Source organism: Onychostruthus taczanowskii, unplaced genomic scaffold (genome assembly GCF_017590055.1).
Source record: "Onychostruthus taczanowskii isolate IOZ18803 unplaced genomic scaffold, ASM1759005v1 scaffold1, whole genome shotgun sequence".
Lineage (NCBI taxonomy): Eukaryota > Metazoa > Chordata > Aves > Passeriformes > Passeridae > Onychostruthus > Onychostruthus taczanowskii.
Genome location: NW_024496525.1, coordinates 29,264,881 through 29,384,596, shown reverse-complemented (window position 1 = coordinate 29,384,596; position 119,716 = coordinate 29,264,881). Strand labels below are relative to the sequence as shown.

Here is a 119,716-nt window from a genome sequence, read left to right as displayed (position 1 = left end):
ATGCACATAAAATATTTTCTAGAACCAAGTAATGCAATTGCAGGGAACGCAAATTTAAAGTACACTTACAAACAATCTCTATATATGTAAATACATAGTAATGGCCTAATGAACTTTATATCTGCTGAAGAATAGCCCAGCTCCTGTTTGAGTGCTGAAGAACCTCCCCTGCACTGAATAGCATGATAACAATTTTCTGTGTCCAAGCAACATCAAGAACTATGGAGAAATGCGTATGTGCTTGCAATAAATTAGAGTAATGTTAATTGTTTTCACCCCCAAGCGTCAATTCCATTATAAACTTGTGTACTATCTTGTCAAGAATAATAGGAGTAAAGTAGTAAACAAAAATACATGTATTTAAAAAAATGTTTATTTTTTCCTGAAAAATATGTATACATAGTTTCATTTTTTTTTACACAGTCATAAGAGTAAGTTTAAAACTCAAGTCTAAACATCAAGACTTCAAAAACACAAATGTATTGACTTCAAAATTAGGTTCAAGCTATCTGTCACACCTTTCCCTGGAACTCTCAGAAGGCATTTTACAGTAAGTTGAGCTGATAATAGACTATCCATTTTCAGAAGAAGCAGTTCCACCTGCCCTGCGACCTTCCCCCTTCTTGTGCATAGAAGCTGTTTTGCCTTGAACTACAGTATTACTTCTCTAACTCTCCAGTGATCAGGTCAGGGAGGTAAACCAGTTCAAAAAAGTGGGAAAAAACATCTCAGGAAAATGGAATAGATATTAACTGATCTGAATGAACATCATCATCTGCTAAATACTGTGTCCTCAACTTTTGGTGAGGACAAGAGGAAACAGTCTCCTCCTGACAGAGGAGGTTTAGATTAGATAATAGAAAAAATTTCTTCAGCCAAAGGGTTGTCAGGCATTGGAACAGGCTGCCCACGGAAGTGGTGGAATCACCATCCTTGGAGGTATTTAAAAGATTTGCAGATGTAGCACTGTGGGACATGGTTTAGTGGTAGACTTGGCTGTAGTGGGTTAAAGCTTGGACTCAATGATTTTAAAGATCTTTTCCAACCTAAATGATTCTATGATTCTGTGATAAACCCTGGTCTAAGAAAGCTGCACTGAAAAGATGCATAAAAAGAGCAAAAATTTTCTTAAATTTAGGTGCTCACTCAAAGCAGAATGGGACTAGATGAGCATCAGAAGATTGACAAAAAAGGGTTAAAAATTTGTTTCCATGGTTGAGGGAGAGAGCAAGACCACTTCTTTGCTCAACAGCTAACCACAAAATCATCTTAACTGCATTATGAAAGCATAAATGTAGAGGTCATAGAAGAAAAGACAACAGTCTCTCTCCTGCTTACAACACATCCCAACAGAATTTCACATTCCATACCCTGGCTTATTTCCTAAGCCTTTGACAGACTAACAGGAGAGAGACATCCTAAAAAGTAACTCTGCTTGTTATTGCCAGATCTTGATTTCTCCAGCCCAATCACAAGTTGCAAGGAGCGATGGCAAGACTGGGTGAAATATTGCACTCACACAAGCTTCTTTGTGTGCAGACAAAGTGCGAATAATCCTTGAAGTATGATAGTTGTAGAAAAACACTTTGCCATCTGAACTTCCTGTCACCAAAAGTGTGCCATCTGGTGAAAATTCACAGCCCACTGCAAATCCTTCCACCTGTGAAAAACAATAACAGAGTAACTCTTGATGCTGATTAGAAAAGTTCATTGTGGTATACTGAAAATTAATACAGTACAAAACCTGCATGTCTTTAAATAAATATACACTAAAGATTTCTCCAGGTCTTTACTAAGACACAGCTATGTCAAAAACTTTTTTAATCAAGACATTAAGCATTCATAAAGTCTTCTAATAACTATTTTATTCAAAGTGCATATGATTCAAAATAGACTGGCACATGGGGAAGCAAATGAAGCCAATTAATATCTATCACTGATTTACAATAAAACACTATTAGCAGACATATTTAAAAGTAGACGTGCTTTGCTATCAATCTTCCTTTTAAACTTCATACTGAGCTCCTGGTGGGGAAGGATACCTTGTGTCCTTCGTATCTTTTCTTTTTGTTGATTCGGTAGGGTCGCTGGGCAGAAAACAAAGCCATGTAGTTCCCGTTGGTCTGAGCAACAAACACTGACTCCTTGGGGTGCAGGGTCAGACTTGGGCAAGTGTAACGCTCCTGAAAATGATTTTAAAGGAAGTTTTGTTGTATCAAACAGAACATTAGTTCAAATGATTCAAGTTATCTCTTGGCATACTTGAGAGCCCATGAAGGACAATGTAAGACAAGTCATCTCCATATATACGTTATACAAAGATACTTAACTCACTACAAACCACTGGAAGCCATACATCAGGACAAATGCTAAGTCAAAACTCTACCTTGTTTTCCTAGATATTGACCAAAATCCCATATCCATCTGAGCCATAATTGTACTGCAGAACAGCTGCAGAAAGGTAATTCCAGCCAGATGGCTCTCCATCATCCTCTTCCTGCCCAAGGAAACCCAAAGTTTGGATGTGGAAGTGAATCTTCTTTCCCCATATCCCTTCCTCCACAGCCATACTGTGCTTTCCATGTTAATTTGTACAGTTCCCAAATCCTCCATCCTTCCAGTTCTGGCCAGACTGACAGGAACAGAAAACATCTGATTCAAATAGACACTTTTCCCCATCCCACTCTTATAAAAAAGAAGAAGAAAAAAAAGGATTGTTATTAGCCTCCTTATGACAGTGATGTAGCTGCTGCTGACTGCAAACTCATAAATATCTGCAGCAATTAGTAAGACTTGGCTTTACTGTACAGTTCCTATTTAAGGCTGAATTAAATTACTTTCAAAGTTCATGGTGACTCCCTCAGAAATCAACTGCTCTCACAAGGCTTCCACCAGGTCCAAACCTCTTATAGTTTCAGGCTGACCTAAAGATTGCTGAGTTTTGATGCTATGAGAGGTCTGGCTGTAGGATCTATCTGCATGTGAAGAACACCAGGATAACAGTGACCACGGCTGAAGAACTACGGGAAGAATAGGATTGGTTTTGTTTTGTGATTTGGAAGTGAAGAGCTGGGAAGGAATTTCTGGGTACTGTAAAGTATTGGGCAGAGTGCAGCTGTGTGTTTCTGCAGAGAAACTAGGTCTGGAAGTATGGCACTAGAAAGCACAATGCAATCTGCAGGAGCATGCTGCTGTCATGCTGGGTATGTTGCAGTAATGGGTTATTTTAGAGCTGTTAACTATTCATTTGTTAATGCAGACAAACAACAGAACAAGTCCTGTTGGGATCTAAACTGTTTGGAGAGCTCTGGGTTTCACTCCCACCTCAAAGGTTACAAAGGTGAAATTCAGAAAAGTGAAGCAGAGTTTGCAAAGTCATCACCACATTTTGTTTATTCACAGTGCAGAAAGGTAGGGGGGAGGTGGAAAAAGTGCATTTCAGAGATGCTGCAGTCATGTTTGTTTGTTACTCCTTGATGCTGAACCTTTCTGGTCTGTATATATTCACAGGTTTGTTTTTTTTTTTCCTTTACTATTGTCTATCCAAGGTATTGATAGATCCAGCATTGTACAGCGACACAATTCTGGAAATTAAACACTAAAAAATCCCATTAAATCATCAACTATGTGCTCTTGTCAGCAGAGTACTGTTCATTTCAGCCAAAAAGCATCTATACACAATCCAATCATATCATATTACATAGGATATTAGACTTGGGTTTTCAAAAAAGACCCAGAGAGTTGAAATTTTCTATTAACTGCCTTGGTAATCTCCTTTGAAGCTGTCAGCCTTTCTAGACAATTTAGTCCATGAAATGTCTTGCTTGGTTAGATGACTGAGAAATACTGCACCTGCACTGACAAATGCAAATTTTGCCTCTGTGATTATTCTGTATTAGGTATCTATATGCACATATCAGGTTGTTATTACTTTGTGAATATTAAACTCAATTTGTCAATAGCCCTCATTGCAGCTGATGACAAATGCATGAAAAAGTCTGGGAAAAGAAACATTGCACTATAGCAGCTACTGCCATGCACCACTGGCAAACCACAATGACACTGCAGAGTCCTTGCCTAAATATAGCTTAGATGTCAATGAATTAGCACTGAAATGTAAATATTTTAAACACAAGGAGAACTCTCAGTCTTCAAGGTTATTTTTTAATAACAATTTAGTGTTAAGTATGAAAACAAAGAAAGTCATCAACTTACATGAAAGGCATCTTATACATCACAAGACCTTATTGAAAATCAAATGCTTCTTTCCTACACTGACAAGTATGAAATATTAAATCATGACCCAAACAACAGTAGTTGATCTTACATGAAAAATCTGATTGGAGATTTTTGCAGCACTCTGGAAGTCCCACGCAACGATGGTGCGGTCAGCTGAGTCTCGGCTCACTGCATCCGTGCTGGTAAGAAATTCTCTTCCTTCAGGGAGGAAGAGTATATCCAAAGTCTGTTGTACTGCAGCTTTGTACACTCTCAACACCTAGTGGACAAAAGAGTTTGTTTTCTGACAGATTAGAACATGATAACCTATATTGTCCCTCTTTGTATTAATAATAAACTCCATTAAATAACATATTATTTTTAAACATCAAAAGGTAACTCCATTTAAAATGTTGACATACTAGTGTTTTTCAATAGCTTGGTCAATGAATACAAAGAATCAATATACAGGAAAATTAAATTATGTTTTAAAAAGCATCAGTTTGTAAATTTATAAATTATATTTATATATATGTAAGAGTCTGTTGTAAATTACCAAGGAATTAGAATAAGATCCAGAAAGAGCTTCAGACAACACAGTGTGAAGCTGGGTCTACACAAACTCCCCTCAATACTATGAACTCTTCTAGATTCCCTGGAAGAGATAAAAGAATCCTTGGCAGCAAGCTGTCCCACTCAGTGAGCAGGGCTTTAAAATGAAGGACTCAGGAAGTTTGGGGTATCCAAAGTGGCAATACCAAACACATCATTGCAACCCACTGGGGACAAGCCAGGCCAACCAGAGCAGCAACAAACATTCCTTAGCTGCCTCCCAAGGTGAAAACCAGCAGAGCAACCACCTCAGGCGTCTGTATACCAACACACACAGCCTTTTGGCAACCAGGAGGAGCTGGAGCTGGAGCTGTGTGCCCAGCCAGAGAGTGGAAGGGACCTGAGGATCCTCATGGACAACAAGCTCAACACGAGTGAACAGCGTGCGGCTGCAGCAAAGAAATCCAGCTGGGTGCTGGGGGACATCAATAAGGGCATCACTAGCAGAGATTGTCATTGTCCCACTCTTGCCAGCTCTTTTCACATCACACCTGGGACACTGTTCAGTTTTGCCCACACTACAAAAGACATGGGGACAGGCTGAAGAGAGACCAGAGAAGGGCAGTGAAGGTGCTCAAAAGATTGGGAAGCTGCTACATAAGGAAAGGCAGAGAGAACTGAGCTTGCTCAGCCTTGAGAAAAAAAAGGTGTAGGGGAGACCAAGTTCCAGTATTTAAAGGGTGGCTACAGAGATGATGGAAACTCCCTTCTAACAAAGAGTTATGTGGAAAAGACGAGCGGTAATTGGTGCAAGCTTCACCTGGGGAGATTTTGATTGCATGGATCTAGCCCACAGAAAAAGTGGGCTAGATCCATGCAGAAATGAGTATCAGCCACAGGATTCTTAATATTTTAACAGTCTGTAAGCTGGATCTTAATAAGTAAGGTATTTTGAATTATTCTAAGGAACACATGAACAATTTGAATGTCCTTTCTTTCCATCTTTCTTTATGAAATTCTGTATCTATGCTGTCTAATTTGAATTTTGCAAATCAATACTTTTGCTTTCTTTTTTCTCTGATTGCCTCCAGTGAAGAGAAACTTCAAGGCACGTGGCCAGATCAAAGCAAACCATCTCACCGAATATGGTGATCCTTGAAACTAGGACATGGGAAGACTCCTAGTTATTAATATCTGAATCTCTCTCCAAGATAGCTAAAAACATAGCTCTCTGCACTTCCAAAGTGTATTTAGAGGTTAGTCCTCCTTCTAATGTCACTAGAATACCAATAGAGTGGAGAAAGTGCTTGAAGCATTATCCTGAAATGACTCCCAACTGTGTGAGGCATTTCAGTGCTTACCCTTATATTCATTTCAGTGATATCCCTTACATACCTAGTGACTGCTGACTTCAGGGCCCAGATCATTTGCAGATTTTTTTTGTTTTTATAACCACCAAACAAACAATTTTCAGGTGTCACAGTGAAATATCCTAAATTATATCCCTGTTTTACACTTTCACCAATAAAAGAAAAATCGTGTCAAGTACCAAACACAGCATGAGAACTTCTTGATTTCTTGCCTCAAACTCCAAAATCTATGACTGTTGGGAAAATGTTCAGAAAGGTGATCCTGCTTTAGGGTGGTCTACTTGTGGATGTCCTGAGGTCCCTTCCAGCTCTGCTTCCTGTGACCTCAGCATGCAGAAAGATGGCAGCAGAAGCTGCTCCAGTTGCTTTTCACAGGTTTTGTGAAATACACAGTTTAAACACATCATGTTTGCATTTGGTGAAGAAGCTAAGCCATGCAAGCACCCTACACAGCCTGTAATAACAGCAACAAGATGTAAACCTGCACACTCAAAAACTTGCACATTTCTCAGCAATCTGCCTGCTTTTTTAAGAGAGTGAATATACAAATGTGTTACTTGCTCTCATCAGATTTTACAGCCTCAGAATCTGCATAATCTACAAAGCAATTAAACTTTGTAAAGCCAAAAGGGATATTTCCATATTTATATCCTCCACTTTCTCTATGGAGAAATCACCATGCATATTTCTTCACAAAGTTATAAAAGGAAGTCTATAGTTCATTAGTAAAGTAGAAAATGAAGCTATTTTGTAGAAGCAAAAATGAAAAATAAAATCCCAAACTGAAAAAAAAAAAACAACCACAAAATATAATAGCTGCCTGGAATGAGAAATGGAAAACCACACAGAAACCTAACAGCTGTAGGAACTGCAGGAGAAGAATGAAGTCAAATTGGGGGGAGTGGACACAAAAGGCAGAACCACCCTGACAGACTGAGGAGGCAGCTACTTAGCAGCAGGCACCTGCTCAGAAGTGACAAATCCAACCAGAGAGTCAGCAGGAGCAGGAGCATGGAGCAGCACAAGTGTAAAAATAGGGACAAAGAGCCAGCAACAAAGGCCAGTTAGTGCTGGGAGATGAAGAACAACAGAGCAATAAATGGCAACAAACTTCCAAATGGATATTCATGGCAGTGATTTTTAATATTTTCTTATTTTGAAGATGAAAATCACAGACATACTGTTTACATCTTCATTATCTAAAAAAGCCCCAAACTTGTGAAATGTGGGTAAATATCCATCCATATGTTGTGTCCAGCACTGTAAAGGGTTTAGGTTTTGGACTTGCTTTTAACAGTTTTTGGAGCAACAGACATTTCTTGGTAAGGAAAAAGAAGATACTTTGAAGTTGGTAATGTGCAAATACTTTTAATGTTTGCTGAAAACCTATTGGGCTCTTACAAAAACTGCCAGTATCAATTTAAACATTTTCACCACTAATCATTAAACAATATTTGTTTCTGTTATTCAATAGGATATTTAACCAAATTACCTGTGTACCTTACCTTTTCAACAGAGAACTGCCTATCAAAATAAGCACAAAATACCTTCTTTTTCTATATGTTTGATACATACCTCAGAAAAACTATGCTTTTCTTATCTTCAAACCACACAGTAGGAACTGACTTAGGGAACAGTAAATTAACACTTTGAATAGCAGCTGGGAACTTGATATACATAGTATTTCAATTGCCCCATAAAGACAGCTTTCAAAAATAGCTTTCAAAAATAACTAATTGCAACACCCCTGCTCAGGAAAGTACTCATAATTAAACCTGCTTTGTTCTACCTTAGGCAATTAATTCATTTCATGCCTGAGGAACTTGTCTGGGGAAAGCACCAGTTTGCCTACCCTGCTGGCTTTAGTTTGTTATTAACAAACTTCAGCTCTTTTCCTACTAGTAGATTTATTACCTATCAGCACTGGAAAACCACAGCTCACTTATTCAATCTAAGAATTTTATGGACATAAAAGAATTAATTTCAAAGAAAGGCCTAATCATTTCTGGTGTCAACACAATCCAACATAACAACAAACCTTCAATAAGGCAGGAGCTAATGGCTGCAGGAATTCAAAAAGATAGGTAATTTAAGCAAATTAAATCAGTTTCAAACAGATTCTTATGGTTCTGGTGATTTGAAAAGCAAGCTGTGATGCTGAATTCAAGGCATATATTTCAGATGGGTGTTCTATAATACTTCTCCCCATTAAGCACATACCATGCAGATCCTGGTATTCTGTCAAGAAATCTCAAAGCCTCCACATGAGCAATTCAGAAGCTGCCATGTGCCCCAACTCTGTGCTGGTCACTTGTATGCTGTGTGCAATGCACTTTACAAAAAGCACCTCAAATTTTAAGCTAGTGATGAGAAAGAAATGTGCTTTTATGTTCGTTACCCTGGGCCATCAGGAGAGGAGGTCTCAAAACAAATCTAATAGGACTACAGGCAATATGGCTGGTCATCAGAAAAACCCCTTATCAATGAGATCCATAGCTTCCAACCTGTCAAATCTGGCATATTTTTTCTTTCATTTCTTGTCCTATCTTTGTATGATTTGGCATGGACCTGCCTCTTCCTACTGACATGCTGGGTAATTAGTTCAATGGAAGACTGATTAAATTTGCTCTGTGAAAGAGTACTACACCATTAACAATAACAAAAAGTACATTTTAACTTAAAGAAATGCTTACTCTTTCACAAAACAGAAGGGGTTTTTATCTATTGCAGTGCAAACCATTTGTGTCAATCTATTGTATTTCTCTTCATGCAGTTAAAAACCCTTAGTTTTATTTACTATTTAATTTTTTTCCCATTTCTAACTGCTCTGTTTTCAGAGATAAAGCTCAACATTATCAAGGGAGCTTGAGAATAATTAAAAGGAAATAATGACTTTTTAAGATGAAGAAGTGGTTAACCTTAATCTAATATTGATCTCTAAGATTTCAGATATGAACAATGTTCACTGGACTTTTTAAAGTCAATTTTAGATCACTTGAAAAGGCACTAGAATCTTGTGATGGAAATCATCAACCATTTATAAGAAAAAAATTATCTTTCCATCAGATTTTTTTATTTAAAATTATCTCCCCATCTCAAATAGGATAAGAAGCAAAATCCACATATAGGAAAGATACTAATGGCTTTTCTGTGAGGAACTCACAGAAAGTTTTTTAGTACAAAAACAAGGAATTCTTAGTAAAGAAATGAGATGACTGAGAGGAATCTGAAAGAATTGGAAGTAAAGTCTGAGCAGCATGGAGAAGGCGAGTGGTTTTCTCCATTATAAGACTTCAGACAGCAAATGAGCAGAAGGCGGCTTCAAAACACACAGAACGAGATGCTTCTTCAAACACTACATATTTAAACTGAGTTCCTTGCTAGAGGAATTTGTAGATGTAAAAAGATCAAGAACAACCAATTCCACAGTGTGAAAACAAAGTGATCCAAGAAAGACAAAGAGGCAGGAAACCCCCAAACTCTAACTTAGAGAGGCCTAGGTAACTATTGCTGGCAATTGTGATAAAGATGTTTGCTGTGCTTTTCTATTCTTGCTCTTCAAAAGTGTATTGGTCACTGTTGAGGGTATAAAACATGCCTAGAAATGGACTGAAACTGGAACAGCCATTCCCTGACAGCCTCTCACGTGAGCACTCCCACTCCAAAGAAGGAATGCTTTGTTCCTGGCTCATTTCTGTCCCTCTGGGAGCATAGGAGTGATGTCCTACACAGACAGGTGTAGGATTTTCATCTGCAATGCCACCATAAGAGGCTTCCAAATAAACACAGCACCTCTGCCACAGACACAGAACACATGACTTCACGCTCAGAAAGGACCCCTGAATGTTAACAATTAAAATCACATGCCATTATACAAGTACAAATATACCCCCACCATAGTTCTCTGAACATTTGTCCATGGATTCAAGATGGATTTCTCTGAGAAGAATAACTTGAGTTTTCTAAAGCACTGCATAAATCATCTTATTTTAATTACCTTGTTCTTCCTAATACCAGCAGTACATGACAATGTATTGGCTGTTTCTATAGAAACCAGAAGTGCAAGCAGCTTCACCAGTTTCTACAGCCTTTTTTTCATATTTATATGCTATCCAGAGACAAATTCATTAGGGTCTCCTAAATACATGCTATTTAAAATGACTGCATCTCATCTGAAAGAAATTGCAATAGAATGTTTCCAAGGAAACAAATGCGGTGCATTTGCACCTATTAATTTTTTTAACTGTGCTTTAACAGCTTGTGCTTATTTCTTTATAAACTCAAGTATGGAGAAATAGCTCACCAACATAAAAAGCATCTCTTCAATTTTTTTCTTTTTAAGCCTAAAGTTGTAGATGATAGTTGCAATTTTGTAGCTAAGTAATGTTCAGAGTAATAAACAAAGATGGGGGAGGGAAAAAAACCTGTTATTGCTGTGCCATGAACTCTGCTGTTAATGAAAATTTTACAGTTCATTTCAAGACTTATTTTAAAAGCTTGAAATAGGAGCTTCCATCATCTTTTGCTAGTTAATTTGTTCTATATCTTATAAGATCTCAATTTTTAAAATGGGAAATTCTGTGTAAAACTTCAAATCTATGTTTTTCTTAAATTAGCCTTGAATTTGTACTAATCTTTTTTCAAACTTTCCATGACAAAATTTTGTTATTAATCCAAAATGGTTGAACCTTTCTATTTCTTTGTACTCTTTCAATTTCTAGTAAGTTATTGCTATTTTTCCTGCACAATATTTTATTGGTTTTTTCTTATTGATTGTGCGCTTGCACAAGACAAACATGTAACAAACTTTTTCCAAAAATTAAATAACAAATTTTGTCTCCATTTAATGCCATGCCTGAAGCACTTCATTAAATTCCTCCAAGCCAGTTTCCCTTTTTTGAGACATCCCTTTTAGCCAATTTTCTCATTATACAGTACCTAGGTTAATTCCTGCCTTCCCAGCTTCTCTTATTGCTCTGTCCAGGTCCAACATCATAAAGTGACATCAAGTAAACTTCACACAATCAACCTTCCCTTAAATAATATGATATTTTTAAATGTCTTTCATTTCTATATCTGTAACTAATCTTTTCTTCAAAGTCTGTTCTGTGGCTGTCCAGTCATATTTTACTGGGTCTCCTCTACCTGATGCCCTTGCTCTCTTTGCCTCCCTGTTTAACATAATCATCGATTTGCATTTATGGAGGTCTAAGAGCTTCAAATAATGCTTTAGGATCAGAGCCACAGCCCTGTCACCTTCCACTTATTCCCTCCCCAGATTACTGTGTGGTGCTTCACCAGGACTTGCTGTTCTGGCAGTGATCACAAACAGCTCCTGCCAAGGCTCCACCAAGCCCCGCTAGCTTGTGACACTGGACACGTGAACATCAACAGACAAGAGATCAAAGAAAGACTATATCCAACAGCTGAGTGAATTATTCCTCTAGTTTTAATAAAGTCCAAAAAAATGCTGTTAGTGATCTCACAAAGTCCCTCACATTTCCGCATAGACACAGTAAGGAACCAGTTCCTGAATGCTTACAAAACATTAAGCTGCATCAAAGTGGAATATAAATAAAAGGTAAAATATGCAAATCTCAAAAATAATTAAATGGCTACATTTAGAAACTTTAATGAGTACATTCAGATGCAAGCTTTGACTGCTGTACATCCTTTCACCAGATTTAACAGCACCCCTGCTCTATGCAAACCTTGCTGACACATGTAAACACATTGTTCAATGCAGTTTGACCATTCACCATATAATGAACTTCAGCTCCTTTAAAAGTGTTACCAGTTTTAGACAGCTACAGTGGTAGTCCTTCTCTGATAGTACATCTGTGTAAGCTTAGAAACCCAAATTAAAAAGCAAAAAAAACCCCATCTGTAGTCATATGCACTTTAATGAACACAATAAGGTCCTTATTGCTGGGTTAAAGGACACAAGTCTCAACCTTTTCTTCTCTTTGGTATTTCAAGGAATACTAAAATTTCAGGTAGAATAAGTGGTTGGAATACATACTGTATCATGTCTGAAAAGCAAATGTAGATCAGCCAAAATGAAGGGTGACTGCTGGCTTGTGCTGAACATCTGACAAAATTCTTCCACAGCTCAGAGAAAGGAAACACTTCTAAAATACAAAACTACTTTAAGGTCTTGGGGTTATTGCACATTTCTTTTTGCAGGGTTTTATGGGGTTTATCTAGGTTCAGCTCCAAGGTCCAAAGATCCCATGGGGGCTGTTCAATATGATGCTCCTTCCTTGGTCGACACTACAGATTGTTTTATTTTTTAAAACACAGCAGCTCACTTCCAGGTTTTCTGGTCTTTTCATAAAATCTCTATAAACATTCTCCAAATTTTTCATAAATTTAATCAATCTGTTATATACAATAATATAAAATCTCCAGTATAATCTCTTTACCTGAGAGACAAAACTGGATTTAACACAAACAGAAAGAAATAGCACTATAATAAATCTCCACAGGCTATTCAGCTGCCTCTTTTATTTTTTTTTCAGGCTTTGATTACTTGTGTCTCTAATTGTGAGATGCCTGTATACTTTACATTTCACTGAGAGATTAACAAGCTGTCCCATCCATTCATTTCCTGAAGTATATTGTTTAGCTCTATCTTAAAGATTTAACCTCCCTTATTGTTCTTCCATTCTTTGTCTTGCTTAATACCCAATGCTACATTAGAAATTATTTTGCTTATGTGCTCAACAGAACAGGGATAGCAATAAATGTCAACATTACCATTTTTTTTTCTTTTTTTTTTAAATATCTGCCTCTCTGATTAATGGCCTGCTGCACATTTCTGTCATGGTTTAAACCCAGCCAGCACCTAAGGACCACGCAGCCACTCACTCACTTCCCCTGTACCATGAGTGAACTGTCAAACTGAATTGAAAAGATTCATTTATACACGTCAGCAAGGTTTGCATTGTGTAAAGCAGGGATGCTATTAGCTCCCCTAAATTTTTTCAGTGTTTTAGTAGCTGAGAGGCTGCCTCAAACCAACTTGATACATTTTCTCAGGGACTTGCAAATCCAATTTTTGTACCACATTCAAATCATGAATAAATATTAGTAATTAATGCTCATAAATTCATGGTCCTGGTCAGAAGTACTAATTTTTAAAAATACCTATATGAGCTATTCTGTGTAATTTTCCATCAGCAGAAGGCATCAATGTGGCACACTGCCATAAAGCAGCTCACTTAAACCACTGCATGTATGTGTAATTGGACAACATTTCTTCAATTTCTCATTCTCGCTCTCTCTGTGTTATGCTCTGAATTTCCAGGAAAAATCACCTTATTTCCTGATAAAATTATCATTTTGCCTCACAGTTAACTTTAAGTTGTGCAAGAGGATAGCTTGTAAAAACACAGGAGTACATCCTAAAGAATGACCCCTGAAACTGAATTACCAGCACGCTGAAATTGAGTTTTCAATGTCCAGTGAATAACAAGATTCAGATGCCTCATCTAGGGTGTTCTCTCTATTGACAAAACATGCTGCAAAGCCTGAAAAGGCTATCAGGAGTATGATGATAGGAACAAAAAGAATCATTAGTTCACGCACACATCATTCCAAACTGAATGACAGATTAACACACTTGAAAGAACAGGCAAAACAGGAAAATCTTGTAATGAATTAGGATGAAAGAACTTGAAAGATAGAAAGGTTGTTTGTGTCAAAATTGAAGCAAAAGTGGCATGAGGCCTCAGACATCTATTTCAGTTAAGAGAAAATGGTACTTATTAGAACAGGACAAATTTCAAAATATTGGCTAGGACTCTCTCCAGTTTTAACTATGGCTATAACTGTGTAAGATGGAAAAGATATGTCAATAAAGATAGCAATATAAACTGAAAGCAGGAATACCTGAAGAAGCCATTGAAATCCCCCAAAACTAGGAAGTGGCAGACATGACATACTGATGACACTGATAATTCATGCCTAACCAACATTTTTTTCTATGCCTGAGAGTTTGAAACATAACTACAGTATTTTGCAGTAATGATGCACAGGTGAGACCTCAGGCAACCTCCACCTCAGATGTTTGTCTGTTCCTTGTTACTGTCTCATGTAAATTGGGTGTTAAACCTCTCTTATTTGCCTTGCAGCTACACTCTCCATTGGTGAAGGACATGCTTCTTCTCTCCTGCCAGTTTTCAGGAACTTTCACTGAGAAGACTTTCCAAGACAGCCAAACAGCAAACTCCAGTCCACAGAGATGCACTTATTTCTGTAGCAGGCACCTTCTGCAGAACACCAGGATGAGGTGGCTGGCAATATTTGGCAATCACAGTCTGGGATGCTTGTGGTGCTTTGCTGGCTCTGTCCAGGTTAAGCATCACATGCTCCTCTTCACAAGGAAATGCTTTCTGAATCTACCTTTATGCAGGTCTGACCTTTAATCAGGTTTGCCAGAAATATCAATTGGCAGTTCAGCTGTGGTTAAACTGAGGCACCATCATACAAAACCTTAAAGGAAGGAGCTGCTTTAAGAGACAAACACATTTATTGTCATCATTGCTTGGAATACAGTACTGTTTGATACCCTGTCTGGTGCCAAGGGAAAGCACTACTGAAGCTCTTGATGATTCACAAGGGGGGGAAAGGGCCAAGAACATCATTTTTCGAGCCATTTGTCTTGGTGACACTATAACACTGTTCAAAGATAAAACTACTGCAGATTGGCAGAGATACTGACAACAGAAGAGTAGCAGACTCGGGAGACAACTCAGAACTAATCTATCTAGCACAAGCACTAACATCTGTTCTCTAGTCCCTTAGCTCTACTTGAGTCAATGCCAATTTTGCATAGTCTTCAGATCTTGTCATCAAAATCACTGGTATCAGAATTGCTGGGAAAAAAAGTTTTACTCAAGAATAAGTCTTGGATTGTAAATATCAATTGTAAATGAATCTTCTATTTCCTTGAAGGCACAGAAGTGCCTTCTCCATTATCAGTATTTGAGATTGTGTCCCACCACCTGTGAAACATTTCTAACATATTTCTCCACAACCATACACAACGTAAGCACCACCCAGACAGGCACATTTTTGCAACATGTGACTTCAGCCATTTGTTACTGTAGAACAGAATCAGTTATCATTTTCCATCTGAAAAGACTGGGCACTCTAGACACACACAAGCTGGAGGCATTGCCAATTTTGATATGACCATGCTTCATCAATCACGATTGATTTCAAATCTAGAGAAAAATCATCTTCACAGATTCTCATAGATGGTCACTCAAAGATATGCACAGGTGCAAAATCCATAATAAAGAAATTACATGGGGTGAAAGAATGTCTCTGGCTTTGTACACAGCCAGACTATCACTTGACTTTGTGTATAACTACAGTATCATTTCCAGAAAAGATTATTGGACCAAGTCAGAAAATCTCTCAATGTTTTGTCACCTACATCTGCCATCTTCTCCTGGACTACAAAGACCTCAAATTTGACATAACAATCAACAAACTTTAAGCCTTAAAAAAGATGACACCCATTTAGTTCCTGAAGCACCTTTAAAGGCAGTTCAGCACACCATTACAACAATGGGTTCTCTGTGTTAAGAAGGACATTGAAGGATTCTGCACCTACTCCCCAAAATTGTTCTACTGTTATGAGAATCTCAAGAAAGAAAAACTTTATTTCCTGTGTCATTTCCTTGCTATGAAATCACTGATCCTGCTCTTCAGGAGTAAAGACTTCTATTAGTCTTTCTTCTTCAGCCCCCTGCCAGCAGGAACAGTGAAAATGGAAAATCTAATTTCTTTTTTTAAAACATTACATAGGTATTTTTTATTAAATGCACTTATATTTTTGCAATTTAAAACTAGAACCATCTTCCTTCACAGACGTATGCTTTGAGAACCCCTTCACATCCCTAAGAAGGAAAACTAGCCATCATACAAGTATGATGGATGCAATGAATCCCATCCACTTCTACAAAGGTTTTCATACTAACACTGTAACTCTGAAACTCACAGTAATTTTATTTTCAGAATAGCCTCAGATGTGGCAGTCTCAATATGTATTTACTAATGTTTTTCTTTTAAGAACTTATTCATATGGTAGAGATCCTACATAATTAAATGCTTTCCTCAAACACCAGTGACAAATGCAACTGCAGCATAAGAACTTGATTGTTAATTGCACAAGAATACTCTGTTTCCTCAACAGAACAACTCCCACAATTATTCAGAGCTCTCCTGTTAGAGCCCTCATACCTGACATGCATCTCCCTTTATCTCTCACCTATTATTCTTAGTGCATCACAGAGACAAGGTGTGGCTATGCTATCTCATCTTTTTCAGGTCCCTTCTGCCATCCTCAAGAGCAAACAGATGGCAAACTGTGATGAGTAGGATCTACCCACAGAGAAATTCAAAGGAAAACAAAGAAGTAATCACTTTACATCCCTGCTTCTCTTTGAGCTGTTCTGTGCATGAGGACATTGCTTACCTTGCACTTCCACTGGCAGAGTACAGCTCTGGTCTTACCTGAGCTCTGAATGGCAGCTGGGAGCACATTGTTCTTTGTGGTTCATGATAAAGTAAAAGCAGAGGCATTTCCCACCTCTGTGACCCTTTATGAATGTAAAAATTGCTCCAGGCTTCTATACAAAAGGTACAGACATAATGTACACATCCTCACCCACATGTAAGAGCTTGAGGAGCAAATTAGCCATACTGTTTCTTTGCTTTTCACAATGCTCAAATGAGCTATTGGCTTTGTTTGATTCAGCTAGATGTAACTTTTATCTACAGAAAGAAAAAAACATTATTTTTCTGTACAGTGTTCCTCATAGCACTTAAAACACATTACAGAGGTTCGTGTCAATGAATAGGAACACAGTGACAAATGCAAAAGACCTCAGAATAACATGTCAGTGAAAGACCAGTAAGTACATCTAGCACCTTGATAACACACAGCACACACAACCTAGGAAACACTCGGAAAGAGAAAGAGAAGAAATATTTCCTTTACCTTAGAGGTCCTTAAATCCCATGCTTTAACTTCTGGGCTGAATCCTCCACAAATGAAAACATTTGACTCTGTAGGGTGGAACTTCAGTGCACTGATCCTAAATTCTGTTTTGCTGCTAAATATCTGCTTCCCTAAAATCAAGAGACAAGCGGACATTAAAATTTGAGCAGAAAATGAAATATGTTATTCATTTCGACTTAAGTTTCAAAAATATCAAGATTGCTAAAAGTGAACATGCTTATAATAACACACTTCAAATATCTGGGGCTTGTCTAATTTCATGAAATAAAAGACAGCTCACTAATTTCTATCCACTTGAAATTGCTCCTGCTCATGGGCCTCTGCACCACTGACTGCTTCCTGCTGAAAGGAGACAAGTGGCTCCCACACTGAGGAGAGGAGCTCCACCGAGGTCACAGTTCAGACAACACGCAGGAAGAAATCTACAAATCTAATGGTTGAATGTTTCCCTGAGAAGCCAGTCTCTTTTTTTTGTTTTTCAGTGAGACAAAAGTAACTTGAACAAAACATTGTCTGTACAGAAATACCACATCCCAATCTATATTACAACTCTTGAGTTGTTTACTTAACTTTCAGTGAAGGTAGGAGTGAAACTTCATCGTGAAAGTAGGAAATAATTTGCAAACCACCATAGGAAGGCAATAGCTGTTCCCATGGATACACTGCTGCCAACATTTAATTGTACACACTAATCTCCACAGAGTCCTGTGGTTAGGATCAATTGGATTGCCTGCACTTTGGAACACAACAGAACTCAGCTAGCTTAATTTATAGGACTTTTCCACAGTTCCTGCTTCCTTTCATCCTAACAAATTAATTATATTACTGTACATTCACTGAAATAAAACTTTTGGCACAGCAGTATGGACCAAGATAAATATATCTGCTCACTTTCACAATAACAACTGTGATTTATATTCTACATATCCCCATATAAGGATCAACATTAAATAAAGTTACTGCTGAAAGCAACAGTGAAGGAGGTACTGCGGAACTAAAACAAACAAAAAAAAATCCTTTAAAATACTATGATAAAAGCTTCTTAAAATATTCTTTAATTTGCATTTTATGCAAGTGACGGTTATCTTAAAACAGGCTTTTTTAAACAACTGAAAATACTTTCAGATAAAAACATTACTGACAGATGTAAACACTTGCACTTAGGTGTACAATACTAAAAATCATTCACACAGATTTTTTTATGCTTATTTAATTCCCAGGGGCCAATTTATTTGATTTCATCATCAGCTCCATTTTCCTCATCTGCTAAACTCAACTTACACAGTCAATGGGCTAAGACTTGTAAAATTACTTATTTATTCAGCTTAAAGAAGAGAAAGGTTTTACTTCATCACACATGCTCATCAAGGGAAAAGATTAGGAAAAAGATTACAAAGAGCCTAAAGGAGGGGTGAGTGTTGTTCTGTGTGAATTCTGGTATTTGTAGAGGATTTCTGTCCTTCTTTGAAATGACTCGCCACCAATTGCCAGGGTAAGATCTAAAGAGCTTCTCTGTCACCACTAAGTGAAACACTTAATTTTGTCCATGAGTTCCTTCCCCAAAAGGACAAAAAAGTCATCAGGGCAGCAGAGATTTTCACTACAAGTCATATCTGTGACCATCTCTTGCCATGGGAGCTTTCAGAACCCCAACAGCTACAGGGAAAAAAAAAAAAAAAGACTCCACAGGGAAGGAAGAAAGTATTAAAATTATCAGTTATAGGAGCAACAAGATATTACTCTCATGTACACCACTACCAGGCATCATTTGGGGAGGCTTTACAAAAGCCACATGCACAGGCATCTCCCTCTCACCCCCAGCACTTGACAAAATACTGAATTTACCCCGTGGAGGCTCACTACTGAGTTTAATAGCACTTTACTCCCAAAGGACTTTGTTTCTTACTAGTTCCCAGTTTAACAAAAACTCTGGGAGTATCAACAAGTTTTCAATGGGACTGCAGCCAGAAATTAGCAAAAATGCAGCCTACCTGTACTAATCCTGTCACACAGCTTTACAAAGGACACATCAAGTGCTCACTGTTTTCCACAAAGAGGGCTGTCCAAATGGCATTAGACACACCCATAACTGATTCAGTGGAACTCTTCATTTAAGCTTTTGGCAATCACTGGCTTTGCTGTGTGTTTACCTCCGCAAGACTTCTCAAAACTGCTTTTTCTATAATAAATACTTGAGTTCTCTAGCCTAAGACATGAGAAAGTCAGGTAAAACACAGGCAAAAAAGATGTGCATTTAGTTCAAGATGCATTTCATCTACTAACTACAAGATCTGTTACCTTTTCTACAGAAAGATTGATTTAACATAATTTGTTATTAATTAGTCAATTCCATCTTATTCCCAACTGCTTCCAAGTAATTTAATAATTTGCCTGATATTTTCTTCAGAAACTAAAATGCTTTCGTTACCTACTTTGTCTCTTCCTGTTTGAAAGTGAATTTGCCCTTTTCTTGTCTTCTAGAGGCTGCAATTTATCCGAAAGCTCTCAGTGACAGTCACTAACATAATTAAACCATAATAATCTCAGTGTTATGAATTCCACATTACAATATAATAACAAATAAAATTAATGCAAACAACCTGAGCCTCTTATTCACCTCTGTACTCTTTAAGCTCATTCTTTATCCTATTTTAAGCTGTCACCTTATGATTTCATGCAGATATTAACCTTTTTTTTTTTTTACTTAAGTCAGAAACAATCACAATAAACTAATCCTAAAAGCTCAGGCTCTCCAATTAATACTTTGAAAGACAACCCTCCCTCTCTCGTTGCCTCCACAAAGAAATTCAATCAAACATCTCTTTTTGGAAATTGAGTAAGCAGTGTTCTGAAGAGTTTGGTGTTATTAGATGCATACACAAATTCCATTCTACTGCCATGTCACAGAAAATGAGCAAGACTGGAATGTAGACAGGCTGCACAGCAGCAGTTGAACTCAAAAAGTGCTAGAGAAAGGAAATACTCTTATTGTCACAACTAAAATTTATTCACGATTCAGAAATTTAGGAAAAATATCCATCTGAGAGTTGGAACAGGTCAATGCAAAAGATGACATGGGGCATATTAGCTCATGCAATTCAGTAATTTGAGGCAATGAACTCAACTCTTAGTCTTTTTCTGTACAAACTTGGCTTCATGTGTGTTACTATCATGAGCAGAATTTATTCTTGCCAGGCTGTAATGCTGCTATGATGGACCTACCCCATAGCTTGGGAAACCCAGGTTCAGTGTTTGCTATAGGTCCTCCTCCACCTTTCTGGAAAGCCTTTTTTTCAGTTACCCATCTTCTTCTCTACAATTACTCACTTTATTAAAATGAAATATTCACCTTTGGAGGGCCTTATTTTATATATTAAAAAAGATGGCCTTTGAGGAGAAGATCCCCTTATCAATAAAAGGTATAACTCAGCATCCTTGTATATACCTTTATTGTGTATATATTTATTGCATTTTAGTTCCTAAAGGCAGCATAACCAACCCATAGACTAGAAAATTAGGCCTTTTGAAAATGTCTTTGGCTAATTGAGGGAAAATCCATACTACATATCGTTTTCCTTTATAAGGGGTTGTTATTCCAAAGCAGAAATCAAATGTTTTTCTAATCCTTAATTTTCACAATTTCAGTAACAATATCTACTATATCTTTTGCAGTGTGTTTTATGTTCTTTAAAGGCTTTAATTAAATTCTCCAAGCATTAAAGGCTTGCCAGTAACATAATAGTAACATGCACAATATGGAAAAAATCTTTAAAAATATCTTGAATATATGCTTCTGCTTCTTTATGCAGATTTCATAGCTGATTCTGATTTCATAGCTGGGCAGTTTCACAACCTACTGTGAAACTGCCCAGCTATGAAATCAGATGTTTTAAAGGCTATTTAACATTCTGAATTTTTCACAGAACATCAGCACAGTTGCTCAGCAGAGGATGCTTCTGTAACTGTGCTTAGTGGTCCTCAGGTTCACACACCTACCTGCATAACCCTAAAACATTTACTTACTCTAATCTGTAATCTGTCTTTCTGTAAAGAAAGGTGAAGACTTACAAGGACACAAGAGCAATCTTGCTTAGCAAAATGGATTTCCCTCTGTGTTTAGAAAAAGACATAAAACAACATATAGAAAAATATTTCATTACAGTCACAGTCCCTCTCATGCACAATAGTGAGAAAACACATTAGATTGATTAGACATCATTTGTTCTTAACAAATCAATGCTGTTACTTCTCCATTCTTGGTGTGCTTACAAACAGCCTTATTGTTTTCTCAAGAACCAAAGTTATATTGATTACATGGTTTTCTCCTAATTTTTGTCCCTACATGTTCACAGGTTCACAGCAAGTGAAGACGTTTGAAATACTAAATAATTTTTTCTTTTAACTTTTGAAACATCCCCACAATAAATACTTTTCAGTACTTTACACCACTGAGCATAAAAAGTAAAATGCTGTTACCTCCTAGCTGGACAGTGCTATGTTCAACTTATTTCATAAAACTGCTGAATCTTGGGGGAAACCTTTGACCTCACATCTAAGGTGCCTGCATTCACTCAAAAGAAAAAAAATAAACAAGCAAACAAAAGCATTATCAATCAACTGGGCTTTTTTTCTGAGGTGCAATATAAAAGCTTTCTGCATATTAAAACATACTCTCTAAATACTACTGGGAGAGAAAAGGAGGAACAGAGGAATGCCACAGCTTTCCTGGGGTGATGTTTAGGTAAGAGAACTAGAATTCCTATGTGAACAAATATGAGTACATTAAAAATAGTAATGTTATATCTATAGGACTATCAAATTAGAACTGAAAAAAATACATAGGAAAGAAAATTTGGACCATTCTCTTGGTAGGTACAAAATGTTCCATTAAGAAACTCTTTCTCTCTCTCATTATAACTCTGAGGAAATTATATTTGAAAGCAAGTTCAGTCCATGAACTAAAATACAACTGCAGCATTTGGCAACTTAGGAAATGTGCCAAAATTTCTTGGAACATTTCCTCTGTCATAATATTAAAGAAATGAAAAGTATCTACAATATGCAAATAGTAAAAAACCCAGCCAATGTTCTGCCTATGCTATTATACCAATTCATTTGTGACTAATGAAAAATCTACTGATTAATAAAACATGCATTCCAAAAATAAAACAGTTATAAATAAATTCTAAAAATACAATTACCCTTCCAAAGCTGGTAGAGCATCTCCATTGCATCTGGACATGACAGAAGTTAAATGTCAAATGTATTTGACCTAGAATGTTTTAAAAGCATTTTTTTCAGTGCTCTAGGAATATAGCACTATTTAATATTCTGCAAATAATAATGTGTCTGAACTACCAGTAATAGAAAATGACTGTATGTTATTAGAGAAAAACAAAACCAGGGAGTCTCAGAATGCTGCATTATCATCACATTTGTGAAAACATTCAAAAGGCTTTATTTTTATAAAGAAATAATGTATTTAAAATAGAACAATTAAAAAATATATTGGCCAGTAACAAGCAGTAAATCTGCAGGTTTTGGATCTACCAATATTCATGAATCTCCATAGTGCAGTACTGAACTTGCCTGATGCAAACTGCAACTAATCACAGAACCACTCATGTGAATGACTCATGCATAACCTTGAGTTCTTTAAAAACTAATGCATATTTTGGGTCCAACCCATACTGAATGTGTACGACAGCTTTTAAGAAACCCATATTTGTGGAGAGTCTTAGCTTCGCATGCTGTTGTTAAGGCACTGGATGGCCTTTCAAGATAATAAATAATGATCTACAAATTCAATTTAAAAAACACTTGCCCAACAACATCTATTATCTCTTATCCAAACCACAGTAAGAGAACTCCTTGTACCTCATTAATGTGAATTCTTCTCTTGTCCTGTTCTTCATCACAGTATCATGTAGGTTGGATCTCCAGACATCATCTAGTCTGAATCCCTACTCAAATTATGTCCAGCTGCAGCAGATTACTTAAGAGCCTGTTCACTGAAGTTCTGGGCATCTCCAAGTACAGACTCCACAGCTTCTCTGAACAGCCTGGTCTAGTATTTGATGACCCTGGAGCTGAGCCAACAAGTTTCTGTGTTCCTACATTGTTCCTTTGCCTCTTATCCTTTCACTGCACATCTCTGAAAAGAGCCTGGTACCATTTTCTCCACATACTAGGTAAATACTTCCTGATCTGGCCTGGAATTACATTGTCCTTCTTTGCAGAGAACACTGGTGATTCATATTCAGCATCAGGACCTCCAGGTATTTTTTCTGCAAAGTTTCTTTCTAACAAGTTCAGCATCAGCCTGGCCTGTTGCACAGGATTACTCCATTCCAGATGCATGTCCTTGTTGAACTTCCTGAGATTCCTATCACCTCATTTTTTATGCTTGCAGTGTCTTAGATCTTTTTATATATAAGAGCTTCCATTTCATACATGTGACAAGGGCAAGAGGTTTGATGGTGTAAAACTGCAGGATAAGATTTCATGAATGTGTCTTCTAGCCTTATATCAGGATTTCTCTGCCAACAACAGAAATTCTGTTTCATGATTAATGAGATTTCAGTGTTTGCTTCTATTCTGATGTTGTTCAGATCATAAAGGTTGAAAAGAAACCTACCCCAGAAGATGCAGTATATTAGGATATGGGATACCCAAACTAAAGTCCAATCTTAGAAAGAAAATTTCCTGAAGAATTTAATCTAGTGCTGTTTGTTAAAAAATTCCTGACACATTTCTTTGAGAAATATCATAACTAACCTTCATCAGACCCAGAACAATTAGCCAGACTACAATTTTGATTTAATAGGGCAGAAACTATGTTCCCAACAGAAAACCAAGAGAAAATGACAAAAAATCCCCCACAACTCAGCAACTCAATACCATGCATGTACTAAGCTGTATTTGCAACCTTTTTTAAACTTTTAAAGTCATTCCTTATAGACCATTAGGTTTCATTTAGTGAAGGACATGTAGCAATTTTTATAACACAGATGTAATATATAAAACATATACTGAAAACAAAGACAAGAAAGATTAGACTTTAGGAAACTTCTGGAAAAATGTTGAACCAGAACAAAATATACAAGAGCATAGAGCCTGAAAGAGAGCATTATTATTTATAAAATCCCACTGGCATGCATTTACTACATTTAAACACACTGGTAGTTAGTTCACACTAGCAATGGAAAGTAATTAGGACTGAAGTCCAAAAAAGTATATGAAAGTCCAATGTGAAGGAACAGTTCTAACATCTATCTGAAGTTAATCAAAGAAGAAATCATCTCAGCACTGATGAAGAGTGAGGAGGAATGAATGATTCAGTGAACTAATGTAAATCAAAATCTTATAGATGTCTTAGTGTTTTTCAAATGGAAATGAGGCTTTTTATATCAAATTGATTTGGATTCCAGAGGCAAACTTCTTGCCCTGTCTCTTTGAACAGAACTGACTGAGATGTAGGAAAAGAAGAGTAACTTTAAAACAGGGAAGGAGCTCAGAAACTGGCTTGCATACGTAGGAAATCAGACTAAAATTCTGATCGTTCCTATTATGCTTTTCCAAATGAGGTGTGAAAATCAGGTCCAATCACAACTGCAGTTCAGAGGAACTACAAGGAATTCTGTGTTCTTCAAATAAGACAGTAATGAATTCCTGATATTTCCAATATAAAAACATTCATTCCACACATACAATTTATTTAAGTAGCTAGAAACACTCTATAACACACAAGTCAGTAAGGAAAGAACCATTTACAAACTTATCTGCTTTGACACTTAGTAAATATATTTTCTATTGTTGCCATTTCTTAGAGAAGTATAAATTAATCAGTATAATCAACTTAATCCAGACTTCTATCCCATTACTGGTTAGTTAAGATGAAGAAATGCTGGAAATTAAAGCATATTATTTAAATTATGTATCTTTGGAATTTTCCCTATTATTTTATAAGATTTTTCCCAGAGTAAGGAAAAATTACTCAGATACACAAAATCTATTCAGCTGCTATAAATCCCATTACGAAGACAGCCATTCCATTTAGAATTTTTAAGCATTACAGACAAAGGTAAATCCACTTGGATTAGTAAGATTCAGTTATATGTGGGACTAGAAGGTTGCTGTAGAAGTCTGACAAATTAATGACTGTGTATATTAACCTCATGTACTATTACACCAAGTATATAAAGCTCTTTTCCCCATTAAAAAAAGCTGAATATTCTCAAAACATCCATATTCTAATATTGTAACATATTTTACATTCCTACACTGTAACAGCTCCCTTTCAGCCATCATCGAATTCAAATACTTCTGGTACAACTATTGTTGAAAAAAATAAATTCTTGGAGCATGAAAAAGAACCTTTTTCTCATGTGAACAATATTTTAAAATTTTATTGGCTGCTTTCCCAGTTCCTCTGAATAGGACTTCTGCTTTCCAGATATTCACATACAATGTAGTTCTTGCTTTTATGCAAGAGAAAATCCTCCTAGACAAAAACTGCTTGTAATTTTTGTAAGGATTTCTATTGTAGTCTCACAAAAAATATTGCACCTTTGCGGGAGTTAAACACTTAAAAATAAACTAAGTGGGAAATGTAAAATTGCATCTCTTCCCTTGACAATGTCCCATTTTGATCTAATTCATACACACACACAGAGATGTCCTGCTATGCACAGCCCCAATGAATGCTGCTGATGTTGGTAACATACATTAAGGAGAGAAAGAATATAGCTGACAGAAGCACTTTAGTTTAGACATGAGGAGACACAGCATCCAGGAAATTAGTTGTTAAGCTTACAACAATCAAATCCCAAATCAAATTCAAAAATGCATCAAAGGAACACGAGTTCAGTCTCAAGGTTTCCTACCAGAATTTAAGTTTCTATGCTCCTAATTAAGGTCCCATTCAGAAAAAAAGAAAAAATCACCTAATTAACTTCAAGCACAAACTTCAACCCAACAGAGAATGAGATACAAGCCTATGTTTAAACTAAATACATGTACAAATGTTACTGAAGTCAGTCTTAAGAGGCTGTTCAAACACTTTAATGAATTATGGTGACAGAGCATAAAAACACATATTTCATTCCATGCATCTATGTAGTATCTGACAACATAAATTACAAGTGATTGTCAGATGTAAAATATTTCAGTTTTCTCAAACTTCTCCAGCAACTCTTAATTGCCAAAATACATTTTTTAAGTAAGGTCACATTTCAAGAATTCTAATTTTCATCTATGGATTTCTCTATATTTTAGAAGAAAGAGCAAGGCTAGCAAGATCCCAGGTTATCTGTACACAATAAAGAAATGGCTGTAATGCATTCCTCATGGCCTTTACCTGTTTCTACATCAGTTAAATGCAGCATGGAGTCAAAGCCCCCACTGAGGATCCTTCTTCCACAGGATGACCACCGGGCAGCTCGAACGGCACAGGAGTGACAGGAGTAGGTTTTTAAACAGCAGCCTGTATCTACAGCATCCCATACCTTGAAAAGAAGGATAAGGACACCTTTACAAAGAATCACAGTATTTTTTTCAATAATAATTTGCTACAGCAAATCATTGTAGTTAAGAAAGCTTTGCATTCTGAAGTTGTATCAAGTTGGTAACTTGATACAACTTGTTACTTGTTTCCAAGTAATATATTTTAGAAAATACAACTACTTTGACTTCAGTTACCAAGTACAGTTGACAAGAAATTAAAAGCATATGCTTTTCATGGTTCTATTTTTGTCATAGTTTTAAGATAAAATTAGAAGTTTAGCAAAAACTGACCCATATAAAAATCCAGTATGATTAGATCTGTGACAGTCTAAACATCAAAACTATCTTCTTATAAATGTTTTTCTTCAGTAAAAATTAGATTTTAAAATATCCTATGGTTATACAATATAATACCTATGGAGCTTAAAATGTGAAAAGGGAGAAAAAAGCAAGACTTTGGGTAACGTATTTTTGTCTTCAATTATATTTTCTTCTTACTGGACAAAAAGGACTTGCTGACAGTATCATTACATAATGCATACTCAGAAGACAACATTCCATTAAAGAAAATTATTTTATCAAAAGATTTTCTACCACGAAGCACAGTTCTGCAATGCAAAGCAACCAATTATCATTAATTACTTGACTAGCCAGTACAGACTGAAACCGTGAAGGCCATTCCCTTAGTATTCTACTCTAATCACAGGTTTAAAAAATCAGGGAAATTTTAATATTAAAGGAGTTTTGAAAGTAAGTTTCTCTGTTTCTCTCTTTTAATGAGTTTTAATGATTGTTTCAAGTTTTACAGTATCAAAAAAGGGTTAATTATGTCTTGGAGGGCTTTTGGTATGAAGAAGCTAATGAATGAATCAAGATGAAAGGAAAAATAGGTGGTACATGCTTCCAATATTTTCTGTCATGTTTTAAGATTATGTACAAAAACTCAATTTTCACAAGAAAGGTAAAGTAAAGCGAGTCCAACAGCACTTTTGAGTTTATGCTTCATTTAAAAAAAAGCTACATAATTGGAAATAGCACATCCTTAAAGCTGCACATTTCCCTCCATTATATGAGTTGGAACAAGTGGTCCACTCTTGTGGATGAGACCACTGACAATGCCCAAGGGACAATTTACCAAGTAACACATTTCTCTCCACTATATTACTTTCCATCAGCTCTTTTTTACCCAGGTAATGGTGGTGTTGCAATGCTTTCTGGAATTAGAGTTGCATGGACAAGGCAGTTTTGACTGAGAAAAATTCACTTAGTTTACTGCTCATTAATGTAAACTTTTAATTACAGAACCAGGTTTTGAGAACAAAGATCAAGAGTTAAACAAGCACTTAGGGGAGCATCTTCCCCTGCTGGATTCCACTTCAGTCCAGTGCTTCTCCCCCTGTTCCTACCCAGCTTCCTCAGTTTTCATTGGGCACCATGTGAAAACTCAGGCTCAGACACGCAGTGAAGGCTCAGCGGTAACAGAACGTGTCTGCCTCAGGTTACAAGCACCAGGCTGTGCCTCCAAGTGACAGAGATGTTAGCCATGTTATATGCACAAACGGGAATCTTCTCTGTTTCATTGCAAAGGAAAATGCTTCAGATCCTATCAGAGGATCACTGCAAAGCCACCATCATGTCTGCATTTCCCTAGGGAGCCCCTTAAGCACTTCCCCATTCCTGTGTATCTCCACTGTTTAACCCGTGGTAAGTGAAAAAATGCAGATCATGGGAGAGTTCCACTGTCCTCTGTCCAAAGCTGGAGAGGAATGTCTGCTCAGCTGCTGGTGCCTGCTCCACACAGGCTGCCACCCTCACTGAAAAAAGGAGAGGTTGCAAAAGGATGAATTCTCTGCATTTGAGTTTGCATCTCTCTGCCCAATGTCAGATCAGCAAATTCTCCAGGGTGCTGGGCATTTCAGGGCTCCAATTTCCACTGAGAGTCAAGTGTGTCAAGAATGACTTGTGTGGAAATAAAGGCCTTTCTAGTCTTTTTTTCATCACTTCTTCCAAATTCTAGGAATTAGGGCCATTAAAGCTACCTATTTCAAGTGACTGATGTTGTGAATCTTGCCCTCTCTGGCAAAAAAGGAACATTAATTAAAACCTCTTTAACAGAAGAGGCTCCCAAACATATTCTTCTGAGTGGCATCTATACATGCACTCAAAAAAAAAGATTTGTTTTCAAAACCAGTCTAAGGCTGAAGATAAAGGCCACAATACCATAATCTAAGAAGTCATGGTTTCAAGAATTTCAGAGTATTTTTTTTAATAAATTGTCTTAGAACTATTTTTAAAATTTAATTTAAAATACCAATAGCTGCTAAACTTTAACCTGGTAATAAATACCTTTACAATTAACATTTGTAGCATAAACTCCAATATTTACATGGAATAAAGATCATATTTAGTACAGAATAAATTACTTGGGCATGGGAAGAAGTTCACTGAAAAATACAGAGACTGAGACATACATAAATCTTCATTCACATGCATTTAAACACATGTATCAAGTATTCTAAGACTAGAAATTATTATACATCTGCCAAAGCAAGACATATTTATATGAAATCATTTTACTAAGAGATCAACTGCTTTAAGTGTTGTAGTTTGTCTTCAAAACTCAGCTCTCACAGAAACTCAGCATTATTTCTAGATTAAATTCTGAATTCTCATTAAATCTGACGTTGCTCTTTCATCTTGTGATGACCATTGTGATTTTAATTCCTGAGCTAAAAAGTTAAAAGCACACATTTCATTCTGCTACTCTGAAAACACTTTTTTGCCACACACTCAAGCAATAATGTTACACACTATAAACATTAACCAGTCCATCCTTTCCCTTTAAAAGAATCACCAAAAAAAATTAAATATGCAACTGTTATTAGAAAAATAACACACATTATCATATTGCCTCCTCTGAATCTACCATTATTAACTAATTAATTATACAGTATTTGAAGGAAATAAACAGCCAATACTCATTTCTGGCATAAAGGTATCATGAAAGCTTTGATTTTATTTTTGCCAATTTTATTTAAATTTACTTTAATTTATCAAACTGGCTCATCTTTCATTATTATTTCTTACTCTTCTGGGCTTCACTATTTATAATACTGCATTTCCATTTCTTTTCCAGAAATTGTTTTCATTTCATTTCCTCTCCCATTATATAAATTATGGCGATTACATAGTTATCTGCTAGGATTAATATATGGGGCCAAAATGGCAGATACAAACAGCAAAGTGACAAAATTATACTAGTGATTTCTTTACAAAAGCAATTTTCCTTTTACTTTCTCTGAGGCACATTGTAATTCAATTGCTCTTTCACATTTTCCATAGTGTTTGGAAATAAAGGCTGCTTCAGAAGTTGTTTGCTTTCCTGTATAGCCTAGAAATGCTATGAAAATACTGTAACATGTATTTGAGGTAACATAACCAGACCTCCTTGCCCTTGAGATTGGAAGCTCACAAAGCACATAAGCAACTACACAATGTAAGAGATTAGATTTATTATAGATATTTCCAGATCCTATTTTCTGCTTTCAGGAAAACAGCCTTGGAAAATAAAGCAGTTTGAGTCGAAGATAAAAACTCTTGGTAAGTCACAGCAGGAAGCAGGAGAGGGTAAGCACTTGATACTCAAGCAAACAGCACTCACAGAATAATGGTCTGGGATCTGCTGCACTATCAACCAGCTCATGAGGCACAAAGAAAGGCTTTTATCTTACTGATCCTACAAACTAGGGATTCATTCCCAGAAAAAAATGACACAGTAACACAAGCAGAGTAACCAAAATAATATGAGAACTCATCAAGCACACCAAGAGTGATAAATTAGGAATTGAGCACATCTCTTTCATTGCCATGCTATGATTATCTATGATGCACTTGCCTCCAATTTAGATTGCAGAAAAGAAAATCCAGCAGCCTGACTTTTAGAAAGAGAAAGGTGCATCTATTCAAGCAGGCAGTCAGTAATTGCACAGTAAACCTGAGAACAATGATTCAATTGTGATAAATTAGAGGTTGGAAGCAAGTGAGGAATTAAGTTGTATGCATTTTGAATTTGCATGCATAGAGGAAATACAGCAGAGCCAGTCAAGAATACCAAACAATAAATCAATATCTGGAGCATGTGTACCAGAATTAAAAAGTTTTTTAATGGATGGATCCATGTTCATTTCAATATAACATCCATACTAAAAGAATTCTTTCCCTCTCAATTTAGCCAAGTGGTGCCAAGTTGTGTTATCAACTTCCTCTGTCAATGGCTCCTAATGAACCACAGTAAGAAATCATTTCATACTTGTCAATTACTATAAATATAAACGTGGCATTTAAGAAACAGCCCTGTCCAAGGATGATGTGGGATAGTACTGAGTTACAGGATGCATGAAGAAATTACCATGCTTTGACTAGAATAGATTCTGTTCCATTCCACTCTGTTCCATTCCTCACGCTGCTCCGCAGATTTCTGAATCTGAAGACATGAGCCTCTCCTGTCCCTTTTTTGGAACAGCACTGCTCCCTGATGTGTCTCAACGAGACAAAACTGAACCAGCTTTTTACTTTGTTTTTTAACTGCAGAACTGAATTCAGGTCTGAAAGATATGCCATATCTGCTAACATGCAAGTTCTAACAAACACAGTGGAGAAGGAAGCCCCAAACTATCTACATAAAGTGTCTTTTCTAGTTTTCAAAGCAGGCTCTGATCTGTACTTTAAAAGGTTCTTTGAAAATCAATGGGCCAGAGGGCAGAAATAGTCTCATGGAAAAATTATAAAAAGGTATCTCCTGCTGTTACCACTTCAGACTCCCCAGCTGGATGAGGTGCAGCTTTGGGCAGGACTGCAAGAGCTAAAAGTGCCCCTTGTTTATCTCTAACACACAGCAGTAAGGATAAGGGGCTACATAAGGAGGTACATTCTTTTATTCATCAAACTGAAACAAGAGAGTGCCAGGAAGGGAAGCAATAAATAGCCAAGCATTAGAATTGCCAGGTGTGCCTAAGCCTCTCAAGCCATTCTGTGACTTACAAAAAAAGTCTGATCGTGCACATAATATATAAAAATTCCTAAAGTACCGACAGGAATATTTAGAATATTTTATGCTTGTTTCAATTCATGTCCTCTTAAAAAATTGAACTAAATAATAATGTAGTAAAGATAAATTTGTTGAAAGAACTACAAAAGAAATCACTTGAACTCTTTTGTCTAAACCCGCAGTTAAACCATGTGAAAACTAAATTAAGCTCAAAAAAACCTGCGAGCTAAGGTCACTTTGTGTATAACCTTCAAGTGCTAATAAATTTATTTTCAAGCAGTTTTGAAGGATGTAAATAGATGTTCAGATTGTTACATGGACTATGAATGATGACATTTTGAACACACCAGCTTAATTTTTAAACCAACTGTCCCAAAAAAGAGTTTTTCTGCAGGATTCTGCATAGCTTGATAAAGCTAACACATTTTCAGATGTGTTGAACACTTGTTTCAGGAATGTTTAAAGTGTTCTAGGGAACATATTTTAAATGACATCCCTCTTCCTAATGTAGACATGGTGTAAAAAGTATATATCAATGCTGTCACTTGAACATTTACAGATTTCCACTAGTTTTCTTCTTGCAGCAGTTGTAGGTCAAAATGCAATTATCTTACTAATCTGAAGGGAAGAACCAACTTTATTATTGCTTTAATATATGAATAAGAGAATAAGAATTGAATTTGGATAGCTTATTACTAGACAACCCTTACTACTGTAGAAACAAGGAGAATGGAAACTAGAAAAATATAATAAATTCAATGAGCTGAGACAGCCAGCAAAATATCTAAATTTGTTATTTTTCCCTTAAAAAAATAATATTAAAAAGTTGCAAGTGCATTAATCAAATCAATGAGGTGTAAAATCTTCTCTTTTACAAAAAAAAAGAAAAAAATGACAACAAAACAAACAAAAACCCCAGAAACAAAATCAAACTAATCCCAAAAATAACCCAGTATATTAGACCTCAGATAGTTCTAATTTTCTAGGGGGCTTTATTCAGGCAGAAGCATTTTAACTTATAATACTTGTGGCATACTAGTTGGCACTGCTACTAGAAACTACTCAGTGGTATGCAAACTGATTTGCACACATGTCAGAAAAGCTTTAATCCTGGAAAATCCAGCAAAGGTTAAGTACAAGCACTGCATGAGCTTCATGCCAACCATGCCTGTGAAACACATTTCCAATTATTTGGTGTTTTATTTTAATTTTCCTCCCACAGAAACTCAGCAGCCCTTTCCCCAAGGAAGGTTTCATAATCATTAGTTGTGAAGCTTTGTTTGGGTCGTTTTCCCATTAATAAGAAAATAAAAACTCAATCAAAAGTGTACTTCAATCTGCCAGCATCCTATAAAATGATTTTAAGAAAACACTAATGGAAGAAGATGAAACATTGACATTTTTAGTTGACAAAGGAGGGACAAGACAAAGAAAATTAAATTCTGTAAAAAGGAAACAAAAACTCCACACCACTGTGGCAAGAGCTGCCCATCTGATTACACAAAATAAAGAAATATTCTTGGTAAAGCTGTAACAAGGGCTATTACACTTCCTTTAGATAGACCTAACCATTCCCTACTTAAAAAGTTAACCTGTATCATGAGGATATCTAATCAACCAAGGAGAAATGAAGACATAAATAATTTTAAAGTGTACAAACTATCTGGGGTTTTGCCAGTATAAATAATTAATGTTGCCTCCACAGGAACCTTTCAAGTCAAAACTGGCAAACAGAACTCTTCAGAAAGAAGTAAATTATATTTTTTAAATGGTAACAGCAAGATACTAAACAATACTGACATAAATATTTCATAGACATTTCTATTAAAGAATTTGCAAATTATATATTCCCATTGTATCAAAAGTGTCCTCAGGACACAGTAATCTCATCTGTGAAAACTCTTTTTTTAACCATTTGATTCAGAAATGGAAAAAGTAAAGAAAACATGGACTCTGGTGAATTCCTATTTCTTGGATGTCATTTGTTGTTGATGCTGAGAACTGGTCAGAGAAGAAAGTCAGATAAACTTTCCCAGGCATTGCCCTGGGAAGTTTTGGGAAAGTTCAGAGAAAGAATTAAAACAATCTCTAATCTTTGCAGCTGGTGTTTTGAAGGTGGTGTTTACTTGGAAGTGGTGTACAAGAGGGTGTTGTTCCTAATTAGCCAATGGTGTGAGAGATATTGATTAAAGACCAACCAGGTCCAGCTTTATGCTAACTGTCTATAAAAAGGATGTGGGTCTAATAAACTTGGCTTTGTCTTCTGAAGACATAGGAGTCCATGTGTCACTTCACTCACCCATCCTTAGTACAACAGCAACAATTAGTGTTGGAATTACAGACAGAAAGGTGAAATGGATAGCTGAGACCTTGTTTCCATTCAGTGGTTTCAACATTCTTTCCCTGTGAATTATCTGCAGTTTCTGGCAAACAAGGTCAACCCTCCAGTGTTTCACCAGCCTCTCAGAGCACCAGCCCAGCACACGCAGGGGCTGCACAGCTCCTACACACAGCTGGTGTCGGGATGAAATGCTGCTGAACGCTCACCAGTAACGCATGCATGGATGCAGTAACACGGGCTAGCAAAATACTAATAACATATTCAAACTCTTGATTAAAGTAAATAAGTGCTAGAATATTATATAGTTATTCAGAAGTAAACCCTGCTGTCTCTTATAAACTGAAGGTAGAGATTAGAATGTGTTTATAAAGAATGTTTACCTAAAATTAATATCTCTAAGATAAGAACTGAAATGTTGTCAAAGTATGAACAAGTTCAGGGTGAAATCTTGAAACTAAAACCATGTTTGAGGGGGTTTTGGGTGTTTTTTTTTTTGTTTGTTGGTTTTGGTTTATTTTTTAAATGTGTTTCATACCACAATCACGGACCATTTCATTGTTTTGTAGCATTTTCAGTGAACATCTAGTTAAGATTTGGTACCAAGTTTTGAGTTTTAGGGGTACAAGGCTTACTGCAGTGCAGTGTGTTTGGCAGAGAAGGTTGTTTTTCTAAACAGAGATGAGGGTTACAAATTTCAAATATGCATTTATTTTTATTATCACAATGTAATACAAGGCACATCTGTATTGTAATAAGAACACATTACAAAGCAACAAAACCACTTTAAACAAATTAAAATCAGCAGGAGCTATATATCTTACTTGTTTAATGAACAGTACCAGCAGCACAGGTTCACCCCCACCAAAATAAAAAAATATGGAAACAAGCTCAGTAAGATGATCTTGCCAGTAAAAATACTTCCAGGAAAGCGGGCAACTGAAGAGAAGTACTAACACAACTCAGAGTTCCTTAGATATCATCTGAATTTCTCTACAGGAATTACTGTCACTCCAGCATGGGAATGTAAACCAAAAAGTGAGGAGAAATGCTGAAGAACCTAAGAACTATCAAACCTTATCAACTTTGTCAACTATAATGAAGTTGGCAAAGACACAGAGGGATGCAAAAAAACAATTTAGTTTCTGGTAATAAGTATTAGAGCTTTAATTAAAATGTCAGTTAGAACCTATAGTATAAAACTTTCTAACACAGCCATCACACAGTTGCTAGCATTTTTTATTAGTTACATTTCTTGACAGTATTAAGTTGCAAGTAAACTGACATGCCTATTTTCATTACTTTTATGTATTTTTTTTCTACATTGGCAAGTGAAATCTTCACAATTCTAGCTTCCCTCCTTGGAACCAAAATATCATTAGTAAGAAAATTCTCCTGAAACCATCTTATTTTCCTTTAAAAACTTCAGGGAAATAAATACACTGTTAGGCTTTCAAAACACATTGATTCCTTATACAAAGCACAGATTTGTTTGTTGGAATATTTTAGACCACATGTATCGTTTTAGAAGACACTAGAAAGCTGCAGACATTCACAGAATAAAGCCTTCACTAAATGAGATCAAGATCTCTAAACACACTGATCATTCTTTTGACTTCTACTCTGGCAGACAGCTAATTTTCCCTGTTCTCCTTTGTTCTTGAAAAGGAAAGATTCCAAAGGAATGGAGATACAATAGACGTTAAGAGCCGCGTTCTTTCCCCTGTTCTAAGACTTGGAGAAACACTTTGCTTTTCATTGATATGAGACCACTCTAAGTAGAACCCTGTTGCCTAAGAGTCCTTTAAAGGTCAGCAAGACTTGTGGGACTGCAGAGCTGGCAGCAAACACCCTTGGATAGAGGTGTCAGTTCAGCATCCTCTGTACTGGCACCTCCCTTCACTCCTGGCTTCAGCGCAAACTCTGCAGCACCAAGACCTCGAGTGGAGATGAATGAATCAGTCACATTACACTCAACACTTGCTCATCCCTCTAAAAGGCCTGGAAGATGCAATCTCTGAAAACTACACTAATTTAGACACATAGAACTGCAAAAATTTGAAGATATATTAAGGTGTAGGACCCATGTTATCTTACATTTTACTTTGGCTACATATTTTAATGTCCAAAAGAATCAATAATGCAGAGCTACCAGCTTGTGGTAGCATTTTACTGAGGCTATATCACACAATTAGAAATAAGCTGGAGTCTTCTTTACCTTCAGAGGAAGAAACATCAGAGCCCCCTCTAGCAGCTGTACAACTTTAACATCTTGATTTGTTTCCACAGAAATAGCTGTATCCTGCAGTTCAGAAACAGGGGTGCAGAGAAAAGATGGCTGCAAGCCCACTGTTTGATTAAGTTCTTGCAGTAAAGGTCTTGAAGTAAGAGCAGATATGTTCTTTACCAAGAGCAGAATACATTTTGATAAATATAACAAGTAGTTTGATTATTTAAGTGACAATGAGGATAATGCTAAATTTTAGTTGTGTAGCAGAGATGCCTTTGTGTTAAAATCAGGTTAACCAGAACAAGAGATCATTAAAAAAAATTGGTAATTTATTTGGATAGTTTTTTAAATTAAATATTTTTTAATTGTTTTGAAGAAAAAACTATCCAGGGATAAACTCCGGCTGAGGTCTTCTCAAGATTTTTCATCATAAGATGTTATTTAGCAGGATGGATGTACAATATAGGAACCTCCACTTGTTCCAGTTATACTAGGGTCACCCAGAAAGAGAATTTTTCCAATTTTTCTTGAGGAAAAAATTCTGCTATACTACAATTTGTTTCCCCCGCCAGCATTACTCCAGCTGTCTCAGGTACACTGAAATTTGACTAATTCACACTGATTTTAGCACAGATAAACAACATTGGCTGTGTTATGCTAGTTTCAAGCATATTCCTTTTTCAAATGAAGTGAATATAGCAGCTCCTCTTTGCTAAGCAATTTACACAGCATCCACACACATCATTAGAATACACTGATTTTTTTTTTTCTTTTAGGGAACTGTATCTACATATTAACAGCTTTACATAAAACAAAATGACTAGCTTTTGTTATTTCTCCTTTGCATATCCATGCAAACCACTAGACAAAAAGGGGCCTGCCATTCATGTGACAAATAACAGAAGACTGCAAATATGTTTAATATTCTTTGTAATATAGCTCAGTTCCTATAACATCATTTAGATTGCCCTACAGAGTTTCTGTACTTTGTACTTTATAACATTTCATCTCTCTCCTGCGAAATCTTGAAGAACAACCTATTCCATAAGTCAACCCAACAGAAATTTATTGACAATGATTTCATAAAGAGCTTTGTCCCAAAGGGCATTGGTAGGTAATTTGCAAATCTAATGTACATCTAGTCAGCAGAGGGTTTTCAATGCTCACTTACATTCCTACCATGTAGCAAAGTGATACAGCCCCCCTGAAGTTGAACAAGAGATCTTTGATTATGTTTTTCATCAATACATAGCACAACAGTTTGTATCAAATTTTAAGATTCAAAAAATAACCCTAAAAAGAACCTTAAAAGAAAAACTACTTGCTTTGTTTACATTCTGCACAAGACTTTGGTAAATAGGTTTTTCTTTATTAATAGGGTGTTTGTTTTAACAATAAATTCAAAAATATTAACACAGACACAATATTAATTTTAAAAATACAGGATTTTTTTTTCTTAAAGTCAATAAGCATATAAAAATGTTGTACTTGTTTTACCTAGATATCATAAGCTGAAGAAAAACTACAGCAATTTAAGACACAAGAAGCTGTAACTCAAAAAGAGATTATCACTGTAGTCCAAATGTTTCAAAGCTGGTTTCCAGATGTAACCGACCTTTTAAATTTAACTAGGAGTACAGCTCAAATACGAAGTTCTGCTACACAAGTGTGGGTGGAAGCATCCATAAACTCTCAGAACTTTACATGCTAAAGAGTATCTACTATGCTCTCCAGCAATAGTTTAGAAATTAGGTAACAAGCTTGCATATTTGTTGTGATTTTGTCATATTATGGAGCTCCTATCACTAACTTTCATTTTACAGCTGGTGTGAGAGCATGCCTTTGCAACTGGAAATGAAAATAATAGCTCCTGCTAAAAACCCTAGGAGCAGATAAAAAGCTAACTTCCTCCTATGTGGATGTTGACTTGAAACTCTGAATTAATGACAGAATTACCAAGGAGCAGATATGAACATACTGACACCTGCAAACATTGCCTGGCATTTACACAGGACCCAATTAGGTTATTTTTAACTAGAGAAGTAAATGTAATTTTAGATTCTTGTAAAATACACACCACTGCCCTGCCCTGTTTTTCTCTGAAGTCTGATGAACACACTTCATTTAGCAAGCAATAATGCATAACTGTGGCATTCTATCAGTAGGGGCTGCCTCTGGTTGCATTCCCATAGTGCAAACCTACTTGATCAGCACATTGTTGCAGTGGTACCATGAGAAATCCCAGTCAAACTCAGCCCAGAGAAACACCTGTGTATCCCAGCAGAGCATCTCACCAGCCCCACTGAGCAGCTCTGACACCCAGCTGGCTCAATTGCTCTGGGCAGCAGAGCCCTGAACACGCACATCCACAGGTCCCAGGGAGCTCAGCTCCTCGGCAGCACTGCAACATCAAACATCATTTAAACAACGAAACCTCACGTTCAGCATTTCTCACTGCAGCAGCAGTACAACACACCTCCAGAAAGTGTTACTTCACCTAGAAATATTTCATTGCATTTACTTCACTGCCACTGCAGACTTACAGAACAAAGAATTGCAAAATTAGAAGTTAATGCAAATATTTGGCGTTTGGCTTACTTGAGAATTCTAGTAGCATTGTAGGCTACTATATATTAGCACAAATTTAAAGAGATTAGTGACCAGTTTTGACCAAATTTTTCAGGAGTACTTAAATCTATTTAAGCACGTAAATTATTTCTAAAATAAACAAGGAATATCAGAAGCTGAATATCAAGTTTTTTTGATAATCCAGACTCTGTACTGAGATACCCAAGAGCAGATTTCTCAAAGAACATAAGAGCCCTTCATGCATAAAGGCAGGAGAACAAAGTAAGCAAAAAACATTTTGTTTCAACCCATCTGTCATAGCAGACACATGGGAAAGCTTTTTGATATCATTACCAGACCATTCAGTTAGAATGGGTCTATGATATTACCTGAATACTTAAAATCAAAACCTGGTGGTTGTGAAAAGCTTTTTTTCTCCAAGTCATTCTACAGATGAAAAACTATCATTGGGAAGTTTCCCCAGTGAAGTCCTTACCAACTCCAACACTATTTTCACACAACATGTTGAAGATCCTTCCACGATCAGATTCACTTTATTATTTTAGCTTCCTAGTACTCAATGTCTCCTCCATTTGTGCTGCCATCACTAAACCACTTTTACTACTTGAAAAAATATTCATCACTCCCCTTGGTTATGCCTTCCTGTACCTGTAGTTACCTCCACTCCCACTGCACAAAGCACAGATAATTAGTTTAATTAATCTTCATGACTGTTTCTAAAATTTAGTAGCTTTTCGTCCTGTTCTCCAAACTAGTTTGAAATTGATGCCTGAGAGATCAAACATCCGCTTAGCATGTTGTAAATGCTGTCCCAAATTAATAACTAGAAAGTATTTAATGTATATATAGACAAATATTATTCTGAAATGTAAGCTACAGGTTATTACCAGGATTTCAATGGACTCTCCATTCACACAGTTCGTGAAAAGAGCAGGCAGAGAGAATATGCAGTTTGTAAGTAAAAGTAGTTGACAATAGAGGTTTTCTGCTAATTTAAGGCTCTTTTATATATCTAAATATATATATTTTTAATATGCATACATATATACACATAAGCATGTGTAAAGTGCACTGCTGCAAACAAGTCAAAAGGAAGATTGAATTGAAGAAAATTTTATTTTAATGGGAAAACCTTGAAGAGAATCCTTGGATATTTCAATTAAGTTTCTACCTAAAAAGCAGAGAAGAAAGATGGAAGAAGAAACCTGGAAACTAGAATATAGGGAGGATTTTCTAGGATCTATGAGGGGTTTTTTTTGGTTGCAGTGTAAGCTCTCTTGGGCTGTCGAATACCCTCTGCCAAGAAAAAACATCCTTAGAGAGAGAAAAGCATACAGAGCGTAAGTGCTATGACTGGAAAAACCCCTTCTGGTATTATCATAAGCCATATTTCTTTAGCTGAAGATGTCAACACACCTTTGTAATACCTCATGATGGATCTAGCCTGCCAGTCTAATTTGCTACTGCTTCTCTTTTCTTATGCTGCCAAGGGAAAAAAAAATCAACTGATTGCAATTGCTTTTTTTTTTTTTTTTTAAATATTATACACATCACAGTTCAGGTGTTAAAAATCAAATTGAATGAAATAACTGATTATCTGTGCTGCAGTGGTACAGGTAAAGAGCACAGAGGGCCTAAGCAACTGCAACATTTTCAGAATGATTTAAATAAAATCTGGATTTTATACTGAGAAACCTTTAGAAGCAAAATACATTTTTCACAGTAGGTAAGAGATTCCAGAAACATAAGTACTACCTTGAGTAATTATTGTTAATTAACTAGCAATGAGGCACTATTTCCAAATGTGACATTTAAAGCACATAATGTGATTGTGAATATTCACAAAGATAATTAAGTTCATCTGCTTCAAGTCCTTGATTTCAGCACATCTGAAAACACCTCTTAAACTATCATTAGACCTGTAATCAAGTATTTTGTTGCTCAGGAAAATTGCACACCTTTGCTTACCTGCTAATATTGGAATATGTATTCAAATGCCAGTACATGGCTTTTGATAAGGGACTCTCCTTCAGGCAAATGCTGAGGAGAAAAAAACACTAATTCTGATTGTTTTCTCAGATGGGACAATTAAAAATTAATTCCTCACACCATCAGATGGAAACAACATCAAAAATTTCTGAGTTTCCCTAACTGAACTCAAGATCACAAGACTGATGTAAGCCATACGTGACTGAAAAACTTCATCATCAAGTCAAAGGTACCCCCAATGCACATACTGAGGATACTATTCATGTTAGGTTGCGTCCATTTCTCTACAAAAAGAAAAATGCAACCTAATTCAGGTATGAAATACAATGTAAAACGTAAAAATGTGAAAATCAGAAAATGCATTGACTTCATTCTCTTGGAAAAAAAAGTTTTAACCATTACTCTTCAGAGGCAGAAGGAGTCTTTGATCATCAACTCTGATCTTGGTCTTGATCAAGACCTTCTTGGAGAAATAAACTCTGAAAATAGAAAAAAAATAGAAAAAAAATGACCCCAAGAACAGAATGTCGGAAGAGTCATGATTTGGTGTTTTGTCCTTTGTTCTTTTAAGAGTAAAGACAGCTTCTTTCCACTAGAAAAGAGATTAATGAATAATGTGCTCCAAGATGGAGAAGAAACATTTTGACAGCATTCTAAAGTACAAAAGGTTAAATTTACTCTATCGCTCTCCAATTATTTGACATAGAGGATTTTTAATCAGTCAAAACAACAGTGTGAATTAATATGTACTCTAAGGATGTCCTACTGGTCTGTATCTCTCAGCCCAGTTTGAATAGCAGCTTTATTGTGTGCCAGAAAACTCTTCCTCGATCAAACCTTTATCAAGGATTACGTTTGAAGAGAAAAATAAGGCAAAATCTTTCTAAAAAAAGAAAAATGTTCTTAAGGTGCATAGTGCCAAGAAACTCCTGACCTCGTCTAAAAGCCACTTCTTGCTGCTGCCTGGCTGCATTAAGTGTAGATTTACTGTTCTACTTCAAAGCCCATTGCAAGTACAGGCAATGCCAACTGCCAGGAGAATAGAGGGGATGAGACCCTCTGTGCCATGGGTCCTTAACCCCTGCCAGCACCCTGCTCATACCAGCAGCCAGCTGGACTTCACTCAGGAGGGGTGTCATCCTCCAGGAAAGTGTTGGTCCATTCTCAGTGAAAGTAGAACACCTGACCCCAAACACAGCATACATCTCATACAACCATTTCCAGGCTTGCAAAGAATCAAGAGATCTACATGTTACCCATCTTCTCCAAGATCTGTTTCCTTAAACTATAAATAGATTGAGAAAACAAGAAGAAAAAAAATGTTCTACAGTCTCTGGAGATGAACAACAGTGAGAATTACGAACATGCTGCTGCACTCCTACTAAACACAACTTCAGATAAAAGTGATCTTCAACCTAACTAATCAATAAAATCATAATTGTAGTTCTCTTCCAAGTGCTCAAAGTGTGTTTCAGAGAAAACACGCTTTCAGAGAAAAGCGTGTTTCAGAGAAAACCTACTCAGGATTATCCAAAACAAGAAATACAGGATAAGAGTAAAACTTACTATAGCTCTTCCTTTCCCTTATTCTGTGCAAGAACACCAGAATGCTGTTGAAACACTCTCTTACAGTCATTCAGTAGCGACCTTTGGCAAGTTTCATGAAGAATTATTCTGTTCCCGTATAAAGTGGTCAGCAAAATGAAATAGGTTGTGAGAGGTTAGACTACACTAAATACTGCTACACTAACATTACTACCACCAAGCATAACAGGTTAGTCCTAAGGCAAGGCAGGTTGCCAAACTGGCATTAATTGAAGGACAAGCGCACATCCTCAAAGCTACTGGACATTTTCAATCCCCCAGAGCAGTGGGCTCTTGCTTTTTATAACAAAACAACCAAGGAATAGAAGGAATAAGTAAAAAGCAAAACTATGCCATTAGTATTTTCTCCTGTTATATTTCTAAGTATGATAAAATAATGTCCTCAGACATTTCGGGGGAATATATATGTATGTTTTTGTTGCTCATCACTGAATTTACAGCAAATTAAGAAGAAAGCAACAGCTTAAAACATGTTTTTCAATTGAATTCATCTGCTCTACAGAGCTAGCATGATGGTATTAGACCATATGCACCATAACACAGATTATTGTATGCTGTTTTCTCACCCCATTCTAAAGTCCAAATTAAGTATCTTCTGAATTATTGCAGAGGTTTGTACCAAAGAAGCCTAGAAATTAGGCAGCACAAATGAAAAATCAGAAATTCTCAGCCAAAACATGAAATAGTTGAGCAAAGTCAGACGAAACAGCAAGACTCATACCAACAGAGACTTTGAAATTTTAGTCATCTGTATCAATCAACCTTTTTTAGCTAATTCCCACTATTTTCACAAGAGATGAGCTCACCAAATGCTGAGTAACATGGCAAACTGACAAGAAAAGAATAAAGAGAGAAAATAGGAAAATGAAAAGAGAACCACTGTTTTTTACTCTGAAGACAGGCAACCTTTACATTATACACAATACTCACAAAAAACCCCAATTTGTACATAAGTGTATACATGCAGAGATTTAAAATCATGAGTTATCAAGGACTCTATCCTTCTCAAGAGCAAAGTGTTTCTGCCATGCCATCAATTGTCATCTTTTAACATAGTGTGCTCTTTATTGGGCAGAAAGATTCTGGGACAACTACGTCTGAAGCGAATCACAAGTTTTCCATAAATCATTGACTCTAAGGAATATGCTCATATAGATCATATTCTCAGCCAGCTAAAAGTTATGAGAGTGACTACAAAACAGCAACTGTACATCCATGCTGGGCAGACAGTGCAAGAGAGTAACTTCCCACACACACCAAAACAAAGTGAAGAATTCCCACCTAGTTTGCAGTTAACCTTTAAGTGTTTTGTGACTAATCACTGCACTATGGCTAACCCTGTGCACGTTCCTCAAATGGCAAGTTCCTGGAAAACGCAGAAGTGAAAAGAAGTTACAATATCTTTACAAATCAGCTAGTGATTCAAGCTATCGTTTGTTCTAAAATATGAAAAATCAGAATTATTTTAGCATAAGACAAAGCTAAGTATAGTGAATATACTTAAATCCCCACCCCTGCAGTACACTACATATCCACAGAAATGTACTTCAGATACACTAGCTACTTCACACACAGCAGTGGGTGTGTTTGGGATGACATGGTTCAAGCAGAGCAGTTTGACGCACACATCCAAGTAATTCAAGAGAAACATACATTTAAAACATACATGACAGGTAGCTATTAAGAATTACTTTCAAACCACTAAATTCCCCACTGCTGCCCCTATGTGGGGAGAAGAACACGGCATAAATGTACCAGCTTCTCATCAACTTCAGAATGCAGTGAATGTGTTAAGAATAACACGTGTGCTCACAACACCTAAAAGCACAAACCCACCAGTAGTTACTAGCAGACAGTACTTGTGCCCAGAAAACACTTCAACAATCAAGATCTTACCAGCAGGCAAAGGAGAACTTCAAATGTATTGCAGCTCTCCAGGAGATAATTAGCTAAATTACTATAGCCATTTATTAAATAATCTGGTTTCCCCTTCATCTCTATGAATCATATTCATTAGCATCAATCACTTCTTGAAGTCACAAACATTTATGCTCTATTAAAAGCAGGGATTCCTCAAAAGTGCTAGACACCTCAATTTCAGACTTACAGCACTTTGGAGGGAAATTGCCTTAAATATCCTCAGTTCCTACAGGTAAGGAAGGACTGGCTACTTTCACAAGCATATCCCACAGACACTTGCATCCCACAGATTTGGAGCATCCACTATTGGTGTAAGTACTGTTCTATTTACAGCACAAGTCTTAGCAACTGCACTCCCAGCTTCTGAAACACTCTGTGTCTACTCCTGCTGGCCTGTGACTTATTTCTGAAAACAAGAGGGAGAAAACTACCACAGACAAACTCCTTTTAGTTTAATGGTTCTTTTTCCTTAAGCTTCAGTTAAACAGTAACTATTAAAATTCAAATCATAGCTGTTTGTACTGTACCTCAATACTATCATACTTTTTTAATATAAAACTGCCAATCAGCTAAGGCTACTCGTGCTTTACAGCTTCATATTGATCTATGTACACATATAAAATCAGATATCATCAGACACCATCTTCTTCACACAGTCAATAAAACAAAGTACAAATAAAACAAACAAAAAGGAGGAATTAAACCTGTCTCTTTCTTGCACATCATCCACTGGGAGCAGCTGGCACAGCAGGGACAACAGCCATGGACAAGTTCTGGTGACCTAACCATCACATGAGTGGTGGCTGTTCATCAGCACAACAGAGCTGGGCACTGTCAGCTGTGCACCCACTGACATTTGTGCAATGTCACAGAGTAACCCACCACTGCAGCAGGTCTAAAAATAAAAATAATGGTATGGAGTTCTACTTAGGGACTAATTTCTATTTGGAAGAAATTACCTAATCCAAATTTACAGGCAAATTCTGTCCAACCCCAATGTTAACCAGGTGATTTTCTTATTTTAAGAAGTAGTTTTTGCAGTCTTACTGCCCACCCTGATTTGGAGTAATATCTGAAAGGCAGTACACAGTTAGTGATTTAGAATGGTTACCTGAAAACCTGAGCTATAATGAATCTTGCATTTATCAGTCAGCCTGGGCTAGTTTCATTTTCTCTACAACTTCATTTTTTCAACTAAAAAATAAACCATTTGTAATTCCCAAGGCTATTGAGAATGTAAATAACTGGGGAGAGAAAAAAAAAATAAAACACAAACAAAAACAAAGAGAAAAACCCAAAAAAATCAAAATATTAAAGATCCTCTTCTCTGAAAAATGTAGATGCAATCCTAATCCCACTGATGTCAGTGACATAACCCAGTATTAAACATGAAAACTAGCCATTTTATTATGGAAATAAACTATTAATTATGTCAAGCAACTACATGTTTTGCTAGCAATGAGGACATCTTAACTAGCACCATTTCAGTACCAGCAAGCAAAGTAAGATTGAACTATCTAATTAATTTTAATTTCTTCTGCATTGTTAACATAGTGCTAGCTTTAACATGTTTATATGACTATGTCAGCCCTAACCACCTGCACCCAACTCCCATCCTTTCCACAGAAAACCAGCTGTGTCCCTCCCTTAGTTGATAAAAATACAAAATTCCATGCACTAGTCACAATGTTCAAAATGAGAAAAATTCTTTTAAAGAGTAAATTATAATTTGAAAAAAGGCAAGGAGACCAGAGAAAAGGATGGATTCCTAGTTCTGACTTCAGGAAACAAGGTGTTACATGGCTGGCACAGCCACAACACACAAGCACATAAAGTCTTCACAATCATGCCCAGTGTTCTTAATCCATCAACCAACAGAAACATCTGAGAAAGGCAGAAGTTTTTATAACATTTTCAGGTATGTCCTGGAAGAGAAACAGCAGTTTTATTTAAAAGAATATAAAATAAAGTCTCCACAAGCACAGCGAACGTACAGACCAGCCTTAACAATCTAACCAGCCTGTCACCCAGCACACAGGAGCTGGAAGACAAACCCAACACAATTCCATACCAGCCACAAAATGCTTTTTCTTTGAAGAGAGACAATTACTGCAATGAAACATGTTATGTATGATAAAGGACTGTAAGTCATTAGTTTCATAGTAATGAAGCAAGTTCTTTGATGAACAAGGGGTTTTCTAATGTTTCTTTCTCCTGTAATTTAAAGGGAATTTATAACTAACAGTTGCTTTTTTTATAGAATAAATATATAGCAAAGGCATCAATTAAATTCTTTCTATGAGGCTTATCCAAAGATCAAGAGTTAGCAATCCTTGTTACATTCACTGATATTATGACCTTAAAGATGCAGCTATATGACACATGCTAAAAATAAAATCTGCTTTAAAAAAAGCAAGGACATGAACATAGTGAAAAGAATAGAAACTTCAGAAACTTCACTCTTTCTAGCCCAGATGCCAGATAAATCCTACACAAGTAATCTCTCTATACAACCTGAAAAAGTGGAGCAAAATTTCTCATAAAGTTGTTTCCTTGACAACATTGACAAACCAAGAAGGATAAGGAATCAAAGTCATAAGACGCCTTGTGGCTTTGTTAGCAGATTTTTTTAAATATATAGCAGTATGCAAGATGCAGCTATAAAGCCAGATTTCTAGAAAAGAAGCAAAGTTAGATTGGTTTTATTTATATTTTCAAACAGCAAAAATATTCAGAATTTCATAACTATTACCAAAAAAATGATACTCCCATAATGTATTACAGCCACTTAAGAACTTAAAACTACTCCAGCTCATTTTTTTTTCCCAAGTACCAAAATCTTCACTTTTTCACCAGCAATCTTACTGACACACCCAGAATAGGGACAATACCATCATACATCTGTCCATCTCAGCTGACATTCTGCCACGAGCCTGCCCAGCAGATGCCCACATGGTGCTGGTGTAACTGGAGAGCTCAGATCTTCACTTTTTCACCAGCAATCTTACTGACACACCCAGAATAGGGACAACACCATCATACATCTGTCCATCTGAGCATTCTGCCACGAGCCTGCCCAACAGATGCCCACACGGTGCTGGTGTAACTGGAGAGCTCACCTCAGGACATTCCCGCTTCAGCTGCGTTAGAGGCACTGCCCCACTGCCATGTCCCACTGCCATGTCCCACTGCCATGCCCAGCCCTGACTCTGCCCTGGCAGGAGCACAAGGTTGCTTTCTCCTCTGCTGCTTCAGAGACACAGGAAACAACTGGAAGAGCTCCCAGCAGAAAGGAAGTGCAGAGCTCACCCATTCAAGACAGATGGGTTGCTAAGAAAAAAGTCAGATAAACACTTTAAATTCCTCATACTTCTGCAAATAATGATACAAGTAACCAAAACTCTTTCTAGGTAACATGAGAGAACAGAATCCTTTCTTCCACATCACTGTTAAGGATATTTAGAAGTCACTCTCTAAAATCTTGGATTTACACAGAAAAAAGGTTTGTGAAATAATACTGTCACAACAACGGTGTTATCCTGTGCACCTCACCTGTGGCCACTTGGCACCTGTTGATCAGTGTCAACCAAATTTCACAGAAGGCCTCAGTGTTTTTCCCTCAAGGCTTAATCATGCTAAGCAGCTGAATAAAAGACACTGCAGAAGCTCCAGAGAAAGAAACTGAAGAGGATTTGTAGTCAGACTCAAAATACAGGCAGGCTTCAGTAACTTCCCTGCTCTTGGAAGAACTTTTATTTTCAAAATTTTTCTTTAAATAATTCCCAATTTATTTTTGCAGGGGCAAGGGGGAACACAGGCGTACTAGCTACACTGTGAAATATCGATCCCACTCTTCTCCCCCACAGCCACATCCTCTCACACAGCCATAAAGCAGCCAAAAAATGTTCACAAGAACACTGGGGGTATCACTCCTGCATCCTTTAAGGAAATCCTAAGACAGGAGTAATTTCCAAGTGGAAAAAAACTCATGACATCACAAAGCTAAAAACCTCACCCAGAAGCTGAGGGGTTCACTGCAATTTTGCCCTCTCCCTTTTCCTCAAATGTCAGTCTTCATACAAGTGTTAAGATAAATTCTAATCCAAAGCAGTACTGAATTTAGTTCCTGATAGTGCAGAAGGAAAGAAACAATGGCTTATCAAACCCTACAGAGATGAGGATGGTGCTATTTATACTCAAAGAAATATACTCCTCTGAAAAAAATCCTTTGAGGCCTAAGAGTATGTCAAACACTCAGAACATAATAAAAACTATACAAGTCATCTCCAGCTGTGGATTCTGAAAAAGTGAACAAAGGCATTACAAGGATTTCTGTTTCCTTGACAACTGCATCACTGGAAACAAGGAAATAATTAAAAAAATATATCTCTCTAACAGCAATCTCTAAACATTATCAAGGCACTAAAATACCAAATGTGAAACGACTCTTACCCACACAAACCTTTGGGATGAAGAGACCAAAATTCACCACTTTCATGAACTGCTCTTTGCTGATACATATCACCAGCTTTTGCAGAACAATTGTGAGAGCTATCTATTACATCCTGACCTGGATTATCATCTACCCATGGCACAGCAAGAAGCTTTCACTGATGGTCAAGTACATTCCTTCCTGCATGATGTTCCTTTTCTTACAAAAATAAGCATTATGGAGGGTACTACTCATTGAAGTGTATGAAATAATTTTGTTAGAAGATGATCAAGGTATACAAAAAAGGCTGGTATTACCATGCATGCGCCTATCACATAAGTGCACTGCCATCTTAATAATCAGCAATCTTAAAGTCACTGGAAAAAACATGCACAGTTCTATACAGAGAAGAGAAGAAGGCCAAACCTTCATAAAGAGAGCTTTGCTTCAGTATTTCTGCTAATATTTAGCAGCCTCTTCAACATGAAAACAATGGGTTTTTTTCCCCACATCTAGGTAAGCAGCACACAATATCCAGAATATTAGCATTTCCTTGCCACTTCCAGGATAATGAGGAGAACTACTTGTTATTTTTAATATACAGTATTAAAAATGTATCAACAGAGATCTTCAAAACATTTCAAATAAAGAACATATGTATCAAAGAGGACGACTTCCCAATTTGTCACCTACAGTTAAAGGAATGTTGCCACAATTAGATTTTAAAAATCAATCTAAGAGTTGCCCTACTTGAGGTACTAGCAGCATGATAGCTAATTCTGCTTAGTGAACAGTTTGTGCCCAGCCTAGCTGTGACAGGGCTACAGCCATCTGACAGTCATGCCTGAGTGTACAGGAAATATGCTGGCAGCTTAAATTTATTTCTTAATAAATAGACATGCCTGTGACAGAACAACAAGAAACACTACCTATTCCAAGTGAATTGTGTACAGAATGGTTGGAAGCAGAAATATTAGATTTTGTTACTCTGAGACAGGGTAATGGCCAATATCTAGGAAATTTGTGTTGTTACTATCTGTATGGATTGAGGCTATCATGTTCTATCATTCAGTCCAATACAACAGGATCAAGAATAACAAAATTCCTGGAACATACTACTGTGCTATCTTTCTCCTAACAGACACAAAATCACAAAATAATAAAATACTTTGAAAGTATAATTGAAAATCGTATTTCTTGTGGCACTTGTGACACTTGACACACTCCAGGAACCAAAATCCATACATTAAATTTAATGAGCATGAGTAACATACCACTCTTGAGGTAGCAAGTTACAAAGATTAACTACCTAGGAGCTCAGGAATCCCAACTTGAAAATAAGCACCGACCAGAAGAGGACTTAAAGGCACCACAAACCTTTGACTTGTTCTTCTTTACTCATCCACTTAGAGACTGACCCCTAGTCTGAATCAGTATGGTTGTTATGTTCTTAATCATGGGAAGTCAGCAATGCCCCTGTTCAAGAGGCTTATATTATTAAACTCATTTTAAAAACTTTTACTTTACTTGTATCGATAGAGCTGTGACTAAATGACAATACAACTAGGGCAGTGGGAAACAAAATATATAAGAAAAACTTGCAACAATGTATAGAACACAAAGTGCTATTAATATACATTTTGCATACTCAAGAATTGCAGCACTTTCTTTCCTTGATCTTGTTTAACAATGGAGAGTGAAAGTGCTGAAAATTAAGAAATCATAACACCTGCTGTGATGTTCTAAATAAAATATGAGAAACATAAAATTAACAGCTAGCAGATGATTATATAAAGATGTTACCTTGAGTTAATTTTAAGGTAAACTAGGAAATACAGAAAAAAGGCATAGGATGCTGAAGTTATGAACAATTGTTAAAAAGCTAAGTCCAGCACCAGTAACCAGTGAAAATGTTAACATCTGTGTGGCTCTGTGTAACAACAAGATTTTCTAAATAAAAGACACAGACAATGTGAATGCAGCATTGTGGTTTCTGCAGCTGATAAAGACACAACTTTTTAATGTTCTCTGCTACCAAAGACAAAAAGCTGTATTCAATGGTAACTGTGATTCTGGATTCTGTATTGGGGTGCTAAACCAGAAATACCTAAACAAGGTCTGATGTTCAAAAAGCATTGAATATCCACACTATGGGAACCAGGCACCTTGAACAGCAGTGATAACTCTCAAAATTTATGCAAAAAAAAAAAAAAAAAAAAAAAAAAAAAAAAAAAACAGTAGATGAGGTATTACAATCATGAACACTATTTTGGTGTTCAAGTAGGAAAAGCAGTAGATGCCTAAAATTCATTTACAGCAGCTATTCAAACAGAACATAGAGAAGGGTTATTCAAAGAAAACAAATTTAATCCCTTCAGACAACAATGTTTCACAGTCCTTAAAACACATACCTAAGCCAAAACCACAAACCACTCACAATAATGTTACAGTGTAACTGTGAAGAGAAGCACTGCGACAGTAAGAGCTCCCCATTCCCAACAAATTTAAAATTTAGCATTAAAGATTCTTGTATTAATGTTCCAGATTTGAAGAACCATGCATAATTTGCAATACCTATCACTTCCCAGATGGGGTTCTATCTTATTTTCAGGTCCCTCCAAAAACTCAGGGGTTTTCTTACACATTTAGCAACACATGCATAAACTTGTAACTTTGGTCTTTCAACACACATAGAGGCAAATATTAAAGTCTTTGAGTCCTCATTCAAAGACAGTTTAGTTTCCATCCCTTTCTAACACACTGAGGTGCCCCATCTGCTGGCACGAGTCTTACTGTAAAGAATTCTGCCCCTGGGCTGAAAACTGATACTTTTTCCAACTTCACCACTTGATAACTGTTTGAGTTGTTTTAAATACAGCAACACAAAAGAAATCAGATCAAATACTTCTAAAGAAAACCATAAAATGCTCTAACACAGTTCATTCATTCCCAACTATGCAAGTTATTTTTACTAGATGCTTCCGATGATCTTCCAGCTCTGTTTATTATTCCAGCTCTGAAGGTTATTCTTCAGTCAACAGAAACTGAAAACAACAACTCATTTATTGTAAATACTTTAGCATGACTTACACTGATTCATAAAGGTGTTAAAGTGCACTTTTCAACCCAAGAGAACATAAATGAAAAACTGTTCTTTTCTCCTGATCTAAACAGGATACATACACATATTTAAAAAGTAAAAAAAAAAAAAAAAAATCTCCCTGATAAAAAAAGAAAAAAAACAAAAAAAAAAAAAAAAAAAAAAAAAAAAAAAAAAAAAAAAATCAGTTCCATATACACATTTTAGACATAAATGTGTGACACAAATGACTTGGTCATCATAATTTACACAGAAATAAACAAAAATTATGATCACTAAGGTAAGTACAGCAAGTGTTTCTTCCTTCTCCATGCCAAGTTAAAAAAAAAAAAATCCTTTCCAACAAAGGAAAATTCTTAGTTTGAGATGAAAGAGGAAGTTATTAAGAGGAAATTATAAGAACAGATAAAATATACAGAAGTGGCTAAACACTACACAAATTGAGTTCAACTATAGAGCTCTGATTCAAGCACCACTTAAGCTACCATCGTCATCTCAACTTAGAACACTCCATTCTGAGAAATTCCCACTAATACTGGACTCTAAAAAATATAAATGTCTTAATGCATAGGCTGGGTGTAAGGACTGAATCCAAGGCATTTACTCTTAAAAAAAGTCACAGTTATTCCTGTGACTAACTGAAAGTACAGAGTTTTGAGGGTCTGAATTGCCTCTTCTCTCTGATCATACAGAAGTTTTAGGCTTTTAAGCGTGCTTTGAGCTTTACCCAAATTAGATGTCAAAAGTAAACCATGCAAACATCCTGAGTATCTGCATATTCCCATTAGAGGGAAAGAGGACACACATCCACTGCCTGGATTTTAATGAGCAATTCCAAGCAGATGTTTTTTGGGGGAAAAAAAGATACAATCTATGTGAAGTTAAAAGGATGAAGAAAAAGAATAGCTGACCTGCATTTTCAATCAATTGTTTTATGCCTATACCGGAAAATTGACAACTTCAGCCAACAGCAGACAGCCAAAATCAACTCCCAGAAAGACAAGCAGTGCTGCCACAGTCACCAGGGATTTATGTGCTCGTGATCCTAGCAAGGGAGGGAATCGGGAGCCTAACACCCGGTGAATCCTCGGTGTCACCGCGCCCTCTGCTGCCCAGGACAGCCGGCGTGCAGCGGCGGACAGCGACGCGGTTCCCTGAGAAACAACAGCAAGGAGCATCCATGGCTGGCTGCTGCACCCCAGAACACAACGTGCGGCTTCACACACTTCCTAAGAGCTACGTTATTCCTTCATTAATTTTTTAGACCTGCATGCTCTGAAGTGTTGTCTAGTATACTTAATTTATATTGAATTTTCTAGGTTTGAGGGACCTAAAATAGTCAGATTTCTTCAAAAAACGGCTTTACTGTTAATTACTGCTTCCAAGCAGGCATAGTAACAGTGATTCGGAAAAAGAATTTTTCTTTATGTTCAGAAGACAAACCAGACTGGCCGTTATTTCAACTTTTTAATAATTTTATGTTGCAGTAAAAACTTAGATTTTAGATTTTTTCTACCAAATTCAATACATCCGTAACTTCACTTGTCAGTACAAATGAGGCTCTGGAATTGTCAAGAAACCTTAAGCAGATGGTGTGACAGTTTAAGACAAAAGGTCAAATTCAGACATCCAGAGGTCAGTACTGTACCATCTAAATTTACATTGCTGCTTAACAGAAACATCCATCAGCACTTTTTGCATATCTTAGCCTTTTCCTTCTAAGTCTGTTCTTCAAGCAAAAGCCAAGATATAACAAATATACTAAAGACAGCTTGCAAGGAGAAACAAAGGTACTTTTTTCCTACATTTAATGTTTAAGAAAAAGAGGTTTCAAAATCCTGGTAAAGAAGATGGAGGAACTATGTTGGTATGCTGGTACAAGGGATATTCTTCTTAAGATTTACTAAAGTCCTAAATTTTAGAAGCAGGAAAATGATTGTGCCTGTAATGGTGAATACATGTTAGATGCAACAAAGCATGTCTTCCACCAGAAAAGACACTTTCTGTGCACTCTTATCAAAGGTATGCTCCTCTGCAAGGCCACTTCAGAAGACTATTATTTGAACTCAGAGGCACAATCAGCCCTGTATCTGGGAAAGCATATACATAAAATACTTTTAACCATTTTACAAACAAAAGCCTCATTGGACTGACTAAATTACCAAAGAACTGAAGACAAATTCATTAAAGCTAGGAGGAAAACTCACTGTGAGTATTGAGCAACTAACCCTTGAAACAACTTAAAGTGGGAAGACCCCTTAGATCATGACAAGACAGTTCTGAGACGCAAAATCCATCTGACCTGATCAACCTCCTCCAGCAGATGTCACACAGGCCTGTCAGAATAATTAGAAATATTATTCCAGTGGTGGCAGTTAGCTGCTTAATGACTGATGGCAGAATCCAGGTGCATACCCTAGTGCTCATGGCCGTTGTGATAAAACACTGATTGAGATCATGTGAAGCGACCTAGCAGAAATCTAACTTCTTAAGGTCTAAAACACTGACATGTCTAAAATTTAAAAAAAAAAATAAAAATAATTTTAAGAAATTAAAAGAAAAAAAAAAAACACAAAAAACCACCAAAAATTTAAAAAACCCACAAAAAACCACACCAAATTCCAAGCTAATGGAACTAACTGTGGGTATAGTGAAGGATTAGGCTGCAAGTTTATAATAATCTTATAAACCATCTCCTCAAATTCTGAGTATGTTGGAATTGTTAAATACACACATGTAAGGATGTTATTTCCAGAAGAGCATTGTTTAATACAACATGAAGATTGAGCCACAAAGCATCTTGCTTTACATTACCTTGACTGTTTTGTCCATGGAAGCTGAGAGAAGCATGTGACTTTGTTCTCGTACAGGACACCACTGGATTTCATTAACAGGGCCGCTATGTTTAGACATGTAAAATATTAAGCTTTTGGGAACTTCAGTTACTTTATATTTAGATCCCAAATATGGCTTAATTAATTCAGAGATCTTCCTTAAAGCCTGCTCTCCTGATCCACTTAACTTAACATCACAATCTGAGCTACCTCTCTGGTCAGATTCTTCTTTTTCAGGGTTACTGGAATTTTCTTGACGCAGTCGTTTAGGGATGTATGGTCTAATTCCTGGTAGGGTAGTAGTGCTGTCTTTATGTGTTCTCTTCTGGGAAATGCCATTTCCAGAATTTGTTGAAGAGCTTGAAGCCTGTTGATAGTTTTTGTAAGCCACAGATATTGCAGCATGGCCAGAGTAAACCCTCTGACAATAGGGAGGTGCCTTATTCGGTGCATAATGCCCAGGGGGATCTTCACAAACCGGGCTCCTGCCACATCTGCCAGTGCTCCCAGCAGGGCGCATTTCATGCGCAGATTTTGTACTACCAGGTGCAAAGTGCTGAACACAACTCACAGAAGAACTCAGCTGGTTTGTCTGTCTGCCAGAAGCATCAGGGGCTTCAGTCTTTTCAGTTTCTGTCTCGGAGTCTGAATCTTCATAAGCAACCAAACTCATTATGGCTAGACACAGCAGACTCCAGAGATCTCAGTGCTGCAATCCTCCAAAATTATGATCTAAAATAAAGAATTGATCATTCAGAGCACAATTAATTACAGAAACTACAATCTGAGTAACTCAGGGATATAAATATGCCTTTAAAAAAAAATCAAAACTCTTATTTCTGTTTATAAATGGAATTTATTCCTCTATTATAACACACTGTACATTCTATTAAGAAACACAATTTGCCTCCAAGCCCTTTGCATACATTTTTAATGCATTGCAGAGGTGTATTTGCATACCACAAAACAATGACAAGGAGGATGAAAAGGAAAACAACCTTACAGTACAAATACAGCAAATTACTTTGCCTTACTTCCAGCATTACATCCACACACACACACAGAAGAAATTAATTAATTATATAGTGGTTTTGCATGTACTTTTATAAGAATACAAATACTACAACTCTTCTGGAGTCAGTTTAACAATTTCTATTTCTTAACACTACAGATGACTTGAAAGAAGTGTGAAGGGGTTCACCTGGCAGTTAAAGTGTAAACACATTTTTGACCCTTTCAGCAGCCTTGCAGTATGAGGAAATTTTCCAACTATATCCACAGAGCATGTTCCACACATGGAACATGTGTTTTACAGATCAGATATGCCAGAAGCTACACTGAATTCACTATTTGCATTTACTTACAGAAAAATGAGAGCATAGATGCCTCAACTGTGAAATAAGTTTTTTTTCATTGTGTCCAGAAGAAATCTCCTATCAATATAGCATATGTAACACGAGGAATAATTCACCCTGATAGTAATCCCACCAAGATTTTTCCAACAATTTGTATGGAGTATGTGGAGCATAACGCTAACTACATTCAAACAACTGATGTGTCTACAAAGTAATATTTCAACTTCTGCTGTTTATAGGCAAGAAATACTGGCATGATTGCTTAAATGTGACATTTTATTACTGTTTTGTTTCCTTGCCAAGCTGTTAGCACTCATTAGGCTGAAGAGATTTAACCCACTACACTTTCAGACAGGCTGCTGAAATTCTTGGTTCAGGTCAGCAAAGAAACTGGCCTCAAAAGCATCTTGATGACAACAGGAACACATGAAGTTCATCAGTTATCTTCATAAGCATTTGCAGAATTGACACCACAAATGCAGGGACACCACAAACACAGGCCCTACAAATTCTTCTGCAGGAGTAGGACTCTGGAACTTGCAAAGATTGTTCATTTAACTTCAGAATTAGAACTATTTGAATTAAAACAACTGTGTTTCACATAAGCTACAGAAGTGTTACATGACTCTAGATTCTGTTATCAAATTTCTAAGCACAGTCCAGAAGACATGCACTTATTAAGATAACACATTCATCATCACAGATCCTTCCCAAGATAAGTGATCAAGACATTTAACTGGAACAAGGTGACCAGCATTTCAGCACATAAAAGCAACAAGATCTCCCTCTAGAGGACATTTTGTCATTACCTGAAGTTTAAGACAGCTATAAGTGACAGCAAACAACAGCAAGGCAAAAGTCTTTTTTTAATAATACAGCTTCATTTATTACAGCAATATTTCATTTAAACAATGTCAAGGAAAAAAAAATAGTGTTTCATGAAAACTTAACTAACAAATCAATTCAAAAACAGTAAACTGAAGTTCCTAGCAGTAAATTGAAACATCAAATAAATGGGAGCTTTGAAGGGCTTCACTTCAGTAATTGTATCAAGTGGTTACTGTTTCTACTGCAGTGCTAAACACATTTCCCAGCCAAATGCACCCTGTCCAAAGAACAAATATAGTAAGAAGCTGACCTCTGGCTAAGAGCTATAAACTAAGATACACAAGTGGATTGGGTTAGACTTACAAAGTTACTTTAGTTGGTTTTAACACAAAAAAAAAAAAAACCCAAGCTGAGATTCAAAGTTTACTTTAGTTGGTTTTAACACAAAAAAAAAACCCCAAGCTGAGATTCAAAGCGCTAGACAGTGCCTTGCAAACACAAGGTTAAAAATGTTTCCCATGACATACTGTAAAGAAACTGTCCCATTAGATTTGGTCAGCATAAACCCATCCCACCTCACCCATTACCCATAAACTTCAGTACTTTTGTAACAACAAAACACCTCTCTCATCTAAACACCCCCCATCAACTTCTGTTTTTTAAGAAACACCACCCAGAGCCACTGTCCTAACCAAAGAAAAATGGGGGGTCGGGGGGGAACCACAATGTACTTGACTGGAGCCATCCTGTAATGAGAGTTTATTCATCATGTGATGTGCAATGTACTGAGCTAAAAGAAAAGTTTGCAGCACTTTGGTTTTCCTGGGCTTCCACAGGACTGATTTATCGGAAGGCACTGAAGAGTGCTCAGCCTGAGGGGCGCAGCGGCCGCGGATGCGGAGCTGGGACACGGCACAGAGCCCCGCAGGGCGCTCCGGGCGGGCAGGCACAGCGCCCTCGCTCCTAACGCCCCACAGCCCCGAGGGGGAAAGAACAAGCTCCTGGAGAGGGCTCGGTGGAGGCCACAAAGATGCTGAGGGGTCTGCAGCATCTCTTTTACGAGAGACCGTGGGAGCCGTGCGTAGCCTGGAGAGCAGAGGGGATCGCGCATCAACTCATACAAATGTCTCAAAGGCGGGTGCCCAGAGGATGGTGCCGTGGTACCCAGGACCAGGAACAATGGCCATAAACTAAAACACAAGAAGTTCCACCCCAACGCGAGGAATCGCTTCTTTTCACGGAGGGTGCCGGAGCCCTGGGACGCGCTGCTCAGTGAAGCGGGGATGTCGCTGTCCGGAGACACTCAGCACCCGCCGGGTGCGCTACTGGGTAACCTGCTCCGGGTGACCCTGCCCGGGCACAGGGTTGGCCTGGATATCCTCCAGAGGGCTCTCCCAGCCCTAAGGCTGCTGCGAACACCGGGCCCTCTCCAGCGCCGCCGGAGCAGCCCCACCCGAGCAAGCGGCTCCCGGGAGCGCCCCGGCAACTGAGGCCGGCTCCTTCCCTCTCCCCAGAGCCCCGGACGCCGAGGCCACCCGTGCTGCCGGGACAACATGCCCCGGCCCGGTTCCGGTCCCGGTTCCCGGTCCCGGTTCCCATTCCCGGTGCCATCCCCGCGGTACCTGCGCTCCCGGCAGCGCGCCCGGAACTCACCTGCCGGCCGCCGCCGCCGCGCCGCTTCCAAACGCGCGCCGGCTGAAAACAAGGCACCCCACTCAAACAGTTCCGCGTGTCGTAGCCTCCGCGCTGGGGCCTCGTGTTGGGAAGAGCAGGGTCAGACCGCGGCTCCTTGAGGGGTAGAAGCTCCTCTTCGGCCGATGCGAGCGGAATGGAGAGCGCTCCCTTGGGCTGGGGACTGGAGCAGGAGGGAGGACCGTGTGAGGTAATGGTTCCGGGAGGTTGTGTTTCCCAGCCGGGAGCCGCGTCGGCCGTGCCGGCTGGGGTGATGCAATGGTGGTGACAGAGGAGCGGCGGGTGAGGAGCGGCGGGACGGGCCGGGATGGGATGAGCGGGGATGGGCACAAGGATGGGCACTCGCAGAGAGACCCCGGCGGGCGGGAGAGGGGCTGGCTGGGTGGTCACTGCCGCCCCTGTGACCGCTGCGAGGCGCCGGGTGTGGAGCGTCTCTGCCGGGCACGTTCTCTCCTTCCCCTTGAGGTGATGCACTCGAGGGCTTTTGCTCCATTCCCTGCGGGGCTGCCTCGCCAAAGGGTCAGGTCAAAGTGCCCTTTTCGTGGGCAGGGCGGCGCGGGGTGTCCCGGTCAGTGCAAAGGGCGTCCCGCCGCACGCAGGGCGGGGCACGGAGCGCTGGCATGTGAGTAATTGTGTGCACTGCCGGTCCTTGCACGGGAGCTTTGCTCTTACACGGCTGCAGTACGGCCGGCATTCATGTCGGGAGTTCTGCTGGTCGCTCCGCAGTCTTTGAATGGTCACGTTGTCTGCTGTCTCGGGGAATCGTCTTGCAGTCTTTTATTGTAATTTCGTGCATAAATTGAAGTTTGCCATGATTGGGAAGGTAGGTCTGCTAGAAAGTGCAGCCTCTGTTGGAGTGCCTCTCAAGGCCTGTTTCACATGGCGTCTGTGTGGATGCCTGGTTCTTATTTTCTACCTACCTTAATTTTACTTTTCTTTTTTTGTTTTGATTTTTTTTTTTAACAGGAGGAAAAACAGTTTTCAGGAACGTAAGTGCTTTTAGACTTCATCTCGCATTCTTTCACTTGCTCATAAAAGCTTGTTGTGGTCTGTTGTATTACTGTTGTCTCTGAAAGTCATAATGTACTTTCATGCAGTGTTTGTCTTCTTAACTTCATGTGAAACCCTGTTTTTTCATTGTCAGGCCTCTAACTTACCAAGTCAGACTGCAGACAGTGAAAATGATCATAGATCTGTGATGGTCAGCCACTTGGAAAGGGAGGAAGATGCAGTAGTTTTCTGATACCTTTGCCAAGGACTATTTTTGAGCTTTGTCTCATAGCAGTTTTATATTTTGGAATGGACACGAGAGCAGTACCCATTATAAGTTCCCTGCATTTCATAGGTAGAAAAAGCACAAATATCTTGACTTTCAGGTTCACACTGGGTCATTCTAGACTCTGGTCCTAAGTATCCTAGTAGTTCATTCTTCAATTCCAGTGCATCATTTTTTCCTCCAGATCTGTTTGCCTATGATATGTAATCTCTCTGGGACTGTTAACTTTTATAATAGCAATAAGAAAGCAAGAAAAAAAATCCTGATAAATAGTAGAATATCCAGACTTTTTTTTTTTCAGTTGTTCACAATTGCATTAATAAATTTCAAAAGATAAAAACCTGTGTTCCACATTACTTAATTCCTGGCTTGAATTCCACTAGGAAATAGGGGCAGTACTGAGGTAAATAGAGATAACCTTTAGGTAGCAGTCCATATGTTTTGCACTTTATAGTCACTATATCCTCATGTCTTGTTGCACCACCTAGGTTACTTTTGCCACTTCTTAATGAAGATGCACCTTCATTTGAGACTTTTTTTTCAGCTTAAAACCATAATATTCCAATCATTTTAAGGAGTCTGGTTTGCTGCTTTGCAGTGTATGTGCCAAGTGTCAGCTGTCATTTCAGCCTTTCTGAATGGGAGCAGTGCATCAGTAAGGCTGTACTGTAAGGAATTAAGTTAAAACAACAAGTCACAGTTTGTTCTATACCAAAGAAAATTTTTATTTATGTCTTTATTATTTTGTGACATTTGAAGCCTGTAAATGTAAATTACATGTTCCTACAGAAAGAGTATGTGTTAATCTTCATAAACATTTTCTAATATGCATTTATTCTGTACTTTCTTTAACAGTTAAAATATTCTCTGCTCATGAAAAAGGGGAAGGCAATTTCCAAATAAAAATATGTAATTAAATTGCAGGAATTCATCAAAAAAATTGTTTGAGCTGCTTCAAATTACTTTTTTTTTAAATCACACTTCCGAACAGCAAAAATTCAAGTTATTAGGGATCAAATTAGGTTAAAAGCTTAAGTATTATTTTGTAATCTAAATATGGTAATCCAAGGGTTAATAGAATAAACAAATTACATTAACAAGTGGATGTATCCACTTCTCAGTTACTTTCTCGGGGTATTCAACTGAAGCTGAAGTGTGGGAATATTGCAGCTGGCTGTCAAACAAAGCCTTAATGATAGGTGTGTTTTGGTAACCAGGTGGTTACCAAATCGACCTTCAGAGTTTGCTAGGCAGGTGAAAGCTTTTTACAGTAGCAGCTTAAATAAGCACTGTGTGCAGATAGCCAAGGTTATGATTAGACTGATTATTTTGTAGAAGGAAGGCTTTGAAATACTGCTGAACAGCTGATGCAGTTATTATATTAGTAGGTTTTGTTTTGCTTGGATTTTTTGTTTGTTCTAATTCTGGGAAAAGGGAGCCAAAGGAACATGTATTTTCACTAACACTCAGTTGATCTGTGCTCCATGCACTGCTGTGGATCAGGAATTTGCTAGGGGGTCTCTCCAGAGAGATGAGACCTTTGCAAGTGAGGAGTTTTTTACATGGGCACAGAGCTTCCCACTGGGTGGGCATGGGCACAGCATGGCAGAGCGTGCTTGGGCAGGTTGCTGTGTTCTTAGTCTCAGCCATTTCCTCATCTTTAACCATCTCCTGTTATTTTTCCTGCATATTTCTGAGAAACACAGGCAAATTTACAGCCTATTGCTGACCCAAGGATTCTTTGGAAAGCAATGTTTCTCACCAATGATCAATGTATTTTGTAACTTCTGGAGGAAAGCCATAAAGAGGATGACTAAGCTTTGCTGTTGTGTATCTTTCTTTGGGCTGAAGTACTCTATTACAAATGCTAAGACAAAATTCCATATTGTAGTTATGAAAGTCTAATCATTCAGAATTTGTCAGGGTATCAGTGCAGGAACATTAACTGACCAGGAAGTTGATCACTGGTAGCCTCTACCAGTTTTTTTTGAGATGCTCTGAATTGTATATACATGTATTTAATTATTTTTCTTTTGCCATGAATTTGACTTTGAAAAGGTGTTCTAGTGTTAAATATGTAGACAGACAGCACAAACAGTGATGTCTGAATTTACCTTGTTGTTTTATCAGTCTCTGTCCATTTTTATGTGAAACTGAAGCTCAATGTGTAATATCTCCACATTTATCAATTTGATATGAATAGAATGTGGTAGGGATCAGTATAGTTTTTATTTTCTTATTCTGTTCATCTAATCTTGAGCATGTACACTAAAGAGTAAAACATACTACTTTTTGCCCTACAGTTCTGTTTGTTGCTGCTGTTTTGAATCTCCAAGCCAAAGAGTTGGAAGAGGATAAATTCGGTTGAGTTGTACCTAAACAGATCTTTGTGCGGTCTGGCAAAATGGCTGACAGCCCCAACTGTGATTTGAAGTCTCTGAGTCCGCTTCAGCTGTTCGAAAGAGTGACTGAACAAGGAGAGAAAGTCAGAGCACTGAAAGCAGGAAAAGCACCAAAGGTATTTGCATTTCATGTTTTGAACACATTTTTTTTCAGTTTAGGTATGTCTTTGAGTACTGAAGAATTCTATTGATCTAGGATCTGTTTTGAATTTTAATGAGAAAAATCCTTGTTAAAAACTGTTCATGTCCATTCTGTGGACTGTGGCATACCTGGAGTAAGGTATTCACTGGCAAGACTGAAGTTTTTACTCTTGAAATAAGAATGGAGTCCTAGACTCAGAAGTCTGCTTCATCCAGTTGGCATACCATGTGACAGGATCCAAGGCATTTATTTCTCAAGTAAATGTATGTCACTTGCATGCTTCCCTGATTTTAGGTGGTTCATGAAAATCTTTTTCTCCAGGCATTATTGTAGACATTATGAAATATGTCTTCCTGTAGCTGTACTGCCAGCCCCTTCTTAATCTCCCTTAAATAATTTAGTAATTTGCCATTTATTTCATGTTCCCTATAATGTCATCACTATTTTGGCAAGGAGAGCTCAGCTTTAAAATGGGCCTTCTTAATGTATTGCCTGTGGGAGAAAGCCTTGAAAACTGGGAGTCAAATAAAGTGTTGTTCTATCTATTGCTTGCATGAGATTTTACAATAGCTTTATATTAGAGAGGTCATAACCATAACTTCTTGTTCTAGTTTGTCTTCAAGTCTGTCAGTGAATTGTAATGAATAAATTGTTTTAAGGTGAGCCATACAAGCGTCGTAAAGTAAATGAGATAATAATTTATATTTTATTTGTATACCTTTAGAAATTTATGGTAAAAGTGCTGAGCTTGTTATACCTCTGAAAAACAAGCAAGCATTTTTTCCTAGGCAGAAACTGAAAAGCAAGACAGAGATGCTTTAAATGTCTTGGCAATGGTGATGATTTGTATTCAAATGAATAAGTATTTGCTTTTCTTCTGCACTTGACACTGATGCTGAAAAACATTTAAATAAAACTGAGTTTAGGGTTTATTAATGATGCAGTTCAGATCAAAGCATGGATGTGGGATTTTGAAAGGTTGGGACATTAATGTAATTGTCTATTTTAAGTATGTTAAGGCAAACAGTTGTTTGGGTTTTTTCCTTTTTTCAGGATGAAATTGATGCAGCAGTGAGGATGCTCTTATCATTAAAACTGTCATATAAAACAACAACAGGACAAGATTATCAGGCAGGCTTGCCTCCAAAAGATCTTGTATTAATAAACAATGGCACAGCTAAAGAAGAGGATGAGGATTTAGTGGATCCCTGGAATGTGCAGACATCAAATGCTAAAGGCGTGGATTATGACAAGCTCATAGGTATAACTCTTCCTTCACTGCTACTAAGGAATTTATGTAAAGTGATCCTAATGACCACAGAAACAGCAAGGCATCATAACAAATCCAGATCAAAACATCATAGGTAACATTTAATTTATGTCTAATCTTAGCATTTCCATGTCTAAAGAATTTGCTGTAAGAGATGAAAATGTCCCAGGTGGAGATTTCCTATGAAAGACTTAAATACTTTGCAAGGAACTTTAAAGTTCAAAATCCAAGTTTTAGTGTGGTTTGTTTTTTGGTGTAAGGACTGTTTTTAGAAATTACACTAATGAAGACACTGTGACTGAGTATTCAGTGGCTGGAATACAGAAGAGCATTTTGACCAGGCTGAAGGGTTCTTCCTACCTACTCCTCACTTGTAGATTAGAGAGTGCAGGAATGATCCAAAACTAATGCAGAATTCTGTTAAGTCTGATGACTTCTTCAGAAGGCACACTCACAGGCAGCCAAGTGCTGGCTGGAGTGAAGGAGTTGCAGCTCGTTCAAAAACATGCAGTGTAATGGAAAATATTTCAGGTGAGGTTATTACAAAACTTGGGAAGTTTTGTAGTTTAAGAAACAAAGGTCTAGGTAATTTCCTTAATGCCTTCACAGTTACTGTTTTAGTAACTTGTTTGAGTGTAGCATAGAAACAAGTGAGAGGACTATTCATTAATTTCTCTATTTTTTCTTTTTTTTTATTATTGTCAATCTTCAGTTCATTTTTAGTACCTCAGTTGTACATTGCTGAGGTCTGCTTAGTAGTTTTTTTCTCACAATAGAGCATACACCCTTATGCTGCAGTAATCATATTTGGTTTTGGGACAGTTGCTTGTGTCAGCATTATTTTAATTCTTTGTGATGTTACTGAGAGATTGTGTCAAATGTATGCACACATTGGCTGAGTCTGCAGGAAGTAACAGGAGAAAGAGAAAGTGGGAAAGGGAGAAGTGTGCAAAGAAAAAGGTCAGTGTGAGAGAAGGAAAAAAAATGTTTATTAGAATCTGAAGTGGAAAAGATCTCTCATAATCTTATTACTTGCATAAGAGTTACAGAGAAGTGATTTGGGTTTTCTTCTTGGAGGGAGGGGTCCTGAGCATTTTAGAAAAGGAAGAATTGCACAACTATGATGGCACAATCTCAGGATCTTCCTAAAAAATACTTACTATAAATCAGTTCATGCCCTTTTTTTCCTGTAACTGTGTACAGGGACTGTATAAGACCTTCCATCTTCCACAGAGTGTGGGTTAGCCTAAAAGGTTTTTACTTCTTTACACTACTCTCAGATTAGTGAATTTGATAAATGAGTCATTTTGCTTGTTCTAAGTGCTGACTTGGAAATGTTTCAGAGAAGAATGCTAGCCTAGCCACTTCAGCAATTGCTGGTTGATATTGATAAGCTTCCTTCTTTTCCTTCCCTTTTTAAAAATAACAATAGAAGGTATTGTCTGAGAACTTGTTACATTGGGTAGCTCCTACAAATTTTTGTGCCACCTATAACCTGTTACTAGTGGTACTGAGACAGTTGCCACTGTGCTTATGTTTAATCAAACACAGAAAAAAAAATGAAAGCAGTGTGTGAATTGAAAGAGGTCTTGTTCTCAAATGCTTGTCCTAGGTGTGCACTTAAGTGTATGGTAGCACAACAAAACAGCCTGAAGATATTCTGGGAAGAAGGGTTCTGTCAGCTAAGTACTAGATATGAACATCCCTAGAAATTTAATGATTGGGAATGATTTCCAGGATTATTTGCTTCAGCACATGCCCACAGATTGAGGTGAGGTGGACTGGCCTGTCCACCTCAATTCCACAATTCCTTCTTCTAACCCTTCTTTAAGGTAGGATTGGCATTTGCATTCTTCCAGCCTCCATCTGCCTCTGCCTGTTGTCATGACTGTTCAGAGACCATCGAGACTGGCCTGGTCACCAGAGTTACTGTATGACAAATATTAGGGTGTATATTTCTCTATGAACTTATAACAGGGCAATGGCAAAGAGGAAAAGTACACAATGAATTTTCAGCAAATGCAAATATGCTTTTGAAAATGGCAGTTCTCAGGACTTCTGCACAGTGAGTTGAAAGCTGTATTTTGGTAAAAGCTAGACCAAAGATGAAAAGCACACTAGGCATTTTTTAAAGCTTGTTTAGGAGCAGACTGTGTCTTTGTCTGAAGCTGTTTAGAAAGGGAGATTCTTTCTGAGCAGAGAGCCTAAGATGTTCTGAACATTCAAATAAGGGCAAATAGGTAGGGAAAAATGATCCATTTTTTTAACAGAAAAGGTTAACATGAGCAAAGAAAAGGGAGTTGTGCAAGCTGTGAATGTTTACTAAAGATGTTTAGGCATTTCCAGTGAAGTGTTCTATACCCCAGAGAGCTTTTCTAATCACTTTCTGTGACAGTACCTGAATATTTCTAGGGTAGCTAGTCCCACTTAATCTGGAGCATTTTCATGTTTTCTGTTGCTGTCAGATTAGCCTCTTACCAGTTGCTGTTGATGTGCGGAATCATTTTCGTGCTTGTTTGATCTCTTTTTAGCATTCATTCAGATTATCATTTGCCATTTTGTGATGCATTTTGCATTTTAGTAGTGCATTGTTGAATAATTCTAGTATTGAATAGAACAGAATAGTAGCAAGCAGTAGATTCTTACATAGATTTTTTTCAAACAAATTTAAATCATAGAGCATTGGCTTGATTATTAGGATCCCAGAATTACTGGGAATAGGAAAATACTGCTATTTTACTCTGTCACAGCCTTTCCTAAACCACCAAGTCATAAGTCTTACTGATTGCCATGAAGAACATTATGCATTTCCTTTTCAAGCCTCTTGAGGGGAGCAGTGTCTGTAATCATATACATATTAAAGAAGATTAAGTTTGCAGAAGAGTATTTGGGGTTGGTGATGTTTGAGTGAAAGCAAAAGATGTTGTCTGGCAGCAGAATATTCAGACATCAAAAGAGAAACATTCAGAGCCTCTTACGCATTTTTATTGTATGGCTTAGGCCAAGTTGGTGGTCTGAATGTGTTTCTTTGGCATGTTTTTTTTTTGCTTGGTATCAATGCTTCTGCTGTAAGGAGACTGCAATTATAGTAATTTCTGGATGGAGAAATAGTGCATGTTGTGAGAGAGTTGAGCCTCCTAGCATAGAAATAATTGGATGTGACTGCTGGGTTTTCAGGCAAGAATCAGGAAAATTGACTTCAACTTTTTGACTTGAAGACGTATTTTTTAATCCAACCTGCATTGCTATGTTCTTGGTATTCCAAGATCTGGTTGTAGCTATGCTGTGCTTATTTTAATTTTTTTTTTTAACATTTTATGATTATAGTTCGGTTTGGCAGCAGTAAAATTGACACAGATCTGATTAATCGAATAGAAAGAGCTATTGGGCAAAAACCTCACCACTTTCTACGCAGAGGAATCTTTTTTTCTCACAGGTGAGTTTTTCTTTTATTAAACTTCAAAAGGTCCTGTTGGGCAGACTTCCTGCAAGAATTATTGGGAGAAGCAAGAACCATGTGCTTTTATGCCAAGGCAAACCAACTGTGCCATTTGAAATTAGCAACTATTGCAGATTTCCCCTGGCAACACTTGAAACTCCAGATTGTGTGGGTTTCTGATGTGTCCTCAGAAACCCCAAACTGAAGGAATGTGCTCAGAGTGCAGGCTCATTTTGACTCTGTGTCAGCAGCCAGAGGCAGTGGCCTGGCAGAGAACTCCAGGTGCCAGTGTTGGTTTCAGCAGGGCTCCATGCATCTCTTTGTGGTACAGAAAAGGCTCAGGCAATTATCTTAAGCATGAGGCTGCCAGTGACCTTCACAGTTAATTGTTAGGACACAGGACCTTTTGGGCTGTGGCACCAGCAGGTTTCACAGAAGGGCCTGAGCATGACTGAGAGCATGACCTCCACCAGAGGTCAGCTAAGCTGCTTGGTTGAACCTGTTGGAGAAATGGTCCCTGGATGTTTTGCTAGGCTCTAGAGATTATTATGCAGTAATTTTAAAAGTTGCACAATTTCAACATTAAATTTTCACTTTTGATTTCATTTTCTTTGACTTTTTTTCTCCCATGAAGACTGAAGGAGGTTATGCTTTTCATAAATTAAAAAATGAGTAAACAAGAACTTTTTTATTTCTAGGAGACTTAACATACTGTAATTTTATATAAATACTTTTGGCTTTAAAACAGTCAGATTTTGAATAAAGGCTTTTTACTGTGGATATTTCTTGCTAAAGAATTGTATCTTGTTTTCTCTATTTTTTTTTCTCTAGAGATATGGACCAAATACTTGATGCTTATGAAAATAAGAAGCCCTTTTACCTTTATACAGGCAGAGGGCCATCCTCTCAGGCAATGCACGTTGGTCATCTCATCCCATTTTTGTTCACAAAGTAAGCTGTTTCTACCAGTTGTCTTAATCAAAGCATTTTTTTTCAAAAGAAACATTGAACATAGCTTGTGAAACTGCCAAAATGATACATTGCAAGGTGTTCTGATTATGTGAAGTGAATATTAATGAACTTAATTCAGTCTTACCTTTTCACTGAAATGATCACAATCCCTGCATCACCATAAAGCGCTATTCCTTACTGCCTTAACCTTGTGGCACTCCTTAGAATTTCTGCTGTTCCTAAAAGCCAGTTCCTTACAAGAGTCAGTAACATTGCTCTGTAAGGTGCTGCCTGCAGCAGCAGGACACAGAGACATGGGCTCAGAAAGGTGAAAGCTCTTTGAATTCTGGTTCCTTTGCAAGTGGTGACCTCTGTCACGTGTACAGGAAACAGCGAGTCTTTTTTCCAGGGAAGTTGTCATTATCATCTGTATAAAACATTTTATGTGTTCACATAAATATAACTGCATATGCATACAAAGAAAAGAGCAGACCTCTCCATATAATGTTTAAATATATAAAAATATTTTAGCTGCATGATTTGCATCTTCATTTTAACTTAATTTGGGATACAACATGTCTGCTTCTCTTAGGTGGCTTCAAGAAGTATTTGATGTTCCCTTGGTAATACAGTTAACTGATGATGAGAAATACCTTTGGAAGGACATGACAATTGAGAAGGCATATGAATATGCTAGAGAAAATGCAAAAGACATCATTGCATGTGGTTTTGACATCAATAAAACCTTCATATTTTCAGATTTAGACTATTTAGGGTAAGTATTAATTTATTTCAAGCATTGTAGTGAAAAAAGCATCTGTACTTTCTCTGTATTTTCTCTCTGACTTTGACTACACTAATAAGTGTGTCTAAATTTGAAAGCTTCAGGACAAGTTTTGTAATACTTGAAATGAAAACATATTATTTTTTCTGATAACATTTTATATATTTTATTGTCATTCTCCTGTATAACATATGAGCAAATACTTGTGTGTGCAATGTGCAAATGATAAAAAATATATTAAACCAGCTGAAATGTAAAGATACCTAAACTACCAAGAAACTTCGTGATTGATTTGCTTAAGATGGTATCAAAATCTCTCAGATGTGTTTACACTTTATTTGTTTTAACAGAAGGCATTGCAGCAACTTGTTTTGGTCAGTTATTTTAATAATACAACATTGAGTGATGTTTAGAGAAGAATGTTTGTAGTAATTATTGGGGGAAGAGAAGAATAAATTAAACTTTCAAGGCATAAAATTCCTGTTTGTAAATGATTCTCTAATTATCATCTCAATGGGCCCCAAAAAGTCTGAAACTGTGAGATTTAATCCTGCAGGTTTTTTTATGTTCTCAGTTCTTGCAGTCCAAGCTTGTACATACACTCTCCTCCTCTTCTCATTTTATTTTTCCACATTTTTTTTCCTCACAGGACAAGTGCTGGATTCTACAAAAACATTGTCAAAGTTCAGAAGCATGTCACATTTAACCAAGTGAAAGGAATCTTTGGCTTTACAGACAGTGATTGCATTGGTAGGAAATCATACTAGTTACAAGAAACAGTGCTTGCTTTCACTTTCAACTGAGCTATTTTAAGTAATAGTTTAAAGAGATTAGTGTCTGCCCCTCATGGAACAGACAGAAAAAGCAGGAGGATTATGTTTCTAGGCAGGTTCTGAAGAATAGAACATACTTTACAATGAAATTTCAAGCATAACTTCTACCTTTTTGACTTTAGTAAGAGCAAAGTACAAAACACGAATGTTAAGGAGTCCAAAACAGAGAATGACCTTTTCTTTTCTTTTTTATTCTTTTGTTACAGTGATTGGAGCTATAGGCAGTCTTACCTCCTAGAAATTTCTGTGCCAAATTTGTAAAGAAACTATTGAGAAGAAGTTGCATTAATACACATAGGCATTTACATACATGAAAAAAATTGAGTGCTGAACAGCCTGATTATCAGGGTGCTGGGTAGCTCAAGTCTCCCATTTACTCCACTGCAATTGCAGGTTTCTGTCACATAGCCAAGATAAAAGATTTTGTGTAAAAATGATATTAAATTCTGGATGTTTCTGAGCATTCTTCATCCAGTACTTGTGCCAGTTACAACCTTCAGCCTTCACTGTAACCAAGGAACAGATGTTTTAGCAGTGCTCTGATAAAATATGGTATTGTGATTATGACTTCATCACATGTTTGTAAAAGTCCACCATTTGCTGTCTATTCTGATAGGATTTTGATCAGTTCCAGGTAGACCATGCTGGGATTAAGCCCTGTATAAAAAAGAAAACTGGGCATATCTGAGATGCTCCATGAGTACAGAGTGATTATAGCAGTGATTTAAGGTCTTAGAGGGAAGCTTATGTAACTATTGTAGCAATTCTCTCACAAAGTGAAAAAAAAAATGAAAAGCTTAGTCAATTTTGTTTCTGGAAAGGGCAGATAGTTCAATGATCAAGAGAGTATGCAGTGATGAACTTTTGCTGAAGTCAATGTGGTTACAGCTTGCCTTTTGTCATTAGTTTCTGTCAGTTGAAGGTTTGTTGACATTGCAGAAGGTAAAGGTGAAAAGGTTTCCTCAGATAAGGCAGCAAAGCTTGATAAAGATAGAGCTTGTTCTTCAACTAAGCATTTGGATGATTCACTTGTGCCTTTTACATTCTGCAAAAAATTATCTCTATTTATCATTGCTTCTGTTGATTGCTTAGCTTTTCCAAACATATCTTTTAGGTAAGATCAGCTTTCCTGCTATCCAAGCTGCTCCATCCTTCAGTTCATCATTTCCACAGATATTCAATGGCAAGGAGAATATTCAGTGTCTTATCCCATGTGCTATTGACCAGGTAAGAAAATCATATTGTTTAATTTGGTTTTCATGGATTTGGTTTTATATTGTACCATTCAGGCTTCATGGTGGTGTCTTGAGGCATCTGCAAAACATTCCTGCAAGCACCTTTCCAGGGACCTAAAAGATGAAAAGGTGAAGGCTTAACCCAACAATCATGCATTCATCCAGTCTTGGATCTCTCTTGATCTCAACTCCATTCACACTGAGCTGACATCTAGGAAAGCAAAGACTGTAACATTTATGCAAAAGCACACTGACATGGGGGTAGGAAGAAACTTTTGGCCATCTCCATGGTAACTTGGACAAGATGGAATAAGCTCAACTTGCAGCACAAGAGATTTCTGTTGAACCATGGGGGAAAAACCCTCTCTCAGTAAGAATAAAGAAGCATTGAAATAGTTTGCCAGAAAGGCTGCAGAACCTTAACAATTCAGATTTACAGAGAGAGCTGGAAGAACATCAGATACAAATGAGAGTAATTGCTTTAAATAAGTAGTATTTCTAGGAATCACATCCTTCACTGTCTGAATCTTTAGCTATTTTAGCCACAAGGACAGACACTGTGATGTAATCGTATTAATCAGCCACAATATATGAAGTGAAATTTCACTTTATTTTAAGTCACATCATCAGCACAGCACTTCCAGCTTGCTTGCTGATTTAGTTCAGATTCTCTGCTGGTTGTTAAAATGCTTTGGGGGAAAAATTTAATCTTAGCCTGCATCCATCTCCAGGCATATTAAGCATAGTTTTAGCAACCATTTGAATTAATGTAAAACTTTGTAAATATGCCTATTACTTAAGGGAATCAGAGTGTACAGCACTATGGAAAAGGAAATAAAAAAACGGATTTTGTTTGTTGGTGTTCTGGATGAATTGGATTGAAAGTAGGTTCTGGAATATTTCATGGTTTGTTTTTTTGAGTTTTTGTTTTTTTGACCTCACTTCTTACGGCATGAATGAGTCAGCATAGGTTCTGGAATATTTCATGGTTTGTTTTTTTGAGTTTTTGTTTTTTGACATCACTTCTTATGGCATGAATGAGTCAGCACCAATCAGAATTGATTTCAAATCACATTTTTCAGCTTTATTCTGTGTTTTTATTGGTTGTTTTAGGATCCTTATTTTAGAATGACCCGCGATGTAGCACCAAGAATTGGACAGCCTAAACCAGCCTTACTCCACTCAGTCTTCTTCCCAGCCCTACAAGGAGCACAGACCAAAATGAGTGCTAGTGACCCAAACTCCTCCATCTTCCTCACTGATACACCCAAGCAAATCAAGACAAAGGTAAGGACCTGCAAAACCTGATAGAATGAAGCTTTGCAACAAAAAGGAGAGGTCATAGAATCATAGAGTTACTTGATTCAGGAAAGACCCTTAAGATCATGGAATTCAACCATAAACCTGTCCCTGTCAAGTTCTCCAATGTCACTGAGCCATGTCTATAGGTACCATCTTGGTAGAATAGTCTCCAGCTTCATCAGAAAGTGCTGCAGAGGTTGGCCCACAGCTCCTGCCTGGCACTCCTTTGATAACCCCCTCAGCTGTCTGGCACTACCTTCAGAGGTCCCTCTGGTTGCAATGACAGTTTTGATTGTTTTCCTTGAACATGTGTGAATCGGGTTTTCCATACATTTCATGGCAAAGCATTTTCAGAAATTGATTGTCATACACATTTATCTAGACTATCAGATATGATCTTTTGCCTTACCAGCTAGTCTGACAGTACAAATATTAGCTGGGATAGTGTACAAAACATGTCTGATTTTCTGATACCTGCAGAGCAGTGATATAAGAGCTGTGGAGGCTCATGCTCTTAAAATAAATATTATGTTGCCATAGTTTTGAAATCTGACAGGCCATGATGTAAACCTCATATACAGCTCATTCTCTTGACTGCCTCTCCTTGTTGGGAGCACCAAACATTGCACAGTGTTAGTTACAACACAGGTCAGACCTCTCCTGCTGCTTGAGAGTCTATTGCTGCCAATTCACAAAGAAAACTGCTCACTCCAATTTACAAATAAACATTATGCTGAATTTAACTCAGAAAGGGTATTTCCCTCTGAGTATGTTCCTAAGTTCAAAGGATGATTGCTCTTATCTCATGTCAGATGATTAGTTTCGCAAAAGTTCACCTGTTTTGTGGTATTTAAAAAAAATGAAAATCAGTCCTTGGGAACGAATTTATAGGTGTGAAACCAGACATTAAATAACTGTCAAAACAAGAAGAAAATATGTTGAAGTTGTTTCTATTGAGCAGGCTTGGATTAATTCTGTTCTGGTGAGACTCTTCAACAGCCACCCCATAATGCTTCATTCTCTTTTGTAGAAACTGATTAAGCAGTGCTGTTTTGAAAAATTGGAATTCTTCATGTGTTTGGATTATAATAATTCCAGTTAACTTGCACAGTTACAGAATTACTTTAAAAAAAAAAAAAGCTGTAATTTCAGAATAGAGAATCCATGATTAATGGTAATATTGGTAACATTCTTCCATGGTTTTTTCCTGGCAAGTAACTTGTGATCTGTAAAGAGATCCACATTCATAAGTCTTAATTCTACTGTCTTTAAATTACTTGAAAAAATAAAAAAATAATTCTACTACTTGGAATATAAAAGACATAAAGAAGAATCTGAACATTACATAAAGTGTGGAGTAATGGAGGACAAGCTGAGATTTATTTCAGTTCCTGAAGCTTCAGAAACAAGTCTTCATGGAAATACAGCTTTAGTGAAAGCCCAAATAGTGTTATAGCAAATAAATAAAAAAATATGTTAGGAAAGGTGACTTCTGGTCATGAATGAAGGTTAAAAAGAGAATGCTATGCTGGACAAAAAAAAATTACTGCTTACAGCATTTTTCAGATTATTGGTACATTGCTAATTGATGAGGTTCAAAACTTAGAGGTAATGGAAGCTAAAAAATTACTATGTATTGGGAATGGCTAAGAGGATTCAGGGTAATCAGGCAGCATTTTAATAAACTATTCTTATTGTACCTATCAGCAAATTACAACTCAGTTCGTTGTTTGTTTTCCTATAAAGTCTTATTTAGATTTTATGTCTAGAGAGATATTGAGTGATTCAGAGAAATTCAGGGGAAAAAGATCAGTGCATCACTATGGATGGGTCACTGAAACCCTCAGTTAATGAGTAGATGCCAGAATATGTAAAAAAATGAATTTGAGATTAGGAAAGGAATCATTTTGTGTTTCAACCAAAAAATGCTTTTACCTGGCGTGTCCTTCTCTGTTTAGGAAGAACACAAACTGTAGAGGTAAAGGGCATTGAGAAAATTTCATACAGGCTTGCAAAATCTAGGAGTGAGGAAGGTCAGTGCAGAAGAGTATGTAAAAACTTCATTTTACAGATGCTGAGACAGCTATTCAGGCTGCCCTACAATATGAGAATAGATGTGTATGGCAGATGGCAGTTCATTGCCTTAAAATATTCATCAGTGCCTGATTTCTGATTGTACCTTGTTGCCACAAGACTTCATCTGTAACTTGGTGGTTGGAGAGATTCAAAAAAGCACTAGACAGTCTATACAGATAATAGGAATGTTCATAAATTGTAAATATATAACAGCTCCTAGATACCAGAACTAAAAAAAATCCATACTTCATATGCAAATGTGTCTCTTGGCAGGTTGATTGTGGTATCTTAAAAGAAACAAGAGCTAAATGAAAGCTCAGCATATGGTTAAGAAATTTTTTTTTTCCTCCACTTAGCAATTTATTTTCTTTAAATTTGTAGGAAGATTAGCATCCTCAGAGAGTTCTACATATGTATAAATACTCAAAATGGGCCAGTGGCTTCTGAATTTATTGGGAATGGGATTAGCAATGACATCTGTTCAATAGTGCTGTTCATCTGCCTATAGGAAACTATGCTTAAAAAGAGGGAGGCTGTCAGCAAATATTCCATTTCTAGACTGAACAATTGGGCATTGGTCTGATTTTAAGCATTCTAGACAGACTTTTGTAATGTTTAACTTTGCTTTCTCTTGTTTTTCTTTTCCCCAAAAAAAGGATAAGGTTATCTCTAGGATTTCTGCAGGATTTTCCATGCTTTCTTCATCTCTCCCAAAATTAATATCTTGATAAAGTAAATATCTTAATTTTTGTTACATGAAGTGCATTTTCTGTAAGCACATATTCTATCCAACAGCTTCAGCAGAAGGGACTTAAAACTTTTTTGACTGAGTCTTGAGCAGATTATTTTTAATTTTCACTTATTTTTATGCTGATTATGCAGTCAGAGGAGCATGTGTATAGCCATTTTTGCCTGCTGGGTTCTAATGACCTCCTTTTTTCAGTCCTGAGGCTCTGCTTTGACTTGTCCCACTCACTCCTCAGCTAATCCTTAGTAAAGAATTTGGAGGATCATGACACATCTCTGTTTGCAGCAAACTAATCCTGCTTGTGGTGGGAATTAAGCCCGAGCTGCTGGTGTTGTTTCAGATTAACAAGCACGCCTTCTCAGGAGGCAGGGACACCATTGAGGAGCACAGGAAGTACGGAGGCAACTGTGACGTTGATGTGTCCTTTATGTACCTGACTTTCTTCCTGGAGGATGATGACAGGCTGGAGCAGCTGAAGCAGGTGAGTAACCAAACTGCAGACAGGGTTATTCATTCCCTGCTCTGAGGACAAAGCTGTGCCTCAGCCCTCAACAGAGCTGTAGCTCAGTCCTCCTGAGGACCTTCTCCAGGAAGGTGGTTTTGGTGTTTTTCTCATGTTCTCCATCCCTTTCAAGTTTCAGTATTAGTATCTCAGTTTTTGTTTCTTTGCAGTGTTCTTTCTCACAGGCCAATCTGTCTCCTTTAAAACAAAAAAACCCCAATGTTTTCACAGGAATCTCCAACACTGCAGGACAGTATCTTCCTTACCTTTCAAATGAGGTCACCTTGGCATTAGTGTTGTTTTAATTGTATAATACACTCTGCCTGTTTCTTATTGTAAAGTACCTAAACATTCTGCAAAACTACAAAAGCTTATGTCTAAAGCTTGCTGGTTTTTGGTTTTTTATCATCATCACAAGAAACTTAATAGCTCTGAGGAATTGATTCATTGATCCCAGGTGAAAATTGCTTCACATATGTTGCTTTTTCTTTAAGCCTGTCTGGCAGACTTCTGTCCCCAGGGCTGGTAGCAAGCCACTTCCCTTCCTTTCATCACCAATACTAGGTGGTGTGATTTCTCTGGAAGGCAGGAGCTGCAGTACGTAACACCCACGTCACGTTGGTTTATCAGCTTTCTCCTGCTGGGAACAGCTGCAAGAAAACCAAGAGCTGCAGATTCTTCTCCAGCCCTCTACTCCTTCCCACACAAGAGCAGGGTTGGATAGCTACTCTTTTCTGTGCTGGTGTAAATTCCTTATGGAAACCTGAAGCACATTTGACTTAAAGAGATTTTTTTTTCATTTATCTCCAACCACTGCAAGAGTGTCAGACTAAGTGTGCTGCAGAACACAAAGCTGCACTGCAGTGGTGCCTGAACCTGGGTAGAAAACAGGAACTCACCCACTGCAGCAGCACCAGTGCAGCTGCTTCACCTGTAGCACCAAAGGACACTTCCAGAGAAAGTAGCATTGGTGTTTTTATAACAAACTAACAAGCAAAAAATAACAGAATTCACAGAGTTACTAGAATTGCAAGAGACCTTAAAGATCATTGAGTCCAACCCAGCCCTAACACCTCAACTAAACCATGGCACTGAGTGCCACATCCAGTCTTTTCTTAAACACATCCACGGATGGTGACTCTGCCACCTCCCCAGGCAGACCATTCCAGAACTTTATCACCCTTCCTGTAAAAATCTTCTTCCTAATATTCAACCTATATTTCCCTTGGCACAGCTTCAGACTGTGTCCTCCTGTTCTGTCAGTTGCTGCCTGGTGAAAGAGACCATCCCCAGCTGACTACAGTCACCTTCCAGGAAATTACAGAGAGTGGTGAGGTCACCCCTGAGTCTCCTTTTCTCCAGGCTGAAAAGCCCCATTCAGACTTCAAACATACAGACCTCAAACCACACCACTGAAATTGCAATCCCATTTGTTCTTGTTAATGTACTTTACTCTTGCTGAGTGAACATCAGCAGCATTTACACCTTGAACAGGTGTTATAAATGGCTCAATGATGAGGGGAGGTAGTTGTTTATTGTCCTTTCAAATACAGCTGAACTGTCCCAGCCATGGTTGCTAAATGTGGCTGAACCAATAAACTGTTGGCCTGTGCTGCTAAGCTAAAGCATGTCAGTATTGAGCAGTGGAATGGATAACCAGCTGTGAATGTGACTGCAGTGTGAACATAGATTCTGTGTCTTTGCTATAAAAAGGATATTTTAATCACATCTAGTCTCTTACTAAATGCAATGAGAGAAAAATATGAGAATTTGTACCTGTTATGGAAAAAAAAAAGGCTTAGACTGTTTATTTGAACTGGGATTCTGGCGAGGAAAATTGCAGTTTCCTGCAAGTAATTACAGGATTTCCTAGTTTAACTGGTGAATGTAGTTTATTCAGTCCTTATAATAACTTGTCACATACGAAGTTTGCCAACTGTCTTAATGTTTTAACAGGCAACAAGTAACTCTGCAAGTTGCATTTTAGGGTGATACCAGATAATCTTCTAAGGCGTGTACTTACTTTTAAGTAATCCAGATCTGTCTTTTAAAGGAATACTGATCACTGAGTCTTTTTGTGAATGGCACTGTGTTCAGCAACCAACACTTTCTTGACAGGCCTACACCAGTGGGGAATTGCTCACAGGGGAACTGAAGAAGGTACTTATTGAAACCATGCAGCCCTTGGTAGCAGCTCATCAAGAGAGAAGGAAGCAGGTCACAGATGAAATTGTGAAGCAGTTCATGACTCCAAGGAAGCTGGCTTTTGAATTTTGAAGAAATGTATATGTAACTTAGCACTTCATAATCCACAGCCAAGTAATTGTTGTCTTCTGTTGTGTGTCATCACTCCCTAGTTATGTACAGCCTGTAATCGGTGCTTTATAAATAATGAGTAAATTATCATGAACAGCAGAGTACAGAAAAAGTTTAAAATAGGACTTGTATCTATTTAAAATCAGAATATGCAAGACAGAACTGATCAGTCTTGCAGAAAAGCATGTATGTCGGCCCAGCATTGTATTTTAATGTATTTCATGTTGAAAAGAGAAATAAAATTTCCATTTGATGATAAAGGCTAACTTGGAAATTGTTTTAAATATGCTGGTAAGAGGTCATATCTCAGAGTAATAAATAGTAGTTCCATTTTCTTTTGTACCATGTACCTTGGTTTACTAGATTGTGTTTCTTCTTGGGCTGCTGAGAACATGCTGCACACAAAAAAATTAGTGAATGTTACAAATTGGGATCAGCACAGAAAGAATGGACATCTGTGAGTTGAACACTGGAGAAAGAATATCAGACTTGTCTTGCTGTCCCCTTCCTCTTTGACACTGGGCAAGTTGCAGAAATCTCACTGTGCTTTTCTTCTGGAGCTTTTTACCTGATCTGAGTGCCTCTGGAAGGAGGAGGTCGTCAAGAAGTTGTCAGGTCCTTCATATTCTCAGGTGGAAGATAGTATAGAAATGCAAATATTAGTTTCTAGGTATAAATAACAAGTGTTAAATCATTATGTGAAAATTGAAGTCACACTGGACACAGGGATACTTCTAATCTGTCTGTTCTTTTTCACTGCACCAGGAGATTTAAACTAGGGATATTTATTTTAGTATGTATTCCAGTGAGAAAATATACTTTGTTAAAATACCTCATGTAATATTTAATTATCTCCTTTCTTCAAAAGAACTTCAATGTCTTCACTATGATTCCTGGAATAAAAATTCAAATTATTAGCTATTTGTTTTGATCTGAACAGTGCTGAGAGCAAACTGTTAGATCTGTCTTGTATAGAATAGAAAATTGCTAGCCCAGATACAGTCTTAGCAAAGATGGTTTTATTTGATGTAGATAACACAGGTGGGTTAGTGTGGTTATGTTTGTTCAAGGAGCCAAGGAAAAGGCAGGAGTGCAAGGCAAACTTAGGCATATTGCATGAGTTTCAAACTTGTGCTGGAAATAGCAAGGCTTAGCTTTTGTCTTTTTCTTTACAGTTTATGTGAGCTGACATTTCTAATCTAATGCCATTGACTTCAGTGAATTAGTGAAAATGTTTCCCAGAGACAGTCTCCATAACCCACAGGCAAAGCATCTCAGTGCCAGCACGGGCTTAACAATGAGTAGAAGAACTTTTTTTTTTTTTTTTTTTTTTTTTTTTTCTCTCTAGAAGTAGTGGAGCAATTCTTAGGGGGAAAAAGCAGCTTCTTAAATCCAGTAATAAATAAGCTAAGTCTTATTTGGACTTACTTTGGACTTTATTGATTTCCTTCCTATTTTTGCAGTCTACTCTTTGTCATCTTTAAGCCATACATAAAAGATAAGCCTTAAATTGACTTTAAAAGTGCTTTTACAGACTTATAATGCAAATATGTTGTTTAAAATATATGCAGATTTGTTCTGCTAGATTTATTTCATTAGCTGAGAATTTATTTTGTTAGTCAGCAAAGGGAAATATGCTGTAGGAGAAACAGTGCTGTGTTCTATTCTAGATAAGCAGATGGGTTATTTTATAATAACAATTGAAATATGTTTTGAAAGTTCTAGACAGGAGAGTGATAGGAAAACTATTTAGTATTTGTTTGCTGAACAAGCGCTGTTTTCAAGTCCTCTGAGGAATTCGTACCAACATGCTTCTGAGATGGTGCAGCTTCTCAGAGGAGTCTTGATGAATTCCTAACTATTGTAATTATGGTTCATGTCACAGGGGTCATTTTAAAGGTCAAGACAAGGCAGTTTTCAAAAACACTGAAATGTTATCAGACATTGTTCAATACATTTTCCTCAATTTGCTCATTTTGTCCATCTCACTGTAATAAAAATGTAGATAAAAGTCTGTGTCAAACTTCTGGTTTACTTTTTTTTTTTAAGCCTTAAATTACCATTATTCTGGTTTTGACCTCTCTTCCTACCTTTTTAGGTGTTGATTTGTCACCTAATGTAGCTGGTCCTTGTTTTGAGGTGTTGGAACAGGGTGCTGAGATCCCCCTTCCAGGCAGACTTCAGACTACTCCCAGACTGAGCTAGTAAAGGGTCAGTGGTGCAGAGATGACCTGGTCCCAGGCCAGGCTGGGTGTTCATGTCCCTGTGCACAGCAGCCAGCTCTGGGATGGGGGAAGGTCAATGAGACCTCTTTACAGTGACACCTCAGTGGGTTTGGTGTAAACTGGTGCTTAAGTGGAAACATGGTGCTCTCAATTTCTGTGCAAAAGCGCAGATTCTGAATAGCTTCCTGTCGGAACTCAGGACATCCCTCTGGATGCCCTGGATGGCTCAAGATCCTGGCAAGGGCTCGGAGACCCTGGCAGGAAGCCAAAGACACTTGGGATTTTGATCTTAACCCAAGGAGCAAATTACCAACTTTATATTGAAATACCACTCACAAAAGTTTAAGTAGCATAACAGTAGTTGTCACAGGGTGAAAAGTGGAATTTTGAAGATTTTTTCTGTAGGGGTCTAGGAGGCAAGATGGAGGGACTTGGGTGTTGTCCTGTTCTTCCTAGCCTCCATCTTCTTGATGATGTTAGCACTTTGGGATTGGGCAAAGTAGAAAGACACTGTCTAACACAGATGATAGGTATTGGAAAATAACTGTAAATAAAGTACATGTTGTTTTTAGTATAAAGAGATAGCACCACCGCCTCAGAGCAGTGCGGTGTGCCTCGGACTGACCTGCTGAACAGACCTCAGCAGGCCAGACAGAAAATGTTTTAGATAACAAATAATAAACAACCTTGACAACACGAGCTGAAGACTTCTGACTCCTTCTTCGACAGCTGGGTTGGGGAAAAGAGACTTTTAATACATCTCGGGGTCATCTTGACCAGAGGAGATCCCGAGAGCTTCCCACAGAGCTTCCACAGTCACCAAGAGGAAAGCTGAAACCTGCCTGGATATTCATGAGCATTGTCAGAGCAAACAGGAACTGTCAGCAACATGGAACCTAATCATGAGTGTGACTTCTAAGAGGTTTTTTTCTCAAGGCCACCAGCTTTGTTGCTGAAAGAAATTATCTATATGACAAGCTACAGTCAATACAGCAAAGCAAACCAAACATCAGCACAGCAAATGTGGTACCTTCTTTCTGTTGGCTGGCCTTCAGCTAGCTAGTTTATCAAAATAAATAGCTCTGTGATCATTAGAGTAGCTAAAGGTCAAGATAATACAAATCAGAAAATAAAGCTGAAAACCAGAAGCTGAACACCCGGGTGTGTTGGGGTGTAGTGAAGCACATAATATGTGTCCTGTCAGTAAAGAAAAATTGGTTTAAGTTTGTGTGCCTGTGTTTACAGACACAGTCAGATCCTGTACCTGTTGCTGTTTGTATCAGCAGTGAGTTCTACCTCATGCTGTCACCCACACACTGTGTAGATGGTTTTTTCCCAGTAGAGGGCTCTGAACAGGATGGATTGTGAAGCCCTTACCGTCCTGAAATAAGCTGCCTGGAGATACAATTTGCCTCTCACGTAGCATTTGTTCAGACCACATGAGAGCCTGCTTACCAGTGGTGCTGAACATCCCGAGGCTTAGAGTTCTCAGCCCCTTGCACTGGCTTCTGCAGTTATTCCCACTCATATTTACAATTCCTCTGTAATTTCTCTCCCTTGGAATCAGCTGTATTTCAGTTACACCCACAGGAGGAGACATTTTTAGTTCTCTGAGTGCATGAGTGTACTGGGAAAGATGGGCTATTTAATATTCAAACCTTGGGCTGACCATGAATGGTATCAGTGCTGCCTAAGAGTAAATGGTTGTTTAGTCTGTTTTGCAGGCATTCTTTCACTGTCTCCAATCAGAGAATGTAATGCCTGAGAACAAGGTTGGCTGAGAATAACATGGCATGAAGGAGTATGATTCCAAACATCCGGGCAGAGCAGGGGTAAATCAGTAACCAGTTAAATGCATCCCTTGTAGAAAGAGGCGAAGGCAGTAGACTCTTAAGAGGAATTTCAAACCCCAAGGAACTAGTTAAATCTTCTGTTTTAAGGGCTTTCTGACTAAAGGAAGTTTGGTGCTGACACCCAAAGCTGTCACCAGTGTGGTAGGTTACTGAGGCCATAAGCATTTTGGAGAGAATCCAGTTTAGTGTTGGGTGTTTCATTTCACTCCCCTTAAGGTGACATAGTGTGCACCAGCCTGGTCTCTTCACCCTGCTCTTGGATCAGCTGCAAGAGCTGGGTAGACCCTTGAAAGAATTCAGGTGCCTGTTTGACATGATAGCATGGCTGTGTTTAAAAAGCCAGCCGAAGGCTTGGATTTCAGGAGGTGTTGTGGAGCTTTTTAGTGGTCTCTGTGTGGGGTAGAAGAGGTTCCATTTATTCTTGTCTAGGAGCCCCTGAATTCTTTAAACTTGTAGTTCTTTCTGCATGTCGAAGGCAGCTGACAAGTCCTGTCTGCTGCAAAACTGCAGCCATTGTAGTAGAACCTTGTCATCAACTGGTGAGAGTGGCTGCTGACCAGAAGGGTCCTAAATATGAGAATTCCTTTTAAGATACAGTATTCCCCTTTCCCTCAAATCAATGCATTTTTAGCAGAATCTGAGAAGTTGGATCCAGAATTCTTCAAGTGTCATCCTCCAGGGATTAAACCAGGGATTAAATATGTTGCCCTTGAGGCAGAACGAGCAAACTAACATTTCTGGGTTTAGGAATTTTCCTTCTGAAGCAATAGCATGGGCACTGGTTTTTCAACTGTCTTTTTCATGAAAAAAATAGGAAAAAGTAATAAAAAATAAGTAGTAGGAAGATGAGAAAGAAGTAATAGAAAATTCTGAAATTCTTTCAAAATGCGCCTTTGGCAAAATACATTAGCTGCTCCTAATAGCACCATTTAAAGGGAGAAGAGTATGCACTTTTAAAAGCTGGGAATCTTGATTATCCTCTACAACTTTGCAACTCTTCTAACTTGCCTAACCCCGCCAGTGCACGGGTTTTATGGCAGCCTTTCCTTCGCCAAGCAAAGAGTCGCTTTGCATCTATTCCTGCCCTCGCTCCAGGATGAGAACAGATTGCCTCCAAAGCTGTGCCAAGCTGGGAGAGCCGCTGCTCCATGGCCTGGGGAGAGGGCTGGAGCTGTGTGGGGCTCAGGGAGAAAATCACATGGGCTGTCGGGAACGGCGCCTGGCGCTCAGCGCGACCATTAGCGCAGTTATGTCAACAGAGCATGGCTGCAGCAGGGAAAAGAAAGGACATTCCTGCTTCAGCTCCTGCCAAGGGGATATAATTGGAGAGAGCTTTGGGAAAATTACTGCTGGGAAGGGGAGGTTGCAGCCTGAAGCCCAAATATGTGAGTCACTCGGTGAATGCAGTGCAGGCATAGCATGTAAAGAGCACACGCTGGAGAGTGTTCTCTTACACAAATCTTACACAAACTGCCCCCCAGCTCTTCCTTCAGTTGTGAGGATCATTGTTTGTGGCAGTAGAAAAAAATGACTTGATTTACCAAAACATCTGATCAAACAAACAACTTATTAGAACATAAAAATTTGCAAATGTTTCAGGGGCCTAAGCAGCGGTTACAGTCTAAAAACCTTAATGAGATAAAAGGGAGGTTTTATATGAAGTAAAGGCTCCCTGATGAGTTTGTAGTCCTGTAAGAATAAAACAAATCCATCAATTGTCAGCTTTGGGCTGAAATGTCCACAGTTCTTATGCTGTCCATCAATTCAAGAGTTTTTGTGTATGTTGTCTTACAAAAAAAGTAAATAAATAAAATAGGCTTTGGACAGAGTGGAACAAGCTATTTTTTGTTTATATAATGATCTGTGAATCTCAGTACACCTTCATATGTTACAAACACTACCATGTTTACAGGAAAGGCACGAATGCAATTTAAACCCAGTCCTTTGAAGAGCACTTTTGCCCCCTCCTTTCTCACACTTTCCCTCACACAGTGGATCAGGCCTTTGTACTTGTGCTGCTCCGATTCATCTATTTGCATGCGTGATTTGATGACATCCATGGGAGTAGCTAATCCCCAGGCCAGGACTCCAGCAAAACCACCAGAAAGCAGCACAACAAGGAAACCTGCAGGAGAGAGTGAAGGGAGAAGGGCAGTTCACTTGCATCTCATTCAGCTACAGCCATCTCAGATTTGACAACAAACTTTGGTAACTTTCATGTTTTTTGGGAGTTATTTTGTGCAGCTCTTGCAGTTGTGTTTCCAGTGATCTCAGAGAATTTTTGCACATATGACACTTTGAACACCATGCGAACTTGATGTGGCACAGCCTGAGAGCACTCACACCCTCCTCAGATGGATCTAATTTTTATTATTCTCAGGGAGATGCTCTTTTGCTGAATCTTACCTATTCAATCTTTTCTCAAAGTGGATAGTTGCTTTTTGGAGCCAAATCACCGCTAAGAACCTGAAGTGTATTTACCTTCTCCACTTGGACTTCATATTCAAGTTCTGGACTGACCCTTGTCTGAGCTCCATGACGGCTCCCAGGAACTTGGTCCATGTTTAATTTCTTGTTACCCTGTTTTTGCATTAACAGGATTTCATATCCACATTCAAGGCACCAGAGGGTGTAGTAAGAACCCCTCCTGCAGGAGGAGGAGGAGCTGCTTAGCGACAAGGTGGGGACAGTGAAGCCCTCGCATGCAAGTTGCTGGCACTAAAGCCAGCACACACAGAGCAACCTCTCATGAGGACCTGGGTGAGGTTTTATGGGTACTGGGTGATGTTTGCCCAGAGCCTGGTTTCCCTCTTAGTGTGGGACTAAATAAGCCATTTTTGCAGGTAATGCCAGATGCTTTCCAATACCTACCTGGTTTATTTCTCCCATCTGGTGTGAGCCAGTCGCACAGAGCAGAGTAGGAAAGGAAATATATTGCAGAAGCAGAGCAATCCCTGCAGAGTAATGCAGAACAGCCCTTGTAGAGACCCGCAAAACCTTCCTCCTTGATGATAACCTTCAGACAGTGCAGAGACCCTCGGTACTTTGGCTTGGAACCAGTCTGATGTGTGGTGGAAAGGCATGGGTTCCTCTGAGTCTGCATCCGAACTTTAGCCACTTCGCTAGGGTTTGTCAACACAACCTGCAACACCAGGGAATGGCATTTTAACCCTCACAGTTAAACAGTGTTTTGGTCTCCCTCCTGTAAATTCTTGTCTCCCAGCTTTTCAGGAATAGCATGGTCTGTGACCTCCAGCAAGCTCCAGCCTCCTCCCCTCTGCCTGCGCTGTTGCACCCAACAGCAGCAGGACACGTGTGTGAGCTGCACTGGGCAGAGAGGAAGGCAAGGCAATATCAACACAGGATATTAAATACTTGTAACTACTTGCTGAACTAGATGGGTGTGAAAAGAGGGATGTCCTCAGCCACAGGGAAGTGTACATCAGGGCTTTTATTTGTATCTGTATTTGAACCAAGACTATCCAGGCTATAAAAATTTATCCCATGTTGAGTCACTAACTGCTAGGAAACACCTAGAAGCCTGACCATCTGGACTGCTCTGCAAGAGGATTGTGACCAGGCACACATTTCTGCCCAGCATGCCATCGGTGTGATGGAATAAGCTCCAGCACATTCACAGCGCCTGTGGAAGCTCACCCTCATCTGCTTGTGTGAAACTGCTCCTGGACCCAGCCTCTGCCCCTGCCCGAGGATCCTGCAGGTTTGCCAGGCAGCATCACTTCCCAGTGGTACCCCACTGAGTTAAAAGTGTCCTGGCAAGGCAGCCCCGTGCTCTGCCGCTCCTGCAGCGATGCCTGTGCAGCCGCTGGGACCCGTGCTGTACTCAGAGCCATGTCTGTCTTACACAAACACGCCGTCGCAGCCACTGGGGGAGTTTGCTGCCTATGCTGTGTTTTCTTCCTTGTTCTGCGTTTGCTGCCAAGGTCTGTGTCATGTTAATGGCACGTTCTTAATCGTTCTGCTGCTCCAAACCAAATCCAGCACCAGCTGCCCAGCAGGACTCGGCCACGCCACGGAGGTGACCGCTGAAGGGGCAGCGAGGGCAGAGCATGACCTCCCCTGCAAAAACAAACCCACCAGACTTGTAGTAGGCTCCCCTGTGGCCTCCCGGACCGAAAAAACATTCCCCGCTTTTCCAGCCTCCTGTGCTTGTGAACGAGCTGTCTTGTGCTTTCCCTGCTGGCTGTTGACCTACCCGGGCAGCGCCGGCAGCAGCTCCAGCAAGAGAAACATCCAGCTCGGAAGGCTTGGCATCTGCAGCCCCGTAGCGCAGCTTGCAGAGGGCACCGAGGGAGTTTTTGTACGTGCCAAAGGAAACTGAGGAAACCGCTGATACAGCGAGGACTGATGCAGTCACACCTTTGTAAAACCCCCGGACCTCGTGGGAAACAGAGGAGAAAGGTGACTTTTAAGGGTGAATGGCACGGGAAAGCATCTGCTCAAAAGCACTGGCTGCACATTGCTGAGTCAAAACTTATTCCCACCTTACAGCTCATCAGCAAAGCTAAATTTCACCCTGAGGCCTCTCCCAACTGATGCTTGTATGGAACTGGAGCCCACCCTCCCCAGACTGACAGAGGCAGCTCTGCTGCTCTGAAACAAGATATCTGCAACTGGCACCAGCAATGCTGCTGAGAGGCACCCACCTTTTCTGTCCTGTATGTTTCCTGAACACAGTGCCAAAATCCTCTGTAGTGGTTCTCAGTCTGAATTCTCACCTAGGAATGCAGGGACAACTTTAAAATGCAGATATCATATTAAAATAAATAAAACAACAAATGCCATAGCAGCAAAACAGATAATTAACCATAAAATGACATGACCAAACAATTTAATTTTTTTTTAGAGCAAACACAACCAAATACAGCGAGATATGGAGATGTAATGCAGATAAAGAATTATCCCGGAACTATTTTTCTGAAAGGGAAGGGGAAAACAAAAGGGCCTTTTCTTTTTTGTTCTATAGTCAAGAAATAAAGCTCCAACAGGTACCTTTACTGTGTCCAGCGGATAACCCACGGCTGTGCTTAGACCACCTGAAACAGAGAACATGTTGGAGATGGTTAACAGCACATGTCACAACAGACCTTTTCACCCACCACAGAAGGGCACTGGGGAACAGCAGAAAGCTCCAGAGCCCAGCTGTGCCTGGCACCAGGCTTCTCGAGCTCCAGTAATGACGTTTGAGCCATGAATGACAGAAAAAAAATGCAGATTTCTGTGTGACCAAGATTCACTCAGGAGAGGAAACAGAGTATGGGAAACTTATCAAGAACAACAAGATGGAGCAAGATGAGACAGGGAGAGGCACTGAGAGCACTGCCCCATGAAGGATGAAGGGAGGATACCGGGCTGTATTTGTTTCCCCTCTCAGCTTGGGCAGTAAAACATCTTTGAGCTATGACCAAGCATCCCCACTCGCAGAGTCTGGAGCAATTTTGGTTTTCAGGGCTTGTGGGATTTGGGGCAGGGAGGGATTAGCGCTGGGAGTGTCCAGAGGCAGCGGCTGCCAGCCCGCCCAGCACGGCCGGCTGAGCATCATCACATGCCATGAGAGCGTGTCCAGCCCCCGGGCCGGTGTCAATCCTCCAGCAACACCCCCGCTCGCTCCTGGAGCCTTAAAATAGCCACTGGATGGGTATTAATCCTCTGAGGCAAAGCCATTGCCTTAATGGCAAGGAGGGCTAAAGAGCTCCAACACGGATTTCTCTCTGTTGCCATAATAAATAGATCTCACCTCGCTGCATTTCCCAGCTCTAAGTGCTAGCAGGTAATAAAGGTGCTGACCAGCAAACTTCCTCCCAGGACATCACCTGCCAAGCCACCTGAGAGGAAATCAGGCTGGAGAACAATGGAGCTGTGTCCATGTGAGTTATTTAGACAGATATCAAGTTCATAGAAGCACTGGATGAGCCCATCAGGCAGTCAGGCATTCAGAGATACAGGGCACATCTGGTGGCTCACCTATCCAAAACTGCCTCTCACTGAGTTCTTCTTTAAAAAGAAAAATTAAAACCAAAGCAATTAAAAATGTGTTAGTTGGTGTGGGCATGTTCACCTCTGATTACACGGCTGCTTGAGAGCTCTGGAAAGCTCTCCCATGTTCTGGAGAAAAGCAACAGCTGCTGCTGTGAGTCACCAAGAGACAATCCCAAAGTGCATTACTCAGAAGAAAACAACCAACAGCATCTTTTTTGCAGAAAACTGAGGTTTGTTCCTCAAAAACATCTATCAAATCTGACACCAGATAAACAGCAATGAAGGGGGGAAAGGTTCTAGATGGAAGAGAGACAATGATGGAAGAGAGAGGGCAAGGGGGAATATCCAGGCAATAATATGGCTTGGAGAAGCAATGGCTCAGTCCAAGCAGAGAGTGACAATGCACCAAGTCATCTGGGGACACCTGTGCTGTCCCAGGTTCCCGGCCACCAGCCAGAGTAAACACAGACTCTGCCAGCCAGGGAAGAGCAGCACATGAGTCCACGCTGGGATGGCAGTGCTGCCCTCACAGCTGCAGCCCCCAGGCCAAGCACCCCATCTCAGCTGGGAGGTTCTGACACATCTCATCACTTTCAGAATTCCTGAACCTCAGAGGAGATGGGCACGGGCTGAGCAGACGCTGGAGACGCAGGGGCACCACGCACAGCGGAGTCCTGGCTCACGCCACTGGATAAGGAAGGCAGGAGCTTTGGTTCATGCAGATCACATACCAAGGGTGATTTGGGTCAGTGTTTGACAAGAACTGACCTCCCTCCTGGAGAAATCACCCTGTTCACACAATAAGATACAAAGACAGCAGCCCAGTAGGTTGCCCAAAACACACTTTAGCCCTAAAGACTCCCCATCAGCTTGATTCCAGTAAGGATCAAACATTTCCCCTTGGGAGGAGACCATAAAAGTAAAATTTTCACTGCTCCCAGCAAAGATGTGAATCCCCCAAACCTCCAAATAACCCAACCTGCCATGAACTGCACTACTTAGGGGTGAAAAGCACTCCAAGCAGTTGTCAGATTTGAGGAGCTTGGCCAAGTCTATCAAAGGCTGGGGAATGAGGGCTCTGCACACTGTCACACGATATAAATAGCCTGGCACTAAGATAGCATGACCCACACGTGCCCTGTTTGTGCAGCAAAATCAAAGAAGGCCAGCAACGAACAGTGGGCATATGGGAGAGGGTTCCTGTGGGACTCCTGCTGAGTAACACTGTGACAAAAATAAATAGCAAAATCAGGGGTATTGCCTTCTTTTTATTTTAGTGAGCCATTTGTTATGCCTCCTTTATCTGAGATATTCCCAGGTATTGAGCAGAGCTTGCAGCATCCCCTACACACACGGAGTGCACAAAATGGATCACTCACAGTCCTTGCACAAGCCAGGTCACTCTGAGCAAGCAACTCAAAAAAGGAGAGATTCTGGTGGGATGGCAATCACAAGGCAGCAAGTGGCAGCTGTACAGAGCCCACCAGGCTGCAACAGCTCTGAGCTGATGGCAAACCTTGGCTGAGACACCCAGGGAGAAGCAGGGATCATTGTCCATGCACTGGATGGGCAGACAGTGGTTCTCAAAACCCTTTGTTTTGTGCAGAGTTGGGAACATCAGTGCTCCAGACCCTAAGTAAGCTGAGCTTCCTCCAGTCACATGACCCTAGCTGGAGCTGCTTTATCTGTAAGGAGACAGCATGTTCCTTCTATAGGGAGATTACTTTATCTTTCCTTGGACTGCATGTAACCTCCCAGCTGCGGAAAAGCCCAGTCCTGCTGCAGGCCCTGCTGCATTACCACCACGGGGTAAACCTCGGCTTTGCTTCCCCAGATCTTTACTCCTGACATAAGAGTCAAGTTATCCTGCAGTCACCACCAGCCCCAGCCATCAATCCCCATCCCCTGCCACAGCCCAGGCTGCTGCTGTAGCAGGGCAAGAAAGCATGCTTGGGATCACAGGAAAATTCAAGTCAAAATTCACCTCAGGACCTCTCTAGTCCAACCTCCTGCTCAATTTTAAAGGCCAGGAAGGACTGCTTCCTAAAACATCCAGCCATCTTTGCTGGTTATAGAAAGTCTCCACAGTCACTAAGCATGTTTCTCTCATGTTTTTTTTCTATCTGGAGCCAGAGCAGATCACTGTTTCTTGGTTGAAGATGATGAGTTTATCTCATTGCCACAGAATCCACTGCCCAGAGGGGATGCACAGTATTTGTGCAGCTGCCTGAGACAGCCAGAGGCTGGAATTTGAATGGGCATGACCTCTGCTGTTTTTCAGACATGCTTAAGCCATGCTTTCTCCAAGACACTCTGAAAATAGATCTAGGTCATTAGAGTGTCATTTACTAAACAGAAACTCTTATTTTTTTATGTTGCCTCAACTTGCTTGATGCTCCTTAGCTGGGTTCACAGACTCCTTAGGAACATGAAAACTGCTTCAGCTGTAGCAAACATAAACCCCAAAACAAGCTCAGCACCAAAACCACCCCGGTTCTTGCAGGATAGATGTCCAACCCCAGGAGCTGTCCCATCTGAGGAGAAGGATGATGGCCTCAGAAGACCTGCCCAGGCAGCTCCCATGGGTCTGTGGGCAAACTCCCACCTCTGCCAGCCTGTGAGAAGTTGCAGTGTCCCTTCTAGAAAAGCTCTGAGCTGTGCACAGAGGACAGGATGGAAAATCTTGTTCTCTTATAGGCTGAGGTCAGTGAAGTGCCTTACAACAAGCAAAGACTTTTCTGGTCCCAGCTGGATCTCCACAGCCTGCATCCCCTCAGGCTGAGCCTGTGTCCAGGGCACACAGGGAGATTCTTGCTGCATGGCCATGCAGAACATGATGCTGGAGCCTGGACAGGGGGTCACAGCACAAACCCTGGCTTTGCATGGGAGCCAGGGCAGAAAACCAAGGTGAATGGCCATGTTCAAACTCTGTTTTCAGCTCTCCATGTTCCCTTGCAAAAGAAGTTTGTCCTTAAGTGACCTGTCTCAAACTGTGCTAAAAAAGCAAAGGAATCCAAGCAACAAATGCAATCATCTCTGCCCCACCATGAACATGAAGCCTGAGAAGAGGTTTGGGTAATCCTTCTGGGATGGACATCCCGTTGCCAGCCCTAGGACAGGGCTTCCTTCTCCACAGGGTGCTCTGAAGTCAGAAGGGAAACAGCAGGAGAAAGACAAGCTGTCATGGTGGGGCTGGTTATATCCTTCTCTCCCATGAAGGGTCTCCCAACACCCCTGGAAGACCAACACCCCAAGCCCAGGCACAACAGGCCCCTCCAGGGCTAGATGATGCTGAGATGCCAAACCTCCCCCCACCTACACATGATGAGCAATTAGTGGGCAGGGTAAAACTCAGCATGGTCCTTCCCAGGACAAACACATCTGCAGCAGGACCATAGGCTGTTCCTGGTGAGGGAAAATGCCAAATTTCAGTGAATATCAAAGTGAGATCTACCATGCAGGCTTGGGCTGGATGTCTCAGCCACTTGGTAGGTTTACCTGGCCTTTCTGTCAGTGGTAACCCAAAGGCTTTTCTCATGGTATTTATTGGTATATATATTATATATATATATATATATATAAATGTGTATACATTTATATACATATATATAAATATATATGTGTGTGTGTATATATATATATATAGGTATATATTATCTTGTATACTCCACTAAATCTAACGAGGTTTCAGTGAAGAACTGAGACCAATGGGTACATTTTGTCGTTTGAAACAAAGATGGGTTTGAGCAGTACATGCTCTAAAAATGTCTAGAATTTAATCACACTTCTCTCCTGTTACTTTTTTTATATGCAGCTAACCTACTTTCTCCCAGATCAAAGCCTGCTGCCTGGCTCGCCTGCACAGAGATCACCATCACGACTGCAAATACATCTTAACCTAAGATAGCGCAAAGGGCGTTCATCCAGACATTCTGAATGCAATAGGAACGCTGTGCTTCCTCCCCTCCTGTCCCACAAATCACATCCTCAGCCCTCCAGAGCCACCATCCCAGCAGCCTGCTGGGACCTTAGATGCCAGACACGTGAGGGTTTCACTGTCAGGGCTGTACAAGCCGGTTTGTATCTGCACAAAACCTATTACACTCTGTCTCTTCCTATTAGTTTTACCCTGTCCCGCTGCAATCAGACTCGAGGAGATTGCAGGCAATGACCTCAGCTTACCAGGCTGCAGCACTGCCTCTCCAGCAGCTCTGTGAACCTGCTCGGATGACATTTCCCACTTAATAAGGAAGAACAGACTTTTAACAAGCAGCCCCCATCGAAAGACTCTCAGCTCTGCTATTGAGACCTGCTCTTCAGCTGAACAAGAAGGAAACACAGCTATCTGCTTGGTTCAACAAGCACTAATTCATGTATTTACCTCCAATGGCCCCAGCAATGAAATCCATCCAGAGTGTGGCTGCAGCCGTAAACACCCTGAGAGCGCTGGGGAGGAAGGGAAGGGACGAGGATCCGGTTCGTTCTTCCCAGAGCCCTGCCAGTCCTTCGGAGACACTGGTTTGTAATATGAATCACCTTCCTACAGCCTGCCCTTGCCTCTGGGGATTGTGAGCCTGGAGGGTACTTGATGAATTTGTACACTGGTGGCGGAGCTGGGAAGCCTGGAACTGTTCCAGGAACACAGTGAATAAATAATCCCATGAAGCCCTGAAATGCTGCGCCAAGGCTGCTGTTCCCAGTGCCCTTTTGCCTGGAAAGTCCCGAGGGGTGGTGACTTGCAGGGTAAGGCTGGCTGTGAGGGGGACAAGCCCTGCTGTACTTACTAGCCCCAGAAGACAGCTTTGCACGCTTGTTTGCCAGAGGACGCTGCTGGCCTGCACCACGGAGATTTGTGGTTATTTGCAGGATTCCTGCATTTGTGGCTATTTGCAGGATTCCTCCTTCCCCTATCCCAGCCCACTCTTTCTCCTTCTGATGGACCCCACACCCTTTCCATTAATGAAAATTCCTTCTGCCTTTACCAAGCCATTTTTCTTGACTTTCCTGATCCTAACTTCTACATATACCCCCATGGATTATTACCCACTCACTATTTATACAAATTGTGAACCCCAGAAATTAATCTAACCACATCCAGAGTATGTGCTTCTATTTCAGACAGCGGCAGCAGTTTTCCCAGCCCCTGAAGCAGCTCTTCTTCATTTCTTGTTGAGATTCCTAACTCCCTTTCCAATGTCAGCTCCTTGTAGAGAGACCTGCTGATCAAAGGGAACCAAGGGTTCAAGGAAATGTCATATTGCCTGTTTTTGCACAACAGTCCCGTTACCAAAGGGTGCCTCATCTACGTGTGGGAGGTTAAGCTTTGCCCAGAGAGACCCTGGAAACTAAAGTCCTGATGCAATGAAGGGCTTGCCAAGCCGTGACCTGGATTTTACCCCTCTTGTTGAGGTTTTCCCGGGTCAGAGCCAAGGTACATTGGCAGCAAAGGGAAAAGAAAATTTCACGGCTGCTGCCCCCTGGGTCAGCTTTACAGGGGAGCTGAGGACTTCAGTACCCAGTGCCACTTCCTGCACATTTTCCAAGAACATATTTCTCACTGAAGCATGTGTTTTGGGGCTGCTATGCCAGCGACATATAGCAAAGCTCTGTGTAAGAGCACAGAGTTTCTGGGAATTGAAAATGAAAGTATTTTTATTAACTTGCTTCCTGTGATTTCTTGTGCATACTTCCCCGAATGCTTTCTGTGCTGAAAACAACAGATTATTCCAGTTTAACATTATGCAAGGACAGCAAAAAACTTAAAACTAGAAGTAAAATATTATCTAGAGAGGTAGCAATGTAGCTGCAAAACCACCCTGGGTTATTTAGTAGCTCTTCCTTGTTATACATGGTGTCTGTACAGGAGTTATTAATGGTTCATCAACAGTCTGTGCATGCCAAGAGCAGGGAAATCTGTTTTTTCCTCTTCTGCATCATCCCATTCTGCTGCTGTCCTTGCAGGACCCCTCCCACAGCAGAACCAGGTATGGGACCTGTTATGTCAGTGACACACAGGGACAAGGACACAGTCCCCTGTGGAGGGGCAGCCTGGAAGCACGTGGAGGGTGGGATTTTCTACACATTGCAGTGACTGGTGCCATATCAGCAGAAAGTAGAGGCTGGCTGGCATTTTGCACTGGCTGACTCAAGCATTGGGGCTAATTAGTACTTTACATGAAATATCAAAAGACCAAGCAAAATTCCTACCTTCTTTAGCTGCGCTGAATAGCTCAAAGGGAATCTTCCTCATGAAATCTTCTGAGACTGTAAAAAAAAAAACCCCAACCAACTCAACCCCCTTCCTTTTGTGAAAGAAAATTAATCCTTTGTTTATTTTTTTTAACATCCATTCACACCAATGCTTCTAGCAAAATGTCACTTGCTTTACATAGAAGGAATCTGACTCCATAACCTTTTGATAATGGTTTTGGTCACTTCAATGGGGTGTACCAGGAGAGGTAAGGTTTTCCATTTGACTGGGATTGCTTTACAAACAGAGGTAATTCAAAAGGTGTCCGTATGAAAAAAGAATATTTAGGTGCTTGAACAGTTTCACCTTGCCCCATGAGGTATCCCTGAGACAGCCAGCTCTGGAGGAATGCACACACAGAGCTGCTCCAGGGACATCTGCCTCAACAGGGCTTAGCAGAGTAACATGAGCCTCAAGCAAACAGTCACCACCACAGTACTCTCTGCTCCTGGTGTGCAGTCAGGACTTAGGGGAAAATAAAATCCACTGCCAAGCCCAGCCTGGCCACCACGTGATGGCAGCAAGGCAAGAGTCTTCTGTAAGAGGAGCCCCACACGAGGGTTCCAGAGCCCAGATGAGAGCAAGTACTGAGGAAGGCGCAATCCTGTGTGAAGGAAACCCCACCTGAGAAATGAAGCCTGTGTTACTGCTGGCACACTCCAAACAGCACAGCCCAACTCCCTGTGGAAGAGAGGGACCCTCAAGGCAGCAATTCAACTTCCCTTTCCAGGACTCCTCCCAGAGACAGAGTCCTTGAAGTCTCACTCTTCTTCTTCTGAAGGAGCTTCCTCCTCCATCCTCTCTTCCCTAGATTTCAGAGATATACCAGCCTCATTCATTTACCAGAACCAGGTCCCCCAGTGCTACAGGTCAATAGAGACAGTCCAGAAAATCCATCCCAAAGAAATCTTGAGTTATCAGGCATTTCTCCAAGATGAAATAGTAATCATTCCTGTCCCACTTTGACACAGTGCCCAAGGACTGCAGATCCAAAGATCACTGCTGGTCTAGCTTGCAAATAAACACCATGGTTCACATCTGTGCAGGGAAGAGAGAAAGTGCCTGGTCCTAACCTAGGTGGTCTCAAAGCAGGCCCTAGGAGATCACACACCAAACATATTCTGAGTCTGCACAAGGGATAGCATTCCACAAGAAATAAGTCACAAGCTCTTTTCTCCAGCAGCAAACTGTTCAAGAGCAATTTGTTCAAAATGGGCCAATTTCACAGGGGGTTTTGAGAAAGCAGAGCATGGAAGGTGATGTCAGATAAAACCACAGATCTGACGACATGAAGCATTCTGCAGGAAATCATAAAACTGACTGATAAAAGGTGAGGAAGGCCCTAATTTTGCCCAGTGTGTGATGGATGAAACACACCATTTGCTTCACAGGAGGAGGCAGCTGTCTGCCCACCCAGGCAGAGAGAGCTGCTCCACAGCAAAGCAGCAGAGGGTCTAGAGGACTGGTACAAGTGATGGAGCAAAAGGAAAGGTGGGAAGGGAGCCTTTAGGCAGGCAATCAGTGTTAAATAACATAATGTATGTGAGACAAAATAGCAGGGGCCTCCTTTCATATCTTCTTGCACAGCTCACTCGCAAGATTTTACAACTCCATCCGCCCTGCAAAGCCTGTCTTCTTTCGGCTCTGCCACCACCTGCCAGCTCATCCAGCCAGGTTTGCTGAGAAAACGTTCCTTCCTCACTTCCTGCCACAACGTGTTTCATTTTCCATCCCACCTGCACTGTGCAATACCACACTCACAAGCACATCCATCGATTCCTGCCCAATTTCTCTTGGAAAAATCCTTGACTGCAGAGACTGTTCAAACAGCGCTACCCCGCTACGTCACCGGGCTGTTTGCACATTGCGGAACGGGAAGGAGTGACAGCAGCCCTGCTGAGCTGGCAGAGCCTGGCTCTTGGCTTGAGTGGTGGGGGTGGAATGGGGGGTGGAACCTCCTGGCTCCAGCTGTGTTATGGGTTTTCAAATCAAAGCAGCTCATTGTCCTTTATCTCAGGTACTAAAGGAAAACCAATAATTCCAAGGACATGAGAACTCACAGCAGGAATCTCGCAGCAAAACAAACAGAAGCAGTAAGGAAACCACTCTTGGCAACTGCATCAGGTATAAATGATACGTGATTTCACCTCTGGAAAGCTGAAATCAGGTTGTAATGTTTCTACACACATTCCCAAAGGGAGGGAAAATAGTACATTTCCAAGAAGACTGAAGATGATTGCAATAATTTAAGAAGTCACAGATTGTCTGGCTTTGGGCAAGTCATTCCATCTCCCTATACCTAATCTTCTCATCAGCATAACTGGTGTGTCCACTGCCATGAAGGCACTGCAAGGATCCAGACACTCCTCAGAGAGCCACAAGTTTCTGTTCAGGAGTAAATAATGGGAAAAGGTGGAAGTAACAATATTAGCACCCATCCTACACATACACCCCTGTGAAATTATGTATATACTGAAAATTTAAAGTGTAACATAGATCTTTCCCCAAAATCATATAATCACACAATCATAGAATGGTTTGAGTTGCAAGGGACATTAAAGATCACCTAGTTCCAACCCTCATGCTGTGGACAAGAACACCTTACTCTAGACCAGGGTGATCAGGGGCTCCATCCAGCCTGGCCTTGAACACTTCCAGTGGTGGAGCAGCCACAACTTCTCTGGGTAACCTGTGCCAGAGCCTCACCACTCACGTCAAAGAGCTTCATCCTAACATCTAATCTACACCTACTGCCTTTCAGTTTGCATCCATTCCCCTGTGACCTGCTGCCACATGTCCTTGTAGGAAGTCCCTCTCCCTCTTTCTTGCAGGCTCCCTTCAGCTGCTGGGAGGTCCTGGTTACACCACCCCGAGCTGCACAGTAAGAAAGAGGAAGTTTGACAGTGCACCACCACAGCAACTTCTCTGAAAATATTTTATGCCAGCCTACATTGCTAGCATTGCAAAAGAACTCCTTGCTGTGATGGAGGGAGGGGATGTCAGGACTGTTCTGACCTTCTGACTAGTTTTTGAGCCACTTTCCAACCTCTTGCACATTTTTTGCACTTTAATGAACAGAAGATGTAGTCAGTGACTTGGCAGCAGGCTTGGAGAGCCAGGAGCAGAGGGAGGCACTCACCTTCCTGGCCTGCTTTTCCCTCCCACCAAGCAATAAAACACTCTTTAATTCATGATGACGTTAATGTGCAAGCCTCAACCTTTTTAGCAGAGGCACCTCAGGTGTTAGGCAGTAAAACACAGCTGTTGTAGTAGGAACAGAGACAAGCTCCCGGTCTATTTATTGATGTTGCTAGTGCACTATCAGTGCTCTCTCCAGATTCTGTGTCTGTATCTTTTTTTTTGCAATATTCCAAAACTGTTTCTCTGTATCTCAATCTTCCTCGAGATCTCTACTTTACACCAGTGAAAAATCTTAGATGCTACATTATTGACTAGCCAATGGTCTTCTTCCTTTACAACCAGCTGATTTTATATGACTTAACAACCTCAGAGCTACTTGGAAATTAGAAACAAAACTCAGCTCTAGAACTATAAGGCATTATTGTCTGGGACTTTGAGATCAGCTGCTAAAGTCACATGGGAAAGGGTTACTTAACTGAAAAACCTGGCACCAAAGAGTTCAGAAAACAGAACTTTTTCTAAATGCCAGCATTATAATGAGCTTATGTTGAGAGGGGATATATACAGAGAATTTTATCTTGCAGAAATAGAAAACAACTGAAAGGCAAAGTATGTCCCTTAAAAATGCTGCTACAAAGCAAGTTTAATGCAGGAGAAGAATCCCACATTGTTGTTGGTGGTGAGGGGGCAAACAGCCTCTGATACCCATCCTAACTTGATCAGTACTAATTCAGGGATCTCTGCCACCAATCCTTGCAAGCAGTGTGCACTGTCCTAGCACAGATATAGACCCATTTCAGCATCAAGTGTTCAGTCCTATGTTGCCTCCAACATTAACCTGACTTTTTCCATTGGCCCAACCAGGAGAAAAATTAAAATCTAAGGCAGAAGCTTCCATAGCTTTTTCAGGAGCACTCTCAATATTAACAAAGAGTACTCAGACACCAGTACTAACAGTACCAAGCTCTGAGTATCACAGGAAGTGCACAGTCTCACTTATCACCTGCCTTATTTGTTCAGGAGTCATAGGAGTGTCCACTTGCCAGAGTTAATAGGAAGTTTCTTTAGAAGCACAGTGGTCATCCTGCCAAGCCTGTTCTTTCAGTTTACAAGCAATGGGTGTCTTTACTATAAGGCTGTTGCAACAGCTACATTCCATGTAACAATTGGAAGCCCACAAATGACCCAGCAAGAAGCTGCCTTGAAGACAGACCAACATATTAAAAATTGTCCAGACATAAACCTTAGTGCCTCCTCTGTTAAACAGCCCAGCATAGGTTTAGATTTAGTTGGACACCTTGTCTCCCAGTCATTGACTTTACATGTGAATAAAACTTGTGCCAGAGGATTTCAAATACTTGATGTTGAAAGTATATTTTTATACCTGTTGGCAGTGAAAAGCCTTTAGCCTCATTGAAGGGTTCCTGTAAGAACAGGGTAACTTAAAACAAAGCCGTAAGGCAGGCAAAGGAGGTTGTTCTCCTAGTTCTGCCTCCTGTTCCCCTGGGCTAAATCAGTATTACCAGTTTCCTTATCTATAAAATAGGCATAATTGCACCTTTTTACCTCACAGAAACAGCCTGAGGTTTAGGTTATATTGTCTGCAAATTCAGGCTGGAAAAATGCTATAAAGATGCCAGTTACTGAGTTTTTATCTTCCCTTCCTGAATGATTTCCCAACAGTTTTTGCTCACTGTGACCAATCACAAGTGTATTTGCTGAGTGACTGAGTAACCTGCAGAGGAAAGATGGGTAAAGCTGCTGGGCTGGTAGATAGTTTTTAGCTCAGGTGACTGGACTCAGTGCCCACTCTCTTATCTCAGCATGCCTCTTCCCTGCATCTTCACACTGTGGTCCCTGGCATTTTCACACTGTGATGCTAAGGAGCATTTGGGCTCTGCTGGAGACCTGCTCTCAGTATCTCTGGTTGCATGGGCATGCAGAGTCTCCTGACCTTCTCCAAGGAAGGCCAGCGCTAAGAAACCTGCTCCACCTGCAGCAAATAGAAGAGAACATTGTCCTTGCAATACTTCAAGTACTTTGGTCTCAGGTCCTTGCCGAAATACACATTTAAAAAGTAATTATAATTTCTTAGCCATCATAGTATTATCACAGGTCAGAGACAAAGATGGGACCTGTGATAAGAGGAGACAAGAATCAACAAGGGCATGTGTGGGTCTACTCTCTCTGAGACTTCTTGCTGACCAGAAAAATGACAGAAAAGGAGAAAACTCAGCAGTTTAGTTTAAAAAAAACCCAGAGTATGTGTGATCTTTGAAAACAAAGACAATGCCAAGGAAAAGACTTTGCACTAATGCCTATAGGCAGCTTTTTCTGGTTTTTTGGTCTGTTCATTTCTCATCTGCTTCCAGGAAAGCACCCAGGGGTTTGCTGTGGCATTTTATTTCGAACAAAGCACAAGACAACTGACTATGAACAGGGACAGATTCCTCCTCAGAATGAACATAAATGTTATGGACTGTTTAGTGTGCAGGTTATGATTCTTTCTCTTCTCCAACACACCAGTAACCCAAACTAATCCACTCACACGTGCAGCAGAGGCTGAGACAAACAGCAGGAGGTGCATGTCAGAACTTGGCCAATTCTGCTTAAACTGGAGAGGGGCAGGCTTTCCAGAAGGTATGTGTTCCCAGTAATAAAAATGTCTCCATTTTACCAGGATAAAGCATGGAAAATTGGAGCTAGAGCAAACTTTTCAGGGAACCTTACAACTTAGAGCATTCTAAGGCACTCCTGTCCCCCAGCACCTTTGCCTCTGCTTCTCACAAGCTCAGCATTTCAGGTATTAGCCAAGGCAGTTGTTTGTCTGCCATGATTTCCCTGGGAACAGAAGAGGCCTTACATGCTGGGACCCTGACCAGGACAATTTGGGGGATCACAAAGCCCCTAGCCATCAGCAGATCTGGAAGCAAGGCAGCTCAGTTCCAGCAGCACTCAGCTCTTGTACAACTGCATCAGTTACATTTCATGCTTTGAAGCACCACTCTTATCAAGGGATTCTATCAGGTTGGGAAGTTTCAACATGATATACAGTACCTTTGAAGCCAGTGGGATAATGACATCAGAGAATACTCTAAAACCACCCAAGGTCATAAAGTTAATGGATAATAAAGGCATCCAGTCCCCTGAGAATAATGCCTTAGCTGCTCTGCCTTCCAGTACAGCTGCATCCAGAGGTTCTGGAGTATCCCACTCATCTGACTCAATAACAAAATGAGTTATGTTATTATAACATATCGAGTGGGACGATGCAAGCAACAAGTAGGACAGCAAACACAAGAATGTGTAGGAAAACAAAGAAAATGGACCTGGAAAATGGACAAGGAAAATGAATCCACACAAAGGTACCCAGTGAATTCACCTGGGGAAGATTATTTTTCAGACAAAGGGGTGCTTCTATACAGCAGCTCAGTGCCTGCTTGTTTCCTGTTTCTCTCATTTCACCATTTGGATTTATTTGTCTCTGCTTTAGATGCCAGCCATTCTGTAAAGCACTCAATCATCAAGCCTGGTTGTGCAGCTTCTGGGAAATGCAAGGTTTTCCTTCAAAGCAGCTTGCTGCTATAAATACAATGTTCACATTGCACATGGTCTCAGTGCCACCCTGTTCACATAACATGGGGCACACAGAGCGAGCTGCTGCCCCAAGGAGACTTTGAAGAGTGACTCAGGGAACCAAAGAAGGTGCTAGGAAGAAGCTCAAAATCCAGACACAGCTCAAAATAGAAAGAGGAACTGATGCATTTTTCTGGGTAACACGATGACAGCTGAAGCTGTGATGATGCAGCAGTTAACCTTAGAGGTTAAGGAAGGGTCTGAGGGCTCAAGGCTGTGTGAAAGAGAATTCCCATGCAAGGTGGTCCCAGAGCTGGCCAAGCCTCAGCAAAGCTCTAGGGAGCAAAGGGGACACTCCCTCATCCACCACCCTCCACATTGTAGTGGGACATTTCTACTGGGACACGGCCAATTGTTGATGCCAAATTCACAAGAAAACAGAAAGATTTTGTAACACCAGAGTCAACAATGTATATTTTATTGCATGCCACTGCCACCAGAATTTCCATGAGTTCATCACAACTCCACATTTTTGTTCCTTTCCTACTTCATTGTGCCCCACTGTTTCATGTTATACTTACCTGCAGTGTTTATTCTGTCACACTGCTTGCTCTCTGCCTTTTTCTGTTCCACTCCCTAGTCTCCTGATCCCCTTGAGCAGGTTTCAGTTTGGTAGCACCTTCTCACAGATTTCCCCTGCATGTCATTGAGGACAGCAGACAGCCAGCAGGGTCACTTCTTGCCAGAGGAATGAGGAGAAATTTCCTCTGCTATCTCACCCTTCCAGCATCCTCTGCAAAGCCTCTTCCACCCAAAAGACAAAGGGACAAAGGTAAGAGGTTTTTTGAAGCTTAACTTAGATTTAGTTATAACCTTTTCTGTCAGACACACAGCAGTGCAGCTGCTGTACATGCTGGTAGACTCTGTGTGTTTCCCAAGCTGCTCTGGGCTCTTTCTTTTCTGCCTGCTTTATTTGAGGGGCCCACATTTTGCCATGCAGCGGGGAAGCTCAGTGCTCCCAAAGAAGAAGAAAGCAGGAAAAGCACAGCCCCTCACTCCAGCACTCCAGGGGAGGCATCCCAGCAGTTGTAAGTTGTGTTTGGAACAGCCTCAGCAGAATGAGAAGGAAGGCAGGCACAGATGAACCTAATCCATGGAGCCTGAAGGGCACAAGAGTTCCAACAGGCATCTGAGTCACACTCTGAGCCAGAGGCATCACACATCCACAAAGCAGACACAGCTTCTGAAAAATTTAGGAAAACAGGCCGAGGGAAGAGGAGAACCATTAAATCTGGTTTCCTTCAGTGTCAGGTTAGGTGTCCTCTCCAAAGCCATATCTATACTGCGCGCATATGGCCCTGGGTGAATATTCAAAATACTTGATCTAACAACTACTACCCAGCTGTAAGAGCTCTAACACTTCCTTCCATTTATCACACAAATACAAGCATCTCTATTGACTCACTGTCCCACCCACACACAAGACTAATAAACTCATCCACATTTACACAGCACTGCCTCACAACTGTAACTTGAACTGAAAACACAACAAAACCCCAAGCAAGAAAAAACAAACAAAAGACAAAGTCCCCAGTGGGACTGAAGCCATGCTCATGCCTTAGTGAGCCAGCCCTGGACATCTCAGACTTTTTACCAACAAGCCCTTGATGTTCTCTGCACTAGTACATGAAGTGGCTGCCACCCCTCTGAAGTGCTCCAATGGGGTTCAGTAGCACTGAATAAAACATTAAAAATTAAATAAAGCTTATTAGAAACAGCTCAAGCATACAGGAACAAGACAGGCCTTGGGAGATTGCAGCAACCTGGGAGGGGCTGCACAAACATCAACAGCAGGATTAGAATTCAAGTGATCTTGACAAACTGGAAATACAATCTGGAAAAAGCAATTTAGCATGAACAGCTAGGAACAACTACAGAAAAACCTGGAAGGTCAAGGTAGGGAACATTGTGGCACACAGCTGACCTACCAGAAGGGACCTGGAGCAGATCATGTGTCACAGGCTGCCCATAAGTGAACAATATCATATCATGTTATATGTTATGTTTTGTGTTATGTCTCTTGTGAATGTCTGATCTCATATTCAGATACATGAACAAGAGTGTTGTCTGTAAATACCCAGGGTAATCTGCCAAAGCTCACTCAGCAAGGCCTTAGGGCTTGGTTCAAGGAACTCCACATCAGCTGAATAAAGAGAGGCTAAGAAGATTCAGAGATCAGAAGATAATTATTAATATAATTCAGAGGAGAAAAGACTAAGACTGAAACCATCTTCAGATAACCTAGAAGTGCCTACAAAGAGAGAGGAAATGTTTCCCTGACCACTGTGAGCAAACATTAGAATTACGAAACCACTTCTGGTAGAGAATTCCTCTGAGGCAGATTGCTTGGGAGATCAGAGGATTTGAATAACAGATTAAAACCAGGAACCTTTTAGGCAAAGCTGATCCTTCCAAGCCTTGTGCTACAAGACAGAGGCCTATAACCTCTGGATTTTCACCTACAAAATTCTGCACATGGTTGTAGCTTCTCCCATGGATCCAGGGTATACAAGAGTCACAGAAACTCACTTCCACTTATACTTGAATAAATACTTAAGGAAAAACGACTGGTCAGGGATTTCTGTCTGGTCTCAAGTACTGTCTGTAGATGTGTGAGTTCAGTAAAACCTCAGGCTCCTGTTAGGAGGTGGCTGATAGAGCAGGAGTGGGCAGCTCCCAAAGCCATTGATGCTGTGTCAGAGGACAGGACCAGCCCATCTACCTGGGCTGGTCCTGCCCATCTATCTCTAGTACCAGCTGGTCATCCCCAGGTAGGGCAGGCATGTGAATGAGGGAACTCAAAGCATAAAGCCATTGATGCTGTGTCAGAGGACAGGACCAGCCCATCTACCTGCTCTCTAGTACCAGCTGATCATCCCCAGGTAGGGCAGGCGTGTGAATGAGGGAACTCAAAGCACCCTAGAGACACCTTGGCGCTTGACTCGATTTGATGGGTTTTAGAGATGAGAAGGAACTTGAATGGGCATTGGATTGGAAGATATGGGTAATGCCAGGGATTCATTGAATGTTTTGCATTTACATCTTGTCTATTTATTAATTGTAATGATAGTCCAAGAGCTGCTTAATCTGGGACAGATTCTCATTCTTTTCTTCTACTGGTAGTTTCAGACCTCTTTGAAAGCATCCTTGTCTTTGTTCATTTGTTTGTGTGCTTTCTTTGCACAGAAGGTAAAAGCTGGATTGATTTTCAATGTGTTATTCTACTGCAAGATTTTATTGATTTTTTATGGAGCTGCTACACCTAAAAAAAATTCCTGCCATACCATGGAATGCAATTAAAACAAAAAAAGGAATAAAAATCCACTTATCTGCTTTTCCATTCTGCTTCTGGAATTTACCCTCTAAAATTAATTTAGACTGTGCAGGCCCTGAAGAAGATCCTGTTACTCTAAGCAAAGCTGGAATAGGCTACTTATTGTTCTAGGCCACTGGTATTCCCCTTTCTCAGACATTGCCTGCAGAAATAACGAGCAGCTTAAAGAGGGCTCCCTTTTCAAACTGTCAACAGCTTGAGCTCCCCATTTAAGCACTCTGGCATCAGGGCACCCTGAAGCCAGGCAATGTTAGCAGGAAAGCAGAATTAATGCAGAACAAGAAAAGCCTGCGGGCAGGGAGAGGCCCCTTGTGCAGGGTGAGGCACAGCAGTGCTGTGTAACACAGACCCAGGGCTCTGCAAAGCCCCATGGGCAGCACGCCACTCCTCTGTGGATTTGACCCCCAAAGAAGGGTCTCATTGCCACACTTCCCATTGTGCCATGGGGTCAGCATTTAGCACAAGGCCCATATCTGCTGGTGTAACCCTTCCTCCCCTCTCTGGGACAATATTCTGGGGGAAGAGTCTGGAAATAGAATCATAGAATGGTTTGGGTTGGAAGGGACCTCAAAAACCATCCAGTTCCAACCCCTCTGCCATGGGCAGGGACACACATCTCACAGTAGAACTGGTGGTTTGAAGGGCCATTCAATTTGGCCTTGAACACTTCCAGGGATGGGGCACCCACAGTTTCTCTGACAACAAGTTCCAGAGCATTGCCAGCAGGTTGAGGAGGGTGATCCTGCCCCTCTACCCAGCCCTGGAGTGCTGTGTTCTGCTCTGGGCTGCTCAGCAAAAGAGGGACACTGAGCTCCAGGAGTGAGTCAGCAAAGGGCAACGAAGTTGATCCAGGAACAGGAACATGTCTCTCAGGTGATGGAGCTGGGCCTGCTCAGCCTTGAGAAGAAACCATTGAGAAGGGACTCGGCCAATGTCTGTGAGCATCTGAAGGGAGGGTGTCAAGAGGATGGAACCAGGCTCTTATTGGTGGTGCTGAGCAGGAGACAATGGGCAGAAATCGATGCACAGGAAGTTCTACCTGAACATGAAAACTCCTTTACTGAGCAGTAATTGCAGACCAGAACAGATTTCCTGGAAATGGCCTGGAGTTTCCCCTCAGTGAAGGTATTCAAGAAGCAGCCGGATGCAATCCTATGCCACGTGCTCAGGGTGACCCTGCTTAAGCAGGAAGACTGGACAGGATGACCCACTGTGGTCCCTTCCAGCCCAAGCTGTCCTGTGAAGGTCTCACTGGAGCCTTCTCTTCTCCATGCTGAACAGCCCTGCCTTTCCTCATAGCAGGTCTGGCAGGCATTTTACCCCTGTTAAAGGGGGGTACCCTCTCCAAAGGCTTCATGCTATCAGCTCCTCAGGCTTTCCAGCCACAAGCACCCAGGGATGCCCCTCCCAGGAAGCAGGACTCGGCCAATGTCTGTGAGCATCTGAAGGGAGGGTGTCAAGGGGATGGACCCAGGCTCTTATTGGTGGTGCTGAGCAGGAGACAATGGGCAGAAATCGATGCACAGGAAGTTCTACCTGAACATGAAAACTCCTTTACTGCGCAGTAATTGCAGACCAGAACAGATTTCCTGGAAATGGCCTGGAGTTTCCCCTCAGTGAAGGTATTCAAGAAGCAGCCGGATGCAATCCTATGCCACGTGCTCAGGGTGACCCTGCTTAAGCAGGAAGACTGGACAGGATGACCCACTGTGGTCCCTTCCAGCCCCAGCTGTCCTGTGGAGGTCTCACTGGAGCCTTCTCTTCTCCAGGCTGAACAGCCCTGCCTTTCCTCATAACAGGTCTGGCAGGCATTTTACCCCTGTTAAAGGGGGGTACCCTCTCCAAAGGCTTCATGCTATCAGCTCCTCAGGCTTTCCAGCCACAAGCACCCAGGGATGCCCCTCCCAGGAAGCAAGGCCCCCAGGACAGCCTCCCCAGGCACCCAAAACAACTGAGGTGCTACTGATGCTCTACAAGAGGGATGCTCTACCCCCTCCAACCACCACCTCCCCAGCCTCCCAACTTTTTTTCAGCCTTTCCCTCTGGTTCATTATGCAGCTGTAGCAGAGAAAGAAGTGACAGGTTGAAGGCGGGGGGAAAGGGAGGTGCCGGAGGTAGCGAAGGGAAGCGCGCTCTCAGCATTCCCGGCACCGGCATCTCCATCACGCCGGGAGCCGCCCCCGCGCTGCCGCCAGTGCTGGGGGCGGCCTGGGGGGAGTTGTCCCTCGGCCCCCGCCCCCGGAGGCGCGGCCCGGCCCCTCGCAAGGGTAGAAAGGGCCGGGCGGGGGGTGCGCGGCGGCAGAGCGCGGAGCGGCGGCGCGCAGGGCCCGCGGTGCCGGCATGGCTCTGGATTTCCTGGCGGGATGCGTTGGCGGTGAGCGCCGGGGTCTGCGGGGGGATAAAATAATCGTTAAAATATGGTGGGGAAGGGAAAGGAAAAAAGGGAAAGGAAAGAGAGGTTGGAAGGGGTGAGAGGAAAAGAATAATAGAAAAACAAGCAGAAAAATAGCTAAAAAAGGAAAAGGGGAGTAAGGGGAGAAACGTAAGAAGGTAGGAAATAGAGAAGAGGCGTAGAAGGGGAAAGAGCGAAATGTTTTTAAAATGCGGAAGAAAGGCAGGCAGGTCGGCGGGCAGGGCTGGGCGCGGCGCTGTTATTTTGGGAGCGGAGGATGGTGCGGGGCGCTGGGAGCGGCCCCGCTGCAGCCGGGCCGAGCCCGGCCGGGGAAGCTCTCGGGGGCCGGGGGCTGCCCGAGCGGGCTGGGAGGAGCGGGGGATGGGGATGGGGGTCTGGGCGAGCACAGGGACAGCGGGGCTGTCGGGAACCCCGACCTGAGCACAGCGACCCTGGGCAGCTTTAAGATGGAGAGGGGCGAGCACGGACACGCGTGCTGCGCTTCCCCGCGCGTCTGCGGCCGGCCTGCCGCCTGCTATATTTAGCAGTTATTAAATGGTGTTCAGGAGACTTATTCTCGCGTCTTTTCGGGTATTTGCGCTTGCTGTTTTTCTTGCCAACCTGGCAAACGTGTTTAAAATTCCTTTTTTCAGCGTCTCTGTGATTTCGTCCTGGTGCTCCTTGCCTTGCCAGGGTTCCCTCGGGGTCAGCCCCCCCTGGCCTTTCCGTGCCGAGCACAATGCACATTGGTGTTTTTCTGCCTTGGGCTGTGTTGCTGCCGTGCTGGCCTTAAACAACCTGGGCTGCAGCATCCAGGGGCAGGCCCTGTGCTGCTGCCCGGGGCAGGGAGGGCAGTCTGCTCCAGGGACGTGGGAAGGAGCGCGGACGGTGCTCCTGCAGCTCCCGCTGTTGTCAGCGGTCATTAGGGATTGCTGGGTCACACTGCAGGGCCAGAGCATTCACTGCTCCAGCCTGCGTGTGCAGAACGCCTGTGCTCAGATTGGTGTGACTAACAGGCCTGCGTGTGGATTCTAAAAAGTCCTTTGGCGCTAGAATAAAGCAAAGGTTTTCAGTGATGTGCTGCAGGTGCTGCTGCTGTGCCTGGAAAGGCTGTAGGCAGAGAGCATTAATGCTCTGCTGCCTTCAGAGATGTTCACATGTTTTCTGTGCCTGCACAGAGCGAGATGTACATGAAATACTGTGTTTTAGAGGAAACCTGCATTTTCTGCCCGATGGACTTGCCTTGAGCTGAGGCCAGGAGTCATGGCTGCACATTCCATATGGTGTGGCACAGTCTGTAGTCACACAGCCCAACCCCTGCCTGGGGCTCAGAGCCTTCCTGGGAAGCTTAAAGGCACCTGGTACTGGCCTGAAGGTTTTAAATTATAGATCTCTTATCTCCTGCCTTGGTAGGATGCTCCTTAACTGGTTTGCAACCATGGTGTGCACTCACACCTCAGGCTGGTGGTCCTGCTTGGGCTGCTGTAGCCCCAGACCCAGGAAGAAACTCCAGAGTAATAACAATGGCATTTATTGCATTTCAGGTGCTGCTGGTGTGCTGGTGGGACACCCCTTTGACACTGTTAAGGTGGGTTTATTATGAAATATATTCACCTCTAAGTAGAAAACTTAGTTTCTCCAAGCAGTGGGGGAGGAAGAAAAAAAATCCCCAGACACTGTAGGAGTGTAAATCTGTGTGGGAAAGCTTGGAGCAAGCCTCCACAAATACTGTTTTAGATTCTTCAATCTCCAGCTCTTCAGAAGTGAAAACTTAGTAACATAAACCTTGGCCTTAAACTGCAAGTTCAGCACAATAATAATGCGGTATTTGGAAATACAACTTTGCAATAAAGTAAATTATGTTCTAAGCTTGCTTCTCTGCAGCTGTTCAACACTAACTGCTAAAACTGCCTCTCCCTGCATTTGTACCTCAAACCCACTTTGTTAGGATGTTGAAAGATTGGTGTTTTGTTTTCCCCTCAAGCTCTGCTATTACTCTGTAATTTGTAGCATAGGTGGAAATCAATAAAAATCCACAGTATGGAGCTTGTCTGGAGGCTGTTTCCTCCAAGTATTATTATATATTTTTATAACTTTCCAAGTTAAAATTGGTTTTCTGATGGTTAGTTGTGTGTGTTACATATACTTCAGCTACTATAAACACAGGATTTGAGAGCTCCTGGAGGGTCCCCCAGCCGAGGCTCTCAGAAGTCCAAGCCCATTTTTCAGAACAGAATGACAATTAGAGTCATCTTTTGGCAGCCTTATCCAAAGTCTTGCACTGCAGAATAGAAGGGATATCAGTGTATTCCCAGCTAAAGTAATACATCAGGTCACTTGACTGCAGCAGACAGCATGCCACGTAGTAGGTCTATATTTGGAATACCTTTAACTTGCTGAATTTAGATATGCAAATGCTGTGGGCTCATAGTGTTACCGAGAACCCCACCACATTCTGTATCCCAGCACATGGTTAATTCAGTACAGAATTCCTGAGTTAGTGGATATTGATCCTCCTTGCAAGCTTGCAGTGCAAGCTGCTCAAACAGTAAAATCTATCTTTTTGTTGCTCAGAATGTGGAACATTTGACAGTTAAATAATTCAGCTGAATTCTAGAATATATTTTCAGGCATAGCATCATCCAGACTTGCACAATTTTTATTATGGTGCTACAGGGCCAGCTGTCTTTTTGTCTCCCATCCTGCCAAGTTTTTCATGCTTAACTGAAGGTGATCAATCATTTCATTGAATCCAGTAAAAGTGCTAAAATTCTATGCTCAGACTAAAGGTAACCATGTGTGGGTTTTAGTTGGTGGTTTGTTTGTTTGGGGTTTTTTTTGGGGTTGTTTTTTCTTTTTTTTAAACTGGAACAGTTTCTGTTGCATGAGGCTGAACATTTAACTGTGAAAACTGGGGCTCCCATGCTGGTTTCAGCAGGTGTATCATTGCAAAATAGATGTATCAGCCTGGGAAGAAAGCATTTCAATTCACAATAGAGCAAATAATTTGTTTTTAAATGTTTTTTGAAATCCATTGTGACACATTATATTTTCATATCCTTTAGAAGGTATTGTACATGTTTATCTCTATTTTGTTAAAACAAATACTAATGTTTGTACTATTAGCTGGCATAGCCACCACTGTATGTGGAAAAACTAACCACCCTTTAAGGAAAAAAAAAGACATTGCATAACTTGTGTATGTATATGTGTTAATTCTTAACTTCTTATTGTTCTGCAGTGTTTAAAGGGCTAGCTGAGAGTCACCTTAGACTGTGCATTTTTAATATAACTGAACAATGAGAAAGCTCTGCTTAGATAAGCCAAAGTTTTAAGTCTGCCTTGGCATTTAAGTTCTTTTGGTTTTTTTTTTGGCTGATGCTGGTGTTTCACAGAGCTGGGAGGGGGATGATGTGACACACAGGGAGACATTAAGCTGGTGAAGTCACCCTGCAAAACCTGCAACTAAGCTGATCTCAGAACTGGCAAACTCTTTATCCCTGGTTTGTTGATGTAATGTGTAAAATTGCTTTTTTGCTTTTAACTGCCTTTACTTTCTGAGCTAGGGGCTGTCTTCATTAACAGCAAAAGTGTTACTTTGTTGTAGATGACAGATAAGCCTCATCACGGGAGAGTTACCTAGTAAGTATAGCCCAGGTGAACACTTCTGTTTCTCTCAGTCTTAATTTATTCCCAAATGTATTAGTTCAAGTAAAGAACTGAAAGACTTTTGAAGCTTTTTCCCTTTTTAATTTTAAACTGATGTGTCCCTCTTCTACAGCTATGGCATGGAGGGAGTGGGGTTTAAACATCCCTTTTTTTAAAATGTTTTAAAATTTTATTCTGAACCTTCTTTCTGCTATGCATTTCTGGCTGTATACCCTCCCACACACAGTGCCTCTAAAACCAAATCTCAGGCACACTGCTGTTGAGGTCTTATCCACTACATATTCTTGGATGATGTTTTCATTGCTCAAATACTTTTGAAGTCACTGATTTCTCACATTATTAAATGCTTGGACTGTTTTGATGTAGTGCTTTGGGTTTCTTTATTTAGTCTTGAGTGCCTTTATGTGAGTCTTTAGTGATGTGAAATTACTGGGTGTTCCTACTGGACCTAAAACCTTAGTAACCGTGTTTTCCCATAAGAAGGAAGCTAGAATACTGGGCAATGAAGGGAGCAGGTGGATGAACTTTGCACATGATTCATCTTTTCTATAGTTGTACACACTAAAGAGCTTACTGAGTATGCCATTAACATGCATGAAAATGCAAGTTTTATGTGCACTCATTGCCGTGGCAGTTTGCTGATGTGGGTACCCCTTGTGTGACCAGCACTGTGCTCAGGAGAAGGAGGATTTTCATTCTTAGACCTGGGGAGTCAGTACTCTAAATATTCTACCCTGCAGTAAAGCTAAATTGGTTAATATTTCATAAATTATTTAGGCAAAAGTAGAGGGAGCTGTGTGCCACTAGGAAATTCAGCCCTTCGATATGGCTAATTCTAAACTATTAAACATAAGCAGAAAAGATAAAGTAAGAAGGTTTCTAAGCTGCAAATCCCCCAAAGCCCTTAATGTGTGGAAGTCACAGACAAGGTTTGAAACAATAACAGTAAATTCTAGATGGAGTAAAGCCTTTGTTTGTGCAATTGTGACAGCTTGTTAAGATTTGCCCTTGCTTGTGGACCTGATCTTCAACAGTTTTGACAGTCTCTCTACCCCCAAAAGTCACTTGAAGTGACAGAGGATTTATTTTCTTTGAATCCTACTGTAAGCCTGCTTTTAATGCTGAGATGTTGCAAGACCCAAGGTGATCTCAGCCTCCCACCATGGCTAGCACACACTAATGTACATACTGAAACAACAATGAAAGCCAAAGTTTTGATTTACAAAGCATAAAATAACATGTTGGAGGAAAAACACTAAAACTGTCAATTTCTTTTTGCTTTGAAGAAAGTTAACCTGAATATAGGATTCTGAAAAACCACCTCCATAAATTGTTTTCTTGACACACAGATGGCAGGTCTTTCATTGCTGTGGTGGTGGTTTTTATTACTTTAGGCAACCATGAAAAAAAATGAAGTTCAGGAATCTTTCACATATATGTTGATTTTTTTTCTTTGGCTCAGAATAAGAGACTGAAGTTTTTTGGCCTGGAGTTTCCTGCCCAGCAGCATTACATGCTGGTTAATAAGCTTCTTTTCTGAAGATCATTGCAGCCCTCCATGCAGGAGATCAAACAGATTTATAACTTCATCAATCCAGTGAAATCAGCTAAGTTCATTGCTGAATGTAGAGCTTTGCCTGAGCTAGGTAGAACTGAGACTCTTTTAAAGTGTGCTGAGGGCAAATAAGCATGAAAAAACAGAAGTGAAGTTTTCCATTTTAGGTTAAAAAGCATCCAGAAAAGGGATCTCCTAAGACCAGCAGCTACAATGGCATTTATTTCTCCAGCAGAACATACTGTTTCAGTTTTGGAAAGGTTAATTGATATCTAACATTTAAAGGCTTGAAGCAGCTACACCCTCACCAATTGCTTGCCTTTAGCAGGCTAAAAAACTAAAATGGACTAAAATTTAAAAGGACAAATGGCTTTTTAGTCCTTCCCTTATGCAAAGACAGACATCTCAAGAGTCACTGCCCAGCTACCCTCTGGAAAAAAAAATCAGATCTCAGTGAATGGGCCCCAATCTGGCATTTAGAAACACTATGGGTATTGTAGAAAGTTTCCATCCCTTTAAAATTATTCTAATCTCATGCTTGACTTGCAAATATTTTTTAAATTAAATTGTCTCAGGTTTGCACAGGTATTCCTTAGTGTGAACAGAAGTATTCTTGGCAGCTAAAGAAAGTCCCTATTGTAGCCTGTACTGGAAAGCATCTGTTTGAAATTCTAGATGTCAATGTACCCTTCCACTTACTGGTTTGCTAATAGTTACAAGAAGTTAATGATCCTCTTCCCCTTATGTTTTCACCCCCCAGCTTAATTCAAAACACACAAAATTTTTCAAATGATTGTGCCACACGTGGCATTCCAGTGTCCAGCCCGTGCTCTTGCATATGCATTGCTATAGAAAATCTCCACATAGGTACAAGACAGTAGCTTACCCTTTAGGCTCTTCCTGATGTACAAATTGGTATCTCACACAACTTTTTATAGGTTCGGCTGCAAGTTCAAAATGTAGAGAAACCTCTCTACCGTGGGACTTTCCATTGCTTTCAGTCCATCATAAAGCAAGAATCTGTAAGTACAAAATTATTGCTTTGTGTATTTTTTTTAATCTTTGTGTATTTTGGCTCAGGAGGGTGGGAAAGCTGTTAAAAACAAAGCTGACAAATGTTGAAGATCAAGAGATAGAGCATGCTCTGAATCTCCCCTCACCGCAGGGCAGATATTGTAGTCAGAACTTTGCCAGAAACCTTAGGAAGAAGATCACTAAGTAAGAAGATGGTATTTTGAGGCTAACTTCTTTAATAAAATAAGAAGTTATTTAAATAACTAGTTTTCTGAGAATCTAAGCAATGAGTGAAGAAATTGGTGGTTTTGCTACTGCTGAAACTTTAGGACCATTGTTAAAAAGTTGTCTTCAGGCTTTAAATAAGCTACTTAAAAATAAAAGGTATAAAATTTGCCAGAAAACTTATGTCTGGGTGGAGCAAGATTATTTTCTGCATGTTTTCAATTGTATTTTTGTACTGCTGAATTGCTTAGATGTTTGTGTCCTAGGCAGAGATGAAATTCGTATTACAAAACAAGGTAGTCCTGATGGGGTACAAGGGAGAGCCAGAAAGGCTGTGCTCTGCAGTTTGGGGAGGTTATCCACACCACCACTAAAAAGGATTTTTCCTCCCTCCTTCCATTAGGCTTTTGGACTCTATAAAGGTATTGGGTCTCCAATGATGGGACTGACGTTCATTAACGCGCTGGTGTTCGGTGTGCAAGGAAACACCCTTCGTGCTCTGGGCAAAGACACTCCTCTGAACCAGTTCCTTGCAGGGTCAGCAGCAGGAGCCATCCAGTGCATCATCTGCTGTCCCATGGAGCTGGCAAAGACAAGGATGCAGCTTCAAGGAACAGGAGAATATAAACTAAAAACGAAGAACTACAAAAATTCTCTGGACTGTTTGATCAAAATCTATCAAAAGGAAGGGCTGAGGGGCATCAACAGGGGCATGGTCTCTACCTTCATAAGAGAAACTCCAAGCTTTGGCTTTTACTTCCTGACCTATGACTGCATGACTCGGTATTTAGGCTGTGAAGCTGAAGACAGTTACGTTATTCCCAAGCTGCTGTTTTCTGGAGGGATGTCGGGCATCGTCTCGTGGCTCTCCACCTACCCCATGGATGTGATCAAATCGCGGCTCCAGGCCGACGGCGTCGGGGGCGTCACGCAGTACAGCGGCATCCTGGACTGTGTGCGAAAGAGCTACCAGGAGGAGGGCTGGAGGGTGTTCACCAGAGGTCTCACTTCCACCCTTCTCCGTGCTTTTCCTGTCAATGCAGCTACCTTTGCTACCGTCACCGTGTTCCTGATGTACATGAAGTCAGAAGACAGCCTTCCCGAATGCGAGTCAGGTCCGGTAATCCATCAGCCTTCCAGTTTGTGAACCTTCTCTCTTTGTTCTCCTCTTCCAAAGCCCAGCTGGTTGGGTTTTGTGAACCTTGGACACTTGACCCACACAGGTAGTGTAGATTTATGCTATCTGTATAAAGAATTCCTAAAGGTATCCAATTAGGATTTCATCTCACTACTTGTATAAACAGCATCTTGCCTTATTCAGGACTCCACATCTAGTAGTATTCAAGTTAGAGGGGGGCCTGCCTTTAGAAAGTTGCTGTTGTGGCTCCAGAAAAGGCGCTGGAGAGTGTTCTAGCACCAGAAATGGAGTTTTCTTTCACTCAGGTTCTGAATGATGGAGTTGAGTTGAATGCAGAAGTGTTTTCATGAAAGAAATACTCATTTTGTATGTGACAGGAGTAAGTGCACTCCTCTAAGGTGAAGAAGGGCGAAGAAGTTTAGTGGTGGAGGCATTTTGCAGGTAACCCTGAACTGTAAAGGTAAGGACTAGCATTCAGCTAGTCCTGTGTTTTAGTTTCCCTTTGCTTTTATATGTCAATGGTTTTAGTAGCAACTTTGTTCATACTGATTTGTAAAAAACAAACAAACGAATTTGTACCTAAGTTACTCCCTGACCTTTCAGCTTGGAATAAATATCTTAAGCACAAAGTTAGCATCTGCACTCAAATGCACTTGTTCTTTAAATCTCAAGGCTTGTAAGGATTTAGGGAAACTCAAGTCTAGTAGGACTGGTGTTGTTTGCCCTCACCTCTTTCTCATTTGGTGGGTGCACAGACTGCATTGAGTAGTTGAGTCCAGTGGACTTTGTTCTCTGAAGTTAATGTAACTTTGCACCACTTCTCCCAACATGCCCCATAGCAGCCAGTGATGTACAGAAGTCAAAGTCCTGCCTGTGGTATTGCACAAAATGTTTGTGAGTGCAATGTTAGCTTAGCAGCTTGAAGTATCTTAGAAATACATACATATTTAGGACTGGAGGTTTCATACCTTTTCAGAGAAAAGGGGTGTAAGTGTCTGAAATGGTTGCTGTTCAATACACTTGCATTATGAATTTAAACAATACTGATTTTTATGTATTTAGTTACAGTGCTACTGGAAAGAAGACTGGAAAGGGTTTTAGAGAATTTTCTTGTTACATTAATCTGCTGTATTTTTTTTACCCGTCTGTTGAAGAAGAATTGAATTAGCCAAAGAGCTACGAACAGTTATTTAAGATTTGATCTAAAAGCTACACACATTGGGCACAAACAACAAGGAGGGAGGACTGTGTGTGTGTGAGCAATGTTTTAAAACATATCAAACTAGTTCAGTAAGTACAACTTGTTACACTTTTGGTTGGGACAAGTGCAATATGTGTTTAATATATATATGAATTTTCTAAAGAAGCGTTATTTCATAGCATTTTGCACTGTAACAAAATATGCTGGAGAAACCTGTAAAATTGGTATGTCTTTTTATACCTTGAAGGTATGGTGGATGTTTTAGTGCCTACTTGCACTGAGATTCAAATTGAATGTTAAATCTGTCTACTAAGCTGCATATGCACAACAAATCACAGCAAAGACCATTTACACCTTTGTACAGGAGTATGTCAATTCTTGTATATATATTGAGGGAATAAATTTTCTTTTTTTTTATTTTCCCTTTGATTGTTTGAAATTTGGTGGTTTTTTTATGTTTTACTCTGATGCTTTTTGTGCTCAATCAAGCTTGCATGAGGATGGGGTTTCTGGTTTTCGCCAGGGAAAACTTGTTCTGTATCTACCTTGTGTGCACCACTGGGAAGGGCAGAGCCTTGCTCTGGCTTAGGCTCCACCAAAGAAAGGAAGTTGCCTGACCTCACCTCTTTAAACTGAGCTTTCCTCTTCTGAAAGAACAATCCTGCTTTCAGAGCCAAAGAGCTGCCCCTGTGCTTAGGCACTTCCTCTTCTGCATTTATTTGCTTTAATCTGTGCTGATCAGCACCAAGGCTGCACAGCTGAGGAAGACAAGTCTTGGGTCCCTGCAGGGTCACATCCAAATCAGGAACCAGCTGTCCATAACCTCTCTGGGAAATGTGTTCCAGCACCTCACCACTCTCACAGTAAAGACCCTCTCCCAATACCTAATCTCCACCCACTCTCAGTTTGAATATGTTACCCCTTATTACTCCACACCCTTGTAAAAAGTCCTTCTCCACATTCCCTGTAGGTCCCCTTTAGGTACTGGAAGGTGCCCCCAGAGCCTTCTCCTCTCCAGGCTGAACAGCCCCAATTCTCTCAGCCTGTTCTCCAGCCCTCTGATCTTTGTGTCCCTCCTCTGGACTCACTCCAGTAGGTTCATGTCCTCCTCCTCAGAGGTTATTTCAGGTACTGGCTCCACTAATTCATCTTAAAGGGCAGATCCACGTGGCTGACACAAACCCTGTCAAGCATCAGTTTCCTGGCTCAGAAAACAGCAAGGCCACCACCTCTCCACCTGACCATGGCCAGGGTCAGTTCCAGTCAAGTACCTTTTGTTCTCTCAGCAGGAACAACAACTATGGTCAACATTGAACTATGGAACAGAAACAAATACCTGGAATAAGCAAACAGTGTCTTCTCAGAAGACTAATATCATTAAAACAGAAAAAGGCTATATAATGTTTTACTTGCAGTGTTTACTAAAGCATTCTTTCCAGAAATTCATCCATCTGGAACTTAAATAATCAGTAGCAGACACTGGATATTACTCAACAAGCCTGAGAAGAGGCTAAAGTCAGCTTTCAGCCTAGTCTGATGTCACTTGCTTGAAATCCATGTGACTTCTAACTACTAAATCAAGCTAGACAATAGCCTCAGCCTTTTAAATCATGATACAGTTCTTTTTCCTGATACATTTCTGAGATGTGAGCAATTCAGACAGAACTACGTCCTGCCTTCCCAGATCCCCATTTCCACACCATTATCAAGCAATTCCCAAATAACTGAAGGGATTAAGAAGGTAAAAATCACTGAAAATGAAACTATCAAGTCACTCTGCCCTGTTCTTAAACTAGATGTCATGCCAAACATGCCCAATTAGGAAAAGAGGGGAAAAAAGTACCCATGTACACTACTGCTTGACTAAGTTACTATGGTAGAACAACTAGTGTGAAATCTATTTATCAGGTCTGTGACATGTCAAGATTTTTGTCCACTCTGCCTTGTCTTTGCATATCTGCAGTGACAGGACAAGGGATAGTGGCCTTCAGCTGAACGAGGGCACGTTGAGATGAGCTATTAGGAAGAAATTCTTCCCTGTGAGGGTACTGAGGCCCTGGCAAGGTTGCCCAGAGAAGAATTGGAACACGTCCCTGGAAGTGTCCAAGGCCAAGATGGATGGGGGTCTGAGCAACCTGGTCTAGTGAAAAGTGTCCCTGACCATGGCAGGGGGTGTTGCAATTAGATGATCTTTAAGGTTCCTTCCAACCCAAACCTGGGATTCTATGGTAAAGCTTTTCATACGGTTCAGGTCAAGCGGTAGCAAGAGATTCAAGGGATGAAAACCTGTCCACTGCAGGTGCAGCACTGGCAGCAAACTGGGAAAAAGTTAACGTTGACCTTGCAAAGAAAAGAGGTGTTCTTTGAAATTAAATGTATTTATTATTATGCTGGACAACAACTGTCAACAGTTTAATGTTTCTGCTGTTAGCCCGACTTTTAATCCATGGATAGTTAAAGAACAATTTAAAACCCAGAAGTGTGCCAAACACTATTAGATTAGCAGAATGTGCAGTTAAACCCCTCTTTTGCCACAAAAAAACAGGCAGAAAAAATAGAAGCTTACCCAAGCCAACATGCCCTATCAAACATCATGGCCAGGGAGACGGAAGGATCTAAGGGACTCTGGGAGGCACAGCAAGAGAGCAGGGAAACAGAGAACTTGCTGGGCCAAACCTAAGGGAGACAGCCTTTGATACCAAGGGGAAGCTAATTGTTGCTTTCCATTTTCAGGAATTTATGCGTGTCCAGGGGAGAAAAACAGAGGAAAATGAGCCATTTTCATCTTCCCAGTGCAACTGCTTTTCAATTTTTGTATTAGTGTTCTCCTCACAAACTGCAAAAGTGGTTATCGCAAACAGAAAAAAATGACATAATATGCACAATAATACATAAGAGATACAGTAAAAGCTTTTCTACTTATAGTTTATTACTAGTTTTAACTGAGTTGACCTAGAAAGTGATTTTGAGCAGTACAGGTTCATCAATAAATAAATTGAAATCAAGGCAAGGTCTGCAGTGTACACTAATGCCCTACAGATTGATATAAATGGAAGAATGTCAAATTCTAATGTTCACTAAATGTTCTTAGGGTCTGTAAAATGTAACAACTAACACAGTCAAATTGCTTAGTTATCATTCACTATTATAATTCATTATGACTGTTTTTTCTTACTGAAAGAAGCACACTGCATTTTTTTATTGACAGTAAAATAGACTTTACAATTTTAGCCACATCCATGTGTCAATTAATAAAATACTAAAGTCATAATGAAGCCTGACCTCAAGGTCTGCACCATTTCCTATATATATCAGAATAGAAAGAAGTGTTGCTCAAGTAATTTGACTTGGCCAGATTAAAGTTGGTATATTTTTCTAGGATCTGACACTATTTTAAGCATAGATTTACTGTAGATTATGAATACTTCAGTGTTTCAATCAACCAGGCCATACACCTTCTTCCTTGTGAACTGAGGTATTTCACTTAGGAAGAATCTATAAGAGGTGCTTTTCCAACAGGCCAGTAATGAAGTTCAGACTTTTTAACTGCAGTTAAAGGAGGTTAATGTAATAATCACTTCTACCCTTAAGTTAATCCAGGCAGTTACCTGCTTCTCTGCCAGTTCTTAACTGAGAGACTGGACACATTTTTATTTCACACTCTGGAAAAATTGAGATTAAATCCCCTGTCCCTAACCTATGCAGGAGGATAAACCAACCAACCAGACAAGAGGAAAACCTAAAGACCTCCCATAAGTATTACTCCTTACAATCCATTTTCAAACCAGAAACATTTGTATGCCTTTTGAAGCTATGGGAGTCACTGGATTCATACAAATCCATTGGAGGTTCAGTCAAAGCATCAGGTAAGACTGAAAACTGAAGGATTCTATATCAAAAGGCCAAATTTTCTGTTTTGCTGAGAAAAAAAATACATTTGAAAAACGAGTCAAAGCATAAGCTGCATGATGCCCCATGTATGAGGCAGTCAAAACCTTTGTAAGCCAAAATTGGCAAGGGCAAGGTCACTGAGGTCCTTGGCAAGTCCACCTTGCAGCTCTGAAGGACACCTGACTCTGTGAGCCCTTAAATCAAAACACTAAGCTACAGTTTTCCACAGATTTGTCTTGCAACCAGTTCCTGAGATGAGCTTTAGTCAAAGGACATTA

General features: G+C 40.0%; 4 protein-coding genes across 9 annotated transcripts; 2 read left to right on the top strand and 2 right to left on the bottom strand.

The window, feature by feature from the left end:
- Positions 1-413: 413 nt before the first annotated feature.
- WDR25 (WD repeat domain 25) lies at positions 414-58,646 on the bottom strand. Its single transcript, XM_041401574.1, has 7 exons — positions 58,600-58,646; positions 54,744-55,495; positions 26,534-26,681; positions 17,155-17,285; positions 4,328-4,498; positions 2,043-2,183; positions 414-1,660 (listed from the first exon to the last, which is right to left on the bottom strand). The coding sequence occupies exons 2-7, from the start codon at positions 55,434-55,436 to the stop codon at positions 1,439-1,441; spliced, it is 1,506 nt and encodes a 501-aa protein (XP_041257508.1). The 5' UTR covers positions 55,437-55,495; positions 58,600-58,646; the 3' UTR covers positions 414-1,438.
- Positions 58,647-58,865: 219 nt separating this feature from the next.
- WARS1 (tryptophanyl-tRNA synthetase 1) lies at positions 58,866-79,925 on the top strand. The gene is made up of 12 exons (XM_041399912.1): positions 58,866-58,920; positions 59,605-59,627; positions 62,218-62,432; positions 63,512-63,719; positions 67,056-67,164; positions 67,999-68,118; positions 68,711-68,893; positions 69,552-69,652; positions 70,850-70,962; positions 72,084-72,257; positions 75,437-75,577; positions 77,717-79,925. The coding sequence occupies exons 3-12, from the start codon at positions 62,319-62,321 to the stop codon at positions 77,873-77,875; spliced, it is 1,422 nt and encodes a 473-aa protein (XP_041255846.1). The 5' UTR covers positions 58,866-58,920; positions 59,605-59,627; positions 62,218-62,318; the 3' UTR covers positions 77,876-79,925.
- A 3,900-nt stretch (positions 79,926-83,825) lies between these two features.
- On the bottom strand, positions 83,826-92,542 carry SLC25A47 (solute carrier family 25 member 47). 5 transcript variants are annotated; one of them, XM_041397357.1, is made up of 6 exons: positions 92,374-92,542; positions 87,006-87,049; positions 86,660-86,731; positions 86,209-86,391; positions 84,864-85,134; positions 83,826-84,117 (listed from the first exon to the last, which is right to left on the bottom strand). In XM_041397357.1, the coding sequence occupies exons 1-6, from the start codon at positions 92,399-92,401 to the stop codon at positions 83,831-83,833; spliced, it is 885 nt and encodes a 294-aa protein (XP_041253291.1). In that variant the 5' UTR covers positions 92,402-92,542; the 3' UTR covers positions 83,826-83,830. The 5 variants fall into 5 exon arrangements, with proteins under 5 accessions (XP_041253291.1, XP_041253299.1, XP_041253323.1 ...); XM_041397365.1 differs by lacking the exon at positions 86,209-86,391; XM_041397389.1 differs by lacking the exon at positions 87,006-87,049 and having other exon boundaries at positions 92,374-92,462.
- A 13,987-nt stretch (positions 92,543-106,529) lies between these two features.
- Positions 106,530-115,976, top strand: SLC25A29 (solute carrier family 25 member 29). Of its 2 annotated transcripts, XM_041398531.1 has the most exons (5): positions 106,657-106,727; positions 108,290-108,333; positions 110,353-110,387; positions 112,908-112,991; positions 113,612-115,976. In XM_041398531.1, exon 5 carries the CDS (start codon positions 113,645-113,647, stop codon positions 114,353-114,355), a length of 711 nt encoding a protein of 236 aa, XP_041254465.1. In that variant the 5' UTR covers positions 106,657-106,727; positions 108,290-108,333; positions 110,353-110,387; positions 112,908-112,991; positions 113,612-113,644; the 3' UTR covers positions 114,356-115,976. The 2 variants fall into 2 exon arrangements, with proteins under 2 accessions (XP_041254455.1, XP_041254465.1); XM_041398521.1 differs by lacking the exon at positions 110,353-110,387 and having other exon boundaries at positions 106,530-106,727.
- The last annotated feature ends 3,740 nt before the right edge of the window (positions 115,977-119,716 follow it).

Excerpts from the sequence above, each read along its gene's own strand:
- WARS1 (XM_041399912.1), top strand. The coding sequence starts at position 62,319 with ATGGCTGACAGCCCCAACTGTGATTTGAAGTCTCTGAGTCCGCTTCAG. Across the intron at positions 62,433-63,511 it reads AAGCAGGAAAAGCACCAAAG|GATGAAATTGATGCAGCAGT; the intron begins GTATTTGCATTT and ends TCCTTTTTTCAG. Across the intron at positions 70,963-72,083 it reads TCCCATGTGCTATTGACCAG|GATCCTTATTTTAGAATGAC; the intron begins GTAAGAAAATCA and ends TGGTTGTTTTAG.
- SLC25A29 (XM_041398521.1), top strand. The coding sequence starts at position 106,694 with ATGGCTCTGGATTTCCTGGCGGGATGCGTTGGCG. Across the intron at positions 106,728-108,289 it reads CCTGGCGGGATGCGTTGGCG|GTGCTGCTGGTGTGCTGGTG; the intron begins GTGAGCGCCGGG and ends ATTGCATTTCAG. Across the intron at positions 108,334-112,907 it reads ACCCCTTTGACACTGTTAAG|GTTCGGCTGCAAGTTCAAAA; the intron begins GTGGGTTTATTA and ends AACTTTTTATAG.
- SLC25A47 (XM_041397357.1), bottom strand. The coding sequence starts at position 92,401 with ATGGATTTCATTGCTGGGGCCATTGGAG. Across the intron at positions 86,732-87,005 it reads ATCCGCTGGACACAGTAAAG|GTGAGAATTCAGACTGAGAA; the intron begins GTACCTGTTGGA and ends CTGCATTCCTAG. Across the intron at positions 84,118-84,863 it reads AGATGGGAGAAATAAACCAG|GTTTCCTTGTTGTGCTGCTT; the intron begins GTAGGTATTGGA and ends TCTCTCCTGCAG.
- WDR25 (XM_041401574.1), bottom strand. The coding sequence starts at position 55,436 with ATGAGTTTGGTTGCTTATGAAGATTCAGACTCCGAGACAGAAACTGAA. Across the intron at positions 26,682-54,743 it reads CCATGGACAAAACAGTCAAG|GTATGGGATGCTGTAGATAC; the intron begins GTAATGTAAAGC and ends CTTCTTTTCAAG. Across the intron at positions 17,286-26,533 it reads TTTAACTGATGTAGAAACAG|GGAAGCAGATATTTAGCAGC; the intron begins GTAAAGGCCATG and ends TCTTGATTTTAG.